We start from the raw sequence: 121,896 nt of genomic DNA, 5'->3' as shown, positions 1-121,896 counted from the left end.
CATTTTCAGGTTTGAGCTCTTTTTACTGAAATTTTTTTTTTCCAGTACAGGGTCCTGAAGTGATAATGACGCAAATCATTTACATTTCTGAGAGATTCATCCATCACTAATCCATCATTTCGTAACCACCAGATGTGTTTCAGTGTTCTCTAGTCATTTTCATGCCATGCAGTAGTGCTTGAAAAACATTTCCAATTGGCAACATCTGCTTGAAAGATCACAGAGACATCTATACATCTATAAAGAACTAAAATTACCAGATTACTTTTGAGTTTGTTGAAAAACAGCAGTTATTTTGAGTTATTACATGAATTTCATGGAATTTTTTTCCATGGATAACAAGGAACCTTCTGAATGACTGAAGGATAGACTGTAACATTCCCAAAATAACATTTCTGCAATATAATCATTGTATTTGTAATAATGGCTTGCTTGACAATGTAATCAAAACGTTACTCGCACGGCATTCCCTGTTATGTTCAATAACGTTCAGTTACGTTTCCTACATCCAAAATTGTTGCAGTAACATTGTAGGAATCTTTGTAAATGCTATGCAGAAATGATTCCCAAATAACTCAGGAAACACACACACTAAATGCTCATAGAAACATAACATAACATTTAGAGAATGTTTTGTTAACCTAAAACTGTTAGGTTAGAAAGAAGGTCAGACTCTAAATGTCCAAAAATAATATTCCTACAATGATATAAAAACATCCAATCCAATAATCGTTTGTCTGATATTGTTATTAGAATTCGATCCTGAGCTCGGGTAATCATGTGTGGAGTTTTCCCTGTGTCTGCATGAGTTTCTTCCGAGTTCTTCAGTTTCCTCTCACCTCCCAAAAACATGCTGGAAGTTGCATTGGCTATTCTAAATTGCCCCTAAATGTGAATGTGTAGGCATATTGTCTTGTGATGGACTGGCATCACATCCCACCTCATGCCCAGTGTCCCTGGGATTGACTCTAGATCCGTAACCAGATTAAGTGATTATTGAAGATGAATGAATGAAGAGTGTTAGCATTCCTACACTATAACAATCTTGATCAAATTTTGAAGAAACATTATATAGCAAACTTCTCAAAACACTTGGAAATCTTCGTGAACGTTCTTCGAACCAAAAGTTCCTAGAATCCGAACATAAAAATGGTCTATTTAGCTACATTTTTTGCTGAGAAGGAGACGTGACATTGCCCATAAACAGTGATATTGTGCATCTGGGTGGAAAGGAAATCACAGTGTAGCACTTGTAAAGGATGAAATCACTCCATGTTAAACGAATGCTATCTGAATTAGCTTAGTCCTCCCTCTATCTTTGTTTTCGTCTGGCTGGTGTGTAAATGTGGGCATGATGCGAAGCTGGAAAGGCTATTAATCCATGCCGTGCCAAACAGCTGCCACAACAACAGAACTAGACAAATGACACGTCAAACAGACTCTCGCTACGCTACACGACACAATCCAACAGCGATGCAAGAGTATGTGCATGAGACAGAAAAAAGGAGAGAGAGTGCATGGGACAGAGAATAGGGAGGAGTGTGAGTGTGGATGTTAGTCTGTATAATCCCCGAGGACATTTATTGATTATTAGTGTCAGTGTCATGCTTTCTGCTTTATCCCCAGCAGGGTTTACCCCATCCTGGGGAAATCCAGGACAGAAGAGAACAATTTCCGTTCTTGGTTTGTCAATTTTTCAATTTTAATTTTTAATCATAAATATTAGTAATGAGATTGGCGAAAAATAAAATGAGGAGTGTATTGGTACGAATTTAGGGATGCTGGGGCTTTATTTGTGAAATAATACAACATTATTGTAAGCTCTTGCTTTGTTCTTGCCTCCCTCGCTTCATTTCTTAGTAATAATAACATATTGTGGAAAAGAATATTTTTTAGCATCTTGTGTCTGTCTATGAAAATATATGAGCATGCATGCATACAAAGACTTATTCATATATTTAGCAAAAATAAAAAATAAAAAGAGAAACAAACAGACAAAACATGTCAAAGAGACATTCATCATTTAGAGGCATCAGTGGTGTGCATCTGTTAAAAGGACGCATTATTCTTTCAATCTCAGGCTTTTTTTTAATCTTGTGTTGACTGGGAGAAGATGTATAAGTTGTTGTTGTATATATTTTTTTTAACTTGAAGTAGAGAATCTCAGGCTCTCTGCTCTGAGGCAGGGCAAATCCGATTTAACTGTTAAATATACTACATTGTTGTTATATTATGTCCACATTGATTTTTATAGTAATGGCACATTTGTGTGTACAGTGAGAAGTCAGTGTGAAGCAGACAAGTGTTATCTAACTTTTGTGGGAGGTTATCTTTTTTGTAAGGACATTAATCAATCATAGTTCTGAATATATTCAGCACATATAACAGCCCCAAAACCTGAAGAAGATGACATGTGCAGTGTTGTTGCGGTAAAGATGAGATCCTGCTCTGCCCTGCATTCATGCTGGTCTTTTGTCCATTGCTGCACATACTACATACTAAATAGTATGAAAAAATAGTAATGACACCACTGGTGGTGTACTAATTTACACACCATTCAGTACAGCAGTACATGGTTTTGGGACACAGCCTGTGTTTTAGATCGCCAAAAGAGCAAAGCACACCAATTTGACTGGTCAAACTGAGTCACATTTCCAGGAATTTGATTGAAATCAGATTCTACAATTGTTAAAAAACACTTCATACTGCTTAAAATCTTTTAGAATATGCCAAAGTATCAGATTTGAGCTGCCTGTTTGAACATAACCTTAAAGTGAGCACATACAGTGAGGTACAAAAGTCTGAGAGCACTCGTGAAAATGCTTCTATTTTGAATTCTTTTCTAATTTAATACAATTTTCATTACAAATAATATTATTGACAACAACGTGATTGAGAATCTTTGAAATATTTACATGAATTTCAGAGTTTCTTAGTATTCGGTACGTCCCCTTTTTCCTTTAATGAAAGTGTGAACTCGAGCTGGCATGGACTCCACAAGTTTATGCAAAACCTTGTGAAGGATTTTAGATCAAATCCATTGGAGTGTCATCTGAACACATGCTTCAATAGAAGAGATTAGACATGAGGAAAATCTGACCTTTTGTACAAAGCAGTTAACATAGTCAATATCATAAATTTGCTTACATTTAAATAGGGATCTAGAAATATTGCAGAATCTTGAATATTAAATATTCAAGATATTGAACATTTACTTTGTTTGTTTTAAATATTTCAAAATTCTAAAATTTCTGTTTACTTCGAAATTTCAGTGAAAAAAAAAAATCCCAGATTTTTAATGTGGCCTCAGACTTTTGGACCCCTGCTGTAAGTATCTTGCACATTTAGACAGAAATTAGTTTAGTTCTAATTCACGTATTCATTAAGACAAACACAAAATGGGCAGGACATCCAACAGTGCTGTTTTTCTAATTTGAATGATCCTGTCCATCCTCAGATCCTGTCAATAAATCATCTTGAAGGTGTTATCAAGAATGCATGTGTTTTTACATACTGATATAGTGCGTCAGTAGCCTGATTGCCCAGGACAACAGATTTCACGTTTGGGCTTTTTTCTTTTTCCATAGTTGTTCAGCGGACAAGTAAATGAAACAACCAGAAACAGAAAACGGTACGTAGCTACAGTATGTTTAAACTTACCATGCTTCACATTGTTAGAAACGCATCTTCATGGCGTAGCTATAGTGCATGCTACGTGTACAGAATCTCACCTCCTGCTGCACTACAAATACCAGCTGACAAGCAATCTGCTTTACAGATGTCTGAGGTTTTCTGTATCAGGAACGCAGGTATGTGAAAACACAGAGCAAAAAAAAGTCCAGTCCAAAGCTGTCATTTAGTAGTACAACACATATTTGGCAAGATGTTGGCTAAGGACTTGCTGACTTTTTTGCACAAATATGAATCAGAACCAAAATCAGAATCTCTTTAGTGCCCATGAGTTGTGCTCGCAGGAATTGGCTTAATGATGCGCTAAATGTTCATCTACTCAGTCATTTCCCTAAATCTGTAATCTGTAATGCACTTATGCCAAATGCATGCTACATGACTTTCCAAATCTCAGAAAAGCTCAAAATCTCTTGTTATCTGCTGTTTTATGGATGTAGAAGTGTACACACTACATGATTTAATTATCAACTAATGATCACACATGATCATCACACACACTACACAATCTTTCAGCTGGAGAGCTCCCCGATGAAGTTTGCCTGATCTCACAGAAATAAGCAGGAGAGCAGCTGGTAGAAATAACAGAAAAATGTAGAGGAAGGATTGGTTTGGGATACGCAAGCAGCAAGGATCGTCTGTTCTGCAAAGAGAACTGGAGGTATGTGCAAAGAAACGTAACTATTTTTATACTACACATAGCCAAGAATTCTGTCGTGATTTGTTTTTATTTTTGCTGTTCCTAACAACCATTTAGAAGCAATATTAATGTGCTTACATTTTGCCTTCACCTTCTCACACAAATAGATGGATAGAAATGGATTTCCTCTCAGACTGGCTGTTTCTCATGTTTGTGCTTGCTCTTAGTCATAGAGGTATTCATCACTGAGAATGTCAAACATGCTTAAAATATCAGAGAGACTACAAACTGAGAAAATTGCATTGCTGAACCGCTCACGCTACACAAGCGCTCACAACAGAGGCAGCAATTTGTTGCTTAGCTGGCAGAGGTTGTTGCAAATCCCCCAAAATTAGTCCGAGAAATTGGGGCTAAAATCGTGTAGTGTGTGTTCGGCATTAACTAGGTAACTAGCTTGTCATATGTTATTATATTATGTTAGCTACAACTTTTTAGCCTAATCTATCAGGTTTCCAGGCAACCCTGTTAGCCCTGAAAATTTACATGGGGCCTTGGGGTAATTTCCTGTTTTATAGGTGCACCTCTGTGGTTTTATTACCATCTGGATTGGTCATGTCAGGGTTTTTCTCCATCCTCCTCTGATTACAGGCTGAATTACCTACTGTTTTTCGCCAAACTCAGTGGTCATCTGATCATTTCAGTACATTCCATGATTTTCTATGCCTTGTGCTGAAAAAAAAATGTTTGACTGCTGCTACTTGCTGTATTTATTCTCGTATTCATGTATCAGTGACCCTCCCCTTGATGTTAAACACTTCTCGAATCGCAAATGAAAAATGGATGCTTGTCGAATACTTCGTGATGATTGTGATTTAACTGAAATAAGAGCCAGCGTCTCTTCTCTACTCTAGTCGATCACTTGGACGCCATGTTGTGAATGGAGCGTGATCATATGATCACGTGACGCAAACATCTGGGCTCGTGGAAAATACAGCCCGCTAGATACTCACTCCTCCTGTGGTCATTTTATTGCTGTCTTTTATTGAGAGTTTTATCACTGAGGAGACCTCCACTGATAAACTAACCCCATACGAACAGGGCTCTTGTAGCCAGTTTGTAGCTAATAAATAAATGTATTATTTGTGCACCCCTGATTTTGGTCATGGCAGGCAGAGAGGCAGGCAGGCACTAGGACCCTGGGCTGCACTGTTACTGTGGAATATAGCTGAGGACAGAGATAAGAGTCGGGGGTAGAGTCACGGGGAGAGAGAGAGAGAGAGAGAGAGATGACTGGAGAGGAGTGCGGTTAGAGAGCTGAGCGACAGAGAAGTGCTGAGCTGCGCTGGAGTTTGAAAGTCTTTGCGGAGAGACTTAAAACGGCAGCGGTGATATAAATACTGTGCGTTTAACCGGATTAAAGCCACAGCGCTTCTTCCCTCAGAAAGTCCGAGAGACTGGGCTGCGGAGAGGAGGAACCGCGCGCGCGCCAGCACAGCGTGACAGGAGGCTGGTGTGATTAGAGCTGTGAACTCAGGTAGCTGCAGATCATCACCTAATACACACACACACACACACAACCAGGATCAGTTGACCTCCAACCTTCTCTCCCTCTAACACACACACACACACACACACACAACCAGCATCAGCTGAACTCCAACCTTCTCTCATACACACACACACACACACACACAGACAACCAGCATCAGCTGAACTCCAACCTTCTCTCATACACACACACAAACACACACACACACACACAGACAACCAGGATCAGCTGACCTCCAAACTTCTCTCTCTCTCTCTCACACACACACACACACAACCAGCATCAGCTGAACTCCAACCTTCTCTCATATATATACATACACACACACACACACACACACAACCAGGATCAGTTGACCTCCAACCTTCTCTCCCTCTAACACACACACACACACACACACACACACACACACAACCAGCATCAGCTGAACTCCAACCTTCTCTCATACACACACACACACACACACACACACAACCAGCATCAGCTGAACTCCAAACTTCTCTCTCACACACACACACACACAACCAGGATCAGCTGAACTCCAACCTTCTCTCATACACACACACACACACACAACCAGCATCAGCTGAACTCCAACCTTCTCTCATATATATACATACACACACACACACACACACAACCAGCATCAGCTGAACTCCAACCTTCTCTCATATATATACATACACACACACACACACACAACCAGCATCAGCTGAACTCCAACCTTCTCTCATATATATACATACACACACACACACACAACCAGGATCAGCTGAACTCCAACCTTCTCTCATACACACACACACACACACACACACAACCAGCATCAACTGAACTCCAACCTTCTCTCATATATATACATACACACACACACACACACAACCAGGATCAGCTGAACTCCAACCTTCTCTCATACACACACACACACACACACAGACAACCAGGATCAGCTGACCTCCAAACTTCTCTCTCTCTCTCACACACACACACACACACACACACAACCAGCATCAGCTGAACTCCAACCTTCTCTCATATATATACATACACACACACACACACACACACACAACCAGCATCAGCTGAACTCCAACCTTCTCTCATACACACACACACACACACACACACACACACACACAAAACCAGCATCAACTGAACTCCAACCATCTCTCATACACACACACACACACACACATATATATATATACGTACATGCACACACAACCAGCATCAACTGAACTCCAACCTTCTCGCTCTACCTCTCTCTTTCTCTCTCTCTCTCTCTCACAGACACACAAACACACACTCAAAACCAGCATCAACTGAACTCCAACCTTCTCTCTCTCTCTCTCTCTCTCTCTCTCTTTCTCTCACACACACACACACACAACCAGCCTCACGTGAAGCTCCAACCTTCTCTCTTACATACACACACATCCACCCCACAGATTCTCAAACAAGCAAGACCACTATCACAGGAGATAGGTATGATTTTATCTATTATTTCTCCATGATATTAAATCCTCTTACTTTGAATGAGTCAGTAAAGTGTGTTAGACATATGCTGTATTTTATTTCACATATGTACATATGTGTTAGAAATAGGTTAACCATGTACATGTATACTCAAAGCTCCACTGTGTACCACTGTACCTTAATGATGTTCCTCTTTAATTCGTACACTGAAGGCAACCATGCCAGTGGAAAAGCCCAGTCTTAAAACCGCAGCTGAGTATGTTTTTTCCTAGGATGTTATCACAATCCTGTATTCTTAGACCATGTTAGACATGGCAGAACTCTCAAGGGTACCAAACAGGTCCTTATGTCTAATTATATACATTAATAATGTTCAACTACAGTTAGATTCCTCTAATTAAAGGTGTATGTACCACATACACCTTTAATTAAAAAATGTACCACAAAAAAAAAAGAAAGTACCACAAGAATTTGGAACTTTAGACCTTAGTTTAGTCTTTATTTATTTATTTATTTATTTAAAAAAAGATCACATTCTCCAAAAATAATTAAACTTAAAGGTGGCTCTTAAGTGCATTTATGGAGCTTAAAAAATATTTTCTTTAATTATGTTCCTCTAAAAAAAAAAAAGTACAAGATGTACGCTTAAAGGTGTCACCTCACTGACAAGGGCTTGTGCATTAAAACTCAAGTTTAGTACCTTTTGTTTCTGGGAATACATTACATTCCTGTGTTCTTAGACCATGTTAAACATAATAGTCCCCTTAAGGGTACAAAACAGATCCTTGTGTTTAATTATATACGTTAAAACTGTTCAGATATAATTATATTCCTCTAATTAAAGGTAAAAATGAAAAACAAAAAATGTACATCTACACAGACAAGGATTTGGAACATTAGACCTTAGTTTATTTAGTTATTTTTAAAGTATTACATTCTCTGATTAATATTAAACATAAAGATGGCACAATTATGGTGCTTAATAATATTTTCTTTAATTATATTCCTCTAATTAAAGGGAGAAATGAAAAATGTACAGCTACACAGACAAGGATTTGGAATGTCAGACCTTAGTTTACTTTTTAAAAAAAATCACATTCTCCAATAATATTAAACATAAAGGTGGCACGATTATGGCGCTTAATAATATTTTCTTTAATTATATTCCTCTAATTAAAGGTGTGAAAATATACTGCTACACAGACAAGGATCTGACATTAGACCTTAGTTTACTTACAAAAAAAATAAAAATAAAAGTCACATTCTCTGATAATGTTAAACATGAAGGTGGCACTATTATGGCACTTAATATTATTTTCTTTAATTATATTCCTCTAAAAAAAAAAAAAGTACAAGATGTACTCTTAAACATATCACCTGACTGACAAGGGCTTGTGCATTAAAACTCAAGTTTAGTACCTTTTTTTTTTTTATTTTTAAAATCTGATTCTATTCATGTGCTCTTGACATAATGATAACTATAGCGGTTTAGGGAAAGTTTCTACTCATGAAACTCATCTTGCGTCCGAAGAGCACCACATCCTGGCTTCTCATGTGTGAACACTCATCATTAGCAATGCAGAAAGTGCTCATGTAGGTCAATCTGTCCCTCATTTGTTTTTCCACTGATCGATGTCCAGAACCCTGATTCTGATTTGCATACGAGTTAATGGTGTATTGAGCCGTTTTCTCCGCCCAGCAACAAAAGCAGTTTTATCAATCTGACTGTTTGTGGTGATTTATTTTTTTTTTTGCTTTAACGCTGTGCTGGTTTGATGTAACGAAGATGTAAGGTTCATGCTGATTGCACACACACACTGCATTAGGGTTGGGTTATTGATGCTCTGCAGTGGCTGGTGTTGGCAAGGACGCTGCTGAAACACTGCATTCTGTCCACTGGTTCAGTTTATCTGCATGCAGAAATCTAAAACAAACACGATCTGTATTTGCTCTCTCATTTGGTTCTTAATCTATTTCTAAGGACCATTCAACCTTAGAAATATTTTCTAAATATATATTGTTTTATTATGGCACTACTTTCCTGCTCAGTGTTTGTGATGCCTGATATTCTACACACTTTCACACTGTCTCACACACACACACACACACACACCTTTAAGCACAATCTCCTTGATAAAACCATATTTCAGATTAGAATGAAAAGGGGATTATGAGATTGCATATGGTATGCAAGCATCACTGGATTTAACAGCAGTCGAATCTCATTTTCTTCCTTTCAGCGAAAGCAGAAACACTTCCCTGGAATGAAGTGCAGCGAGGAAGGGCACTATGTTAGTGAGAGTGTGTGTATAGCTCTATCACTTTGTCCCATGCTGTGCACTGTTGTATTTTGCAGCTCCCGGTGTGTTAGCAAGATCCTAGCGTAGGTGACAAACAATTAGCAGCCACTTATGTCCTACACTGATTGTAATGATAATGATAATTCAGTAACACTCGTTCATCCAGACAGGAATTCAGCTTTGCATATCTAAGCATGTGCTCATTCACCGTGATTAATGCGAGTGTTTGGGAATAAGTGTAGAGGAGATTAACCAGTGAAGGCTGTTCATGAAATTAGATGGAAGGGATAAAATCTAATATCTATAAATCGCTAGATAGTGAAACTATTAGGTTTGTGCTATGTATTATATCACAAGGTCTCTTCAGTGGAGTAATAAGAATGATGTGGGGCAAAATGATTCATTTAGATTTGTTCACAGATTTATTAAACTGCATGGCGTGCCCAAATCCTGTCAGTCAGTATGAGCAATCTAAAAACAGCTAATAATTCATGCCATGTTCAAAATTCTATTCACTGAAACGCTGGAAATTTCCACCTCGGACCTAATGAGCTTAAATGGGACTCATTGAACTCTCTGGCTCAACTGATCTCCTGAATGAGAGAGGAGAGAATCTCAGGCATGAGCACAAAAATTAATGATTCAAACACTGATCCACTGAATGAGAAAAAAACAGAATCTTGGTTATGACTGAATGCCTCAGTGACTCGAACACTGACCTGCTGAATGAGAGAGGACAGAATCTTGGTCATGACCAAATGCCTCAGTGACTCAAACACTGACCTGCTGAATGAGAGAGGACAGAATCTTGGTCATGACCGAACGAGTCAGTGACTCAAACACTGACCTGCTGAATGAGAGAGACAGAATCTCAGTCTTAAACAAAAGATTCACTGATTCAAACACTGATCGACAGAATCTTGGTCATGACCGAACGAGACAGTGACTTAAACCCTGCCACTCTGCATGAGAGAGGTAGAATCTTGGTCATGACCGAACGAGTCATTGATTCAAACACTGATTCACTGATTCAAACACTGATCGACAGAATCTTGGTCATGACCGAAAGAGACAGTGACTCAAACACTGACTTGCTGAATGAGAGAGGTAGAATCTCAGTCTTAAACAAAAGATTCATTGATTCAAACACTGATCGACAGAATCTTGGTCATGACTTAAACTCTGACATGCTGAATGAGAGAGTACAGAATCTTGGTCATGACCGAACGAGTTAGTGTCTTAAACCCTAACACGCTGAATGAGAGAGGAGAGAATCTCAGTCATGTGCATAAGATTCACTGACTCAAACACTGACCTGCTGAATGAAAAACAGAGAATCTTGGTCATTCTCTTGGTCATTCATCGACTCAAACAGTAACCCACTTAACGAGAGAGGACAGAATCACCAGAATTACCAAAAGACTCAGTGACTCAAAAACCCTAATATGCTGAATGAGAGAGGAGAGAATCTCGGTCATGAGCAAAAGACTCACTGACTCGAACACTGACACACTGAATGAGAGAGGCAGAATCCTGGTCATGACTGAACGAGTCAGTGACTTGAACTCTGACACACTGAATGAGAGAGGCAGAAACCTGGTCATGACCGAATGAGTCAATGACTTAAACCCTGACATGCTGAATGAGAGAGGACAGAATCTTGGTCATGACCGAACGAGTCAGTGACTTAAACCCTGACATGCTGAATGAGAGAGACAGAATCTTGGCCATGACTGAACGAATCAGTGACTTGAACCCTGACATGCTGAATGAGAGAGGGCAGAATCCTGGTCATGACTGAACGAGTCAGTGACTTGAACCCTGACACGCTGAATGAGAGAGGACAGAATCTTGGCCATGACTGAACGAGTCAGTGATTTGAACCCTGACATGCTGAATGAGAGAGGACAGAATCTTGGCCATGACTGAACGAGTCAGTGATTTGAACCCTGACATGCTGAATGAGAGAGGACAGAATCTTGGCCATGACTGAACGAGTCAGTGACTTGAACCCTGACATGCTGAATGAGAGAGGACAGAATCTTGGTCATGAATCTGTTTCATATTAATATATAGGGGTATTTGCTGATGCTAGATTCAGTCAGTCTTCGTTTGATGAGTGCTGTTGTGAAGCAGCAACTGAACAAAATACAGAGTCGTTCACCTTGGTGACTCGTTCAAAAAATCTGAATCAGTTGTGAACGAAACTTTTCTAAAAGGAAGGGTTAGGCAATATAATGATCAGTACAGTGATAATGAAGATTATTATACTGTATACTGTTCAAAGGTATTATCAATGCTTTTATAATACTGAGTAACATTATTGATAGGTCGATGAACACTGAAAAAATACTTATTCTTTTTTCTGTTAATGGTGATTGAATAAATTCTTTGGTCCATAATATGGTCTCTGGGTTTGTCAGGACTTAGCAAACTAATTAAATATTGTGATACATATTGCGTATAATGATATTGTATTGTGAAATATTGTAATTTGTGTGTCTATATGCAGGTATATTATATATTCTATTATCAGTGTATATACCTGGTCCTGAGTACCACCGAGTTGTTGTTCACTCATCCCGCTGATGCAGACTTGAGGTCTTGACATTGACTGCACAATTCTCACGTCAGCTAAAAAGGGAAACTGCTTATGCTCGTCTCAGTCATCACTTTTCTGCGTCAACACGAACAGCATCCCAGAAACATGTACATTAGAATCTAATGCATATACAACATTGTACCTGTTATTTACTCCATTTATTCACCAGTCGAGTGGAGGAGGAACATGACTAGCTAAAGGACACTTGTGCCTGTGGACAACATGAGATTGAATCCTGATCCTGAGTGCAGAGAGACAGCTCATGCAATGTCATTTTCCTTTGATGGATTCATGAGGATAGGTTCGTCTAGACACACTTTATTCACATACAGTATAGTCTGATTTATCGCTCATATGCCACTTTCTTCAGATGTTTACTAGGAATGCATCAGTATCAATACTGGTATTGGGTATTGGTTTGATACTATGCCCATTTACTCATACTCATGAATGACATGAAATTACAGTGATCTGGACTTATTTCATGATCAGTGACCAAAGCAAAACAGACTGCAAACTGTGCTCTTTGAAAATATCCAAAGGAAGAACTACAGCACTGTCCCAAAATACAAATAACCTGCTATAAAATGTCATGGCATTTAAACTATATCTTTTATAGAGAGCATAAGGGCGGCTGACCTGAGTGTGCAGACTAGTATCAGCGAGCATGGTCATTAAAAGGTGCCGTGAATTGTGCACACACAAAGGTATTGTGGAAGAGTGAAGCAAGCGCACACAGAAACTGTTGAGCATGAGCACTTCAGTTCGGCGAGCACTGAGTACTGAGACACGCGGGCTTCCTTTCATAGATTCTACAGTTTGCTTGGGATTTGTTGCTAGCAGCACGTGGCAGCAACCAACAGAGCTAAATAAAATGTTCCATGACATCTCTGATTGCTTAATGCTAAGTATGTTGGTCATTTCAATGTCAGTATCAGTATCAATGATGACCAAATAAACATGTACCCATACTTGGTCTGAAAAAAAAAAGATACCAATGCATCCCTAGCATTTACATACTAGGGAGGTAACTGAAAACTAATACGTTATTCGACTTGAACAGATAACATCTTCTAAACAAATACAGATATGAATAGAAAGTGCACTATTTTTTGTTTCTTTTGTTTCTTTCTTTGCCAGAAAGCTTTACGTTGAGACTAGGTATGTGCATCGGGACTGGGTTCCCGCAGAATGAAACAGAAAAAAGGTTTTTACTTTTAGTTTTACGTGGAGTTTGAAAGATGCCAAGTATGAAGCTTGCGGGCGGGGTTGCCAAATTTTAGTAAAAATCTACAAGCACTTTATCTACAGCTTTAAAAATCAACAAAAAGACTTGAAATTACCCCAAAATGTTAACAGTAGTGTGCACGCATTTCTGATTATTATTATTATTTTTTTTAAATAGAGCCACTCTTCTATACATCTCACACAGACCACACACTGTGTACAGGGCAGCAAACCTCTGCTGGTTGTCACAAAAAAAGAATCATTTAATTAACACAGCGATAAATGGATATTTCATCATTGTTAAAAGGAAATCTACCAAGAAAATCATATAGGTGTTACAATGTAATGTTGCTTAAAGGACCCCATTTTGACTCGCCTCAGCACTGTGTCCCAGCGTCATCGTACATTTTCATAGCGTGTTCCGCAAAAGTTTCTGTAACAAACCCAAAGTCTAAAGTAAATCTGATCAAATATTATTAGACAACAATATTATTGTTGTCAACTAAGAAGAACAGATACGAACATGATCAGAGACGTTTGCTCCATAAAGTCTCTCCTCTCTAGAATTCAAATACTCACTCATTCTCTGCAGTCTGTATTAAGGAGCATAAGAAGCACTTCATATTTTTTGAATTACATTTAGTTGCCAGGGTAATTAATTGAACTTCTAGGCAAGCATACAAGCATAACATGAGACTGGGCAGCACATTGGAGCTTTCGTTTGCCTGCTGGGCTAGCTAATGAATTTATGATTTATCCACACCTGAACCAAAAATACCAGCCAAACTCTAGACCTGTGGTTAGAAACTGACTCTGAGAAAGGGCTAGAGAAAATAAAAGAGCTGTAATCTGTAGCTGTAGACCTATAATGTGGTTTAACAAGGTGTGTGTTTAATAAAGTGACCAGCAAGTGTAGCTTATGTACACATAAACAGTCAGATACTGTATGTATGCGCTATATGAACTGCAGTCTTGTGAGAATTTTGCAAAACCAAACAATGACCTGAAAGCTTTATCATCAGCATATTTCTGCACACCACCTTCTCTCTCTCTCTCTCTCTCTCTCTCTCTCTCTCTTTCTCTCTTGCCAGAGATGCCTGAGGGTGGAAGAAAATCACCCTGCTAAGTTATTCGCAAATGGCTACTCTATAATATTGACTGCCTTATGCTAACTCAAAAGAGAAGTGTGTGCGTGTGGGAGAGGAAAGAGAAAGAGCATAATAAGCGAAGTTGAGAGATGACTGATTAATGTGCTCATTTGCAAACACATACGCCGTGCAGCATGATTTAAAAAAAAAAAAAATCCCCTCTCTCCGAATTCGTTCCTTCATTATAATGTCATTTGGGAAGAATTATACAGCTTCCATTCTGCTCATAATGTGACACTGCTGAGCTCGAGGCATTAGCGTGGTGGAATTACTGAAGCGGAGAAGTTTGCCGGAGTGCAGAGGTGGCAAATCAGGTTCTGGTCCATTAATAACAGGACGTACTGTATACACAGGCTGGATAGCACAACTGATGCCAGTGCACACATTTTGTGCGCTAATGAGCAACGCCTACTTGCTCTCCATTTGTGGCTCTTCATTGTGCCAGGGACACAGTGTGAAAAGACCTGGATGCTTCATTACTAAACTCCAGCACAACCTGCGAAATATCAGCTACTTGCTTTATTTTAATATCATGCTTTATTAGCAGGAGTATTCTACTCAAATTTCTGAAGGTCCAGCAACAAAAGATCCGCATAGGCAGCTAACGTGACTGTATGGTGAGAGCAGTTATTTTTTAATGCTTAACCATTAGTGGTTAGTTCATGACTAAATATACGACACATCAATTTGATGTCTTTTCTTTTGCAGTGTGACTTAAATTTACTATTTTTAACTAGAGCCATGGACTCTGAATAGATGAGACATTTGCTTTGAACAGAGAATAAACACTTACTTCTCGGTCCAGTTGTCTTTAAACTTTTTTTTTCCAAAACAAGACAACTGGGTGTGCTACAGGGGTATAAACAATTGTGTGGCCACTGGTGCTCACTGGATATATGAGCGGTAGATATCAGATGAAACAACAAAATATTCCAATGCATTCACATGGTTAAGGGTAAAAGGCCTTTATTAAATTGGGCTAAATCATAAAAACATTAAAAAATGCATTTCGCATTTCGGCTTAACACAGTGTGATCAAGAAGGTTTTTTTTTTTGTTGACGTCCATTTTGGGGACATGGTGGCTTAGTGGTTAGCATGTTTGCCTCGTATCCCCACGGTTAGGGGTTAAAATCCTGCCTCCACCCTGTGTGTGCAGTGTTTGCTCTCCCTGCACTTTGGGGGTTTCCAAAGACATGCATTGTAGGCATTTCCAAATTCCCTGAGTTCCCTGGGATAGGCTCCAGGCTCCGACACCTAAATCACACACACACCTCAAATTGTGTTACGTTGTTCAGTATCTCAAACACACTTGTTTTTACGTGGTTTCCGATACTGTACGACATGACTTTTATCGTTAGGGGATGTCGCTGATCTAAAAACAATCAGAGCAGCCTTCCTGAAGCAGGAATCAATTTCTTCCTCAGCACACAGTTCAGTGTGGTGCTGTGTGCGGGACCGATTCTTTTAAATCCCACTGAAGTCATTTTTCTAATTAAGTCATTTGGTTCAATTTTTCAAAAATCTACATAAACCAGACGTTTAAACGCTTTTTAGATGTTTCTTTTAGGAACGCAAGAAACCGGCAAGTCCTCCAGTCTCCTAGTGTTTGCAAGGGTTTCCTCCATGGACTCCAGTTTCCTTGGCTACTTTAAATTCCTCTTAGGTGTGAAAAAATGTGTAAATGTATGTGATACGCTGGTGTCCTGTCCTGCCTTGGAAACAGTGCTCCCGGGATAGACTCTGGAGCCACCACAACCCTGATCAGGATCAAGTGCTTACTGAAAAGGAAGAAATATATAAATGTACAAGAAACAGACAAATGCAGCATGTAGAATACTTGATTTTAAGCGATAACAAGTCACGAATGTGAGATGGAATGCAAATTAAAAAAAAAATCCATTGAAGGCGAAAAGACACGGTAATGTGTTTTGCTTCTGGTAGTGGTTCATTTCAATTTATGAAGTTATTTAGATTAAAATGAACTCCGCAATCTTATTAACTTTGAAAGCATAGAAAAATGAGTATTCTGTGGTCTCTTCTTATTCAGCTATGTGCTACCTTTCCTCGATTTTTACTTCTGACCCCCCTCCCCAAAAAACAAAAACAAAAAAAAACATATGCACACCTCCGGTTTAACATTAACTCAAACTATAAATAGTCAAAAAGTATGATGTGGCATTTATTATTAAATGAAAAATTGTAATCATTGGCAAATTGCTGTGGTACCAGAAATAAAACACTTCAGGATATGCAGTTATTTGGAAAATAATTCACTTCAGGTTGGTTACAGTAATTCCTGTTGGCATCGGCCCATATCATATCACCCTGTTGTTGATTATTTTCCCATATCAGCACACCCTATGGTGTTTTATTCTTTATATTCCTTATATTTAGATTATAGCAGCTATAAACAGTTGGTTACCAGCTTTGCTTTCTTCAAGTAAATAAAAAATACAAAAAAATTCAATTTGTCATGTCCTCTATCCTGAAAACGTATCCGTGATGGAAAACGTAACGTTAAAGCTATACCTCTGAGTGTGACAAAGCACTGACACTGGAGACTCCTTCCAAAAATGTTAAATAAACATCTCCTTATATGTTTTTGTTTGTCAAATATCAACATGTTTTTAATTCCTTTCTTATGAGGCTTATGTAGAGCTTCTGCCATATAATTCCCTGTGAATGAGTTGTTACTATAGAAACGATAACGTATTACAGTGACTGCTTTATGTATAATAATATAAACCTTGCAGATGGAACTACTTTTAGAGCTGCTGTTACAGAAATGTAATCAACACCTTCTGACCAATCAGATTCGAAAATTCAAGAGCATTGTCGTATATAATACATTTCTAACAGCCGTGCATGTTGGGTATTTTAAATTCAAAGGAGATTTTGCTAAAATATATAACTGTTAATGTACAGATGAGTTAGGCATGTTTGCTAAATCAGTGCTAATCTGGAAGCTATATAAACTTCTTTTATTTGTCAGAAAAGCTAGTCTTGCGGCTTACTGAAGAAGCAAACACTAGACATGCCTTGGCTGATCGACTCCATTTGGGACAAATGGAAAATGTGTTTTGGCTGTTCCACTCCAGAGAAATATGCCACATGAATATCAGTGAGATATTTGTGTTCTCCTCTAAATTAAAACTGGAAAATGGCATTTCAAATAAAAAGGGCTGAAGGAGAAGAGGTCTGAGGACACACTGAGAGGAAATGTAGAAGGACACCAGCTTCGATGTGCGTGAGTGAGAGAGAGAGAGACAGAGAGAGGTAGGAGTGACTACACAAGTGTCTGTGGTGATTTGTCGTCCTGTCCTTGCAGGCTTCTCTCCTCTGAGCTGGGGGTTTATGTGCTCAGGAGGCAGTAATCAGAAAGAGAGGCAGTGCTGTAATGCAGCTGACAGCAGCCTTTTACTGAGAACTGGGGGGAGGACGGGGCAATAAAGCTGAGTGCTTTTGTCCTGGACAATACTGTGGAGAGAAAGTGTGTGTGGTGTTATGTGTGATACGCTAATGAAAGTAAATGACGGTCTGATAATATGTGTATGTGTGAAAGCAGGGGCTGCTGGTATAATTAAGATAGCAGGGCAAAGCCTTCCTGTACTTCAAATACATCATGAAATCAGTGGAAGGTTTCAATTTTAGCATCAGATTTTATTTGCTGTTGTCTTAGGGCGGATTATTTTTGGACGTTTGCGGAACTCTACCGATGGTTGTAGGAAGAATACGCAGAATGCTGGGGCTGATTTCTTTCTAGCCCAGACTGTAGATTCATACCAATTCATAATGAATTGCTCTTTACTAATAGTTTCAGTGAATAAAACCTGCTAAAAGGCTTTGTCTTGAGCTACTTGAATGGAATATAACATGGAACATGAAAAAGAGATTCGCTTCCCATAGTGGTTGTTTTTGCATCTGTGGTTTTTTTGCTTTTCTCTCTGTTTATCTTTAACTCTGTGAATCCACCAATCCTCGTTTCAAGACGTTGTGCAGCAGTACACATATACATATTTTTAATTATTAGATAGTGAGCTAGCAAGCAATCACAAATGAATTACTGAACCCTCTAATAATATTGTATTTAGCTGGTTATGGTTAGCTGTTCACTAAACTAGAATGGCCTTTCTGTTCCAGAAATACGTCACATCATGACTGCTCATTTGCTCCACTTTAGCAAATAAATTCATAAGGCAAATATCCAGTGCGATGCCAATTCCTTCGTTCAGTGAGTCAGATCATTTGACTCAGCTCACCCATAAGAGTCGACTCTTTTGACTCCTAAACAGCTCATTGACATTTTTTTCTAAACTGGACTAAATCTAGTGATTTTCTTTTTTCCTCTTTGCCAAACTATAGACTAAACTGTGTAATGATCCCAAACTCTACCATCTAATAAAAATGATTTCATATTGCATTTTATAAAATCAATTTATTAATCTGGTGCTTTATTTATAAAACCTACTTGTTAAATCAGTGAGAAAGTACAAATGTGTATTGAAAAATACAGTAAGCATTTCTGAATTAATATTATTGTGCCTGCTGGGTCTCTGTGCTTCATTATGAAGATTCATTTCCAGTTGTTCTGATGCAGGAGATGTGAGCAGTGCAGCTCACCATTCATGCTAACAGACAGCTCAGATGTTGAAGAGAGGTTTCTTTGGAAGGATTTCGATTAAGTCACACAGCTAGAGTAATGCCATTGGCTACATCTACAAAGAAAGAAAAAGATACCTCACATTGAGTGGATTTTCAATCTTGACCTAAAAGAGTCGACTCGTTCCTGAAAAGACATCACTAGTGTGATTACGACCACCAAGATCTACAGCTATTATGTGCAGGTCAGCGAACTCTCCATCAGTCACTCTACATGATGTTTGGCTCTCCATCACCATTTATCCACGCACCTCCATACAGGAGCAATGGAGCAGAACTGCGCTGTAGCTGGAGCATCACTGAGAGCTTTACTGTCCACATCTAATCTGCTGAATGGATCTTCACTTACTATCCAGCTTGATGAATTATACATTAGAGTTTCTGCTCATTACTCTTACTGACGCCTCCTCAACTCCTCAATCCCACGTCCTTCAGCTGAACATTAATCAAATCCAGCATCATTAAGGATGTATAAGGACACTAAAGAAATATACACAGTTTTCTCCTTAGCATAAACAAAGATCACACGAGACATGTGAAACATGTTAGTGTGTGTAATTTGCTTCAAAGCTACAGGGCAGCCATCTTAGACAACCACAACCTATCTTCTTTTATGCAATTTGATATAGGCCACACCTCCTAAAGATAGATGTTGGGAGTACGAGAATGCTTGAAGTCACACAGATGGTAATATAATTTCATTTTAAACCTAAACACGTGCAAAATGTTTAAAATAAGAGATTATGTAGCACGTATTTACAGAAGTACATGTAAAAGTAAGCCTCAGTCACTTCTTATCTTTCTCTTAATTCTTAGTATTTACTAATGAACTAATTACTAATTACTAACTAGCTAATTATGCATTTATTAATACTAATTTTACAGCCCTGTAGAATTCTCTATTCTGATTGGTCAGTAAGTGTTGATTATTTTCTTTCATAGCACAGCTTTGACCCTTAATGCACAATATCGTTTCTATAGTAACAGCTAATTCACAGGCACTCTACGTAAGGAATAAAAACCATGTAATTGTAGATAGGTTTTCCATGAGGAGACCTTTTTTTTTTTTTAGTGTTTTCGGAAGGAGTCTCCAGTTTCAGTGCTTTGTAACAGAGTTAAAGCTGTAACTTTAAGTTTCGCCACCCCTGGGAAAGTCTTCGGGGCGCTTTGTGGTTCTTTGTAACATGACAAGATGCATTTTTTTGGTCATATTAACTCTCTTATTAAATTAAATTAGGTTGGTGAATGAATGACTGTTTATAGCTGTTATAATGTAAGTGATAACAGGAACTTTAATTGTAACTATAAACGGATAAAAAGTATGACATTCTTTAATAAGTAAAAAAATGCAAATTGCTGTGGTATAAGAAGAATAAAACACTTCAGGGTGACAGTAACTCTGCTTCATATTGGGCCATATCACACCATCCCTTTGTTGAGTGTTTTTCTGTAACAGAACACCCCAATCATGCTTTATTCCTAACTTCATTTAAATATAAGAATTCATCATTTCATTTAAGATGACTGGACACACATTTTATCTGATAAATTGCAGATAAAAATCAAGAAATACATTTGTGCCACTGCTAATAAATAATGTAGTAATAATAATAATAATAATAAGGAAGAAAATGGCTACAAATGAAACATGTACCAGCATTTCTGTTAAACATGCCCAGATGAGACGTCAGTTGATGTGAACATGAGATGCAAGGAGAAGTGCAGAAGCACAATTTAATGTATTGATGTTTTGAGCACCACATCCTTCTTTAAAACTCCATGTTTATTAAATTCATGTTTTTGTGAGATTTGGTCTTGAGGTTCTTCCTTTTGATTCCTATATATACTTAACTGTGTCATATGTATTTATGTAGAATTGATTATTTTAGAGAATTTTCTATCCTTAAAAGAGTGTCTCTGATGAGTAGACAAGTGTATTTTCTTTCTAAGAAGTAAAAAAAGTAATGAGAAATCAGAACAGAATTATGAGTAGGTTAGAGTGACATGTCATTTTGTCAGACAGTGAGGAGGCAATTAATGTCAAACCATCCAATTAAAATGTAACATGGTATGAGGGATTGATTAGTTGGATGGAGAGATACAGTATATCATTTATATGATGTATAAAATGGTTCTATTTTTTCTGAGGGGATAAAGAGAGAAAGAAAGACACCCAGGCCAGACTCTGCTAATTGAAGGTCCCAGTGGAAGTTTTTATAAGAAGGGACAAATAGAGAAACTCGCAGAGTACTGTTCATTTTCAATTTATTTTTATTTTTTAATTATCCTAGAGTCGCTGTAATCTCTAACCAGCTGATCCCTACAGCCAGGAAGAGTTCATTAGGAAGCATTCAGGAAGCATTACACAACGGAATTTACTCAAGTAACAGAAAAAATTAATAGCAAAGTTTGCTTCAGCAGAATATTTGCAGACGTTTGCTTATATACACATACAGACTTTAATCTTTATGGATATTTCCATATGCATATGCATATGAAGAGCAGTAAAGATTTGCATGTCCTACTACATATATATGCCATACAGTCTAACAATAGTTAATATTAAGAATAAAAATCAATAAATGGAAAAAAATTAATAAAATGTAAAATCTTTACAACAATAGATAAATAGAATAAAGTATGAGTTATAACTATAGCAGCAGATACAAAGATAAGTTAACAATTTGTTTATTTGTTAGTTGCCTAATATATAATTCCTACAGTGTGATTTTTTTTGTTTGTATAGCTTTTATATTCATTTTTGTTTTTTTTATTTTAGGCTGATTTTAAAAATATATTCTTGAGTAACTACAGTTAGCTACTGATACCACGGCACTGTTAAATTCTCAATTCTGATGGGTAAGAAGGTGTTGATTAATTTTCTACAGCAGCAGCTCTGACAGTAGTTCTGTCTACAAGGTTTATATTAATGCACTCATTCTAATACGCTGTTGTTTATATAGTACGTTACACAGGGACGTCTGGAGCAGATGCTCTCCATAAACAGATTTAAAATGTGTGTAAATTGATATCTTTGATTTGGTGAGGTTTTTAATGAGATGGAAGGAGTCTCCAGTGTCAGTGCTTTGTAACAGTCAGAGATGTAACAGAAAGCTGTGACTTTGTTTTCCGGTACAGGAAATTCTTCAGGATTTGTGGCGTCTTGATAACACGACAAGCTGCATTTCTTTTTGTCTTATTAACTTCAAGAGAACTGCTGATGTCCATGTCTGTAATCCTTGTTTTTCGGATGTTCCGCAACATTAAATATAAATACTAATGCGTAGAAAGCATGGCAAATAAATAAATAAAAATTCAACTGTAAATTTCTGTGGTATAAGAGGAATCAAACAGTTTGGGACTGGCTTTTATAGGAAAATAATCAACTTTGGGGTGGTAATAGTAACTACACTTAACATCAGGCCACACTGTCGTTGATTGATTTTCTATAACTGCACATCCTGTCTTGTTATATTCCATACTTCATCAGTACCTACAGTAAAAAACTAATAGAAAAAGTTAGTGCCTATTGTATTATGTGTAATTATGAACTATAAATATTATGTAGCCATTATTCTTGACTATTTCATATTTCTTTCTTTTTTTTCTCTCTATTTTCTCTATCTTTTCTCTACATTCATGTACACTCACATTGACTAAGTATGACATAGGTGTAGCTAATATATGTGCAGGTATACGTGCACTACACTGTATGTATGTTGCTTCATACATGCAGAATTACTAATCTGTTTTGTTCCAGACATAATGGTCTCTGATGAGCCGAGCGGAAATTTGTTTGCCTGACTAATCGCAGGAAGTCAGATGTTTGGTGCTGATGCAGTCAGACAGGTAGACAGGCAGAGTGCTGATGGGGAAAAGGGGAGGTTAAAGATGACAGACAGATGTCGCTGCAGATGTCGTGTGGTCTGTGCTGTCATCTCATTTTTTTTTTCTATGCTGCCTGACAGGGAGGTACGAAACTCCAATTTGAGATGCTATAGACCTCACAGGAACCCTCCTGCCATAACTACTGAAACGCCTGCGCGCTGAAGCACTGACACATCTGGGACATTGTAGAGTTTTGTGCTAATGTATTACTAACAAGCTTACAGATCCAAGCATCTGGTATTAATATAAATTGCAAGACAGCTATACAGTATTTCAACCCTCATTCTGTTCTGTTCATTTTTACTGTTATATGTGATTTAAAAAAATAATAATAACTTATCTTCTAAACAGATGCACAAATGCACTTTCAATGCATGGAGATCCACTTCATGGCAGATGTCATGGCTGTACACAGGTGGGAGTGTAAATAAGACATGGAGAGATTGATATAAAATCATTTCAAACTCCAGTCATTTCTGTAAAAAAAAATGTATGGGTGAAAATATCATGAGCATGATCTCTATAATATAAATATGATTCTTATACATGATTTTCATAGTCATACATGACATTTTAGAAAAAATTAAAAATGTTGCACAAACAATAGATGGATAGATAGATAGATCTGTATTTTGTCCTCAACTACAAGTTCTTAATTAGTCTCCAGAGATGTGCTTTGTTATTTATATTTTTTTTGGTTTGTTTGTTCCTGCCTGCAATATTTCCTAACAAATTTAGCTGGTTCTGTTTCCCAAACTAGTAATCTAATTTAAATGACTGCAACCCTGACCCGGCAGTTACTAAGGATGAATTGAATGAATGCACTATATGTCCAAAAGTATGTGGACACCTGATCATCACACCCATATGTGCTTTTTGAACATCCCATTCCAGTTTAAGTTCCTTCTTTGCTGTTATAATGACCTCCACTCTTCTGGGAAGGCTTTCCACTAGATTTTAGAGTGTGGCTGTAGGGATTCGTGCTCATTCAGCTACAAGAGTATTAATAAGGTCAGGTACTGATGTTGGGCGAGAAGGCCTGGGGTGCAGTCGGCGTTCCAGTTCATCCCAAAGTTCTGTGCATGCCGCTTGAGCTCTTCCACTCCAACCTTGGCAAACCATGTCTTCATGGAGCTCGCTTTGTGCACAGGCGCATTGTCATGCTGGAACAGGTTTGGGCCTCTCAGTTCCAGTGAAGGGAAATTGTAATGCTGCAGCATACAGATACATCTTATACAATGGTGTGCTTCACAACAGTTTGGGGAAGGCCCAAATATGGGTGTGATGGTCAGGTGTCCACAAACAATTGGCCATGTAGTGCATATCGTGTCACATGTTTATGTTAACGAATTTTATTAACAAAGTTTATGTTAATGATCTTTGTTTGTCCTGCGAGCTTCATATCTGTGCATAAAACCTTCCTGTTTTTTTGTTGCACACTAGTCTCAACCAGATGCCCTGTGAACCTTTCAGGCAATCTTTCTATAAAAAAAAAAAAGTCAAATTAGTGCATCTCCAATTTGTATCTGTACCTCTTATTTATATCCATTTAGAACACATTATCAGTTCAGTCTGAATAATGCGTGCAAATTTGGTTACATCCGTATTGTAAAGTGACGCCTCCATAAAGTTCACTCATGTCCCAATGACGAATGTGTCCAGCTCACACAGTAAACATAAACAGAAGCTGCAAGGCATTTCGCAAGAGGGCTGCAACTCCTGATGACATCAGAGCACGGCGGTGAGAGTATTGATCGGATGCTTTACTGCCCTGCCAACTCAGTGGACTGGCAGAGCTACAGAGAGAATACCCAATGTCCTTAAACATCAAGGTCTTGGACAGAAATGTGGATATATAAACTATCACTTCCCTTTCAAATGGCTGGCATTTGTATGTCAGAAACAGAAGGCTTGATGCTAAAGGATTCTGGGAATTTTCTCTCTTGCTTTCTTTCTCTTTGCCAGTATATTGACTTGGCTTGGTTTCAGCTCCTTTGACTTTAGAGATTTGTATGCTGAGAGCGTGAAGCCACTGACATGCAGCACATCATGTGCTTAAAGTCAGGCTGAAAGCCCAGAATGGGGTTGCAATGATAAATGTTTCAGTGCTTTACCAACCATTGGAAGCCATCCAACCCTTTTAAAGAGCCTCAACAAGTCGCCCTCTGCCCTTTCTCTGCCACTACACTCCTTTGAGCAATCCACGTGCCTGGAATAGAACACACACAGTATTGCTCGAGGGCCAATGTCCTGTGATTCAGTGTGTAACCTCTGCTGCTATTTCTGCAGGCGTGCGTGCGAAATGCCTGGCCTTTAGATATCAGCGTACTTGAGTATCAGTGATTGTTGTGCACTGAGCATCAGGACAAGATAAACACTGACCTTGTTCTCTTTTTGTTGGTGCAGAGTGGTGCGCTGAGACAAGAGCAGAAGTTCATCGGGTACGGCTTTGGATATCTTCCTGCCTTCTTCGACTGAAGCTCCGGCCAGGACAGCATTAAAAATACATATCCCAAAGGAAGATTCTGGCTTCACTGACTCACACACACACACAAATAAATCAATACCCCCAAGCTGTGATTTCTTCATCACTTTTCCCTCCAGCAACACACTGAGTGGGTAGCGAAAAGACCGGCTGAGCAGATTCTATTTCTGGAGCACTGAAACACTGTCCGGACTGCAGAAATGTTTGTAGAGTTCATTTTTTTTCCAATAGTGTGTCAGTTTTAGGACCCATTTTTACTTTTCCAAAAAAAGAGCAACATCTGCTTATCCAGTATGTATTTCCTTTAGCTTTCCTTCTTCTGATAGATCATTACTGTTTTTCTTGTCATCATCTACTTTGCATTTAAATCAGAGTCTAGTGTTCTGACCTCATTAGTATTTTACAATACGTTTAGATTAGCAGTGAGAACTGACAGACCTTCAGCAACGTTAGCAATTGGAGCTCTTTTTCTTTTTCCCACCCTGACTGTAACACCATGCTAATCAAGGCATTCCATCACTACAATTGATTCCTACCTTTCTTTCCATGCAGTGCAAAGCTCATTAGCATATTTATAAGCCAGAGATTCATCCCATCATGTGAAACGTGAAATGTGACACTGACCACACGTTTGGCCCTTGTGGCCAGGAGCAGATAGCTTCTGACATGTGCAGAAAGTGAAGTGTGCAAGAGCCTGACAAGCTTATAAGCACAATAGAACCTGACGCAAGCTTGGAGCGAGGAAAGGAAGAAAGGAAAGGAGGGGAGGGCAGAATTCAGGCGCGCATCTTTATTTCCCACCCACAAGATGATTCATGCTTGTATGAAGCAGCAATTAAAAGAAATATATTAAAGATGGATTACTCACTCTAGAATAAAACAAAGAGGTGCACTCAACTCCGTCTGAGATATTCTCAACAGTCACATCCCCTAAAATCAGGATGGAGAGCCTGGATGAACTGGAGCACCCGCTTTTGGATGACAGCCCCACACACTCATCCAGAACGGGCAACAGCGGCCTCTTCAAGGGCATTTTTGTGAGATGCGAAGAGGAAAAAAGACCCCCCTCTCTAGCATGGAGGAGCTATTCTGGTCCTACAGATGTATCTCAGCAGCAGCTGCTGGATCCGTGTTCGCTCCCCAGCACACTTGAGTCCTTCTACACTCCTTCTGCTCCTGTCTGGGGCCCCGCAGACTCCCTGGGCCTGCACAGCAAGGAGTATCTGGAAACCACGTTCATGGACATCGGGCCTGGATCTCCTCTGGAGCGGAAGCTGCTGGCGGTAAGCAGAGACGTCCACAGCGTGTCCTACAGCATGGAGGACGAAGACGACCTGCTGCCAGACTTTGAGGTGAGATTTTATTCATCTTTCTCTCCTTGTGTTTTTGTATAACTCTCTGTTACTTTCACTTAACTAATTAAAGGGATCATGACTATACCGTACACTGTCTGAAGGCTACAGCTTTCACAGTGAGAACTCTGTAGGTGGGGAAAGTACCAGCAGTTTGGAATGCACTCCAGCATCATTTTTCAAATCCAAAATTGTGTTTGATTAATTTTATCTTAATTAAAAATGAACAGATGGACTAAAACCTTTCCCAAGCTACCACTATGGGTGTGTGATATGACAAAAAACATCATATCACAGTACACAATGTGTGAAGATGTAGGGTTTCTAACAAACTGCCATCAAAACAGTAGTATTGATTTAAAACACCTGTTATAATAACACCTACTCTTCTAGGAAGGCTTTCCACTAGAGTTTGAAATGAGGATTGGTTCACAGGATTGAGGATTGGTTCATTCAGCCACTAGAGCATTAGTGAGGTCGGGCACTGAAGTTGTGCGGAGAGGCCTGGGGTGCAGTTGGCGTTCCAGTTCATCCCAACGGTGTTCAGTGGGGTTGAGGTCAGCGCTCTGTGCAGGACACTCAAATTCTTCCACTCCAACCTTGGCAAACCATGTCTTTATGGGCGTGTGCACAGGGCCATTATCATACTGGAACATGTTAGTTCCAGTGAAGGGAAGTTTTAATGCTATAGCATACAAAGACCTTCTAGGGAATTCTGTGCTTCCAACTTTGTGGCAACATTTTTGGGAATGCCCACATATGGGTGTGATGGTCAAGTGTCCACATACTTTTGGCCATATATATAGTGTAACTCCATTGTTGAGGCCTATACCAGGACTATTCCAAATTGAGTCAAGACAAAGTCTTATGGGAGTTGAGGTCAAGATTTTTTCCAAATGAAAGCAAGATTGAGTTAAGAGATATCGAGTTTGAAAACCATCAAATCCGAGACCAGTCCAGGTTAATACAGAAAATGTCATAAGACCAGACTCGAGCCCTCAGCTTCTTCTGAAGATGGGCAGCTCTAGCTGTCACTGTTTATTACACACGCCAGTGGTGATTTCCATCCAGAGGTCAAATATGATATGGTTCTAATTGCAGTCTATCAAAACCTGGCCTGAACACTGGCACCACAAAATGAGACGGCAAGGCTTCTAAAACTTCTAAACCATATTTTATTCAGGTTTTTGCATTTCATTCCTGAAACTTTTACATCACTTACCTTTGCCAGTACACTATCAATAGACCATTACATTGTTTTGTAAACTGAAGGACCTCAAATGTATAACTTTGTCATGAGGAATGTTGTGTGAGATTCTCTTTGCACTTAATATGATCAAGTTCTCCTTTTTTCTTTCTAAAACAATCTAATAGTCTTTGCAAAGACAGAGACGCAATCATCCTGTTCTATAAGTAAGGAATAAAACACTTCGGAGATGCTGTTATAGGAAAATAATCAAAGACAGGATGGTGTAATGTCAGTTACCACTTCAAAGTTGATCATTTTCCTATAACAGCACATCCTGAACTGTTTCATTCCTCTTATGCAACAGTGATTTAACAATAATTAAACAATATATTTTACTTAGTAAGAATGACACATCATGCTTTTTAATCGTTTATTACATTTAATGTTGTAGAATGTCTGCTAGACAAGTTAATTCCCCTTATCACTTATACTGGAACAGCTACAACCAGCTGTTCCCTCGCCAGCTTCTATTTTTCTCTGTCTTGAATTTAATAAGACAGAAAAAAACAACAGTTACACAAGTCTCTCCCATTTTTTGGTTAAATAACAACACATTTTTTATTATTAGGCTTGGTGTGAGATAAATTATTCATGATGCGTTTCTGGAGGAAATAAAGTTGTTAGAGAGACTGAAACGGGAGGAACATTCAGACAAGGTCAGAAAGGAGGAGAGAGATGGAAATCGCAGCTCTTTTTTAAAAGAACAAGTCAGTATTCGCCTGAAGGGAAGCTCTGCTGCTGCGTATTTGGCATAACCTCATTCAGTCACATTAGCTAAGAGACTCCAGACGAGGCTTTACAAAACAGGATGCAGCAACAGTGTATGCAGAAAATATGCTGCTTTGGAAGTTTAATGAATGTTTCAAAATTATGGTAATATACTGAAGGGTATCTACACTGGGCCTTCATAACACGTTCATGCATTTCCTACAGGATAATGAAAACTTGACTTGAAGAGGATGCTGTTATTATGAAGGGACTATTTGGGACTGGTATAACTGCAAACGTTGTGTTTTTATGTTGCATATTACTTAGTTAACATTAATGAGGTGTTAAGACTCTTCTATGGAATTACTTATGCACTATTTTAAAAGAAGCATGTATGTCAGCTGCAATGATGGAGCGGAAACATTGAAAATGCATTAAAGCTTCATAAATGTGCTGTTAATTAAAAAAAAACACATTTACAGTAGGTAAATGTTAGGTATTGGGTATATTCAGTGTTGATGTCCTTCAAATAATGTGTTTATAACAATAACAAATAACAAAATATGCTAAAAATAGTTTTTTTGGGAAAAAAAATACAGTTTTTAATGGACATTTACTGTAATGGTTTAGGTTTTCTGTTTGGTCCATTAACATTATATAATTATTAATGATAATTGAGATTAAGGAACAGTCTCCGTAATCTACATAAAGAACGACAATAAACATATTTTCCCTCAACAGCCTCTTTTTCTTGCTCTCTACTGAAGTTAATTAGACAAAAATTGCAGCTTGTCACATTGTCAAGAAACCAGAAAGTGCAAATTCTTCTGTCTTGAAGACTTTCCCATGGTAGAAAATGTAAAGGATGTATATTGTATATGATTAAAAAAAAAACATTAAAAAACGTAAAGGATATATATTGTATACGATACGATAACCTATTAGAACAAGCACATTAATATAAACCTGTGATTTATTAAAAAGTTTTAACCATATTTCATTCCCCCCTTTTCTTACTGATTGCTCTAAGCGCATTCCCAGGTGTGATATTATCTCTGCTATGCCAAGTCATAACTTTTGCTCTCTCTCCCAGGATTCCTCCAGTGACGACTTCACTGACACGGAAAGCGAAAGCAACTTCCCGCTCATGATCCCGCAGGATCACCTCGGCCTGGCCTTCTTCTCCATGCTCTGCTGTTTCTGGCCTTTAGGCATCGCTGCCTTCTATCTGTCTCAGAAGGTACAAAAATTCCTCTACCAAGTAAATACTTATCTAAAGAAAATACTCTGATTAATATTAAATATATTAAATATTAAATTCAATATAAACCTAATTAAATTAAATATGAGCTTAAAATATTGAATATGGAATCGATAGGTTTTAAATTACAAAAGTACAAACTCTTAAATTTATTTAACCCTTTCATGCATGCATAGTGTGCACACACACACACTTCTCGGCGCTGTGGGGATGTTCACTAGTCGGGCAGTGGAACAAAACAGCGTGTCTGATTGTAATGAGTTTTCAGACTACATGAAACCAGCTCTGTAATCAACTGCAGATTGTTTAAAACTCCACTTTTTTAAAATGTGTTTTTGCTTTAATGGAACATGATTCACTTTGATATCAGTTTTTGTTTAAACGGAAAACACAATTATTCAAATACTTTTTTGAATTACAGGTCGAATGGAAAAAATGAACAGCCGTGCAACCCATAATATATTTTGCAAATATTTTGCAAATATTAAAATATATATGATGGTAAGAAAGAGATTTCAGAAGAACTCACATGGACTTCTATGTTGATCTCTCTTATCTTCATAATTCTTTTAAGCATATTTATACTGAGCGACAATTTGAGTCGCATTTCTGAATCTTTTACACGATCATCACTACACTAGTGGTCTGGTGTGAATCCTAGAGAGTGTGAAAATGCTGCGTAGTAGGCACTGCAGACCTTTTTAATATTATTTTTTGCAACTTCCTGCCTGGATCTAATGAAACGAGACAGCAGGTCAAACATGCAGATGTTGAGTTTGACACGTGATGTAGTGTGTCCACCATTCAAGTCCCTGTGAAAGAGCTGCTAATAGACAGACATATTATTATTTAAAGTACTTAAACCTATCAAATTACAACCTATCAAATTAAGCCCATTCAAAATTACAGCCAGAACTAATGTCAGAGCCGCTTTTGTAAAAAATTAATCACCACCTTCTGATTCGAGGATTCAGCGCTGTGGTATACATGGACTTAAATAATCAGACCTAGCTCTGAAAAGACAAAATCAAACTGTTCCTTTAATAACCATCGCATCATTAATACAATTTATGAGATTAGATGCCTAATGCTTAAGAATTTACCTGCCTATTTAACTCCACTTTCTATAAAAATGTGTTTAAGGGACTGATTGTCTTTGTGGTTGTAAAAAAAATAAAAAAAATTAGGATCTGAATTTCTAATAAGAACCAAATGATGGAATTTCCAATAACAAGTCAACTCCAGGCATCTGGCACTAATTCTGTTCCCTAATGAAATCTAAGAACAGTGAGAGATGCTACACAGGAGAAATAAGATTGAAATGTTGAATAATGAACAAGAGGTAGAAATGGAACAGGAGTCATAAATCATGGTATAGGGTAGCCGTCACACTTGTACATCTTCTCATTCCTTCAGTACAACAGAATTTTTGTGATTCCAGTAATAAAGTAAAATAAAAAGATTAATACAAGATTAAGTTCTGTATATTCCTGTATGACAGATCAGCTTTCTTTCTGTGTAATGTACCAGAAAGTTAATGCTGAACAAAATAAGCAGAAATACGTTCACCGAGTTACACCAACATTGTTCATTATTTAAGCAATATCGCAGTTGTGCGGTTATACTGAATATCAGCATGGCTTTGATTCAGCTCTAGGTATTTACAGCCGTGCCGATATTCACTATAACTGCACGATTGCGAGTGTAGTATTGCTTTTGTAGTTCTATAAACAAGAAATTGATATCAAGTAACTGACTTTTCGGACACAATACGGCCAATTATCCTGTTTATTTTTGCTCCGCTAGCGAACACTCTGTTTATAGCACGATGGCTAGCTGGCTAGCTCGCTCACATTGATTTGTACATTCCCGTTAAAGGTGCTTCTGGTAAAATTGGTGTCCCTTCTTCCATTTCACCTTCATCTGACAAACTTATAATTTTCATATTTTCATAATTACTTCATATTTCAAGTGAAAATTTATATTCCTGAAAAATATTTTTTGCCATGTTCGTTAATGATGTGCTAACTCTACTGTAGTAACCGTTTTGATCTAGGAAGTGGAATTGTACGTGGCGGACACAGACGAGTGGAGTGATACACACAGTGAAACGTCCCAGTGTGATTATAGGAAATATAAGCACTCTTGGAACTCTGCTCGACCAATCAAATTAGTGAACCGGAACTAATTGTTGTATGATATACATTAGTGTGCCAAATTTTTTGCACCCGGAATGAAATACTGTCAAATTTGTAAATATAATGAAATTGTAAGTTTCTAAATCTCAAAACTTTCCACAGTTCTTCATCAAACTGCAGGTAAAATCCCAGAGCATCCTCTATGATTTATTTACCTGAAAAGTGCTCTATTATTGAATGTTTTACTTTCTATAACAACACCCACAAAATTCTCTGTAACATTTACTTTTCTTCAAAGTGAATGATTGAAAATCTCAAATTTGATCTTTTCTGCTGGCACACTAATAAAGAAGTTATAAAATAAACATTTAAGATGAAATTTCTAGCAAAAATATAGGGTGTCTGAGACAGCATATATATCATTTATTATGGAGCTGTGAGAACGGCAGCATGGCACTTGGCAGTGATTTGCAACTTTTGGAAACAAGCACAGACATCATAGTTTTATTGCTGTGACACTACAGCCAGATGTGCTGCATTATATCACCGGAGACAGCTAAATATCACAACAGTGGTGCTGCTGTGTTACATGATGAATGTCTAATGTTCCACTTAGCATTACCAAAATAAAAATACAGAAACAGCACTTACTGTTTATTTCCTATAACTGCTTTACCACTGAAGAACTTAAACTTCAGGATACAGTTGTTGCCGTGTTTCCATTTTAGAGACATTTTTTGTTAACAACACACCCACAACTATAACGATTAATTAAAATATATAACCCCAAAACATTAACCCTGTAAAAATGTTAAAATTGAAGGAATTGTCTTTATTTCCTCATTTCTTAGGGTCCTAGAGCCCACATTACTATTATTATTATTATTATTATTGTTATTATTATTATTATTATTATTATGTAGTTGTTGTTAAAGACTTGGTCCAGACCTATATGAATTCTCAATAATAAGAATAATAATAAGAATAAGAATAACAGTTGTTTTTGTTGTTGCTTCATTGTTTCATTAACTTACTGAACAGGTTTTTTTTAACTTAATTAAAACTAGGTGAAGAGAAAATTCATGATTTTACCACTAAAATGTGAACATTTTAGAAAAGTGATTATTGCTCCACCAAACTAAATATTTTATGGTTTACTTATAACTGTAAGCGGCAGAGACGGTGACAGTTGCAGGTTAAGTTTCTTTATTTTTACAATGGCAGACAAATCCAAAATGAGAAGCAGGGTCATGGTCAACAAACAGGCAGAAGTCAGGCGCAAACAGAGATACTTGAGCCAGAAAAGTATTCTCAACCATTAACTCAATAGCGATGAATTAGAAGGCTTGGTATAGACAGGTAAGTGACACTGAGCGTATACTTCACTGTTGGAAAGTGAGTCCTTATATACTGTGTGAGTGTAATTGAGTCTTGGTGTGCGCAGTCAGAATGATGGTGAACGTGAATGTGAGAGAGTTCATGATGGTTGGTTGTTGTAGTCCTTATCGGCCATGTTTGTAGGCAGTGTAGCATTCTGGGAGTTTTCGGCAGCGACCAAGTTTGTAGGCCGCTCTGGGTTACGTGATCTGAGTTACGCTGTTTCTGGCCTTGACGTGACAGAAAAAGAATGAAGATTAGTTCTAACAGCAAAGTTTGTCCTGATTTATACTGTAAGGTAGGTTTGAAGGGGGAAAAAAAATCACAGGAACTGTTCATCTAAATGTGGATATTCTTGAAATCAAGTTCAGTTAACTACATATATCAGATCAAGCTTTTCGAGCCTTCCTTTCATACTTCAAAGCTGTTTGACTTGAGCCTCTAAACTGCTGTACACATAATTTCACACAGAAAGCCCAAAGCTAACATGTCAGGATGGCAGTACTAGACTCTGTGGCATGCACTCTGTCTCCTCTTTCTCCCTGATCACCATGTGTGGTCCAGGCCTGTGTAAATTCTCCATTACCGATCTCATGGGGTTGGATCACATGACGGTTGCCTGGTATTCTGGTTAACTGAGTTCCTTATAGATTTAATTAAATTCATAATGTTCAGCCTGTTATCATAGATTTCCAATGGAGGATGAAGTGCTTTTGATAATAAGGGCTGTTAGTGAAGACAATAAGGTTAGAGTCTTAGAGCTGACGGAACGTAATTAAGCTGAAAAACAGACCTCACAAACAAAGAAATAGGAAGGAAAGGAGGAAATATGCAGAAGCCAGGACACAAGTACAAGAAGGTTTTGATAAAAGCAAATGCAGTAGAAATACAGAACTGAGAAATCACATATGAGGTAACTAGATAGACAAAAAGCATGAAACAAGAAGCGAGAAACAAGTATAAGCCAAGACCAGGAACATAATCTGGAATTATATACATGTAGACAGTGGCATTAACTATTAACAAGACTCAGGTGACATAGATGATAGACCAAACTAATGAAAACCAATGAAATAAGAGTGAAGGAATAAATGAAACCAATACAATAACATGGAAAACTGAGAACAGACTGCTGAGAGAAGTAATTTGTGACAAAGGAAAGCACAATCTTCTTTTTTTGCCTGCTCATTATCACTCTGGATGAAATGAATATTTTTAGATGAGATCATTGAAGCCTGTGCGAATTCTAAGCTAAAAGCTGTCCTATTTTGTTTTGTTTTTTTTTGGAGAATTTTCCTCATTTTCTCCCCAATTTGGCTCCCTTATCACACAACAGCTACCAGCCAGGGGGTATGAAGGCTAACACGTGCTTCCCCTGAGACATGTAAAGCCAGCTACCACATCTTTTCTAACTGCTGTTCATGCAGCATCACAGAGGAAAGCGCTATCGACCCTCTTCCGCATACATTAGCCTATAGACATCCATGATAGGCTAGTGTCACTCTGATTGACAGGGGAATGAGAGTATGCCATTTTCTGTTCCACCACTCAGGACCCTGAAGCTGTTCTGCTTTTAAAAGCAGTGTTGTAATGAATGTGAAGCTATTAAAATAAAGAAATCTGATTAATATTTCTCTTTATAGATGATTTACAGCACTGTATCGTTTAAGTGGAGAGCTCTCCTGTCTATAAGATTTTGTTTGATATATGCAATAAATTGTTGGTGCTAGTTTACTGACAAAAATAAGAGGTTTAGGCCCATATTGTGCTAGATTTCTCACTGCGGAGATTCCCGGGGAACTTTGCAGTAATGATCAGCAACACGTTGCTTTATGGAAGATGTTGCTTATTATGGCTGGCAGATTGACAGACGACAGGGTGTAAGGTTTACGTCTGGTCTATCTCTGCCAAATAGTCCCACAGCCAGAGGTTATATTGGGTACAGATCAGAAGACTGGCTGTGAGATTCAGTGTTAAATACTGATTTGTCTCAGAGTGTGGGGAAATGACTACACCAAAAGGGTCAATAGTAGCGATTACCTGCTGTGAGATTACGCTGGTCAGATAGCATCCTGGCTATGAAACATTCTGCTTCAAAACAACACTAGGACCAACTCAGAATCTAACAACAGCTAAGATAATGTTTTATCTTTTATTTGTATTTGTATTTGCATACGGTGTGTTTGGGCCTTTTGCCTCCTATACCTGCTATTTCTATCTCTAAATAATTATGCGCACAAACTCTACTCGAGTATCACTGCAGTCACGTCATGCCAGAATTACGGTAATTACGAGACGACAGCTTGGAGATTGTACTCAGAACCGTTCATCTCATCAGACTTGGAAATGAGTCCTTTCTGTGGAAATGCACACACCATCGTAACACCGTAACACTTCCCAGAAAGCACACGCACACACACATCCAGCCAAAATAGGCACAATGTACGCAAATTACATCTCAGCAATGTTACACGTAGCTCGCTTACTAATTGGGAAGACGCCAGCAGTTTCATTTTGGATCACTGTTAATGGATGTGCTTAATTTCTATAGCTTTAGTTAGAAGTTGGAATGTTTAAGCAATTCCTGATTGTAGTCACACAAAAAAAACATAGTTTATGGTCATTAACTATGAAAGTTTGAATCTGTTTATTAAAATTTCTTGGTAAAAGCTGGTAATTACAAGTTTGACAAAGATGAGAACAGTTTTAATACTCCGAAGCTCATAATTGCTGTAATTCTGACATTCTGAGAATCTTCACTCTGCTTAAAAACATACAGATCCTACAAAATGAACTGTGAATCATCACAATTTTTGAAGCACTGATCCAAGACTGACCTTCGAAAAGCTAGTACTGATATCGGATCAGATGATTCACATTTTCTGCTACAATAATTTTCCACTGATTTTTGTACGCATGCTGCGAACACGTGCGATGCCTGAAAGTTCTCTTCCTTTTATGCAAAACCCGTTATCTTAGGATCATTATTTCCATCTTAGGATCATTATTTCCATCTTAGACACATCATTAGCTGGAAGAAATACAGCAGACTGGCTTTTCTCACAGCAACACTTTCGAACAGGATTTATTAGTTACATTTTGCAGTTGTTAAAGTGATGAAGGTCGGTATCAATAGGAGCTGATATCCCTACTTAACCCTTTCTTAAGTGAAAGTCTAGATAATGTGTCAAAATCTTGCTTGATTAAAAATGGAAGTATATAGCCAAAAATGTACTAAAGTGAATGTTGCTATTTTTTTAAACATACTCAAGTTTAACAAAATTTAACTGATGAAATTAAATTAATGTTGTGTTTTCATGTGAAAAGTAACTTTTATTATTTATCTAAAACTGTTAGAGATGATTTTTGTTTTAAAGCAACTATGCGGTTTTTGCCTGGAAACATCAGTCGGTCTCTAATTTTGCTTGTCGTATGGATCACTAACGCTTCGTAGCTTGCTAATGAATTAATCAGAAGTAAAATACCATGTCCAATAATTACTATTAGCAAGAATCTGACTTGTTGTCTGGGCTGTTTTGTTAGCTATTGGAATCAATGCTAGTCTAACCTGACATTAGCAAAGAAAATATGCTAACAAATTAGTGATTTTAACCTCAACATGCTTTTTTTCAGATTAGATAGAGTTCATGCTTTCTAGGGAGACAAAGGAGACACTTCATTTTATACGAGTCCTTGCTTACTCCACTCCAGCATACTAAAACATTTTACTGAGATAGGACCAGAGGCACTCATCTCAAGTTCCACACTGCAGTCCAGTGGCTTATCCATCTTCACACACACACACACACACACACACACACACACACACACACACACACACACTGAGAATTGTAGCGCTAACTACAATGTGTAGCAGGAGAAGGTCACAGATGATGACTTGATAGTTTCTTTCTATAGTAATGAACTTGATTGGATGCTAAACTGAAACCAATGGATGCTAAACTGAGTCCATTTTAATGATATAGTGTATAGCGTACAGTCACTGGCTGTAGCTGAGAGAAGAAGAGACCTTCGAGATTTGTACTGAGTACTCTGATGGTCTAAATAAAAATGTAAGGAATTTCAATAATACTCAAGTAAAAGTATAATTATGGGAAATTAATACTTAAGTATAGTAGCAATGTACAATTACTCAAGTATCCACCTCTACTGTTACTCAAAATGTAAAAAAAATAAAATAAAATCCTGTAGAATTCCTGGTTAGTGAGCTACTGTAAAGATATATTATAATAATATAATATAGTAATATAACATACAATAATACTGTAAAAACAATTCTCTATTGTGATTACTATACAAGTGTATTATAGAAATAATACAGCTTTATAGAGTTTTACTGTGTAGAATTATTAAAATCTAATTATTCTAATTGAATTTTTAAAAAAAATCATTTTAATGGTACATGCCATAGCTGGATATAGAAAAGATTCACTTCTGAATTACATTTACATGAACACTTTACCAGTTTGTTAAAAAAAAATTAGCTTCACTTAACATCAAACTTGACATAAACTAGCACTGAAGAATAAATAATCCTCAAACTAGCTAACATTAGGCTATAAACAGCTCTTCAGCAATGAAAAAACAAATAAAAATAGAGTAAAGCTTATATAAAATTATATTTTAGCTCATATCACTGTGCAACTTAGTGGTGGAAAATCAATCTCACAATTCCTCAGGAAATTCAATTTTTAGTAGTTTGCTCAGAATGCATCACAATATTGCTGGAATTTATTATACACCCAGGGGAGGTTATTGTAAATACTCGATTCTGATTGGCTGGAACGTGTGCGTTCAAACCGTTGAATGTACAGGTAGTTCCAGTTAGTTTAATCACTGTTATAAATTAATGCGCTGCCTATAAACACTTGTAACCATAGTAACATACAGTTACAGTATATATGTATACATTGGAATATTGGACTGAATGATGATGGTGAGATGTCCAACACTTGCACTAATGTTTGTTCTGATCTTGACTTTTTTTTTTCACTCTTTCCTTTATGCCCGCTCTCCTTTGCGCTGTTATGGCCAGACGAACAAAGCGTGGGCGCAGGGTGACTTCCAGGCAGCGAGCAAGGCGTCTCGTCACACTCTGTGGCTCTCCATCATCTCCATCATCTTCGGCATCATCACCTACATCTGCGCCGTCGCCGCGCTCATCTCCTACCTGTCCGGGAAGCCGCCTTAAAGTGTGCTCCGTGTCAGGCCCCTCCCCTTTTACAATGCTGTCCCCGCCTCCTGAAGACACAATGAAATTCTGTTCATACACTAATACAGATCTGTACCATGTATTAACACTGGGCTTTTATTCTAATTAACCTTCCCGGATCGAAACCGTCTGGACTTGTAGATGGATGGACGCTAATATGACAGATGGGAAATGGATCTCAGGACAAATCTAACAGAAGAAACACGTCTCATGATTTTGTTGGAACCCTTACAGCAGTGCAGCAATGGCACAATGCCATGGAGCAAAAACAGCTTGCGTAGATAAGAGTGCTGGCTCCTCCCGAATGATTTCTGAGACCTGAGGGTGTGTTTGAAGGACTTGACAAGGACTAAAAGAACAGACGTTTCTGCAGGTCGTGTTCCTCTTGCTCCTGAAAAAACACTGGCACAGTTTTAGAATTACTATATCCAGTAACATCTGGATACAATTTATGGGACTTGGCTATTCAAACACACACACATACACATAAACTTTGTGACAATAATTCTCTCCTGTCTCAAATTCATTTAAACATTCATCTTTAGTAAGCGCTTTATCCTGGTCAGGGTTGCGGTGGATCCGGAGCCTATCCCAGGAACACCGGGCAAGCGGCAGGAATACACCCTGAGTGGGACGCCAATACACACGTACTCGCACTTTCTCAGTTTCTGAGAGAGTTGGAAAGCCTGAATTATGTGGCGGCCTTGGAAAACCTTTCACATGATCAAATTTTCTGCTGTATACATCCGAAAACTACAGGTTTTCCTGAACTGAAATATTTTTCTCTTTTTAATGCATCTCGAACAGCAGTAAAATTCTAGCTTTTTTTTTTTTAAAGCTGGTTACCCCCAAAATTGAAAATCAAGATTTAAAGATTTCATTGTTCCACGTATTTCTGCATTTATAACCAAAACTACTTATGAAAAAACATTTATTTACTCATTTTCACGAATTCTGTTTACAATGGGAAATGAGTTCTCACTTTGAGTATCAGCGTCATCCACATCATCAGTCTCTGTCTCATCAGCTGAGGTGAAAGTCCCTCACAGCCTCATTGACGTCTCTTCACTCGACCCATCTCTGTTCACACTAACGTTGATGAGGAAATAATCACTGAGTAATTCCGTCAATTCTGTTGAGTAAATATATTGTTCATATTGTCTTTTTATTAGGTCATTTAAAGATTTTGAAACTCTGTACAGAGCGTGTGAGCACTCTTCTCTGTTTTGATGATGATGTCATGGTGCAGGATGCATCATGGACATGCTGACGGTATCTGCTGTCTGAATCAAACTGAAATCATCAGGCTTATGTCTGTTTTGCTATGACACATAGCAACATGATTAACACATGACACTGACTGTGTGGGGAAATCACACTTAACAACTAAGGTTTTAAGCAGACTAACTGCATTAACGCTGTAGTTGTTAAACTGGCTACTTACCCAAAATGATATTTGCAGGCAGAAACCCGAGGCTAGGTTAGAAAGTAGTCTAAATAAAAACATTTCCACATTATTTTGGTAAAATATTTTTATAGTCGATGTATATTATTGGCAGAAAACCGATATTTCTTCATTTCTGGCATTTTAGCCAGTGACATCCGATGGGTTTTCCTAGACCGCCACACAAATGTGACCCACTTTCACTATGCCATTAAGAGAAGCCTCTCCACAGTCCTGTCTAATAATAACAGCACTTACACAGGACCGTTTTCTGAAGTCAATGTCACCTCATATAGTGATTTACTGAGCAGCTATGGGGTAAGGATGTTGGTCAAGGACTCAGTGGCTCTTGGGCAACTCACGTAATCCTAACCAGTGAGCGAGTACAGCTTCAGTTCAAATACAGACCTAAACTTTTTCCTCACTTCACCATCAGTGTTTCAGTGCTTGTCGTCTGATCTCCACAGCATTACAGTGTATTTTTCCTGCTTGGGTGGATGCTAAGCTCCCTCCTAATCCATTAATTACAGGCATGCAGTGAGATTATGAAATTAATGTGTAAAAGTTTTGGGTCTGAGACTTGACACCAAGTTTGTCCTTCCATCCTTAAGACAACTACAACTACTGTATCTGCATGGGGATTGTGCACCGAGAACATTTTTATTTAAAAAAAAAAACTGTACCTCTATAAAAAGCCTTGGCGTGTGGGGGCGTTTGCTACCGCCTCAGTAAGCTCTGTCAGGTTGCAGAAAATGGCCCTGCTTGAATGAAGTGAGCCAAACAGAAGGGGTTCGAGTGAAGCCACTAATAAAAAGAAGCGCTAAGTGCAAACATACTGTTCATTATAGTTTTATGCAACGCACTCTATTGTGATGTTGTTCTGTTGTTTGCTTGTCATGTTTTCGTGTTCTACAATTCTCTACAGCTCACAGAAACAATGAATCATCCTCCTGTGTTTGGTTATATAATTACCATGAAGCCAGGCTTATTATTTACAGCATAACTGTGGAGGTGTAATTCTCTGCACTGTCAGGAAATACACAGTATACAAACCCTCAGAGACATTTCACTAATATAGGAAGGCAGTACACCTGAGTCATACTATTATAACTCAACTAAAACATTTACTTTTAATCATTTAAAGCTAAAAACTAGCAGGTGGGCCAAATTTAGCTGATATGAGGGCCAATTATGGCATTAGCAGACGTGCAAACTTTGTAGAAATTCATGCATTTTAATTTCAGAGTATGCTAGTATGAGTTATCAGTCAAAAATAATGATGCCAAAATCCCATTTCCTCCCCAATAAAAAGCCAAAAGTCATATGAATCTCGAACAATAAGACAATTGTGCAGATGTTTTAAACGCTCTGATATTAACCGACACCCCTGGAAGCCCCGCCCCTTTGCTCCCATCTCACATTAGTGATTTTTTGCGCTCGACTCAACTCAATTTTCCCGCTTGAAAGATGCTCTGATGCAGTGCCCTTGCAACCTGCCCAGGTAAATGGAGAATGTTTTGTGTTTATTAATGTGAAATAAAATCACACAATATATGTTCAGATTTGGTTAACTATATTTATTAGTTGCCTTTGAAAATTTTCAACAGAAAAAAAAAAGGCAGAAAATTTTGCCCAAAAAAAAAAGTATAAATAAGTGTCAAATAAGTGTCAAATCTATCACTATACAAATAATTTGGTATAGAATTTGGTATATATAATAAAATTATATATAAATAATGGTAATAGTAATTAGAAAGTGGTTTAAAAAGTGGTTAAAAGTAACAACACACATTTGAAACCATACTGAAAAATCTGCACTGATCATTCTTTCATTCATTAATCTTCAGTAAGCACTGTATCCTGGTCAGGGACGTGGTGGATCCGGTGCCTGGGATCGCTGGGCGCCAGGCAGGAGAATTCACCCTGGATGGGACGCCAGTCCATTGTAGGGCACCATCCATGCACTCATTTCTCCCCGGGGGCAATTTAGCATAGCCAATCCACCTACCTGCATGTTTTTGGAGGAACCTGGAGGAAACCCATGCAGACACGGGGAGAGCATGCTAAACTCTGCACAAGCAGTAGCCCGAGCTCAGGATTGACCTGAACACCCTGAAGGTGTTAGGTGTCGATGCGACGTACTGCACCACCATACCACCCACTACTACACTAGTCAGTGTACAGTAACTGTTGAAACAATGTGATCAAAGCAAGTAGGCCTGAGAACAGCTTAAAAAACTACAGGTCAATGTTGGACACTTTGGCTGTATTTAAATCCTTCTTGTTATCGACACGCCCCTATCCTTACTAACAAACATGGTGGAATTGAGTGCTAATTGGCTAGCAGTTAGATATTGTATCACTGACTGTAGCAAGAATCAGTTATTTGGGGTGTTAGTATTTCTGGCCATCATGGGGCAAACCTGGAGGCCTGTTTGAACAAAATGTTTGTCTCCTGTTCTTGGGATTTCTTGGATCACTGATCCACGTGACTAAATAAGCAGTAAACTTCCAACTTCACCCTTTTCTTAGGCATTCTTATTAGTTCCTGCACTGACAAATCAGGTTATCAGCAGGCCATGCCAGTATCTTGTGTGTTTACTGGCCAAACAGAATAAGATTCGCTAGCTAGCAAACTAACATAGATGAACTCCGCTGTTCATTGTAGATTCTGGGAGGCGGGGCTTCATGTACACGGGCATGGATGGGAGGTGACGTCTAGGAGTACACAAATCATTCCATTGTTTTTTTAGTTCAAATTCTAACAAGTAACCTTTAAGCCTTTCTAATCTAGGCAAAAAAGGTCTAATCCTGGTCCAATATATGTCAAATACAGTGCCTTGCATAAGTATTCACCCCTCTTGAACCATTCTACAGTTTGTAGTGTTACAAGCTGGAATTTAGGGATTTAACTAGGATTATACAGTATGTCATTAATTTACACATTTACATAGTTTTCATTTTTAATAATGGATTTAATGGTCATCAAAGTGATGCTCAATGTCTTCCCAGAACTTTGCCTGAGAATTGTTTTTATAACATGGTCTTCATGAAGCTGTCTGTTTGTTTAGGGATGTTCTTTTTCCCCACTTCAGTGTTATGGACTACATTGTGTAGATTCATGACATATAATCCCAGTTTAGTCCATTTCAGTTCCAGTAACATTGTAACACTGCAAAATGTGGAAAAGTGAATACGTATACAAATGTTGGACGCACATTTGCTACTTAAAATCGACATACAAATGAGGCAAACCAAACTAGAAAATAATTTCTCCTTCGTCGGCATTGTACACAGATCTTCTGCTGACTCAAAGGGTAAAATGTCAACTGTTGTGAGAGATTCAGGCCATAAAGCAGTGGCCGAGCAAACCTGTCCTGGCAGATATATTCAGAGCTGTGTTCCCGTCGAGCGCTGAGGAAGTGGGCCAGATCACAGTATGGAGCAGTGTGTTACATCTACAGCTACCAGACCAACCTCAGACTGGAGACCAGAGATAACACAGACTCTGCTGTGTTCACGGAGAAGTATACGGCAACACGCTGACGCTCCAAGTTCCAGTAAAAAGGTCAAGGTGCTTCATGCTTTGTTGCTGTTTTGCTTTAACGTCTCTAAGAGCTGGGAGATGTTTCTGCATCTGATACATACATTATCTCCGATTCCCATATCTTGTCTAAATGTTTATGTATAATAATGAATCCTGGCTTGAAACCAATAAACACACTTGTACCAGAGAGTATATATTAGTAATTATAAGAGTCTGTGAATGTCTTTAGCCATGAAGGTCATTTTGAAAGCCTTGGTACTAATCAACCCCCCAGAATGCTTTGCATAAACCTGCCATCTTTAATCTGGTCTTCTGGGGTGAACAGCAGTACCGCCTCATCTTTCCTCCTCTAGGCTACGGACTGAAGGTGAAGTAGTCCGCTGTGAGATATCTTTCTTAATTATTAATCAGAAAACACAGCGTTTCATACCACCGGAGTTATTTCCATATTAACAAAGATGAACAAAAATGAAGGGAATGAAGAACGCCAGCACAAACCACAAACATCTCATGACATTTCTTTAGTCTGGTGCATGCTAGATAAATAGACTATGTAAGGAATAACACTTGGGGGTGTGCTGTTATAGGAAAACAATAAATGACAGAGTGGTGGGAAGACTGGAGTTTGGTTTCTGACATGGAGTTACTGTTACCATACATCTAGGGCAGTGGTAGCTCAGTGGTTAAGATGTTGGCCTACTGACTGGAAGATATGAGTTCAAACCCCAGCACTGCCAAGCTGCCACTACTGGGCCCTCGAGCAAGGCCCTTAACTGCTCAGTTGTATAAATATAAGTTGCTCTGGATAAAGGTGTCTGCCAAATGCTGTAAATGTTACCAGCCTTGATCAAAGCTCCACTTTTTCAAACCCTCTTACTGGAACTTTCTTCACGTAAATTAAACAGCAAACATGTCGAACTGTACATTTAAGCAGTACATTTAATATAAAAAAATTGAATCACAAAAATACAAGGGAAAGAATGATTTCATAATATTTTGGAGTATCGTCGCTTCACAGAATCCCTGTAAAACTGGAAGATCCGCTCAGACGCCTTCTGGCTGACCGCTATACACTGCTGCATCTGTGTGGAAGAGACAGGATAAAAAACAAAAACTCATACAGTGAAAACAGGAACTACACAGAGCTGCCATTTTATCAGTCAGTGGTTTATTTGCTTAATCTCACACTGAAAATATGAATAAATCTAACTTTTAACTGAAGTAAAATAAATACCGTCATCAAAAGTATATAGTTTTAACAAAACCATAAGTCACAATTAGTGATTAGTGATAGTGATTAGTGATAGTAATTTGAACAACCATCCCAAGTTGTTGCAACGTCAATTGTGATCGTCCAATTAAATGCTCTCCAGACTATTTACAGTATGTCCCGCCCCCGGAGGTGGGTCTTGCTCTACAGTAGCTTCTTCCTGCACACTGTTCCCTTTTCTAACCATTGCTTGGTTGAGGGAAAAAAAATGGTTCATTTTGCACAGGGGGAAATTTGTACAAGGTCAGAGTTATGCAATGGCACTTCTCAGAGACGTGTGTTTTACCACCTTAAGACTCTTCAATGCTGAGTGAGACAGAGCAAAAAGGAGAGTCCATCTTTAGCACCGGTTTATTTAGATTCGGGGAGGGATGAACGCTATTGGCTGTTGTCAATCAAGTCAGTCAAGCAGTTCAACACATCATCACTCTCACTTCCTGTTTCAGAAGGAAGAAATGCATCAACATCTACATCTAAATCCAGAATCAAATCCTAGCTAAGAGGCTATTTGATGAGGACTTTAAAGGTGCTGTTTGTAATTTCTCATCCCCTCTGCTGTCTATGAGTTGTAACTGCAACTCTGCCAAACCTCTCCTTCTCTCTAACTGATCCTGATCCTCTGTTTAAATTCTGTTGCCTCCTGAGTTCCCTTCTACAGATAAAGTGACAGAGCAGCTCAGTTCAGTCTATATGACTACTTGTCTACATAGAAACCCTGAAATGTTTCCACAAAGATGACATTTTTCACTGCTGATCTGCTTCTCAGACTGTTTGACTGATGCAGGAGAGCAAAGGGAACAGAGATTTAATCACTCTCTAATTATTATTATGAATGAACTCAATACAGTCTTTTATCAATACAGAAAACAAAGGCACTGCATCAGCACATCTTTCAAGAGTCAAGACGAGCGCACCAACAGAAACCAATAGGAAAGGGGGCGGGGCTTCCAGCAGGTCAGATAATATGGGAAATTTTAAAACACTTATGCAACTCTATGAATTGTTCCAGATTCGTATGTCGAGTGGCTCATCTTCTGCTTTCTTGGGAAAAAAGGAGACTGCTCTATTGGAGTATTTCTGAAAAGATAATACCTCGTACCAGCATTCTCCAATATTAAAATGTGGAGCTACACACGATGCGAAGGTTGGCAGTGTTATTCTAGACAAAAGCAGCACTGAATGACGATCACCAAACGTCATACTCGCTTACCTCTTTCACTGAGAAAGAACCTTTTGTTGATGACATCATGACATTGTGCTCTTTACTGTCGACTGCAAAAGTCATTAGCGCTCGACTTTCCTAACATAGGGAAAAAAAATGATTAGCATTATAGGAATTCATTCAGTGTGACGCTGAAACAGAGAGGCAAAATGCACTCGTGTGTTTTTGTGACCCGAAGAGCACAGTGTGTGAGGGGAAAGGAAAGGTCTCGCACCTTCTCCTGCTGAGCCGTGGGGTCTGTGATGATTCGGCTCTCGGCGTCGATGGCACACGTGACGCCGCAGAACAGGCGGCTCATGGGCAGCCCGGCGTCCATCAGCGCCATGCACGCAGCATTCAGACAGCACGCTAACAACTGAGCACCAGATAAGGACACTCACACACACACACATTCTGCCTAATACAGTCTACTTCGGGGGCATTAAACATGGAGCCCACTAAATCTAAATTAAAATCATCTTGTGGACTGTAATTGAATTGAAATGTTTGAAAAAAAGAGTGAGTCTCTGTGTTATTCTTCTAGGAGCCAAAACAGAGCAATAAACTCAGGACCATACACTCCACAAGCAAAAAAAAATTGCTAATGATAGAATTCTTCATTAGTAAACTGAAACATCTGATACTGTCTCTAAACCATATCTCTAAACCAAGTAATTTAGGGATTTCACAGCAACGGGGTAAATACTTATGCACTCGCATCTTTTACATGTGTATTTGTAAATAACGTTGGAAGAACATCGCTGGTCTTTTTCCAATCTTCAGCGGTCTAGTTTTTGGTGATCCTGTGCACACTGTGGTCTCAGATTCCTGTTCTTGGCTGACAGGAGTGGAACCCGATGTAGTCTTCTGTTTCAACCCATCATCAACCTCAATGTTTGATGTGTTGTGCATTATGAGATGCTTTTCTGCTCACCACAGTTGTGAAAAAAAATAGTTATTTGAGTTACTGTAGACTTCCTGTCAGCTCGAACCAGTGTGGCCATTCTCCTCTGATCTCTCTCGTCAACAAGGTGTTTCTGCTTGTTGACAGAAAATTGGATGTTTTTTCGCACCATTCTGTGTAAATTCTAGATACTGTCATGCGTGAAAATCCCAGGAGATCAGCAGTTTCTGAAATACTCAAACCAGCCCATCTGGTACCAACAACCATGATCAGTCACTGAGATGATATTTATCCCATTCTGATGTTTGATGTGAACATTAAGTGAAGCTCTTGACCTGTAGCTGCGTGATTTTACGCACTGGGCCGCTGCCACATGATTGGCTGATGGGACGTGGGCATGAATATGCAGGTGTTCCTAATAAAGTGGAGTATATAAATAAAGAGTGTATATAGCTCTCACTCCTCCATATTGATTCTAAAGTACATTGAGTACTACTCCATGTATTTCTTCTTAAATTTCACTGCAGTAGCTCTTCAGATCAACCACATAAACACACCACATTAGGTTAAAGTGCTCAGATGTGGAGCTAGGAAGGATACCGATCCGTCATCGTGCACCACTTGCAGGACGAGTGTGAGGGAGGAGCGAGGATGAAGCGTGGACAGCAGAGCGGCCTCACACGTCTCCCGCACACACTGCTCTCTCGTGCGCTCACGGACACCTGAGGATGCAGAGAATGAGAACATTTCTTGAAGAGATGATCATTAGAGTGTAGCCTTTATGTGACTGCCACCATGAGGTGAAAAGATGGAATCACACTCACTACACATGGAGACCCATAAAAAAATTAATTCCTCCAAACATACCTACATAATAAATTCCTCCATACATACAAGTCCACTCAGACTTCATGAGGTCATGCGTCTCATGTGTCTGATGTGTGGAGTGACACCAAATTACACACTAGGGAGGAATTCCACCTTCAAGATTGCTGTTTGAAATAAAACAAAAAGCTAACTAAAAATCCCGCAGTTGTCTTTAGCGTGTATTTTGTTGCTCGGCTCCTCACTTTGATAACTACTGCTTGGTGACGGCAAAATATCAATAACTGTAAGCAAATCATTTTTTTATTGCTGAAGTTAACTATAAATAAGCGTATATATTAACTTTATTCATAACTGAATATATTAACTTTATTGCTATATATATTACCTTTTTTCATAAATTGCCACTTTTTGGGTGATGTTTGCATTCTGGATTTTACTATTTCAGTATGTCCATCACTAAATGTACACCAATTTTCACCTCTTTTTTACATCTTGCTTGTGCATCTTAAGACATTCTTGTTAAATAGAGTTCAAACTAAATTAATGATCTTGGATGAAAGACTGATTTAGATCTGGGAAAGTGCATCATAAGAGCATTTCCTTCTTATTTCTCACTGATAATTTGTTTGAATTTAGTCAGATCTGAAAGTAAAGGCACTGAATCTGATCTGTTATGAATGTAAACACACACAGACACAGACACAGACACAGACAGACACACATACATACTCGGCATGCCAGCTTTGGGCTGGATCAGAACCTCCAGAGTTGCTCGATCATAGATCTCCTTGTTCACCTTAACCTCAGCTGGTCCATACACTCCTGCCAACACACTGGTGTCTCCTGTCAACACATGTTCCAGAGCAAAGTTATTCCTACATGCCAATTTTATAACATGCTAATGACATGCTGTAGTAATAAACGCTTTAGCTAGCTAGCTGTGTTGTTGGAAGGGACTTGTTACTGACTCGGATTAGACAGTAGCTGTGTGTTATTTTATAAAACAAGAAAAAAAACCCACCTTGCATAAACGTGGCTGAACCGTCAGGTTTGGATAATAAACTCTGTTCACTGCCAAACTCCCTCAGAACTGGACTAGTGATCTCCAGCTCCATCATGGCGTGCTTCATTACAGCAAGTGTTTGTCGCGCCTTTTAATCGTCATCGTTTTGGGCGCTCATTGATGACGACAATGACGCAGACGTTAGAATCGCGCTGTTTACAAATCCCTAAAATGGCACTGTTTATTATTTTTAAACGCGAGTTACTGTATAACGTAGATTACAATATATAAGCAATTATTCTATTATACTATAAAATTATGATGTGAAATTATATAAAATCATTATAAGCAATCATCTGGATATAATAATAATAATAATAATAATAATAATACAAAAAATCCTATATAAAATTATATTCACTCAATGATTCTTCAATACAGTCATTGTTGAATAAACATTATTATTATTATTATTATTATTATTATTATTATTATTATTATTATTATTATTTGTAGTAGTAGTCTTAGTAGTTGTAATTTCATAATAATAATAATAATAATAATAATAATAATCATAATCATCATCATCATCAACAGTATTATTGTTGTTGTTGTTGGTGGTGGTGGTGTATAACACAAATTTATATAATTTTGTATTTATATAATTACACCCATTATTGAATAAACCTCATCATTATCATCACAACAAGAACAAGGAGAACAGCAGGCTCTCAGTTCATCCTGTCCTGTAGAGGGCGCACTTCGCGTCATTCGCGTCATACTGACGTGACCAGCCGGGCGAAAGTGAGGACGGTCAGAGGGAAAGATGGCGGCTGTGAGAAACATGCAGAGATTATGGGGTCTCGGTGTGTGTGCGATTCGTCAGCACGCTGCTCTGAAAACATCCAGAGTCCTGCAGCAAAGAGCTTTCCACCTCAATGTAAGCCTCATTTATCCACATATCCGTTAACAGGGGGTTGATGCGGGAAGGTCTCTCCTCAGTGGGCATTATTTACAAGGACTAATCACCTGCTGGAGATCTGAGCACGACTCAGTGCTTCATACTGACCCGGTGTATAGAACACCACGTGATAGTGAAAGATGGATGTTATTGTATATACGTGACTCTCTTTCATGATGAAATGCAGGTAAATGGACGGTGTAGCAGTGTGTAGTTGTGTGTAGTTGTGTGTATCAGTGTATTATGTTTTGAGTAAACAAGATTAGTACTCAACGATGAAGGCCAGATGTTTATAACTGATGAATATCACTGATATAACCGTATTATCACTGATATAACCATGGCAGGAAAGGATTACAGAATTTATTAATGTGCATGAAACTCTACACGGCTATATGCCGCTTGCCGGTGGTCACTGCGCATGCGCGTTTCACATTTCCGTGTGCGTTTGCTACTTGCCCCCGCTCTGATTGGTTGATTTCAGGGGGCGTGAACACACACGCTTGCTTTTAGTCTCTTAACAATTTTCCTGCGTTGTCTTTAGTGAAAACAGACTAAATAATCTCACTGTGATCTCACTGTGAGAGTGTGTATTATCAGACTAAATAATCTCACTGTGAGAGTGTGTATTGTCAGACTAAATAATCTCACTGTGATCTCACTGTGAGAGTGTGTATTATCAGACTAAATAATCTCACTGTGAGAGTGTGTATTGTCAGACTAAATAATCTCACTGTGATGTCACTGAGAGTGTGTATTGTCAGACTAAATAATCTCACTGTGATCTCACTGTGAGAGTGTGTATTGTCAGACTAAATAATCTTACTGTGATGTCACTGTGAGTGTGTATTGTCAGACTAAATAATCTCACTGTGATCTCACTGAGTGTGTGTGTATTATCAGACTAAATAATCTCACTGTGATCTCACTGAGTGTGTGTGTATTATCAGACTAAATAATCTCACTGTGATGTCACTGAGTGTGTGTGTATTATCAGACTAAATAATCTCACTGTGAGAGTGTGTATTGTCAGACTAAATAATCTTACTGTGATGTCACTGTGAGTGTGTATTGTCAGACTAAATAATCTCACTGTGATCTCACTGAGTGTGTGTGTATTATCAGACTAAATAATCTCACTGTGATCTCACTGAGTGTGTGTGTATTATCAGACTAAATAATCTCACTGTGATGTCACTGAGTGTGTGTGTATTATCAGACTAAATAATCTCACTGTGAGAGTGTGTGTGTATTATCAGACTAAATAATCTCACTGTGATGTCACTGAGTGTGTGTGTATTATCAGACTAAATAATCTCACTGTGATGTCACTGTGTGTGTGTATTATCAGACTAAATAATCTCACTGTGATGTCACTGAGTGTGTGTGTATTATCAGACTAAATAATCTCACTGTGAGAGTGTGTGTGTATTATCAGACTAAATAATCTCACTGTGATGTCATGGAGAGTGTGTATTGTCAGACTAAATAATCTCACTGTGATGTCACTGAGAGTGTGTATTGTCAGACTAAATAATCTCACTGTGATCTCACTGTGAGTGTTTATTGTCAGACTAAATAATCTCACTGTGATCTCACTGAGTGTGTGTGTATTGTCAGACTAAATAATCTCACCCACTGTGAGTGTGTCAGCATCTCGTTTATTATTTATTCACTGTTGTTGACTGTGAAAGTTAATAAACGGTCAGTTTAAGGAAATAGCCTTTTAATACGCTCAGCACTCTTCTTTGTTGAGGAAACCATCCTCAATCCACACATCTGCTGTGCTTCAGTAGAGCTAACGTGCCTGTAAGATCTGTTTATAGAGATCCATTAGCTCCAATCATATTATAAATAATAAATGAACCTATGAATAAAACTCCTGTAGAAATATTTTATAGTCTAAATTGTATAATACCGGTTGAGATTATCTCATGTTGCTAATCTTTATATGCGTTAGTATCTTTAAACGTTGTACATATGGTGTGGGGGGTGGAGGTCAGTGAAGAACTTGAGAAGTTTTTCAAGCTTTTCAAAGTGTAATTGAGTCCAAGATGAAAGATGAGCTCTAAACTGTATTTTTCAGCACATTCAATTACAGATCCAGTTGTTTAAGACATTTTCTAGATAAGACCTGACATCTAAAAAAAGATAAATCTAGAAATGCTGATTTCAGTCTCCTAGGCCATGATTTCTTTTTTAGCCCACAAAAACATCAATTCACTGGAAAGTCATTGAATATGATACCTGAATTTAATTTACTAACCAGAGCGGATTAGAAATGACAGAAGGTTGTAAGTTCAAGTCCCAGAACTGCCAGAGAGCCAATATCAGTCCTCTGAACAAGGCCAAACTCTGAGCAACTGCACACAGCATGTTTGCCTCGCACCTCCAGGGCTGGGGGTTCGATTCCCGCCTCAGCCATGTGTGCGCAGAGTATTCGTGCTCTCCCGTGCTTCAGGGGTTTCCCCCAGGTTCTCCGGTTTCCTCCCCTTTCCAAAGACATGCATTGTAGCCTGGTTGGTATCTCTAAATTGTCTGTAGTGAGTGAATGGGTGTGTGAGCGGTTGTGCCCTGCGATGGGTTGGCACCTGGTCCAGCGTGTCCCCCGCCTTGTTCCCCAAGTCCCCTGGGATAGGCTCCAGGTTACCCCGTGACCCTGTGTATGACAACCGGTCCAGAAAATGGATGGAAGTTACATTTACTTTTAATCGATGTGCCATGTGATGACTTCCACTTCCTGAAAATGTTGAAATAAGCCTTGCTCTTGTAGGTTTAGGCCTGTTTTCACCCCTGATTTGGGAATTTCCAAGCATCTTGTGGACTTTGTATGCAGTTTTTTCTTTGATCCTTGTGAATCCTCTTATTTCTGATGCACATGACCTGCTGTTCTCATATGACAGGGAGCTCAGTGCCAGCAGACGTTCGATTCGGAGAAGCCGCAGTTCCCCGGGGCCTCGGCGGAGTTCATTGATCACCTGGAGTTCATCCAACCCAACGTGATCTCAGGAATCCCTGTGTATCGAGTCATGAACCGACAGGGCCAGATCATCAACCCGTCCGAGGATCCACAGGTAAGAAGCTGAAACCTTCTCCACCATGCATGTGCACACATCACACACAGAGTGAGATTATTTTACTTACACAGTGTAATACTTTAAATTTGGTTTTAATGTCATATTTTATAATACACCACAGCGATGCTAAATTTTCAAATCTGATTAGTCAGAAGGTGTTGATTAGTTTTCTATAACAGCAGCTCTGACGGTAGCGCAGGTTGTAATTCAAAACACAGGTTTATATTAATGCTCTCTTTCTAATACGTTATTGTTTCTATAGTAACAGCTCATACAGTATCAGCTGATGTTTAACACAGAAAAATGTGTAATCATTAATAAGGTGAAGTTTTCTTTGAGACATTTATGCAGCCTTTATGGAAGGAGTCTCCAGTGTCAGTGCTTTGTATCACTCAGAGGTAAAGCTGTAGCTGCTTTCTGCAGTTTCCAGAGAGCGTGACGAGCTGCGTTTTCATGCCTCCGCCACTAGGTGGAGGACGCATTGTGTTTTCAGGTTGTCCGAGAATCTTGTTCGTGTGATATCTCAGGAACGAGTGGTTGAATGTATGTAGGATTATATGGAATTGTCATTATAACCAGCAGATGAATTGATTAGATATTGGAGTTGATCCAAACAGAGTCAAGGTCACAGCAAGGTCAAATGTCTGAAATAGTTTATCTTCAATAGCTTCCTTCCTGTTTAAAATACAGAGATGTTGCTTACACATTCGTGCTCAGGAATTCAAGGTCCACTTTCTGGCTGTCTGTGATTTTTGCCATCGGTTCATCCGTCTGTATTTCTGTCTGTCTATTCGTCTGTCCGTCTGAGATTTTCATTAGCGTGATATCTCAAGAGCGAGTGGTCGAATGCTTGTAGTATTTATATGGAATTATCATTGTAACCAGCAGATGAGCTGATTAGATATTGGAATTTATCCAGAATTTATCCAATTTTACTTGCTTGGTCTTATTTACTGGCTGGTGATGGAACGACTGTTTATAGCTGCAATAATGTAGTAATAACAGAAGATAACTTGTTTTGTAGATGTTCCGCAACATTAAACACAAATATAAATGGATAAAAAGTATGACTTAGTTTGTGCGATATTGCTTAAATATCCCAGATGAACTGTTGTGTAATAATATTTAACAATTTTAAAAAATAAGAGGAATAAAACACTTTCACAAGGCTGTGCAGTTATTGAAAATAATCAACTTCGGAATGGTAGCTCCACTTCACAACACCCTGTTATTGATTATTGATTATTTTCCTAACAGCACATCTTGTTGTGTTTTATTCCATATGCTCATTTCGGATAGGCTGGCAGGCCAAAAAACTTAATCACAGATCCATATCAATGCTCCTGATACTACAATGTGTAATATTGTGGTTTGCTATAGTGCTGCCAATCAAAAAAAAAAAAAAAAGGAAAATGAAAAACACCACAGTTTTACAGTGTAGGAAAATATTATAATGAAAAGTGATATATTGTGTGCCAAGATGTAACCATAGCAACAATCATGAGGGAGTAGAAAGTAGGCAAATTATTTTTATCACTTGATTATGAGTGAGGTGAAAATGCACGCGATGCTGCTGGCTTTAACACTCTGGTAAATAGCGTTACGTGATTAATAACGAAGCATCCCAGCATCAGCGTTCCTGCACCGTGGTGACCTTTTCCTCTGCCTCGTCACTTATCTTGTGATTTCAGGATGTTTTGTTTGGTTTTATCTCTTGTATGATGATGTGCTGGTTGTGTTCATGTAGCACACCCTGAATATTTGACTGATAAGGAAAATATTTTTCTCTAGGCAATTTCATTCCGTGCATTAACTTCTTCTTTTCCTCCGTTGCGTCGTAGCTCTCTAAAGACACAGTGTTGAACTTCTACCAAAAGATGACACTCCTCAACACGATGGATCGCATTCTGTACGAGTCTCAGAGGCAGGTAAGTGGTACAGCGGTTTTTGTTTTCGCTCCTGTCTTTGTTTAAGTTAGAAACTGAAAGCTAGGACACAGTACGCCGCTGACTGGTGTTTAATTCCGGATTTAAGGGCCGTATCTCGTTCTACATGACCAACTACGGTGAAGAGGGCACTCACATCGGAAGTGCCGCAGCTCTCAACTCCAACGACCTGGTGTTTGGCCAGTACCGAGAAGCAGGTAAGAGTCTGCTTTTTTTAAATATCGGGCCTGGTTTATGAATTTGTGTGTAATTTTAACAAAAAAAAAATCCCACAAGATTTTAAAAAGTTCCAGTAAAGCTGATTTTCTTCATTCTCACTTGCGTACGTTGATAAATTCCACTCACCCATAAATTGTTCACACCATAGCTGGTTTATGTCTAGTACCGACATTTAAGGGCAAAGCTCACGAAGAGCTGAAAACGACGAAACGACACCTGAGTGGTGAAAGAGCATTTAATAAGTGTGCTAAATCTTCTGCAGCTCAGACGACTCCGACTCCTTTTATACAGCGGCATTTCTTTTATTGAATATCTGGTCATATCTGCATAAATTTATGGATTTGTTTTGGATTGCTGTCTTTAAAGTTATTAACTAAGGAATAACACACTCCAGGCCGTGCTGTTGTACGAAAATAATGGATTCCGAAGAGCACTATTTTCATACAAATGTGTGGTCTGGAGTGTGTTACACCAGAGATCTGCCAACAATTAGTTTCATTTAATTAATTAATGCCGTGCTGCACATTTTATAGTTAATTTTGTGGAACATTCAAGAGGCAAGTTAGTTCCTGTTCTCACTTATGTTATAGACGCAATAATCATCTTATAAACAAGTCGCAATAAACAAGTCATTCCCTCACCAGCCTCTCTCTCTCTCTCTCTCTCTCTCTCTCTCGCTTTCTATCTATCTGTCTCTCTCTTGATCTGATTGCTCTCTCTCTCTCTGTGTCTCGATCTGATGGCTCTCTCTCTCTCTCTTTTGATCTGATTGCTCTCTCTCTCTGTCTCTGTCTTGATCTGATTGCTCTCTCTCTCTCTCTCTCTCTCTCTCTCTCTCTCTCGATCTGTGTGTCCTGGTCTCTGAATGCTCTAGGAGTGCTGATGTACCGCGGGTTCCCGCTGGATCTGTTCATGGCACAGTGCTATGCTAATGCGGATGACGTGGGGAAGGGCAGGCAGATGCCGGTGCACTACGGCACCAGAGACCTCAACTTCGTGACCATCTCGTCTCCTCTGGCCACTCAGATTCCTCAGGGTGAGAGAGTAATCACACAGCAGGCTGAGCTGCAGAGTGAGGGGGCGGAGTCACGCTCAGCGTGGTGTACTCCTGCTACAGGATGATTATAATAGAGAAATGATGTCACACTTCACTACTCTGAGATTTTACTGATATCATCATCTCTTTTTTAAATATATTACAATATGATTTCCATGTTCTGATTGAGAGTACACTGTCTTTCTTTCTTTCTTTTGTTCTTTCGTTCTTTTATTTGTTCATATTTCCATGCATAGGTTCTGTCTTTCTTTCCTTGTGTTTTCTTTCTTTCTTTCTTTCTTTCTTAATTGCTTTTATTTGTTCATACTTCTGTTCATTCATTCGTTAGTTCTTTCCTTAGGTTCTCTTTCTTTGTTTCATTTTCTTTCTGTCCTTACATACATCTTTTTTTCTGTCTCTCTTTTTTCCCCTTATTTATTCTGTCTGAATCTTTTCATTTTTTTCCTCCAACCTTTCTTACTTTTTCTTTCTTTCTGTTGTTCATACTTGTATTCTTCAGTTCGTACTTTCATTTGTTCTTTTTTCCATGTGTTCTTTCTTTCTTTCTTTCTTTCTTTCATTATTTTCCTTTATTTATTTGTCCACTTTTTTCTTTCTTCTCTTCTTTTTCCTCTCATCTTTTTTTCACATCTCCCTTCTTATTTTTTTCTGTTTTCCATTTTCTTTCAAATCTTTGTACTTCCATTTGTTTGTTCTTTCTTTCCTTGTGCAGTCCTTCACAATGCTCTTGTCTGAGGTAGTGTAACATACCATAATATGTAATGTGCGTGTGTGTGTGTGTATGTGTGTGTGTGTGTGTGTGTGTGTGTGTAGCGGCGGGAGCAGCGTACGCTATAAAGCGGGAGAACAGCAACAGAGTGGTGATCTGTTACTTCGGTGAGGGAGCGGCTAGTGAAGGAGACGCCCACGCCGGATTCAACTTCTCTGCCACTCTGGAGTGTCCAATCATTTTCTTCTGCCGCAACAACGGCTACGCCATCTCCACCCCCACCCACGAGCAGTACCGCGGCGACGGCATCGGTGAGCTTTAGCTTCACACACCATCCAGCACCAGCACCAGCGCCTGCTGCTAGGACCCGCTGCTGTGGGGAATGCTTTTTAATTCTTTATTGTCTCAGCTCTTCTCATCTGTTTACTTCTCAACTCTGTTTTTCCTCTTTGTGTCTTACATATTTCTTTCTTTATACTTCTGTTCATTCCATCGTTCTTTGTCCTTGTGCACTCTTTCTTTCTTTCTTTTTTCCCTTATTTCTTTTGTCTGAATTTTTTTCTTTCCTCCTATCTTTCTTCCTGTGTTCTTCCTTTCTTTCTTTCTTTCTTTCTTTTTCTTTCATACTTCTGTTCGTTCCTTCATTCTTTCTGTCCTTGTGCAGTCTCTATCTCTCTCTCTCTCTCTTTCTTTCTTTCTGTTGTTTATTGTCTTTTCTTGTCTGTTTATTTCTCTTTATTTCTTTTCTCTCTCTTTGTATGCTAGCTGCCCGAGGCCCAGGCTACGGTATGCTGTCTATCCGTGTGGATGGTAACGATGTGTTTGCAGTGTACAATGCTACAAAGGAAGCGCGGCGCAGAGCGGTGGCCGAGAACCAGCCTTTCCTCATCGAGGCCATGACCTACAGGTAAAGCACTAAAACTAATAATAATAATAATAATAATAATAATAATAATAATATCATGACAAATGAAATCATGTGTGTGGGGTTCTCAAGGACTCTTTAACTGTAAAAAAAAAAACAAACAAACAAAAAAAAAAACCTGTGGACTGTCTCAGTACAGATTTATTAATAATCAAACTCCAACCAATCAGCTGTCAGGCTCATTATTTCATTTTACACAGTAATATTTTTGGAGCCTCATAAGATCTCAGTCACAAATATAATAACTTTGATAAAGATGGGATGTGATTTCACACCACTGTATTTAAATGTAAAAGACGTGGATCCTCTGGATGTGTCACGACGCCTCAGTGTGAGAGCCGAGGCTTCTTATGGACACAGAGTCATGTGACAGCCATGCCCGTGTGCCGCCGCAGTAACGCCCGTGTGCCGCCGCAGTAACGCCCGTGTGCCGCCGCAGTAACGCCCGTGTGCCGCCGTAGTAACGCCCGTGTGCTGCCGCAGTAACGCCCGTGTGCTCTTTATAAATCACAACCACAGCTGACTTACAACATTTCCTATTTTAATAAACTGAAAAGCAGCGTCATCTGTTGTTCTCAGAGGAGGGACAGACATGTTCTGTTTCTCTCTCTTTCTTCACAGCTTTTTCCATTTTTTTTCCTTCTCTCTTTATTTTCTCTCTCTCCCTGTCTTTATCCCCATGTATTCTTTTTTTTTCTGTCTTTTGCACTCTTTTTCTTGCTTTCTTTTTTTCTTATTGTTACTTAGGGTCAAGGTCACAGCAAGGTCAAATGTCTGAAATAGTTTTTCTTCAGTAGCTTCCTTCACGTTTGAAGTATATAGTAAGGGATTGACTGTAGCTTTGAGTTCAGCTCATTTATTTCTCTCTTTCACTTCTCTCTCTCTCTCTCTCTCTCTCTCTCGCTCTCTCTCTTTATTTCTTTCTCCATTTTTTTGTTTTTATTTTTCCTTCTCTTTTTTTTTTTTTCTCTTTTTTTCATTTCACTCTCATTTCTTTCTTTCTTTCTCCAGCATTCCTGTTTTTTTTCTTTTTTTTACAGCATGTTCCATTATTTTTCGTTGTCTCTCTTTTTTATTTCTCGCTTTGCCCTGTTCTCACTCTGCCATGTGTGTGTGAGTAATTAAAGTGTTCTGTGAATGTGTATTAGGCAGATGATTATGGGGAAGGACAGCAGACATGTCTTGGCTGAGTTCTCATTACCTCAGAGCTCTCGCTGAATCTCAGATTCAGTTTGTAACCAGATTTCTCCCTCACCTCAAGCACACTTTTCTGTTTTTTTTATTGTTTGTTCATTGTGTAAGTAAATATGCCTTGATGTGTGAGAAGCCATTTTCAGTGCTCTGTATAGTGCACTGCTAACTGCTCTTTTCCTCTGGGCTCAGGATCGGCCACCACAGCACGAGTGACGACAGCTCGGCTTACCGCTCAGTGGATGAGGTGAACTACTGGGACAAGCAGGACCACCCGATCTCCCGCCTCCGCCACTACATGACCGCGCGCGGCTGGTGGGGTGAGGATGAGGAGCGTGCGTGGAGGAAGCAGTCACGCAAGCTCGTCATGGAGGCCTTCGAAAAAGCCGAACGGCGTCTCAAACCAAATCCGGAGTTAATTTTCACTGACGTCTATAACGAGATGACTCCAGGCTTGACTAAACAGAAAGAGTCCATGTTAAGGCACGTTCAGCAGTACAAGGAGCACTACCCGTTAGACCTGTACGAGAAGTAATCACTCCATTTCAGAACCTAGTCACTTCCCTTAGGCACTTCGATTTAGGGGATTTAGCAGGATGGTGATGCTACAGCTAAAATGGAAGATATAATTAAAAATATTCAAATAATCATAAATCCCAGTTACTTTCATGTAGATACCGCTGGTGCATTTAAATCTGGGACTGGGAGAATTAAGACGTGACACATTGAATTGTTCATCTTGTTTGTCGTTTTGAATTGGGATCAGCCCTGTGGTGTAAGAAATGAATTGAGACATGAGCGCTGCACATTTCTCTGTTATATGTTACTATGCCTCCTGGGTTTTGAGAAGCCAACAGACAGGGGGTGTATATATCCGTTTTAGCCGTCTGCCACTAGGGGCCACTCCGTCATGCCCTTTATGATTCTACACTACTGTGGCAGTCTGTGAGGAAATGAGATCATGGCATTAACTGTGCTCTCCACACTGATTGTTATAATTATAAGCCGGTTTCATGCTGATGATCTTTTTAATATGATTGTCATTAACAGAGAGGCATGCATTATACACATATACATCTATATTGACTTGATCATTTTAACCTCATTACAGAAAGCAGTAGAGTCACACGTTTTCACTCTATTCATGTTTCTGTCTGAATGACTCTTTCCACATCTGTGAATGCGGTTAGTAAAAGAAAAGTCATCAGGATTGAATGAGCTTGCGGGTTTTTGTTCTGTTAAAACTGACTGTATAGGTTGTATAAGGCTGGGTCGATGTATTCTGTGTTCTTTAGTATGGATTTTGAATTTGAATTAAACCTTTTCTTTGGTTTTTAATGAATTTAAAACAAACTGCTGCTCTGTCAGATTTCCTTCACTGTTACATTATCTTTAGGCTGACATTTGGTTTGAAGTTGGGGGGATTTACTAGATAAAGTTTGAAACATTTAAATAAAATGCTTGTGAAACATTAATACCTTTATACGTGTCTGTGTGCTGATGTTTCTTATTATAGATCTCATTAGGAAATCTGTTAGATGAATAGATGGATGAATTTTCTGTACTTTTTAAAATATTGATGTGCTATTGCGTATTACTCGTACTTGTATAAAATTCTCCAAGACCACGTGTTATTATGTGACTGTCACGCTAATGAACAGACGAGACACAATGACAAAATAGTGATATCTCAGTATTAATGGCAAGCAAAGCAAAGCAGACTGCAAACTGTGCTTTGTGAAAATATTAAGAGCAGGAATTACTGCATCTTCCTACAATAAAATTACCCAATAAAACATCCTTATCATAAAACTTATAAATCTTCAATGCTGTAGCAGCAGACATCAGCAACCAACGATGCAGCAAATGCGAACTAGGTGAGAAAAAACGTCTGTAAAAACGTCTGACTCTAGGTGATAGGGGTGTAACGATACACAGAATGTAAATTCGATCCAATGTGGTGGTGTGTCATTATGATATATATTCAATACAGCAAAAATAAGCATTGCCTGAATGTCTTAGGTTTCCTTTTTCAATTTATTCAAACATTCAACACTATACAGGTAACTTAATTGTAAATAAGTCAAAAAAATAAAATAAATAAATAATTAAAACTTAATAAAGATGGTGTTTGATCCTTTTGAAACAAAGCCTGCACGTTAGAGTGTAACAGTTGTTAAAAATAGCTAATTAACATGCACTGTGTATTCAGGGTTGCCAGATCTGCACATAATTTTCACCCCAACTGCCTGAAACTAGCTGAAACGGTTCAGGCACTAGAAAAGGGATGCAGTCTTTGAGTTGTAAACAAGTTCAGCATGGTGCACAATATAGAAAAATAGTTCTACACAACAGATTTAGTTAAACTGTAATTGCAGTTTCCACTCATTAGCCATTTTATAAAGTACACCTACAATATAGGCTGTTTTGTAGGTATATAATTGACTCTAGCCCATGAGTTGCTGTGTATAAGTGTAATGGGACCAACACTGACCTTTTTTTGGGTGGTGCACGTTAGTAGTGTGTGTGATGTTGGTATTAGTGTACCAAACACAATGGTTAGTAAAGATCAATGGGTTTTAAACACTGTGTACATGTATTGCTGTTTTATTAGACACGGTTACCTCATTGTTCTATCTTATAGGTGTAGATTTAGGGATTGGAGATTTCCACCAAACAAAATCACAGACACTCTTGTTGTCCTCGAAGCACACTTTGAGAACCATAGCTCTTGCCCATTATCAGTATCAGATCAGTTTCTGAATTACAGCTCTGCTGTTAGCTAGATAGTTTTGGTTGGTGCTCTTGCTTCCCAACCCGTCAGTGACAAACTGTTCTTCCATCATTAACCCACAGTAATATCATCATTTCATATTAATTTCATTCATTTCAAAGTAATATCATCATTTCATCTTATCTCTGACTTAATTAAAAGCCGAGTATTGCAGTAGTTTGTTTTAATCTACGCCGCAACAGAGTTTATAGTCCACAGACAAAGGGATTTGTTGACTCATAACTCAGTCCACTACTTATTTTTGAAGGTGCCCTGTTAATTTATTGTTCTTAATAGGACAAAATTGTATTTCTTCTGCACAGCCAGTCTTTGACCTCCCACGGGGAAATAATCTTTTCTCCCGATCCTCAATTGTTTTTCATTATCTTCGTGCCCTTATGGATTGCTGATTCAATTTGAATGTGAAATTGCATGTGTCACTTTGTATGGGTTTGTCACAGTGGCTGTTAATCAGAATGGTAAAGTGGGTCAGTCTGAATAAGGGCTGAGCTCACAAGCTGGCGTTATTGCAACATGGCGCTAGAAATGAGGCCGATATAATGGTCGATTGTTGAATTCGTAACATTTGTTGACAAATGCAAGCACACAAATACACAATTTTTCTACTTGACTTTGAGTTGGAAAACACTAATACTAAACTGATATAGGCTTTATTCAAATATTGCTCATCTTTGTTGACTTCTCCTCACCATTTTCCATTGAGGGGGGCCTAGTTGCCGTCTTCAAGGCCACTTCATTCCTTTATCAGCTCAAGTGAAGCTTCTTAAATGATCTTTTTCATTTCTGTGTTGCCTTGATGTCTCAGGCATCAAGGCAACACAGCAGTAGAGTTGAGGATTTTCCCAAAAATCCTGAAACAGATAATTTTTCAAACTAGCAAAACTGCTGCAAGATGTAGGCAGGATCACTAAGGTACTAAACAAACAAACAAAAAAGAACCTACAAGGCAAATCTCAGGTGTGTATTAATGCACTCGTTCTAATATGTAATCATTTCAATAGTAACAACACAGAGACTTGTGTGGTGAACACAAACTGGGGGAAGTTGGGGTCAGAGCACAGAGTCAGCCACGATTCACATCAGATAGGGTTAAGGGCCTTGCTCAAGGGCCCAACGGTGGCAGCATGGTGGTGCTGAGGCTTGAACTCTGACCTCTTGATCAGTGTACCAGTTAGAAGTAAAACTGTTCCTTTGACTTTTCTGACACAGGAAAGCTTTCAACGTAATGTAAGTGATAACACAAACTTGTTTCACAAACCTTCCACAACCTTCCAAAAGACTTTGTGATGTGCTTTTATTGGAAAATAATCAACTGCCAGGTGGTAAGAGTAACTCTGATTCATGTCAGGCTGCATCACACCACAGCACTGGCTAGCAAATCAGCTAGTTATCATGCCAGCTAGTTAACTGCTTAGTTAGCAAGTGAAGTATATTCTATAAAACACAGACAAAATTTTGTATAATTATTCTTGCTGCAAAATATAAAATCAAAGGCAATATGGTGTTATGAATATTATATTAAATATCATATTCAGTTAAACAATACTGTATTCACAGATAGCTACAGGTCTAAAATCTAATATCTACGTGTTTAGTTACAATTGTGAGGGGAAGTGAAGTGATAAAAATGACATTTAAGCTAGCAAAGCACTAACTGGATCAGCGTACATTCATATAACAGACATCACTAAAATGCTTTTCCTGGTTAAAAGCACTAGTCTTGGGCCCTAATGATTTTTTTTTGTGTGTGAGCATATACCATTTTGACAGGTTTGGCCTGAATATACTGTATATTCATTAAGATCGGGAACAATTATCACATATTGAATTTCCATATTTTTGATCTGCACCCCATTAAGTAGAAACTCATTTTAATTATAGCAGGTCTCTCGCTAATGCACGCATGGCAGGCAAAATAATAATAATAATAATAAGGCATATGATGATTATAAAAGCATCAGATTATGATTAGCAGTTAACCTCTTATCAATTAGCATGATCCAATCTTGGGCAAAGGAACCAATCTCAGGCTTTCTGTGCGCAAGCTGTCTGGCTGGTTAACGTGTCTTTGTGAACAGCAGTGTCATGTCAAGCACTGGCCTGAGAGATCAGTGTGTGAGGATTTCTGTCTTCTCAGCACTTTGGGCTATCTTTATTACATTTCTTTAGTTTCTACACAAGCGCTCAAACATGAAGGTGATCAGCAGCATTATGTGGAATGGGTGGCATGGTGGTGCAGTAGGTAATGTTGTGCCCGGTTTCATCCTGAGCTCAGGTTGCTGTCTGTGTTCTCCAAGTTGTCACATGGGTTTCCTCCCAAAAACAGGCCAGTAGGTGGATTGGCTACTTTAAATTTCCCCAGATGTGAATGTGTATGTCCATGGTATCTAGTGTGTATTGCTACCTGAAAGGCTCTGTGTGTGTGTGTGTGTATGTATGTGTGTGTGTGTGGGGTTAGGCTCGGGGGGTAGGGTGGTGGGGCAGACATGCATATGTCGATCTCCCAGTGGTCTTTTTTGCCATGCTGTTATATTTTGATGACCCATGTATTTTTTTTATCATTTGCATGCACCATAGTTTTTGAAAGGAAAACAGGAAAATACTGCTATTTTACAATATCATGGTAGAATAAAAAAAAAAAAGAATTCCAAAATGTTAAAATGTATGTGTATACCTCACCATGACAATAATACAAAACAGGTCAAAATCAACAGAAATATATTTTGACCCTTTCACTCTCCAGGCCTGGATCCTCATTTATCACTAGTGTGTAGACACAGATATGTGGATATATACTGTATATACATTTTTCAATTATCACAGAGCTTTAAATATATCACAGAAGCAATACAGCAGCTCTCTGTATAACGAGTCCTGTAAATGTAGTGGGCCATTTGTCCATTAGGGGGAGAGATAACCTCTCTCCAGTTCTGAACTTGAAACCTGACCAGAGCTCCTTGTCACTTTAATTGAGTTTGTAAAGAATAAAACTAACAGTGCATTGTTCCTGGAGTAAACAGTGTCAAGATTTCCATATACAATAAATGTCAAATAACACTGCAGCTACAGTGCAAGTGTCATATCTGGTTAGTGTAACTTTTTTTTTTTTTTCTTAAACAGATTTGTTAAGGCTGGCTCTTTGCCTTGAGTAGTTTATCTGAACAATGTAGAAATAGTGTTTTCTCTGACTTGCCTCTTTATAAAATTAGTCCTTTAAGGACTTAAAAATGGCATATTTTAAAGTTTCTAAGAACTCAAAAATTATTTTTTTAAAGATTAGTTTATGTCAGATTCTGCTTCTACAGATTTATTATCATTAAGCTAATATTGAAAATAAAATTTTCATTAAAACCAGTTCAGCTGAGGGGAAGTACATTTATACATTGATACTGTTTCAGTTTATAGAGTAATCTGATATTTTTGAAAATGTATTTATTAACTCAGAGACATCTTTATATAATTTTTTTTGGATTCTGCAAGTACATTACACCTGCATATTGACTTATCAGTGATTATTTTTTTTTAATATAATGCTGATGATATTGTTGGGTTATTCTGTTATTTAAAATACAGTGGTCTTGGGTGTGTTATATAAAGCTTTTATGCACTGAAGGAATATTCTGCAAATGTCCAGTTCGCATTTTTTGTCTGCCTCCACTGATAATATTGCTGTATGAACATTTTGATGTTGAAAGAAGTTTATTAAGTTATTGAATAAGTAGTGTTTACTTTGATTTTTCATAATTTTTCCCTGTTCACAAATTCACTTATTTATGAAACCCATATACCAGCCTATATTGCAATGATTTTATTATAACCTTAAATTTGCATTTACAACACTGTTATGAAGTATGTATGCCTTCGAAAACTTTTTCAAAGTGTTGTATATGCACAGTTAGTAAAAACAAATGAAGAACTTGTGAGATAAGGACAAGAAAATTTCAAAACATTCAACATATAATAATAATAATAATAATAATAATAATAATAATAATAATTGAGAGTTCGTCTCTCTTTCATTTAAAGACAAAGTTACATAGAAACTCTAATTTCACCTCAGGAGTTTTGATAAAAGCCCTACATAAATCCTGAAGCCAGAGCCGTAGCTACAGGACAGGCAATGCAGGCTATTGCTTGGGACACTGTCCACGAAATTGCCAAATCTCAAAGTGCAGAACTCCCCCAAAACCTCTGATGTGCAATTCCCAGAACCCCCCTAAAGAGGGCCCCATCTCGCTAGCATGTGGGACCAGCACAAGTTTATTTTGAATTGCTGTGCTTTTCAAAATAAAGAGGATTTACCTGTCTGGAAGCCAGAAAACAAAGAGAAAAAAGAAATGGAAAAGGAAAAGCTAAACTGTGGTAAATGGTGAAGATAATCTAAAAACAACAACAAAAATAAAATAAAAATGAGTATGAAAAATGCAGGCTAAGCCAATGTAATGGAACACTAGTCCAACACCATTTTGGCAAGATGGGAGTTGGCGCTTGCTTTGGAGAAGGCAATGCAGTTTATCTGATTGGGAAGCTTGATCTAGAACTACATGCAGAGTATATAGTAACTCTGACACTTTCAGACCCTTATCCTATAGTTGGTTCCTTATCTTGCATATACTTGGTTCAGCCCTTTGCATTATCCTGCCTGGGGCTCCTACAGTCCCTAGAATTGCTTCTACCTACAGATTTAAGCAATAAAAAAATGTAATCTGGATTTTATAGTCATTTACTGGCAAAACTGTAAAATTTACAGTAAAGTACCATAATGTCATATATAGTATAAAATAGCACATAACCCAGTACATTTGCCCATTTTGTTGATGCAGGAAACAGCTGAGCTGAAGAGTCTTGCTCGAGGACCCAATCAAGGCAGTTTGGTGGTGCTGGGATTTAAACACACAACCTTCTTATCTGTGAATTAACCTCTGAGCCACCACAACTAGCTGATTGATCCTGTGCAATCTTTTAGTGGTGTTAATTCAGTGGTTGAAGTTGTTGTGGTGTGGTTGTGGTCGCTCAGTGGTTAAGGCTTTCCGTCACAGATCAGAAGGCTGTGTATTCAAATCCCAGCACCATCAAGCTGTTGGGCAAAACCATGGGCTTAGTTGTATTCTGCATTAGCCAAATGAGCAAGTGTACTGGGTTATGTGTGATTTTATACTTTGTCTGATATTACAGTACAACCAAAGTTGCCAGTAAATTACTGTAAAATTTACAGCAATTTTTTACAGTGATACATGGACAGCCTTCAGAACATATCAAGCATTGTATTATATTTTATATTGAATATTTTAATGTTGTAAAACAGTGTGTTTGGTGTAATTATCAATACCTGTGGGGGGTTGCATGGTGATACAGGGAGTATCGTTGCTGCCTCACAGTTGGATTCGATTCTGAGCTTGGGTTAGTGTCTGTGTGGAGTTCTCAGGGTTTTTCTCCCATTGTCCAAAAACATGCAGGTAGGTGGACTGGCTATGGTGTGTACATACTGTACATGGTGCCCTCCATGCGATCCTGGGTGGATTTTTCCACTTTTCCTGGGATAGACTCCAGATCCACGGCAACACTGATCAATTTGAAGCACTTACTACAGTTGAATTAATGAATGAGTCAATACCACTGTGACCTCATGTTAATCATTTCTCATTTTTTCACTACATTTTATTTCCTCATCATACTAAGGTATGATGAGGAAATCTAGCTTTCACCTTGGAACTGAGCTGAATCTTCTGAGGATGATCACATGGGCCGCACTTGACTGACACTCCTATCCATTCATTGTGTCTGAGCATCATAGTCACATCCAGGATTTAGTAGGAAAAGATAAGTCCCATCCATTGGAAAGGCTGCAGGCTCCTTATCCAGCTTAAAGGTGCTCTTGTGTCTTGCTCTTTAGTGTTTACGACTTCTCAGTCATTGCGGATCTTTCATCCACCCACTCGCTGTCCTTGTATCGCTCTCAGTAGAGTACTACAAATTCAGAGTAATCTATTTGTCCTGACAAAACCAACACTCCCAGATCATTTACTTTGATAAGATGTGGCATAGTAAGTAATTTCTGCTCCCTTCCTTCCGCAGGTTTTAATATCCACATGAAACCTGCCATTGTCGCTGATGGAGGATCTCTCAGATTATGATGACACTCTGTTAACCCAGGACAGGAGATTACCTCCGTTAGGACAGGCTCTGACAAACACATTCACCTGCTTTTCTCAGTCACAGCAGCAGACTAGGCAGGTATGAAGCTGGTCCTGCATGCTTAGCTGCTTTATCAGAGATTATCCTGTGTGATCAATAAACCGATCAATAATGGCTTATTTAAGAGTTAAGATCACTATTTAAAGGAATACTTCAGCATGTTTAACCTTAATTTACCACATCTGTAGTACACATACGATTGCCACAGACACAAATTTGGACTTATTTGTCTGCTCTGAGAAAAGAATGGAAAAACCCATTTGCTCCAAAAGTATATGAACAGCTACTGAGTTCTATGAAAAAGTGGTTAAAGTACCTGACTATATAATGCAAAGTATACTATATACAATATAAATACAAACAAAGTTCAGTGTTGTACAAAAAGATCCAGTTGAATATTCCATGGACTGATTTACCCATTCAATTCAATTTTATTTCTATAGCACTTTTAACACAAGACATTGTCACAGATTTCTGGAGAAAGATAAAGATTTAGCAAGGAAGGCGATTGTAGCAAGGAAAAACTCCCTGAGACAACATGAGGAAGAAACCTTGAGAGGAACCAGACTCAAAAGGGATCCCACCCTCATCTGAGTGACACCAGATAGCGTGAATATAAATTATTGCTCTTCTACTCTACTATGAATCATTGTTACCACTCATTGTGTTTTATTCCTCTTATGACCCATCCATCCATTTTCCATACCACTTATCCTACACTTGGTCGCCGGGGAGCCTGGAGCCTAACTCAGGGCCCAGGGCGGAGGACACCCAGGACAGACTGCCAGCCCATTGCAGGGCACAATCGACACACATTCACACACTACAGACAATTTGGAACTGCCAATCAGCCTACAGTGCATGTTCTTGGACTGGGGGAGGAAACCGGAGTACCCGGAGGAAACCCCCAAAGCATGGAGAGAGCATGCTAGCTTCGTGCGCATGGGGCGGGATTTGAGCCCCAGCCCTGGAGGTGTGAGATGAACGTGCTAACCACTAAACCATCGTGGCCCCTTCATTTTTGGCCCCCCATTTATGATAATAAATCTTATAACTCATTGTGTGTCATTCCTTCCTTAATGCCGAATCCAGTAGTATGTACAGTAACACTTTCAGCACATTTTCATGTCTGTTTTCTTGACGTCTTGAGTTATAGAGGTAAACAGATGGGGGATTTTGTCTATTTCTATTGATAGTACAGCATGTCAGGATAACCAAATTTGCGCTTTCCTGAAGGTTTTCTGGTATTCTTGTACCATCTGGCAGAAACTGAGGCACACCTGTGTTTACTTTGAGCCAGGTTGACTATGCTGGTGACACAAATTCATTTTTTTTCCTCCGTGGTATAGCAGAAATAAAATACTTCAGGACGAGCTGTTATTGAAAAATAATCCACTTTGGCATTGTAACAGTGACTCCGCTTTGTGTCTGGCTGCATCACATAAAAACTCTCATCCTACCTGATCTTACACTTGGATACCTTTTCTTATGATGTATTTTCATTTGTATTAATTCAAATGAAGATCAGTTTCCATCATGCAAGAAATGAAAGACAGAGATTTTTTTTTTTTAAAGTGTTTATTGTTTTTTGGTCATTTTCATCTCTTTCTCACTGAAATGAGCCATGGAGAAAACAGAAGAACATTCACAAGAATAACATGCAGGAGAGGCTTTGTGTGTGTTTGTGTGTGTGTGTGTGTGTGTGTGTGTGTGTGTGGCAATGCAAACAGTAAGACCAGCATAAATACTCTGCCTTTGTGAGATGTTGTTATACTGTGCAATTCTATGGAATATCAGTGATCACACCGAACATATTTTCTTCAAGTAATGCAAGAATATTATCATGGCTTATGAGTTTATATTACAAACGCAGAGAAGGTGGAAAACATCAAGGCAAGAGGTGGTGGAAATAAATGTTCTTAACACACCTGGCAGCTAAAGAGAAATGCTACAGGACTATAAAGAAACTGATCCTCGTGATCTCTTTCCTTACACAACGACTGATCTCAGTTTCATCTCAGATAAAAGTTTTTATTCATATTTTCAGAGGGATAAGATTAATTCATCTGAGCTGATATGTCAACACTTTAGTCAGGACATTAGAGTGTAAAATAAATACAATAAATAAATAGATCAATAATAATATAAATACAAACAAAATCCTTTTTACAGTGTAGGGAATGAAATCAGGTGGGTGCAGGGTCTCAATCTAAATAATAAATCTTAATTACAAAATCCAGTTTTAAACACTTCGTCTGCTATTTCAAACAAATCTGTGAGGTTAAACAAAAGGAGCCTGATATGAACACTTTTTTTTGTACTAAAGTAACAACTACTGATGCAATTCTTAGCACGTTTCTACACACTTTCAGTTTGATTACGACTCAAAATCAACGTGGCTTCTAAGAATCTGGGATGAAAAGTTGCACCAAATATTTACGTGCTAATGAAGTGTAAGCAGGCGGGTGATAATAAGCAGACCATGCAGCGATAAAAAAAAAAAAACATTGGGACCTGCTGGAAATCATTTTTGCAAAGCACTCTGAAGCGGTGAAAGCTTCGGAGAAAACAAAGGAAGTGTAGATAATTATCATTAGCGTGTAGAATCAAATTAATGGTGCGTCAAGTGTCTTGGAAAAAAGCAGAGGAAACGTTACAAGCTTCTCAACTTCTTTCCAACTTGATGAAGAGAAGTGTATAATCATGCAGCAGGATGGCTGTGGACATGAAGAAGCTGAGATGAGACGAGGCCGAGGTCGTTTCAGACACCTGCTCAGGCTGCTCGTGCTTTTGTTCGTGTTTTCCTCATTTCTGTCATTCATTAGTCAAACGCTTTCACTGCGAGCTCAAGAGTCTTTTGAAATTCAGAAGGATGGAGGAGTTTTGTAAGAATTACATAAAGACACTATAAGTAGAGACGTGTCTTATAAATAACGACTAAAGATGTTCTCTGTATTCGTGAGGACAAATTTAATGAAAGAATTCAATTTCAGTCTAGGGAGTCATATAGACTAGGGATTAGACGTTAATAGCTAATAAGTGTGCTATACCGCAGCACTGTGGAATTTTTGATGCTGATTTCTGATCATTTTCTAACAGCAGCTCTGACTGTAGCTCCGGCTGCAAATGTTTCTCGGTAACATTTTTGTTTTATTAACTTCAAGAGAGAGGAAAAAAGAGGCTGGCGAGGGAACAACTTTTTATAGCTACTCTAATCAAAGTTATACCAGGAACTTGTCTTGTGGAAGTTCCACAATATTAACTGTAACTATAAATCAATAAAAGTATGATTAAAAAATAAAAATTGTTAATAGTTGGCAAATTGCTATGGTGTAAAAGGAAAACACCTCAGCATGTTATTGTAAAATAATCAACTATTCAGGGTGATAGAACAGTAACTTTGATTTGTGTTGTTGATTAATTTTCTATAAGAGCAGTAATTTTATTCCTAATATAAATAGTGAATACAGCAGTTCTTTCACAACATTAGCAATTTATTTACTGTTCTCTTTTCTAACTTTATTATTGTAGGTGCTACCTGCTTCCTGTCTCGAATAACTACTCTTTCTGGAAATGTGCACGTTAATTAGATTGTAACACTTAACACAAGACGGGTAAAGAGATAATATCTCATAAAAATCTCATAAATAAGCTTTCACACTTACTTCTTGACATTTGGACTAATTTCAACCTTCAAATTTTCTTATTCTATTGGCAGACAATTTTGCTTCTTTCTAGAAATAAATGCTTAAAATGAATAAAATTATCTGCCAACTGAAAAAGACTACAGTATTTTAAGCTTGATGTTAGTAAAAAATGTCTAGTAATAGATTTAATAATCTTACACTTGGTTTATTGTAATCACATAATAGGGAATTTGACTATATTCAATATATTTTCACTTGCTTGGATGTTATTTTTTCATTGCAGTACAGAGCTCTACTTTTACAACGAAAAAGATATCTTAGCCAGTGAAAACATCTTGAACATAGGTGAACTTATTGAATATTTCTCACGTGATTATGATCTGTACTAATTTCAAGCATAAATTTGTCTTGTTCTGTTGGCGGATTTTTCTTCTTTCAATTATTTACTTCTGGAAAGGAGTTAAATCAGATGCTTCATGATTCTGGTTCATATATTCAAGATATTTCCTCTCGATATCATTTTTGCAGTTTATGTCAGTAAACGTGATGGGAAATGCCAAGATAGTTGGGTATTAAAGGAAATGTGTAAACTGTGTACACAGGATTTTCATATAAGGTTCATATAATTTTCATATAAGTGTTATATGACTATTTAAACGGTCACATTTCCTGAAAGACAGTTGTCATTAACGAGAAACCGCTAACACCTACGATAAAACATAAGTGTATAAAAACACTAATAGACACTAATTATCATCAGAGTGTGAAGTCAAATTAATAGCGTGTCAAGTGTGTCTGAAAAAAAAAAAAACAGACAAAGCTACTCTACTTCTTGTTAATGTTCCTAAATAAGTGCTGTATTCACTACTTATACACTTATTAGCTCTTCATTAATGTCTAATATAAAACATGAAAAATTAGCAGGTAACTGATCACTAAACTCTGAACAGGATCTGAAAAATGCTGTATGATCGCACGTAAATGCGCTCTGTTTAACAGTGTTGAGAATGTATTAAGTATACAAGACGATAGCAATTTTTCCTAAATAGTTTTTACAAGGTCATGATCTTGTGCTTGATTAGCTATATTTAGCTAAGTACTGTCAATAGCAGTGAGAAATTGTGCACAGGATCTCATTTCTACCCGTAAAAAGGAGAAGCTTCTGTGGCATGCAGGTAATATTACGAGCCTTTTTTTTCCTGAAGGCACCACTGATACCTTATGAACACTAAAATGCACTGATGTTTCCGTTTGTTTTGTTATCCGGCGTTTATGGTGGCTGTAGATTACGATCTGAACAAAACTGACATCATTTATGGCATCTTTTCTCATTTTAATAGCAGAAAACCAACAGTTTAAAAATGATAAATCATAGTAAGGAGAGTGCTTTATGAGAATCTCCCTAATACGTTAATACTGCGAAGGTTTTATTGCAGACCCCCCAAAGCTGCCACTGGGCTAATATTAGCTTTGCATCTTCGCCTGAGAGGTCTCCTCTAAAGAGTCCATGGCTTATGTTGTGACACGAAATCCAGCTTACTTGAAGTGATTATGCTCTTCAATACTTCCACCCCATTTAAACACAACACTTTTTCTGCCTTCACTGAGCATGTGCAAAGGCTTCTGTTGCGGCATGTTGATGTCTTTAATCTCACTAAATACTCAGTTATAAATACAATAGTTACATTGCTTTGTTCAGTTTAATGCTAGACCACTTCATTTTGAAGCCTATGATTGTTCGTGTGTAAAGTTTAATATTTACAATACTATAATGTCCACCCCCCCCCCCCCCCACCCCCACCCCCCCAAAAAAAAAAAAAAACACTTAAGTGCCGCTCTTATTCATTTCTAGTCATAAGAACAGTGCTATATGGTCACTCACTGTGGTATCCAACATGGCTGCTAGGCTCGGGATGTGAGTAAATATCGCAGTGAGGCTCTGGAAACACTTTGAGAACCTGTATTTTAGTCAAGCAGAGAACAAGAAGTCAGTTTTTCTGAACTAGCAAGTGAGTGAACACAATGGACAAAAGGACATTAAATGAAAAGAAGACATTGTGTTAAGTTAAAAAAAAAACTCTTCTATGTAGGTGTTAATCTCTGAAAAGAGTTCTGTCTGTGAGTTTATTTATTTAAAGATCAACCAAATTGAAATGATTCGTCCTCCCTCGTTCAGCAGGTATGCGCCAGTCCAGTGCGTCTTTTTCGTTACTACACTCCTGTGCTGGGAAGAGTCAGGGACCTCGCATCTCTTCTTTTTGTGTGTGTGTGTGTGTGTGTGTGTCTTGAGAACAGATGCGTCGACGTTCCGCTGTTTCACTTCCTGTCTTTGTTACAATCACGAACAGCTTTACATACAAAATACCGAGAGATATTGCCTTGTTGAACCAATCTGTGCTTTAAAAGATACAATTGTGGTAGTCAGTTATTTTCACTGTAGTTAGCAGGAACAAGAAATCATGTCTGAAGGTTAGGTTCTGAGATGCTGCCTCTTTGTTCCTGTAGGGCCTTGAATTATCCAAGTGCCTGAAACACATTAAAACAGCCATAATTAAATAAAACCCACATTCTGAACATGTCACTGTATTTTCTGGACTGTGAATTATATCACGTACAGTATATGAGTGAGTTACAAAATATTTATGCAGGGAAATTTGCACGTATTTAGAGTTGTGGCTGCGTAAATTGATTTTCTAGGTGTGCCATTGAGATTTTATGAAGTTCACGCCTCTGAGGTTGCCAGAGGTTGCTAGAGGCATCCTATTAGTTTGCAATTATTTGTTCATGTTGTGCACTGACGGTTACTTGTTTCTTAATGAAGCTTGTTTCTAAATTGGGATCATGAAATTGTAATGTGTGAGCACAATGTAGGCTATTTTATTTATTTTTAGGTTATTTTATGTTGATGTTTTTGCTAATTTGATGTGCTCTCCTGTAAAGACAACAGGAGAAAAAAACTGCTTGGGGTAATTTCTTATTTCACAGTTGCTACTCTGCGATGTTTTTCCATCCAGATCGGCCATGTCAGTGTTCTTCTCCGTCCCCCTCATTTTAGTCTGCTCTGGATGAACATCTGGATAAAACGAGATGTTGCCTCATGTTGGAAAAAAAAGATGTTCGACTGCTGCTACTTGCTGTATTTAGTCTTTTAGCGCATGTATCATTGACCCTCCCAAGATATTTACCACTTCCCTAAACACACAATGAAAAATGGATGCTTTAGAATTTCAAATTGTTGCTGGAACCTTGCTTCGCCTCAAACTGAAATAAGAGCCAGTGTACTCCAGTGCCTCTTTGAATGCTTGGATACCATGTTGTGAATGGAGCGTGATCATATAACAACGTGACACAAACATCCAGGTTTGCAGAAATTTTTTTTTTCCTATACTGAATAATACATTTTTTCATATGGTGGTTCCACTAGAAAAATCATTAGTCAACAGAAACACATACATAACCATACACCATCTTCTAACTGGTGTTATATGGTCTATATTTGCATACTGCAACATGATTGGCTCTAATGATTTACGATGCAGTAACACCTTTCTGTCATTTGTCTAATACCAGCTCAATACTAGATTTCCAAATATGATTTTCAGATATAATTTCAGCTCCTCGTTTTGACTCAAATTATTCCCCTGAAAGGATTTAATCATAAAACACACAACGAGCTCACATTTAATACATCACTCTCTGCAATGCATGACTATACATGGAGGGATTGTGCTGAAACTGAAATCCTCAATCAAACTGACTTTTTGGGCTTAACACACAATGTGCGTGTGTGTTTGTGTGTGTCTGTGTGTGTGTGAGTTTTGTTGTTCATTTACCAGTGTTGTAGAGGATGTCAGATTTCCACATTTGGATCTGTGAAGCCTTTCTTGCCTTCGTTCACCAGGACAGGTTTTTCTGTCCTTGTGTGCCACACGAGAATCTGCACAAATGTATCACAAAATAGAAAATATAATTTATCCACCAAAAAAACAACAACAACAACAAAAAATGTCTTGTGCTCTTGTGCATCTGCAGAGTTTAAACTTTCATGACGTTCACAGCTGTAAGTGTGTGATGTGTTTCTCTAACACTGAATTCTCAGTGCTGTAGTGCTCTTGGCTCCACTTCTACTTTCTCGCTGTCTAACTCTCTCTGCCTGTCACACACACACAAACACACAAACACACACACACACACACACACACACATATGCAGATCTCTCAGCAGAGGTGTACCAGCTGCAGTCGCTTTCCAAACTGAACACCGCGATAAAAATAGTGTAGCAAAATGAATGCTTCAAGAAACTAGATTTAAATTCTACATTGTGTCCATCAACTATTCAAAAATAATAGGTAATATATGCGCCACCATGCTGCCTAATAACTATTATAAATATGCAGCATCATGCTTCCTGATCACTCCTGTAAATATGCAGCATCACACTTCCCCTGAAACACTTGTTATTGTGCTGAGAAATAAGCAGCGTAGCGGCTGCAGCGTTCGAGCTGAGGAAGTCACTAATAATGTTTGTTTAGATGTAGATGGTCCTTCATACTGATTATTCATAAAGGATAAGATAAACCTCGTCTTTCTTCCCTCGGCTTTGCTCTCTCATGCCCTGAGTGACTGAGAACTGATTCTTCCAGCCTCGTGCTCACTTAACCAGGTTAAAAGACTAACTGCAGCATTTGATGATGATAGTGGGATATATATATATATATATATATATATATATATAGTGTGTGTGTGTATGTGGTTTTACAATATGGCAACTCCCTTGTATTTAGTAGGTAAATACTTAATACTTAATTAATCAATACTAATGTCTCACTGTTGGGTATTTACTTTACTTACTTATAGGGTTATAGGGCATATGTAATATAATAAACTTTTAATAAGTATCATAAGCAGTAGGAAAACAAAGGCTCGTTCCTGATTCATTTTTATATGAGGGGGTCTGAAATTTCACTGAGGCCACTGCAAAATGTTCTATAGAGGGAACACAGTGGGTTAGGATTCATACTTTTTCACTACAAGCTCTTTTTTTTCAACTTTGTGTGAATTTTTCATGAGCTCAGGTTGAGTTCATTTGGGGTTCACTTTTCAAACTGAAAAATGCGAGTGCACAAACGAATGAGAGGAAAACCTACCGAAGGACTTGAAGTCAGGGTCCGAAATCTGACATGACTGTTTGAATATTTGAAAATTTGAAAACTATATATACTTAGATATTTTATAGCTTTATACTGTAAGTTTTGCTTTAACCCATTTAGTAATAGTTGAACAAATTATTATGACAAATCATAAATTTATTACCTAGCCACCAGGCAAATAAAAGCTCCAGTGTGCTGACTAATCCCATGTTTTATATGCCTGGAAACTGATTAGGCTAAAATGTGTTAACTAATGTAATGCAATAACATATGGAGAGCTAATTAGCTAGTTAAGTGCATTAATAAAGATTAAGAGAAACAAATGATGTTATGATCATTACACTCTTCAAAGCAAAGTTTCTAATGTGACACATTGCGTTTGTGATGTCGATAAAAAGTCAACAAGTTGTTATGTGACTCTCTATGACTTTTTTGATATGATATATTTTGTGAAGTCAGTAAGGACCTTTTTTTTTTTCTGGTTGGTTAAATGTACTTGGCTACCTGGCAATTATGAATAAAAAACTAATAGCCTGACATAAAATCTGCTTGTTCTGGAAATTAATGTACCAGGATCTAGTGACCTGCTTTGCTGTATAAAGTGGTACCATGTTCACATTACTCGGTCAGTGGAAATACATTATTAAAATATTGATTAAATTTGTGAAACTGACTTTATAATATACACATCTCCGTTGTGTTTGCTTACCTTAGTGCAATTAGCAGCTTTCGGTTCCAGGTCATTGAGAGTGACGAGTTCTCGGAGCAGGCTGCTCTCCTGGTAGCCCCCCTTGACCCCCCGCAGTTTGAAATAGGCTTGTGGTTTGAACAGGATGAGCCGCAAGTTGATGGCAAATCCCGCCATATCAATAGCAAAAGGCCGGTGAGGATCAAACACCGTTTTCCATCCGTACACTTTGCCAGCGGCGTTGACCTTGGGGGACTCGTAGCGCAAACCTCCGACAAAAGCTACGGGCCAAACGGACACCTTACGCGTGGAGCGCATCTGCAGAGACAGAGAGACAAGGCACAGAGTGGGTGTTAATCAGTGTGTACTCTACTGAAGAAGTTAAACCTTTAAGGGCTTTCTTACATTTTTTTCATCTGGAAACCTTTGAACAAACTTTAAGACTGCAATGACATTGGTGTAAATATTTGTTCTAGGGCTGTCAAATAATCAGAATAATGAATACAGGTTAATCACATTCTGTGTAGTTAAATATTACTTCTACATATTTGACCCTAGTGGAAAGGGTTTACAACTGCAGTGTGTAGTTGTGCTAGTTCTGCAGTATTTGTTAGACTGTGTTTAAAGTGGCTGATGATTTCTGAGCTTTTGGTTTGGGAAATGTCAGATGCACTATCATAAGGCACTGGGCACTTTTCGACATTGAAAAGACAGGTTCAGAGCTGAAGTGCTGATGCTTGAGTATTATTACTCCATTATTAATACAGTGTGTTCCGGATATATGGACAAAAATACAACTTATAATGAGAAATGCTACACAGTGCACACAACATGTACTTATTTACATTATTATTTAATCATTTATTTAGCAATGTGGCTCTGTCTTCTCGGTGCTCGGTTGATTTCCAAGATGTCTGTTGTCTTTCTGTCCACTGAATGAAAGATTTTTATGAGTACATTTTCAGGCCCGTCCCCTAAAACACAGCATCAGTTAAATGTCTTCTGCTGTTGTAGTCCATCCACCACAGGATTTGACATGCTGTGTGGTCTGAGATGCTTTTCTGCTCAACACTGTTGTAAAGAGTGGTTATTCCACTCTGTCATTCCTGTTCTTGGCTGCCAGTGAAACCCGATGTTGTCTTCTGCTGTTGTAGCCCACACAACTCAAGGTTAGTACTCAAGTACCTGAGTTGCTTTTCTGCTCATCACCGTTTTAACGAGTTGTTATTTAAGTTACTGTAGCCTTCCTGTCAGCTTGAACCAGTCTAACCATTCTCCTCTCAGATCTCTCATAAACACGGGATTTCTGCCTCCACTCACTGGACGTTTTTTTATGCTTCTGCCACTAGGTGTTGGAGGCCTTATGTTTTCGGGTTGTCCGAAATTCTCATTAGCACGATATCTCAAGTACGACTGGTTGAATGATTGTATGATTTACAGTATTTGAAATTGTCACTGTAACCAGCAGATGAACTGATTTTTGAATTGACCCAAATAAGGTCAAGGTCACAGCAAAGTCAAATGTCAGAAGTAGTTTTCATTTACATTTATGGCATTTGGCAGACGCCCTTATCCAGAGCGACTTACAATTATCTCTTTTATACAACTGAGCAGTTGAGGGTTAAGGGTCTTGCTCAAGGGCTGCGTGCCGGTGCTGGGACTTGAACTCTCAACCTTCCGATCAGGAGTCCAATGTCTTAACCACTGAGCTACCACTTCCCAGAAAACCAACCTATTTTCTTTAATAGCTTCTTCTGTGTTTTAAATATATTTTAAAGGTATTTGAGGCAGACAAATGAGTAACAAGAAGGACTAGACTTGTTGGTGGTGGTGGCATTCTCGTCTACGCCGTTGACTTCGAGTTCTACTTATAAACTCTAGAGACTGTTGTGAAAATCCCAGGAGATCAGTAGTTTCTGAAATACTCAAACCAGCCCATCACATCATATTTTTCCCTGTTCTGATGTTTGATATGGACATAAACTGAAGCTCTTGACCTGTATCTGCATGATTTTTTCCATTGCACTGCTGGCCTTTGATTGTCTGATTGGATAATTGCATGAATGTGCAGGTGCACAGGTGTTCCTGATAAAGTGGTCAGTGAGTGTATATTAGGGTTTGTTCAGACATTTTTTCCAGACAAAAAAAATTGCTTCTTGTCTGTCTGTGCTACTGAGGTCTCCCTCTCTAAACCATTTTCTTCCTAATGGCTGAAGTGGACAGCTTGTACACAGAGCCTATTAGAGACAACCAGACAGTCCGTATGCCCTGATCTCTGAGGACTGGTGAGATGGACAGACCTCACAGACAGATAAAGTGGCACGACTGGACATAAGCGGGTATCAGACTGAGAAAGAAAAAGAGGCACTCTTTAATCTTTCTGTGTCATCCTTGCTCCTCGCTCGCTTCCTCCAGCCATTGTGTGCTACACAACATGAATGGTTCACATCATGAAAGGAATCAGGCTAATGAATGGTAAAAGTGGCGCTCGGGGCACTGCAGCTGTTCTGTGCTTGCATGTACTCCACCAGCCAGAAGTACCTGAAAGCTTTTCTAAAAGAAGTGAGAAACTGCTGCATTTTTATTTTATTTCATTTATTTATTTATTTATTTATTTTTACTTCAGTCGTATTCAACAGAAAGCTGGTGCTTGTATCAGTAATATAAATGGGATGGCTGGCTCACATCCCACAACTACTTATCTGTAATACTGTAATCTGTTCTCCATTACTTTAACTGTGCAAGGATCAATTTGCAATTCATTTTGCAACAAATCACACTGCACTTGGCACTAGGTGTCATTCGAGAATATAAAAAAAAAACTCTCATATATATTTTATATATAAAAAAATATATATTTATTGGAATATAGAGTACAGCTACATCCAGGGTGGTCTCAGGGGAAGGCTGGCAGCGGCAGGCTGGCCTAGTTTACTGTACGGCACTTTTCCTGTTTTGGCCTTTCTTAAAGCTGTGCTTGCTTTCTGCTCTGTTGGAGAGATGAGAGATGAGAGAGATCTGATGAGGCAGAGCTGCACTTCTGAAGTCGGGACAGTCTAAAGGGAAATTTGCGTATACTTGAGTGATATGTCTGACAGAGTGAGTTGGGGATTGTGCTGATGTCAAAGAGGCAGCGAGGTAGTGAACTCTGAAGACAGTCATCAGAAACAGACTAACGCTCACGGGGACTGACGAGTTTCCAGCATACGGCTCTGACTCCCGGTTTGAGTCTGATAGTGTAGCTTTTTTATCCTGACTACAAATTGGTGAAGGCTGCATGGAATGAGTGCGTGGCATTGATGAATAATGACACTGCCGCAGCAACAGAGAGCTGCTCTACTTTTATTTTCACACAGATTGAGTTTTTAAGCTTAGGACATCAAGATACATTTCCTCTGGGGCTGAGAGAAACATGAGAGAACTGCTGACTGAATTCCTATAAAGGTTAAATTCATAATCACTTTCTCTTCTTTTACAGAGTAATGTACTTGTCTGACTGGGTGTAAATATCTGCCAGTCAGGCAGCTTGTTGAGTGTTTTGTCCTCTTCTACATGCATGATGGACACTCAGCAGAAAAGCAGCTTCTGCTCTTGTGACTCACCTTCTATTGCTGTGAATGGTCCCACATGGATATCCTAAAGATTTGCACTTCCTAAAACCATGTCTGAGACTTGAGTGGAAAATCTCACCTGGATACTGTAGATTTGTACACCTGGAAACAGGTAATGTCCTAAAACTGACCTCTTAAACAAAATATAAAGTGATGATTAACATGAGAATCTTTGTTATTATAAAAGTATAATAATAAAACAGCTTAATGTGGCTTAATATGTTAAAACAGTGACCTGTAAACAAAAAAAAATTCTCATACCCTTGAGTAATTATAACTACTGTCTACCATCAAAATAATGAATAAATATAAATATAAAAATTAGATTTTACATTAAGCAATGTTACCTTTTTTTTTAAGTGTTTTAGAACGTCTCTGATTCCACAGATTTGAAAACATATCCAAAACCATGCACTTTAACCACACATCCGAAATATTCCAGCTTAAAATAAAAAATCTGTATGGAAATGCATCCATGATGCGCATCACCATCTACTAGTGACAGAACGAGCCGGAAACAACAATTGTTCTTCACGGCTGTGGCCATTTATTTGCAGTGACTCCATCGGCACTGTTCTATTTTTAGGAAAATCCAACACTTCAGGCCCAAACTTGCCTTTTCATTTACGCTTTCACATCGCCCAAGGATGCTTTACTTCTTGTTGCAACAGTGCATTAAGCATTGTTTTGTTATATACATAAATATTATACAGTTAGTAGAGAAAAAGTGGCTGGAAGGCATTGATTTTTTTTTTTTAAATTGAGCTCAGCTGATAATTGCTGCTTACTGTCTGTGTTTTACCAGGATGAGAATGTGGACATAAGTGAAACACCAAAGAGGGAGAGCAGAGAGAATGACAGAAACTTGAGCAAGATGACAGTGGAGACAGGCAGGATATAAAAGAGGGAAAAAAGGTGAGTGGTAGACCTGTCACAGAGATAGAAACCCATTAAAGCAGCCAAGAGCAAGAATGAGATCTGTGTATACACAGAACAACATCAGTCTGGGAACAGTAATATAAAATGCATGTAGTATATGGAGGAAATGTGATTAAAACAAGTTTATATCATATATCTGATTTTTGTCTAAAGGCTTAATTCAGGGCTTCCCAAACGTTTTGGGCAAACGACCCCAAATGGACATTATGATAACACTGATGAGTTCTGTTTCTCTTTAAACTTTCTGCTGCCATCGTGATTGCTGTCATGAGCTGTGTCTCAAATCGATAACTCTGACCTTACATTCAAAAGTATGTACATAATGCACATGTACATAATCCAGAAGACTGGTACTGGTTCAAAATAGACATACATGACAGGTTTTAAAATTCAAACACTGTAAACTGTAAACAGAAATCTACTTAGTGTTAGTAGTAGTATTAGTATTACATAAATATGCGATTTGAGACAAAATACATGTTTGTTTAGCGGACGTAGATAGACAGGGACATTTATCCATTACTATTGCTGAATTCCTACGCTAAGTGCTATGCGTCAGGATAGTGGAAAAAAAAAACAAAAATAGCATATACACTCATTATTTAAATGTGGCTTGATTGAATGTGACGCCCAGTAGCATAAAATCAGTTTTCAATATTTCTAATATTCATTTGCAATACAAATGAACAAAATAAAAGAGGAGATTGTGAGTTTCTCTCACAACCCCATTTGTAAATCAAGCAGCCCCACATAGGGTCATTACCCCTAGGTTGGGAAACCCTAGCTTAATTTAACTCACTCTGTCCAGATCTTAGGTTTTGTCCATTTTCAAATGATAAAATATCAGATTCTGTAAAATCTTTTAAATAGAAAATGTACACATGCAGCCTTTAACATCTGCCTAGTGTGAAGGAAAAGCACTTTACAAATTTGGCTTGAAGGCATTTCTCTATAAAGCATTGTAAAACTATATTACACCTTCATTATTATCCTCATCATTATGACATGCTATGATTTATATTTCCAACAAATTATAATACAAGAATGTGTCACAAAATGTGCATTATTAGGTGGAGGTACAGACAGCATATTGAGACCAACTGCATATTAATAGAATCTTGATTGACAGGTGTAGGTATGTTTTTGTACCTTTTTCAGTTGACATTTAATGACATTTTTTGTGAAACTGCCACATCAATCAATGTATCATCCACTATAGAAAAAAATGAAACCAGGTTTTAGGTGACATTAAAGGCTTCTTTGTAGGTGTGTAAAGATGCACAAAATCCAAATTCGATACAGTATCATACCATGGTGTCTCGATATGATACATTTTTGATATAAGCTTTTCCTGAATATGTGCCTTTTAATTTTATTTGATTAAAACATTCAGCATTAGTTGATTAAAGTACAATAATTGAAACTCAGTGACACAGTGTTTGTGCAAGCCATTCAGACTTTTAGCAGCATATAGCAAAAGGAAGATATTTAACAAACTAATGAAACATTAGCTCTTTGTCCAAGCTTTTCACTGGTGTCCAGGGTTGCCAGGTCTCAACATCAATCCCCATAGCCTCTCTTGAATCGAGAAAAAGAGAAAGCTAGAATGTATTGTTCGATATGCAGACGTATCAAATCAAGAGCCTTGTATCAAACAATAAGATAAGGTACTCTATATCATTACATTACAACAACAGTTTTTTTTTTTATCATTCTCATCATGGAAAATGGAGAGAAACCCAGCCAAATACATATAAAAAAGAATTAAAAATGATTAAAAATTAATATTAAATTTTTTTTTTTTTTTTTAAAAACTCCTTCTTCTCTAGCAGATTAGTTTTGTTTATGGAGGCCTGACAGGCTCATGAGCTGAGAGTGTTTCAGATTACCCAGAGTTGTAGGAGGAAGAAAGGATGAGAGGTTAAAAATAGAGGCGGTCTGTAAATAAACCTCGGTATACAGACCGCCTACATAAGCAGGTTTAATAAAAGCTCAGTAATTAATACACCCGTATCCTGGTGTTGTTTTCTAGCAGAGGCAAGTTCATTATTCATGAGAAGGACAGAGAGAGAGAGAGAGAGAAAGAGAGAGAGAGAGAGAGAGAGAGAGAGAGAGTGAGACTTCCATTTGTTCAAGCATTTTGCTAATTCAGATGATTTTAAGATGGACATGTTATGTTACTACTATGGGAGAGTCGCACAATTGTAACCTGCTTGAGATGTTTGTGAAAAACCCATTTTGTGCCAGGTAAGTAAAAAAAAAACTAAAAAATATTCCTTCAGTTCATGTTCACTAGCTGTAACACTAGCTTTCAGAGATCAGGCAAGCTCTTGTTTTCTGTTTGCAAGAAAGCAAGAAATCATGGGTGCGACCTGGGGTGTAATTGTAACCATTGTTATAAACTGCATCTTGCTTCAGAGGTGTATCAGATTGTTCAGAGTCGTGAAAGGTGGCTGAGACACAAAAGATGTGCACACTATCTCGCACGCTCATAAGGATGAACTGCAATCGATGCAGAGTGCATAAAGATGTTATCCTTTTTTATTTATAGAATTATAATTAAGCCATAGTAACCGTATACTACACCATTAGTAATCATGGTTATTATGATATGAAAAAAAAATAATGAAATGGAAAAAAATGAACCGTCTGTATGAGTTCCACATCATTAATCAATTATAATGCATATTTAAATGGATAATTGTTCTGCATACGCTTCTCTGCATGCTCGTAATGGACATCCAAGGGTCTAGTGTAATTACTTTATATTTTCCAAGCTACCCTGACAGTGAGTAATGAATGTATCATGGTTAAACATAGATGTTTCTTCATGTAGATGTTTGTTTACAGTGTTTTTTTTACAGTTCGTTTAAGTGACCTACGCAATCTACTCACACAATTGTACCACTTTTGGTTTCGGTGAAAATGAACAATACTCACTGACTATATTGTTAAACTTGCACTTTATAAAAAAAGGCATGTGCATGAAAGGCATGTGCATGATGTTAGTACATACATAAGTATGACGTTTTTTTTATATAAACCATTGTTGCAATTTGACTTTTAACCCCAAAAATTGCACCAGCTCTCCTCTATATTAATAATGTCTAGTGCTAATTAGAATAACAAACTTAGTCCAACCAATTAGTGAATCCATATTTCAAAAGAACATTGTGTATGCAAGATATAGAATAGTTTCTGTAATTACTAATTCTGATGACTACTAAAGTATATTTTCTTGTATAACTGCACATCCCAAAGTGTTTTATTCCTCTTGTGCTACAGCAACTTGTTAACATTTCTATGAATTACATATATCACCATAATTCTTTTCCATTTATAGTTACACTTAACATTGTGCAACATCCATGAAACAAGTCAGTTCCTATTATAACATGTTATTACAGCTATAAACAGTTGTTCCCTCACCAGCATCTGTTTATTTCTCTCTCTTGAAGTTAATAAGTCCTCTGTCCCGAACACTCTCCTGTGGTGGAACAGCTTGAGCATTGCTGCGAATCAATCCTTCTTTTAGCACATACAGTACTGTGCAAAAGTCTTAGGCACCCTGGTTTTTTTTTAGTACAAACTTTGTTATAGATTTTTATTTTATGACTTCTACATTATTGATTCAGTACAAAAACATTTTAGATTTCCAAACATTAGTTTTCCAGCACAAAATTAAATGTTACACAAAAATGTTTGTATGTCAGTAAAGAAAGCAGCATATTACTTAAGAGACACTTTTCAGACAAAAAAACATAATGAAGGCTGCTGGGTTTTGTCTCCAGAAGAACTGTGGCTGCTTCTGCAAGATGCTCAGTAAAACTTATAGCTAATTTCCTTATAAAACTGCACACATTGTACCTGAGACTACTATTTTTTTTTTTTTTAAAGTGAAGGATCGTCACACCAAATATTGACTTTGTTTCATTCATTACTGTTTACTGCTCTTTATAGTATTTTGTTTAAATGTAGAAACATTTTGTTTCATTATTTTTGAAGGCATCTTTGCTCTACAGCATTTCTTTGCATGTGCCTAGGATTTTTGCACAGTACTGTGCATATGTGTGATATCTGTGAGATATCTTATACCAGTGCAGCCATTTTCTTGCAACTATTATTGTTTACACAATGCACAAAGGATTGTGTGGATCGTCTCTTTCATTAGCTAAAGGCTTTTAGCAGGCACATGTGATGAGAAAGTGGCATTTAATGTCAGCTGAAGAAACGGGCTATGGAATTTAAAGCCTGTAATGATGGATAAGTGACACAAGAAAAAGAAGACAAGAAGTCTCAAAGAGCTTATCCAGTAAGAGGCTCTGAAGTGACAGGAGATGTCTGACTCAGAGCATTACAGGTGATCCCAAGACAAAGGTAATGACAGTGTCATCGATACGGCATGGAGAGCCATTCACGCAATCTCCATCCACAAAGAAAAGCACATCCTTCACCCATGGCTCGCCTATAACCTGATCAATATAGTCCTGCCTTCAAGGTGGAAATATCCACATACAGATTTAGATTTTTTTTTCTTCTGAAGGTTGAAAACTTGTTCATACTTGCCTTCATGTCTTTTTATTGTCTCGACATGAATTAGCACTGGTGAAAATTATTTCTCCTTCATGTTGTGTGTTGAGACTGTATGCTAATGCTTCACTATACACTCACCGAGCACTTTATTAGGAACACTACGCTAATACTGGGTAGGGCCTCCCTTTGCTCTCAAAACAGCCTCAATTCTTTGAGGCATGGATTCCACAAGATGTTGGAAACATTCCTTTGAGAATCTTGGTCAATGTTTTACATGATTGCATCATGCAATTCCTGTAGATTTCTCAGGTAAACTTTCATGCTGTGAATCTTCCGGTCTACCACATCCCATAGGTGTTCCATTGGATTCAGATCCGGTGAAGGCCACTGAAGAACATTGAACTCATGGTCATGTTCATGAAACCAGTTTGAGATGAATTTTGCTTTGTGACATGGTGCAGTATCATGCTGGAAGTAGCCATTAGAAGATGGGTAATTTGTGGCCATGAAGGGATGCACAGGGTAAGCAACAATACGCAAATAGGCTGTGGCATTCAAGAGATGATTGATTGGTATTAATGGGCCCAAAGAGTGGGAAGAAAACATTCCCCACACCATTACACTACCTCCACCACCCTGAACTGTTGACACAAGGCAGGATTCATGGGGTTGGTGCCAAATTTTGACCCTACCATCTGTGTACCTCAGCAGAAATGGAGATTCATCAGACCAGGCTATGTTTTCCAGTCTTCAACTGTCCAGTTTTGGTGAGCCTGTGCCAACTGCAGCCACAGCTTTCTGCTGTTGTAGCTCATGGTTCGATGTGTTGTGCATTCTGAACTGCTTTTCTGGTTATCTGAGTTACTGTAGCCTTTCTGTCAGCTCGAACCTGTCTGGCCATTCTCTGTTGACCTCTCTCATCAACAAGGCATTTCCGTCCACAGAACTGCCACTGACTGGATGTTTTATCTTTATTGCACCATTCTGAGCAAACTCTAGAGACTGATGTACATGAAAATCTCAGGAGTTATAGAAATACTCGAACCAACCCGTGTGGCAACAACAATCATGTCACAATCAAAATCACTGAGATCACATTTTTTCCATACTCTGATCATTGATGTGAACATTACCCGAAGCTGTTAATAAAGTGTTCGGTGAGTGTGCATCCAGTTCCTGCATTAAATATTGTAAAAGCGCAGTCAGCACAGTAGCCACAAGCCTGTGACAAGCAGAATATACGTCTATGCTATCAGTTCTTATTCTTCTTTGCCAACAGATACGTAGGTGACTCAGCAAGCTGCTCATATTATGGCAGTCATCAAACATCCCAGCTCCTGTCCATCATTCCAGAAAAATCCCTGCACCCTATTAGTTTCACTGCTAATTTCTTTGCATTTCATTTGTTTTGAAATGAAACAATCCAACTGCTTCAAAGTTCCTTAGCCATAACTATAGTTCTTTATTTAGATTTCAATTCATAAGGCGATGATTTGATATTTGAAGATACCATCGATAATCGATATGATTCACTTTAGTAGCTTCTGATCCACATGATCCACCAACTTTGTTCAAAATCTGGAGTAGACCAACCGTTAATTTGCAAATGATGATGATGTTGAGAAGTAGAAGTATATGTTACTGGCAAATCACATTGCTAGCCTATTTACACTTTAGTTTATTTTAGATTATTGTTTACGGACTAGTTGTTTATCCTTTACACTACAATAACAGATTTATGACTGTTGCATTGATGAATTTCAGTCGTTGCCTTCTAAATCAATGCATTGATCCAGATTGTCAGATCGTTACCCCTAGCATTAGGAGAAAATTGAGTTAGCTAGCGATTTTTTTTTAGCTTGCTTTACATTAAAGCTAGCTAACATAATATGAACCTATTTTCTTTCCTAGCTGACAAGATGTTCTCACTCTTGAGATATGGTTTGAAGATCATTTCCAACTTGGTAGGAACAGGACATAAATGCATTTGCAGTTCTACATACTGAATGTTAGATATACATACTGTTATGTCTTTTACATGGTTACTGTAGAGTTTACAGGCAACAAAAACATGGAACTAGAAGATGACAAGAACACTGGTGCATTCACTTGCCTGGTGTGTTAATTGCTTTTCTACTACTTATTTTACTGATTCCAGTGATAATATTATTTATGCCACGGCACTGTTAAAAGCTTGATTCAACTGGTCAGAAGGAGTTGATTAATTTTGTATAACAGCAGCTCTGACAGTAGTGCTGGCTGCAAGGTTGATATTAATGCGCTCGTTCTAAAGTTTTATCCTTTCCATATTACACTTAGTACACAAAGAATTGGATGGTGGACAGTCCACATAAAAGGGTTAAAAATGCTGTGTTGCTTTTTGTTGGTGAAGTTTCCTTTGATGAGATATTTATTTAACATTTTTGGAAAGAGTCTCCAGCGTCAGTACTTTGTAATTCTCAGATGTGAAGCTGTAACTTTATGTTTTCCACCACAGCAAAGTCTTCAGAATGGAGGGCTTCTATGTCACATGACAAGTGGCTTTTTTGTCTTATTAAGTTCAAGAGAGAGAAAAAAGAGAGGCTGGTGAGGGAACGACAGATAAGCTATTAATATGAATTCTTTAGTCCCTACATTACAGGAAAAATGATATATTTATGAATGCACGTCTGAACCCACCAGTGTGTCCAATTTAAGTTAGAATTCAAAGACTATCTGATATTAAAATTATTCATGATTCACAGTGTTGGCCATGGAGAAATTGGATGCCCCTGCTATGTCTTGGTTCATCTCAACATATGAACTTTCTTCCTTTCAAATGTTAATGTTGGCTTACTCACTCAAGGTTAAAGCACTGATAATATATATACCTGCTTAAAATAGCATAACAGGTTGCATTTTTCAACTTGCCTCTTCAAAGAGTTCCAGACTGTAGGTGTTATCATCATCAGCGAAGTAGACTATGCCTGACTGAGTGCTGTTGGGGCTGAAGGTCTCCCGTAGCCACCGGAGAGCCAGATTCCTCTGCATGGTTCCCCGTGGGATCCTGGGATCCCGTGCATCCCCTCGCAGCTTGTAGTTACGAGGCGTCTCTACGTTCAGATGCGTGTAGTTGAGGCCCGTCTCCCTCAGCAGACGCGTGACCAGTGGGGTCCTCCTCTGCGCATCCTCCACCAGGATCCAGTGCAGGTTGGGGACGTGCAGGAAGGTGTTGGCCAACCTAGTTAGCTCAGCTTTCTGCACTGGCCGGCTGTAGGTTGGTGTGATAACGTGGATGGTAGGCAGGGCATCAGACCATGGAGGCGGCCGTGTGTACACGTACTCGGTGCGCACCACCTCCACTATGTCCTTATCAGAGGAGCAGAACTCCTTTGAGTCGCTCGTTTGGCTTCCTGTGTCACGTCTGCCTTCACCAGCTCCATCATCTACAGGGACAGAGAAAGAGAATTCAGGGATTAGAACGCCCCGGAGCTGCTCTCGCTATGTCTGACACATGCCAAGAGCCCAAGAAGAGTACCTGACAGGCGGTGCCGTTGGATCATTAGCCGCTCGGGTATGATAAAGATCTCTTTAACTAGAACACATTTTCACCTTTAAAGCTTTTGGAAAGCACTGTGCTAGCGTCCAATCTCAGGAGTAGAGCTGGACGATTTGGAGAAAATGACAAATACTTGAGCAAAGTAACTCAAAAAAATGATTATGTGCTCCCAATTATAAATATAATTATTTACACTCTCAGTCAATTATCATATAAGTGAGCTCTGCCCTTCTTAGTGCTTAGTCAATAAATTAAATTTTATTATTCAATAAAAAATTGCACAGATAGGTTAAATATAAGCATGTAATTCATTTGGTGGCAAATCTAACCCAAATGATATGCACTTTAATGTTTATAAGGAATAGTAAGTAGGGCACCAGTTTAACTAACATAATGTAGCTGCAATAAAACTATCAACAATATCAAATTTTTTGAAGTAACATTAATAAAACAAACAAGACAGTGAGTAGACATGAAATACTCTGACACTTATAGTTGAATGATGAAAATCTCCTTGAAACTGACACCTTTCACAAATTCTACTCCTCACACACACTTTGCTTCCTATAAAGATGAATTAACATGAGGTTAAAAATGAAGTGCTAAACCATTTGTCATCATCGTTCATCGAGACTCATTTAGAATCGTTTTTTAGAAGAGTGATGTCATGCTGTGTTGTTGTGAGAGCTATATATGATATGTACGTTAGGTGTGTACTGTAAGTGTATGCAGTATGAGTGACCTTGTGTGATGTTCATTGGAAATATGGAATCATTATGGAATTGTTCAGGAGTTGAGACTATAGTGGTGCAACATGTCTGAGTGTAAGTGCTGTTTCTGTTTGAAATGTAGGACACAATGATAAATCAGTACGGACAGCAACGGAGCTGACCTGAGACCTGAGCCAGAAATCTGATAACAGACTATGATAACTCATGAGATTAAAATGGATCTGAGTGCTTTGGATACTAGAGTTCAGCTGCTAAACAGATTAGCCTGATGACTTTTGGTCTGAACAAGTTTAGATTTCAGTCAGGTGCATGCAGAAAAAAATAGTGGAGACATTGGTGTCAGGGGTTTTTGTGGACTTTCACAATACAGGCTGTGATAGGGCAAAAATAGGGCAAGCTTTATTGAGACTGAAAGAAAGAAATTCCTTAAATATTGTGAAAAAGAGAAAATGTTGTGAGGTAATTGCAGCTGCATGAATATTTTTCCATCCTCACCAGCGATAATAAATCACTGATAAACTCTCTTTCAAAACAACAATAGCAACAATAGCAACAGTTATTATAGTTTACTATAAAAATTAAACGTTTTACTTCATAACCATGCAAAAATTAGCTTGAACGTAAACAAGCAAAATTACAGCAGGTCCAAGTCATGCACTTTAAAAAATAATATACTGTAGATTAAAAAAAAAAACTTTAAATATATGACATTATTAATGATCGTTATTGTTTGATTATAAATGGAAGGGACATTTTCAGTCAAAGGTACATAATTCTTTACTTTTATAAATACGACTTACTTTTAGTCACCACTGTCTTCTGTCTGTTACATTATTTATATGTTTGTATTCGGGATAAATATTGAAATTATGCCAAAATAGATCGTAATAGCTAACTAGCTGACATTATCAGTGCACTAAAGTCAAGTGGAAAATTGAGGACCATTTATTGAGCCATCTATGTGAATACAGCAACTGCTTACTAATAGTGTGTGATTTATAGTGTGACAAACTATAGGAAGAAAAAGTCCAATAAAACATTTGAATATGTACTGTTTGTTGACGTGATGTGATGTGAATATGTAATTTTGGTCATTTTGAAGCACAAAGAGGTCTGATTACCCTTTCGGATAGCGAGCAGGGGGGCGATGGCGCTCTGGTGCCAAACAGTGATGAGCAGAGTCCAAGGTAACACGATTAACACGATGGCAAGAATGTCTCTTCTCTTCGGCATCTCCAGGGTTGATTCTGTGCCTGGTCATTACCTGGATGAAGATGGTAAAGTGTGTGAGAGTGAAAAAGACAATGTGGTCCTACCAAAGTGGGCTGATTGTGGTCACACATGTCTATCTTTGTACGTGTGCTATTAAGGTAATTGGAGGTTCTAAGTGATAATCTCCCTGACAATAAGCTTCCTTTTGTTTAACTGTGAGGACTACACATTATTATTACAGTTAAGCAGTTTCCACTTCTGGTGTAAATGCTTTGCACGTGACTCACCATTAAGTAAGGAATAAAACACTACAGGTTGTGCAGATATAGGAAAATAATCAACGATGGGGTGGTGTAATTGACATGAATTGGAGCTAGTGTTACCACCTTGAAATCTTTTATTTTACAATAACAGCATGTCCTGAAGTGATTTATTTTCCATATACTGCAGCAATTCGCCAGTTCCAATTTTCTGTTTATTGAAGAATATCATGTCATTCTTTTTATCCATCTGTAGTTACTTTTAATCTTATGGAACATCCGCAAAACAAGTTAGCTCTTATTATCACTTGTTATAGCAGCTATAAACACTCACTCACTTTCTCTTGAATTTAATAATACAAAAATGCAACTTGTTAAAAGCACACAACATAAAGTTGGTGGAAAACTTAATATTATGCCTTTACCTCAGGCTGTCACTGGAGACTCCTTCCAAGCTTCAGCATATTAACTATTATACTCTGTTAGATAATGTTTTAAATCTAGTAGTGTTTTAAATCTGTTTATTATTACACTTAGAATATGTGGAGTGGTACCTATGAAGTCCCTATGAATTAGGCGTTACTATATACACCTTCTGACCAATCAGAATCAAGAATTCAATTGAGCTCAGTGTTATAATGAGTTATATTAACTCTACAGTAAAGATTATAATACATGAACATGAACATGGGATGTGACATAACCTAATGATGTGTAATTTTGGCCTCCACTGACATCAACACTAGTTTTATACCTGACCATAAACTTGTAACATTGCTGACTGACTTTATGATGAAGTACACTAAATTGCTGGATGTACATGTGTGTGTGTGTGTGTGTGTGTGTGTGTTTTTATAGGGCATCCTCTCTTACCCGTGGTTATAAGCGATGGACAGATGTGTGTTGGACGTGCAGCTGCAAAAGCTGCTTGTTAGAGATCTTGCACCGGGCCATTACCACCCAGGTCATCTTATACAGCAGAGAACAGAATCTACAATACACACAATATAACAAAATAATTTAATCAGTACATACAGAATGCTGAACAAATATTCTACATGAGAAAGTTAACTACGTTGAATAATTAGGCATTTAATAAAATACTAATACAACAGAGCTTATTAAAAGGTTTCAGCTGGAATATTTACTGCATTAAAGAAAGAGATGTGTCAAAACAAAAAAAATCTCATAACTTGAGTTACAAAAGTACAATTGCCATGAACAGATTTGCACTCAAGTCTCCATCAGTGAACAGTTCATAACGTCAACAAAATAGACTTCATGTGAAAACTATAATGAATTTCCTGGTTACACAATTGCACTTTTTGACCATGTAGTACACAGTTATATAAGTGAAATTATTTATAATAACACTATCCGGTGTCACTCAGATGAGGATGAGGTCCCTTTTGAATCTGGTTCCTATCAAGGTTTCTTCCTCATATCATCTCTGAGAGTTTTTCCTTGCCGCCTTCACCTCTGTTCATAAGGGATAAATTTATAAATTTACACTTTATATCCTGAATTTATATATTTCTATAAAGCTGCTTTGTGACAATGTCCATTGAATTGAATTGAAAAGTTAAGGTTAGGGATTAGGTTAGCGTTCATACCATTTCTTACAACCACTCATACAATATAGAACAAAATTCAACTAAATCCAACCAGTAGGATTTTGATCTTGTTCACCTGAACTTTCTAATAGGATCAATTCTAATACAGTATTTATAATATTTATCCCTTCCACTGCCTCAGAAACACAAAGATTCCAATTTTAAAAGAGTGACAGTCCAAAACATTTAGAACTGAAACGCATCCTGATCATGTATGATGAAGGCGTGTGTGTGTGTGTGTGTGTGCTACTGTTTAAATGTTGTTTCAAGCTTCCCCACATTTGGTTTATGTGAAGAGCAACAGGAGCTGAAAGAATGGAAATATAAATCAATATAAACAGCAGGGTGTGTTCGTGATAATAATAATAAGGATAAACAGTTAAACAGCATCAGAGAGAAATGCTTTCATTTCAGAATTATAAAATGTATTCCTTCAGTGACGATGATTGTTAACTGCCGTGGGAATACATTTGATCATTAAAAGAAAAAAGTGTTCATTTTGTCAGTTTTGGAGGCTTTACTGTGTTGCGTCTTTGAGAGAAAACAAATGAGAAGATATTTTGATATTAATTTATTAATGAATGCGTTTTCAAATCATAATTACAAGCTGGAGCTTCAGAAACTTGTTGCTGGCCTTTACCCTTTCATCATGGTGAGGAAAGGACACTCAGTGGTCGATGGTGAGTTACGTCTATTGCATTATTAATGCAGCAAGTGTTTTGTTTATTGAATGGAGGCTTTTATTATGACACTGTAGCCTGAAAGAGTTTGATGTGTTACTTCTGTGAAGATAGAGAAATGTGTCTTGTCAAAAACATTCTTTAGAAACCTGGAACCTTATTTACAACAGTAATGTTTAAAGAAATAAAATCAGGCCTCCTAAGTGGCACACTAAAATGTCATTATTATTTTGGACGTGGCGAACTGTCTGACGAGCATGTGAAGCCATCATGAGTTTTCTAATAGAGATTTGTTCAGGCAGGTCTGGTCTCGTCGTTGCTGATGTTACAACCAAGCAATCACCCAGGTGATGCCTAGATGCCTGCGGCAATACTCTGAGTGTGTGCTAGAGAAATAAATGTGCATCCCACGGGTCAGGGCGCAGGTGGAGTGGAGGAGGCGGAGTTCAATTATCTGTCAATTTCCTCCTTCCCTGAACGGGTAATGCATATATCATCAGCAAAAGCATGTAGACAAGAATGCTAAGCATCACAGGCTGAGTTACAGACTTCAACAATCAATGTCTGAGATGGTCTGAACATCAGGCAGATCCAACCAACCGTGAACAAATCCTCAGCTAACTGGTGGCTAACTAGTTGTCACAGAGATTACTGGTGTACAACAAGAGCGGTTCAACGCACAAGCTTCTAATTTAACGGCGACGACTCTGCCGTGTTCATGACACGGCGACGCTCTGAATCTTTATTACGCCAAAGACAAGCAAGGCACCTCTGTTCAAATAATAATGTCTTATCTGCACTCTGTCTACAGAACATGCTGATTTGGACGTGCTTGCTAATGTTTGGGACGCAGAACAAAGAGGGAGCTTAATGAAGAGCTGCCTGTATACTTAGCAGCTCATTTCCTAAGTCTAGCCACCGCTTTGAATACATTTCAGTAATGACGGGAGCTTCCCTGAGGAGAGGAGCCACAATAGGTCATTACTGACATGCCTGTCACTTTATCTGTGCACGCCAGCGAAGGTGAAATCTGAAAGTGATGTATTGATTTCAGATGCCTGAAGCTGGTTTAACAAAAAGGGCAATGTACAAAAATGAGCGTCACTACCCATGTACGTTCCCTGGACCAAAAAATTTTGCATTATTTCTTTTCTCATGCTTGATTACACGTCCTCTCACCTTAATACCCGAGGCAATCATCCTGTCAGATGGGGATGATATCAGTATCTTGAGATAAATGGATGGAATTTTTTCCCATAGTTATTTTAGTGTTTTCTACCTGTTCTGAATAATTCCACGTTTTCCACGGCATGGACCCACACTTTTTAACTATAAAATACAATAAATTCCATAGACCCCTGTGGAATCATTATTTAAATGTGTAATAAGTGTAATAAGAGATTTTATGGAAGGTGTTCTCAAAAACAAGAAAAGAAGACCAATTAGGGTATTTGATCTTTTGTTTCCTTTTGTGTTTTGTTTTAAGATATAAGGATGTTGAAAGAGCCTTTTTTGTACAACGATTTCCTTTATTTTCCCGTTTGATTTCACCTATTTTTAAATGGTTGATTAAATACCATGATTAGGCTTGTGCGATATTGATTTTTTTCCTTGTTCATGATTTTTTTTATTTTAAAATTACATTCATCCAAGTGCTTGACCTACTGACATTGTACAATAATCCGTGGCTCTTGGTGGATACGACTAATTTTACATTTGAAAAAACTCCTGAAGGAAGCTCTTGACTTCTATTTATCTGTTCTTTGTCTTCATCTACTTCATTCGTAACTGCCTAATAAACCATCATCATTAGAGTCTGCTCTGTGATCGTACATGTGTCTGCAGTCTTGTCTTCACTGCTGTACTTCTCCACAGACACAGCTTTATTTACAGGAGACTAGAGAGAAAAAGCTTTAAGCATGATTCACTCTGACCCCTTAGACCACAAACATAAAAATGAAAAGAGCAAACGGGTCAAACCAGACAGAGAGGGTTTTTTTTCGCCAGAGGATTCACATAGAATGCATAAAAAGCAGCTTGCTCAGAGAATGCATCACAGAGAAGGGGGGAAAAAAAAACAAGCAAGTAAAATGATATTCACCAAGGACGTTTTATATTTCGACAGACAAACTCAGCGACCCAACATATACACATATACGCCTGATTGAATGACTACATTCAAGACAAGTTAATAAATAATTTGATCTCCAGAGAATAACTGCATATCGATGAAAAAAGAGGGATGTGTGGACAATACTCTTGTGTGACAGTGAGCGATTTTCTGACTAAAGAAAACCACATTAGGGAATAAAGTAATTCTACAGACTTACTGTAGAAGACTCTGTACAGACTTACTTTATTAGACTCTCTAGGCCTTCTGGCAGCTTAATACCACATTCTCATTTTTTATTCAAGCACATCACCGTTATTGAGCTACAGAACTTAAGCTGTTCAGGTCAAAATGACCCATTAGATAAAAGTTTAACCTTTTATCAAAGTGAAGAATATTACATAAATGTATTTTCAATGTGCTCGGATCGAGTTCTCTAAAGAACATTAACATCCAGTTTGGATATGGAAGAGTTTGTGTTCAGGTCTTTTCGATTTGTGAGTAACAAGGTGACTTTGCCGAGCATTCTCAAGCATGTGGAGGGCTTTTTGTCTTTATTTTTTTTATTTATGTATTTAAATTAGGGGGTATTCATTGAGCTCTTTTATGCAAGTAAAAAAGTGCAGATTAAAAAAGTGAATGAAATACACTAACACACACACACACACACACACACATATATGCAAAAGATGCAAAAGCCTGTCAATATAGAGGAAGGCGAAAAATATAAATAACATGACATAAAAACTAAATAATAATAAATAAAAACACATGGGGCTGTACACTGCAAAAATAGTATCTTAGCAAGTGATAATTTCTTGAATATGGGCACATGTATTGAAATGATTATGGATCATATTAGATGATTTTTACTTATTTCAAGCTTTAAACTGTTTTATTCTATTGGCAGATAAGTTTCCTTCTCTCGAGGAATAAATGCTTAAAATTAGAAAAAAACATCTGTCAATGGAACAAGACTATTCCGAGCTTGAAATTAGTAAAAAAAAAAAAAGTGTAAAGAAATAGATTTAAGAATCTTAAATTTAGTTTAATCTTATAATAGTAAATACTAGATGAATCTGACTCTATTCAGGATATTTTCACTGAACAAAAAAAATCGCAATTTTTTTCGTAAATTAAAATCGTGAATTAAAATCTGGATTTGTTTATCAATGCAATTCGATTCAAAAACAGCATCGATTCTGCAGCATTTGCAATGTAACAATTGCGTAAAACAGAGCACCACTAATCCTCTTTATTTTACATTGTACCACATGACCTCATACATGCACCTGATGCACGGTGAGTCTAAAGCAGAAAAAGGGGAGAAACAACGTCAGAAAGCTGTGGGTGAATTTTAAATCGACCTACATGCCTGCTTGTAGTGAGAAGGAACATATTTGTCCTAAACAAATGTTTAATATTATGTACTGAACATTAAATTACTAATTACTAAACAAACAACCACTAATTGTACGAAATGAATGAATGGAGTGAGTGAGTCATGGCTGCATGTTTAGTCTCGCTCAGAACTCACCAGTGACGCATTACACAGGAAACGCGTTTATCAAGACCCATTTTCACTCACAAGTGGATTACGATGAGTCGACAGAAAGAACAGAAACAATGACTAATTAAACAGATGTTAATATCGCTGGTTTGTGTTTAACGCTGGGACGAGCAACGACTGTATATATATATATATATATATATATATATATATATGAGTGGACAACTTGGAACCATTTACTCCCATTGTGCAGCCTTTTTTTTTTTTTTGCTCGAATTGACAGTTGCCATCTTTGATTTTTGCGCAGGCAAAAACTGGAGCAAGAGTCTGCACAGTACAGAGTCAGAGCATGCACAGTAAATATGGCCGCTCGGACAGTGCGTCTGACTCCAACCCAACCATACTGGTCCTGGACACTCCCGTTTCCAGCCGATATCTTCGCACACGTTGAGAGATATTACTTGAAGTGCAACTTAAGATTCCTCATTGAATGCCATCTCAAAGTAGCGAGTACAGCGTTATTAATGAATTAATCTGAAAAACGCTAAATTTTAGTCGTATATTAATTCTAAAATATATTCTAAATATTCTAAAGTATATTTTTTTATGTCAGGAAATGTTTTATAGCTTTGAGTCGTGCCTGACTGAGCTACTGTTTGCTAGCTAGCTGACATTAGCTAATTCATCATGTTAATCAATGTAATGCAAGGATAAGTAGCTAATGCAAGGTACCAACTGAAAATATACTGATTAACATTTACACTCAATGCAGCCTATTTTTTGTGTTAATATATCACTGCTCTCCAGGATTTTCACTGAGCTCTTTCACCTGCAGTAAGTTACTCATCTGAAAGGAGAAGCGTGCTCTTATGCTTTGCTCGTTCTGTCAGTGGAGTTTGAAAAGGAGTGACTGGCTAACCTTAGCAAGCTACTTCAAGTGTTTACTTAGGTCAATTTACAATTGTTACAATGGTAATGAAATTTAGCTAGTGTTACCTGCCTTGGTTGGTGCCATCACTTCCCTCATATACTGTATTATGGTTATAATATCAGTACAATAAGCTAGCTTAGACATTAAAATAAGCAACATAATGGAAACACTGCAAAGAATTCCCCGCTAACAGTCTGTTAAAAGAGTTTACAGCAGATCAAGACATGGCTTGAACATACTACAGAACCGTCGAGAGGTTCAGGTCCGTGTTGGAAAGTGTGTGCGTGTTCATGAGGCTTGACTGTCAAGTACAAAACTGTCAATCGGTTCATCAACCTCCTTTTAGTTATCATCAAATGATTCCTATAATGCGCACTTATCGTAAGCAAAAAATAACAGGGCAGATATGAAGGTCAACTGAATGGGTACAATGTACAGTACCATGCAAAAAAAACAAAGTCTTAGGTACATGCAAAGTAATGCTGTAAAGCAAGGATGCCTTTGAAAATAATGAAATTAAACTGTTCTACATAAAAATACTATTAAATACTATTAATATTAGTAAGCCATGGGTCCCTGGAGGACTAGTGGTTAGGCCACAGCGCTCTCCTTGCTGTGGCCTGGGTTCGATTCCTGGCCAGGAAGCCAACCCCAGCCGCTGGGGTTGTGTGCAACAGTGTGCTCTCAGTGCCGGTCCCAAGCCCAGATAAAATTGGCGGAGGGTTGCATCAGGAAAGGCATCTGGCCTAAAAACTGTGCCAAATCAAATATACGGACCAATGATCTGCTGTGGTGAAGCCCTAACGGAAGCAGCCGAAAGAGGAACAACAACTATTAATATTAATAAACCACAATAAACAAAGTCAGTATATGGTGTGACAGCTCTTTGCTTTAAAAAATCAGTAGACTGAGACACAATTTGTGCAGTTTTATAAGGAAATTGGCTTGGAGAATCTGTTACAGTTCTGCTGGAGACTCTGACTGTCGCACTTGCTTCTTTTTAATTGCGTGCAACACAGCAGCCTTCATTATGTTGTTTTGTCTGAAAAGTGGTCTGTTACGTAATGTGTTGCTTTCTTTACTGACATACAAACTTTTTTCTGTAACATTAAATTTTTGGTTGCAGAAATAATGTTTGGAAATATAATGTTTTTGTACTGACTCAATAATACAGTCATAAAATAAACACCTATAACAAAATTTATATTAAAAAAGTGTGTTATAACAGGGTGCCTTTTGAACAATACTAGAAATTAGCAATATAAAACGCAGACATCCAAAAGGAAAATGGAGCTACCATGCTCTGCTACAGTCATGTAAGAATCGAATAAATATACTTTTTATTTATTTATTTATTTTACAAATTTGGTCCAAGAATCAGGAGTGAGAACAGTGATTTTTATTTTATCAGGAAATATGCAGGCCTAGCTGTAATCCGAATATTTTTATGCAGAAAAATTTAATTATTTTCAATATAGTAATCATAAATAAACCTCATGCTAAACAAAAAATGTCTAGTCTACTGCATACATAATCCAGAATTAGATTTTTTTTTTTTTCAGAATTTGATTTTTATTGATAGTTTAAGATTTCCCACTGTCAGATCATGCTTGTCACAGTTTTACATTTACAAGTCCATTGCTGTGAAATCAAAATAAATGTTCTACATCAGTGATTCATCCACGGCTTAGTAGTGAACAGAAGCTGAGGATTACCAGAGGAAACATGTTTAACCCATGGTGATATTGTACGCAACTGAAAGCCAGTATTGCCTCAGGTACACATTTCTGCGTAATTATATGGTTTGATAATGTAATCAGGCTACTTCCTGGCTCTGATTTAAAAGCAAATGGCTTTTTCATTCTCAGTAAAAGGCGAGTAAGCAGGAGATGACAAAGACTGACGGTGAGAGGTGTGCCTCAGTCAAACACTCTCTCTCTCCCATTCTCTCTCTCTCTCTCTCTCTCTCTATATATATATATATATATATATATATATATACATGTATGATAATTCTGTGCAAGATTTCTTCATTCATTCATTATGGATCACGGTGGATCCAGAGTCTATCCCAGGAACCCTGGGCGTGAGGTGGGAATATACCCCAGAAGAAACTCTAGTCCATTGCAGGGCACCACGTGCACATACCTTCATACACTTCACGACTAGGTGCAATTTAGCATAGCTAATCTACTTTGTGCCACATTTTTGGGAGGTGGGAGGAAACTGAAGAACCACGCGGAAAACATGCAATACTCTGTACAGACAATTACCCTTTGCATCATGCCACCACCGATGTGGATGACATTTTAGAAGAAATATTATCAGGATCGTGTGTTAACTATAGGGAATGTTTTGTCCAAACACTGGCACAAGCAACACATAATTATAATTATAATATGATTTTTTTTTTCTTCACATATTTTCCACTCATATCCTAACCATGACAGGTCTTATACGAAGCCAGGAGAAGCCACTTAACAATATCCAACATGAATGCCTGAACTAATAACTAAAAATTCTTCTTTTTTATTCTAATCTCTGTATATTTCATTTTAGGGTCTATTGATGCCCCAGAACGGATTTGTCCATCTTCTTTTTTTTTTTTTTAAATCAAATATTAATAGACTACTTATTATGGATAGGGCTTGGCTCCACTCCTGCAGGCTCATAGCCAGCAGTTACACAGATTTATACACTCCAGTTGATGCAATTTGGTGCCTGGGTTTTTTTTTTTTTTTACTGAAATATTCATATTGAATTTCTTACAAGAAAGTGATAAATATATTTATATGCATTAGCTTTTGGTAGAAGTGTAACCAAGGCTGGAGCAAAAACACTCACCTTGTATTAGATCATCTCACAACTTATTAATATGTGCACTGTTTCTGTGTTGCCTTAATCAGCAAATAATATTGGCTATGTACAATTTTTAATTATTTTTATATTATTATTATTATTATTATTATTATTACTATTATAAGTAATATGTGATCTTCCAAGATGTAATTTGTAATGAAAATGAATTGACTTTTTTTTTAGCTCTCACATCTCCTCATCTGTACACTCTGCTCAAACAGATCAGCTTCCAAACTTCAACTTTCATGCTAATACCACCATCAATGTCATCGTGCATGCCATCTAGTAGATCATGACTAGATGCTCTAGCTCTAGCAGAACTTGAGAAAAGAAGCTCTTGCTGGTGAGGTACTGAACCACAGTTAGGATTAGATTTCAAACATAGAAAGAAATGAATGGCAAAGCTGATTGTGACCATAGCTAATTTACATTACAGCTCATGCTTTGGCTTCACACAGTGACTCTTTGACAGTGAAACACACACACACACACACAAGTACAAGACACAGCAACCCACAAATGCAAGCATCACAGGTCTAATGAGTAGCAAGACCTACACAAAATAAGACAAAGCATCAGTACAACATCACAACAGAATACTCACGATGCATAAAGTCGGGCTTGTACAGTTGCTTCAAAACAAACTCCCGGAACTTTTCAACCACAAACTTTTTTGTTTTTCGAGAATTACACAAGAGATTCTCATCAAACAGTCACTAGCTAAATTGGGACAGTGTGTCTGAGGTGCGAAAGTTCATCGCACTGTGTGGGTGCAAATATGAATCAGGAAGCAGAGACAGGGCTACTGTGGGATTTTAATGTTGTCTTCGAGCCAAATAATAGAGTGGTTTTTCAAAAACAAGCAATTAACCTCTTAAACTCTTGGCTCATTATTTAGTTGTTAATTTTAAAGCATATTATTCAGTAACTGCTATGAATTCTTCAGTAACCAAAGTATACTAGGAATGTGAGGAATGTAAGGCTGGTTACTTCATCTAAAATGTATTTTATCATAATTTATTACCTATTATACTTTTTTATTGTTATTATTAGTAGTAATAGTATCATATAGTAGTAGTATTATCTCTCTCTCTCTCTCTCTCACACACACACACACACACACAAAACCCCTTGTATTTCCTGTAGTGTTTCTAAATGCAATCCCCTTTGCTTTCTTTGTGTTTTTTTTTCCTTTGTCATGTATATTCAAATGTGAATTGACATGGCAGCCAAAAATTTAACATACTTATGCAGAGCTAGATAGAATATGTGTGGCAGATGATGGATTTTTATCTGTAAAGTCCTGTCTCTCCTGAAACTTTGTGTACCACACTTAAATTTAACTGCATCTATAATTATTATGGGACAGCATGATGGTTCAGTGAGTTGTCTTGTGGCTTCACAGCTCCAGAGTCAATCCTGAGCTCAGGTTACTGTTTGTGTGGAGTTTCATATGTTCTCCCCATGTCCATGTGGGTTTACTCAAGGTTCTCCGGTTTCCTACTTCCCACAAACATGCTGGTAAGTGGAATGGCTACATCAAATTGCCCCAGCGTGGTGCCCTGTGATGGACTGGTGTCCCATTCCCGCGTATTCCCGCCTCATGTGCAGCATTCCCGGGATAGGTTCCCTGACAAGGATGAAGCACTTCCTTAAAGATGAGTAAATGAAGTAGTAAAATTATTACTTAAAAACAGTCAAAAATCAGACTGGACTTTCTGACATTTTCCCATAATGCCTTTCTGGCCAGTCCAGGCATTTAGGGTTTAAGTATGCAGTGTGCGTGTGTGTGTGTGTGTGTGTGTGTGTGTGAGTGCAAGACAGCACTAAGGCTTGCAGCACTAACTTTATTACAAGACCATTAAAATCCTCCCATTCTGTACGAGTATCTACTGAACTGCTGCGGCAAGAAGGCAAGAAAAGTGAAGCTCCTCTAATGAGGGAAGATTCCACTTTCAAAAGATCCTCGAGTCCCTGATCCATAATTACAGGCTTGTGTGTTGGCAAAAACACATAATTATATGAATTTGATCAGTGCTAATTAAACCATAGGGAAATAACCCAAAGAGAGCTTTGTTGGATGGTGGAAGAGTAATACAGGTTTTACTGAAAGTTGTGCTGATGTCCCTCATAGACTCCTGAGAGTTTTAGCTTTGTATATGTTGTCCACTTATTTTACACAATGAATAAAGAGTGGTGAAAATCCAGATTTGTTCAAAATTTAAAGAGAACCGTTCAACCAATGAGTACTAAATGCATACCAAAGAGCAACGAGTAGTTTGTTTTTGCGAGAGCCAAAATCAGTCTCGACTATGAAAGAACGATTTTAAAGCTCTTTAAAGAAAAACTCTTAGAATACGGAGTCATCTCGCTGCTTCCTGTAAAATAGGAAACGTGACCTTTAAGAGCTGCAAAGGGCTATCAGATTCTCCATGGGTCAGTTGCCTTTAGTGTGTGCTTGCACCAACCTCTGGATGATTCAGCATAGTTCCTAAACACCATGCAGCTAAAAATCCTGCACTGATATTACTCTATATCGCTGCTTTAATGTTGAGTTAGTCCTTTAATTAAGCAGTGGTGTAATTAAAAGGTGTTGTCAAATGTAGCAAAAAAGAGACTATGGGTATAATTTTCTAGCACAGAATGCCAGACCTTTGTGAACTCGTTTAATTTGCAAATATCACAACATTGCAATACTCTGCTCTGCTCTAATACCATGTAATTTACTAATACAGTCAAACATCCGTTCGACTCTGTTGTTTTCTTACTTGTATAATTATTCAGGCTGATGATGTGTGTGATTTATTCCTTTGACACACTGTCATTAGCTTTGAACCTGCTACCAGGATTGATTTCCGCTGATGAACTTCTTAATGGCTTAAGTAATTAAAATGTATATGTATGTGCTCCAGTACTGTTCGCTTTATTATTTCAGGGCACGGAGATAACTGCAGAAAATGTGATGCTCATACACTGAAACACACACACACACACACACACACACACTCGTATTATGAATTATTTCAATGCCTTATGTATTAATGTAGCTGAATGCTACTGCATCTAAATCCCGCCCTAACCTCAGTAGCACAAAGGAAGCCTTTTCTTAATAAAAGCTGCAGGCAAATTGCAAATAAAAAACAAACAAACAAACAAACAAAAAACTATTTTCTTCATGGAAACAAGCCAAAAAATGTAAAATAGTCAAATATTCATGTCATTATGTTGACATAATGTCACACACATAATCTGTGTAAATATTTCAAAAGTGAAAAAAAAAAGTTATTGGACTGTAGACTTATGTTTTTCTTGATGACTTTAGCAAAGTTGATCACATTTACTAGAGTCTATTGTTATGTACTTATAAGATGCAAGAACATCTGAGATGCAGGACATCACTCTGGTCCAAATATTAAGGTGTCAAATAGTGCTGTATAATGTACCTGAACTCAAAGAGTTTAGAGAATTAAATGCAACCTTGCAAGTGAAGACTTTTATTAAAGTTAATACCATAGATTTGTTGAATTCTCAAATCTGTTTGGACAGAAGGTGAGTTTTTCTATAACATCTTCCATAATAGCAGCTCTGACAGTAGTTCCTTATACAAGGTTTATATTTATGCATTGGTTTTAATACATTAGTGTTGCTATAGTAATTCACAGGGACTTTTATAGCAGGCGTGTCACATAATCTAAAACTAATTTAATAAAGAAAACAGTATAATCATTGATGTGGTGAAGTTTTCTGTAAGGGGACATTTAATAACATTTATGGAAGGAGACTCCAGAGTCAGTGCTTTGTAACGGTCAATATTAAGTTTTTTTTTGTTAATTAACTTCAAAAGAAATTAAAAAAGAGAGGCTGGTGAAGGAATGACTGTTTGTAGTTGCTATAATGTAAGTGCTACAGGAACTATCTTGTTTCATTTATTATTTATTTATTATTTATTCATTTCATTTATATTATTGACATAATTCTAAATGGATAAAAAGTATGAATCTTCGTTGTTGTTGTTGTTGTTGTAGTTGGGAATTGCTGTGGCACAAGAGGAATAAACACTTCAGTAACAGTAAATCCAATAGAGAAAAACTTATAAATAAAACTTATATATATAAAACTCTATGCTGAATGTGAATGTCTGGGTTACTTAAAGGTATTAGTGTGATTGGGAATCACTTGATATGGTTTATCTGTAGTTTATTAGGTGTCTAAGGATCTTGGGGAATGGAGTTTATGTTTTCAAGTGAGGCTAGCGAATGTAGTATATAGTATATACTCACTGATAACTTTAATAGGAACATCTGTACACCTGCACATTCATGCAGTTATCCAAACAGCCAATCACGTGGCAGCAGCTCAATGCAAAAGATCATGTGGCTACAGGTCAAGAGCTTTCAGTTAATGTTCACATCAAACAGCAGAAGGGGGAAAAATGTGATCTCAGTGACTTTGACTGTGGCATGGTTGTTGATGCTGGACAGTTTCAGAAACTGTAGAGCTTCTGGGATTTTCATGCATAACAGACTCTAGAGGTTACACAGAATGGTGCCAGGGAAAAAACTATCCAGTGAGTGGCAGTTCTATAGGCAGAAACACCTTGTGGTCAGAGGTCAGAGGAGAATGGTCAGATGATTTGAGCTGACAGAAAGGCTATGGTAAATCAAATAACAACTCTTTACAACTGTGATGAGCAGAAAAGCATCTCAGAATATGCAATACTTTGAACCTTGAGTTGTGTGGGCTACAACAGCAGAAGACAGCATAAGGTTCCACTTCTGGAAGCCAAGAACAGGAATCTGAGGCTCACCGAAACTGGACGGCTGAAGACCAGGCAATGCTTTCCCAATCCTCCACTGTCCAGTTTTAATGAGCCTGTATAGTGGAAACCTGGTTACTGTTAACCACCATGTCTTGTGTGGATTTTTACATGGATAACGCAACAGCCCTGAACTGCATTAGCTTTGACATTTGATGTGTGACGATTAAATTTGGTCTTAACCAGTGAAGTGTGAACGGATTCTTCCTGCTGTTCGGGTTTCCAGCTCTAAAGATCAGGCAAGATTAGAGTTATGTGCACACAGGGACTTGCTGGAGGTCATGACTGTGCTTTTATTAAGCAGGAAAATGTCATGCAGCATTGGTTGTAGCTCAGTTTTGACCTCAAAAGACTCCATGTTTCCTCTGTAGCACTTACTGGCATTTCACACTGCTGCATAGTCACAGTCAGTCACATTGAAATGTGCAGTGTGGGGAAACACTGACACACTGATGCTGGGTATTAGCGGCAACCGAGGTGCTGTGTCATTGGTTCGGAGCTTGAGCGATGATTTTGCTGAGAAACCTGAGACTGCAGCAACATTACCAATGTCATCTCTAAGGAGCTGTGACACTGAACAAGCAGTGGGTCTGTAGAGAATGCAGAGAGGCGTATGTAACCAAAATGCAAGAAACAAGAACAGTGCTCAAGGGGATGTGGGGTTTAAAATCCCAAGAAAAGATTTGGAAAGATTTACTTCAAGCTATTTGATGAACTGTAGGATTACGCTTAAATGCAGGACATTTTCAGCTGCCCTGTGTGCAATTATATTTAATCCACATTAGGCAGAACGAGAACATTGAAGCCCAAGTCTAGAAAATCTAATAATCCAGCCAGAAATTTACATCCTCCTGTGTCTATTATCACCATTTCCCCTCACTTTCTGCTCTTTCCAGGTTTAAAAAGAGGCTTAGTGACAGCACTAGAGTGCTTCAGGGAACCGGAGCGCAAACTGCACTGGCTTCTGACCAAACCATTAAACAGCGGCTGGAGGGAAGCACAAACTCTAATTAACTCTCATGGGATGGCCACATTATACATGGAAATGGCTCCAATTAGGCCTTCCCATGATAAATTCCTGAAGAAGACAAAGCGCGAGAGCTTTAATGGAGTCAGCGAGGTTAGAGATGCCGGGGAGGGGGGGCTAGGGGGGGCATGTGACTGTAATCATGTCATCAGCGCTCTATTCAATCATGGAGCAAGTCTGAATTTCAGATCGCTTTTTGGTGGTTTCAAGAGGCAGAAAAGAGGACCTTCTGATTAGAAAAACGAAGCTCATATACTGCACAAATGGAATGATGGCTTAAGTTATTCTATTTAGGAGCACTTTTGGAAGCACTTATGGCTGACAAATTATGGCTTTGTGACCCATAGACTTATTTCATTCTTCACTGACATAAGAAAATACAGTCCTCAACATTATGTGTTCTGCTGTTTTATGATGATTATGTTTTTTTTGTCCAGACTCAATGAGCCTCAAACAGCCTGCAGACAGTGCAAACCTTCAAAATCTTTGTTAAATTGTGGGTTCTAAAAGATCTTAAAAGCTTAACATTCAGATTTCAACCACAGTTTTAAACCTTTTATTACATAGCATTTTTTAATTCTCAGTTCTGATTGGTCAGAAGGTGTTGAAGTGTTGAGTACTTCCAGATGCAAGGTTTATAAACACACTCATTTTAATGTTATCATATCAATAATAACAACTAACACAGGCATATGCATTGTATGGCCAAAAGTTTGTGGACAACTGACCATCACACTTATGTGTGGTTCTTCCTCAAACTGTTGCCACATAGTTTGAAGCACACAGTTGTTTAGGATGTATTTGTATGCTGTAGAATTACTATTTCCCTTCATTGGATGACAGTGCCCCTGTGCACAAGGCGAGCTCCATGAAGACATGGTTTGCCAGGGTTTGAGTGGAAGACCTCAAGTGACCTGCACAGAGCCCTGACCTCAACCCCACTGAACACCTTTGGGACGAACTGGAACGCTGAATACACCCCAGGCCTCCTCGCCCAAAATCAGTGCCTGAACTTGCTACTGATGTTGTGACTGAATGAGCGAATCCCACAGCCACACTCCAAAATAGAGAGGAAAGCCTTCTCAAAAAGGTGGAAGTTATTATAACAGCAAAGGGTGACTAAATTTGGAATGGTATGTTCAAAAAACAATATAGGTGTCATGGTCAGGTGTTTTCAGTTCATATTTTCTCTCCCTGATTTTTTTTACCAGACTACAGAACCAAAAACCAAAAAAATTCAGAACTACATGCAGAAAACTGACAGAAGCACGTGCGTGACCTGTCTCTGAGTATGACAAAATTTCCCTGTGTAAATAATGACGTAACGTTAGGACTTAAGTCTCTGACTCCGAATACGGCCCCACGTGCATACAAGACCAATGGTAACCTAATTAGAAAGCAATCATGGAGTTATATTCCCAGCAGCTTTAAAGCGTAACACAGTTTTCCATGAATATACCAGTCCTAATAATTTACACATTAACCTTGAAGGCTTTCTTGGTCTGTACAAACCTGCCTCATTAACTTACATTGTAATTGTTAAGGTGAGATTAAGTAATCTTTTAATCAAAAGCAGGTCACGATCATTATAAGCAACTCTCACACTACATGAGTAAACAAGCACTTTGCTTTTTTTTCTTCTCATAAAATATGTAAAATGGAAGAGAGGATTGATTACTAAACCCTCTCTTAAAGCTCTAGGAAAAGGATATAATTCATCTGCAGGAGTTTATAACAGCAGAATGGATGGAAAGGACAGATTGTGCACAGAGCAGAAATTAAGATTACAATTTAACCAATAATGAGCAAACTATAATTATTTAAAGCTCACTGATTAGAAACTTGCATGCTGAACAACACGCCCTAATGCCTGTTATTTACAGCAGAATTTTATGCCTGTCCATATTTCATTATGATATGCTCACATATTAATCGATGACATACAGCAGCCTATACAATAAATCTCTGAGTAATCAGTTTAACACTAGGGCAGCTGCAATGCTTGCAGTCACTAATTTTATTGTGCATTATTTGTGTCAGAGTACAAGCTGAGTGAGATAATACACCAATCCGTCGTAAACTGCAGGAAGGCAGGACTGAAATTGCACTATTTCACTCATGCTGATTCATGCTGGTTCATTAGGGTGCATGAAAGGTTGCAGTGTATAAACAGTTTTCCACAGAAGAGCAACGTAGCTTGAACAGAACATTTTGAAATACTTTTGGCTTTCTAACTGTGTCACAAACAAAATAATGCAAAACTGCAGATGGAGATTCACTCATTCGTCTTCAGTCACTCATTCACCTTTTATCCTGGAACCAGAGCAGAACCTGGATCAGAGAAACACTGAGCATGAGGTAAGAAAACACCCTGAATGGGACCTGAGTCCATCACAGAGCACTATGTGCACACAGATTTACACACATATTCACACACACACACATATGAGCAATACAGCATAGTGAATCCACCATGTTCCTGGGAGGTAGGAGGAAACTGGAGAACATGGAGGATACCAGAACATACAAATCTCCACACAGACAGTAAGCTCAGGATCCACTCAGAGCAAGTCTTATATTTATTCATTAGCCCACTGGACAAATGAAAGCTTCACTGTTTGTTTCCCAGTCCACAATTTAGCTGTTGAGAAACTTTACAGAAAATATCAAATTTCCACCATTTGCTAGCAAACATCCTTATATATACAGTATATGAATGTGATGTTAAGTTATACTTACATGTTACACACACTTTTAGCAAACATCCTCATATATGGACATGTTTGTTGACTGTGATGTTTTAATGGTTATATTTACACAAAAGGGAACATTTGAAAAAAAAAAATCAAATGTCTTGATGTTTTGCTATCTGTGCTGTCTCCTGAATCAGTGGAAGAAGGAAGGACTTTGCTATCTATGAAGGTAGCTGTAAGGAAAAGGTCAATGTTTGCTAAACTCAAAAAACTGTTATGCTAGATGAGAATAAAAATGTATATTCTGTGAGCAGAATATTTCTCATGAGACGTAAAATACTGACAGTTACAAATATCTTATTTGTCCACAAACTGCTCTCTCTCCCTGGCATTTTTTCGGACCCCATTTTTTTACAAGATGGCTGCTGCACGGGATGACGCATAGGAGTATGTAGGACACACTACTTTCAAAATCTTAGAATGAAGCATCACATGCAAACATGACTTGACGCCTTCCTGCTTCCGAATTCAGCCTGAGTAGGCAGTGTTTTTTTCCGCATACAAACTCATACAGTTCATTCTTTGCTTGTCATTTCACGGAGTCTTTTGCCTGAGTAAAAAACAACAACAAAAAAAACAAAAAACCCATATCTACTACAGATTTCACTAATATTTCCATCATCCTTTCAAGGCCGCCAGCGAGTGTAGGCAACACGACTGCATTAGAGAGGATTGTTCGCCCTGCTGTATTGCTTTAAGCCTTACAACTGCTGAACTCCCATTCTCCAGAGAGGCCTGCTCGAATCTGAGAGTATACGCACGTTCACATTTTGACAGTAAAACCAATCCTCCTTCCCACTCTCTCAGAGGCTCCTTGTGGGTTCTTGTCTCTTGATGGGCTCCTGCAGTGGTAGCTGAGCAATTTTACTTTTGTTTGTTTGTTTAATTTTGGGTACACAATGTACTAAATGGAGCACAAGATTCAGTCATGGCCACAAGATACAAGATACACAAGATACACCACCACCAGCCTGAACTGTTGACACAATACAGGATGGGTCTATGCATTCATGCCGCTGACTGCAAATTCTCACCCTACCATCTACATGTCACAGCAGAATAAGATTCTTCAGACCAGGTGATGTTTTTACAATCTTCAGCTGTTCAATTTTGATGTACCTCTGCCCTCTGTAGCCTCAGATTCCTGTTCTTGGTTGATAGGAGTGGAATCCGATGTGACCTCTACTGTTGTAGCCCATCCTCCTCAAGGTTTGACGTGTTGTGCTTCTAGGATCATTTTCTGCTTGCCATGGTTGTTAAGTGTGGTTATTTAACATAGCTAGAGTATATATATATATATATATATATATATATATATATATATATATATATATATATATATATATAATAGTATAAACGTTTAAAGCATAAATATAATAACATCAAAAGAAAGAAACATTCAAGTCAGTCTTCATACGTAAATATTTCCAGTTCCAAAATGTTTATTTTTTTCCAAATCCATTTATAATCTTTGAAATTTATTACAGGACCCGGTATCTGATATGATTTCTCCTTCTCTGTTCCACCATGTTTTGCTGATATTGCCCCGATACCGATACTGGTATAAGATCAGTGCCACCTCTAACCATAGCCTATAAAATCTAGCTTAAAAAGTGTTGCATCTAGTTGTGTTCAATGAAATGTAAAGTTCTGCTTCATTCTATTTATATAGCTAGATATCTAAATAAACTAATATCAGGGTAGGTAGTCTTTCGCCAGAATTTAGCAGTGATGTCACCAACCACGAATGCTTTTGTCTTTAACAAGAAAAATATTATTAGTATACTGAGTGATAGATTGGTCATTCAGAGGAAAGCACAAATTTAGCCATGCACACACACACCTAGGGCCTGTTTAGCAAAGCCAATCCTCCTACCTGCATGATTTTAAACAGAGAGAGGAAAATGGAGAACCCAGAGGAAACCCACAGGGAGAACATTTGAAACTGCGCACACACACATCAGCCCAAGCTCAGGATCAGACTGGGGACACTGGAGGTGTGATACAGCAACGCTACCACTAATGGGGGGTCCAAATTAATTGTATGAGTGATAAGCTCCAAATTAAAAATGCTCTAGGCGTAAGTCTAGCCTCCTCTAAAATCTTGTCTGAGATTTGTAGCTACATTGTGCATGCTAACAATTTTGTGTAATTGGGAAATGAACCTGAGCTAATGTAGGCCTAATTAAATATACCTACATTATGTGGTATTTCATTGCTTGCTAGTATGCTATTTACAGTTGGTCTAGAGGTCTTGTGCCATTTTAAGCTACTGTTTCCACCATTAGAGTTTATTAGGTTTTTATGATGCATTAGTGTGGCTCTTTCTGTGGCTCTTACTATATTACTTTATCTATCTGTTCATTTCATAAATATACTTCATCCGAAGTTTACCGGCGAAACAAATAATTCCTGCTCATGATCATCCATTAGTAAAGAAGCATTAGTAAAAAAAAATTATTTCAAATTATTTATTTAGTTCATGAGTAAAACTGTTGCCTGGTTACTAAGGAAACTAACTGTACAGTGTTATTATTTATTATTTTATTTACTCTCATATCACCATGGTCTTGAATTCTCAAATATGATTGGTCCAAATGTGTTGATTAATTTTCTGAAAACAGAAGCTCTGATCGAAGTTCAGGCTGCAAGGTTTATATTAATGTGCTCGCTCGGATATGTTATTATTAATATAGAAACAGCTAATTTACAGGGACTTGTATGGGACAGGGACCTAAAGTCTAATAATAATTAAAAAAAAAACATAAAAAACATGCTGAAAACATGATGTATCAAAGAAAACGTCTAATAATCATAATCATAATCACTGATATGGTGAATAAGGAGATATTTTATTAACATTAATGGAAGGAGTCTCCAGTGTCAGCGCTTTGTAAGCCTATGTTCATACTAGCAAGTGACGAGTCGCTCGTGTCGCTTGTAGTTTGTGGGTTTCTCTTGTGGGCATGGAGTGAGTGCTACTGTTGTCTCTGGATGTGTACCCTCCTTCCAACTCTGATGAGAAAGAGCCAGGGCCAAAATGTAGCACACAGCACATGTTTTGTCTTAAAAATGTACTTTAAATGAGGTGTAATATTTTAAGAAAGTGAAAAAGGTGTAAAAAGTCAGTTGTTTGATGTATGTTACGTGCCAGGCATATTCGTGGTAGCTATTAGCAGCACTATCTAAATGTACTAGGTACAAACACTCTCCAGAGACACCACTGATCTTTGCTCTTTTCTTTCAAGCTTTATCTTTCTTCGTAATGTCTCTATACACATTTAAAGAGAGGTTGTATATGAGGGGATATGATTAAAACACGGTTTTAGATTTTTATTCCTTTTTCTTTAGTCGAGCATTACATAGGAACTAAAAGCAGGTAGGAAATAAAGTTTTGAGGGGGAGAACATAAAAATGTTGTAGCACGCGCGACATACAATTGGTCCAAGTAACCAGTCGAGCCAGTTGTTTGAATTTGACAATTTACCGTATCATTTGCATAAAGTTGAGAAAAGTTCTCGCTTGTCGTTTGTTGGTGAAATCCAACTCCATGTCACACGTAAATAGAAATAGAATCGTTGTTATTTCCGCTCACTAGTGTGAATGTACCATAACAGTTAGTAAGTTTTTGATCGCAGGAGAGTCTTCAGGACAGAAGACTTTGCACTTTCAAGTTTCTCTGTAACATGACAATCTACTTTAAGAGAGAGAAAAAAGAGAGTCTGTTGAGCAGCTACTGTTTATAGTAGCTGCTATAACGTAAGTGATAACACAAACTGACTTAGGTTCAGGGACATTCCAGAATAATATAACTATAAACTGATAAAAAAAGATGTGTTGTTCTTTAATTTATAAAAAAAAGCAATTTTTGACAAATATAAGATATATGGTATAAGAGGAATAAACACATTAGAATATGCTGTGATAGGAAATAAATCAACGTTAGTTGATCACTGCTTAGTGTATATTCCTATAACAGCACGTCCTGTTGTGTCTCATGCCTTACATATTAGTCTATTATTTTGTCACTTTATTCATCCTGCTTTCCCAAAATGTATTTGTGGACAAATAAATAAATTCACAGAAACAAAAGCTAAAATCTGCAATGTTTAATGATTCTTTAGCTTGTCCTTTGAGGAAGGCCTTAAGTGTTGTGTGTAAAAACTTACAATAGAGGGTTTCTCAATCAAAGAGGATTCCAAGTAGAACCCCTTTCACAAGGCTAAGAATCCTAAACTATTCAAAGAATGCTATTAAAACCCTTTTCTTGTAAAAATGCTTTTGTTATAAAACTGTTCTCTCCAAATATCGACAAAATCCAGAGAGGCAATGGGCAGATAATGTTAGCGAGTCGATATATCTGTTGGGTGCTAACAGTAACACAACATCGAGAATTATGTGACTCGCTGTTACTTTACAATTTCACAAAAGAGCAGAAATAAATGAAGAAATAAATAAAAGCAAACAGGGAACCAAGAAACTGGATTTTACTGACGTCCATTTGGATACACAGCACATACCAGGAAAAATCATATCACAGCTAAACATCCTCGTCTTCCATGAATACACTTCCCACCCCTATACACCAGAGCAGCCTAAAAGCCTTTTTTGTTTTAGGCTAATAAATGCTTAAGTAGTCTATCCAGCATGTGCAGTAAGAAAATGCAATGAGATGCGAGGTAGAATAATTTGCAGTCGATATCTGAAAGGTCTTGGTCACAGAGGTTACACTCCGTTCAAAGAATGAAAGCACTCTTTCTCTCCTTTAATGAATAGACGACGTGAAGCCTATTAATAGAGGACTCTCGGGCGGAAACTGGGGAATCGATCTCTGTGGATGGATTGTCCTCAAACATGCGGCTGCAGCGAGAGATATTTCATAATTGCGCGCTGTTCTTTGACACAAGGCAAGAAAATCCTAATCCATTAAAATGAATGAGATTTGGAAATAAACAGGAGAAAAGTTACTTATAAAGGTTAAGGAAATTATATAAAATATCATGCATTTTGTGATGGACAGTAAATACAAATACAAAAACCCAGTTTCTGAAAGAGGCTCTAGAAAAGTATCATCTTGATGTGAGCAGCAGATATATAATTAGACGTATATAATAGTGGCACCACTTACAGCACATCTGCTGTTCAACAACTTCTAAAAAAAATAGGCCTAAAGGTTAATAAACAGATTACTGTTCCTAACGAGGACATGAAGTAAACACATGGGATTGTGATGAGTGTGAGCGCCAAGCCACAGAATAAATTCCTTCATACACTGTATGTGATTCAAGCTCACAAGCCTCTCAACATGAGTGAAGGAACTGACAGGCTGATTTTTTTTTTTTCTGGAAAAATATAAATGTCGCATGTCAGAGGTTTTCGCACACCTCCGCCTGGCAATGGCAAGGAAGCTTCATGGATATGTTTTGGAAAACAGACAGAAATGTTGCTAGGAGAGATCTCACACTCAATTATTTCACGTTTAAAAAAAAACAGAAGAAAAGAATTCTGGATCAGGATCTCATTGAGGTGCTATTTGGCAGAGCTTGAAGACCTCTGGGAAGTGATCAGTCATGTGGGGAGACTGTAGGCAGACGTCCTCCTGTCTCTAAACAGCATTTCAGCTCAGCGTCATGGTGTTTCTGTTTTCTGGGCTTTTCCAGCTTTTTGCATCATGCATTTACAGTGAGTGAGACAAAAAAAAAAAAAACATTCACAATACTTACAGTTCAATTGTGCAAAACAAAAAAGAATGGCCTCTCTGGCTGAATTAACCAGCTTGAATGGTAGACTATGGAGCTAGCAGGCTAAACGTCCATATATGTTATATATTATATTCATTTATATGTTTTTTTTTTTTTTGCTTCCTTGCCTTCACTTAGCCATGTATTTTTTATTATTAGAGTAGGGTTCATTTCAGTGCAGTTATGTAAAACAAAATCTTACAGTTGTCTATGAGGGTGAGTCAAATGAAATCCTTAATTCTTTTTTATTTTGCATTGTTTATCGCAAATAGGTGTCACAAAAAAAATGTATTGACTTTCTACATAACCTCCATTTCGTTCAGTGCAAGTGTCTCAGTGCTTAATGAGTGTCTGGATTCCTCTAGAAAAATAAATTGATTCCATTCTAACTTATGTTACACTTTTAAGGTTTTTATTTACTGTGTAATTTACTGTCCAGACTAGAAGATTTATTTATTTATTTATTTATTTATTTATTTTTCTGTCTGTTTATTCATTCATTCATTCATTCATTTTAAAATGTGACCCTACTACTATACCCCTGGAAACTGAAAGTTAATAACTGGATCTTTCTGGCAAACTTTGTATCTAATATGTAAACTGAGTAAGGTCGGGAACTATCTTTAAAAAATACAGAATCTTTCCCAAGCTGGAGAACTGTTTTTTTATATACAGTATATGGTTGACAACAATAGCCACCTAACAACATTTGATCAGATTTGCTTCACCTCGTGGGTTTGTTACATTCCAGAAAGATCAGAAAATTTCACTGAGTAGTCTAGCAGAAGCTTTTATAAAGCTGGAACAAAATGGGGTACTTTAAACAGCCTTAGAGCATTAAGCAGTTTTGGTTTAATGGTTAAGGCTCTGGGTTAATGATCAAAAGGTCAGGGGTTCAATCCTCAGTGCTGCCACTATTGGGCCCTTGAGCAAGGCCCTTAACCCTCTCTGCTGCAGGGGTGCTGTATCAAGGGCAACCCTGTGCTCTGACCCTAACTTCCTAACAAGCTGAATTTCACTGTGCTGTAATGTACATGTGACAAATAAAGGCTGTTTTCTTTATAATGCTAGAATGATTTTCCTCAAAGATTTTCTTTTAAGAGTAACGAAAACACAGAATTAACATACTAGGTAATATTTTTAAATTAATCAAATTATTATTTTTTGGGAGACCCAAAAAATCAGCAGAGACATGTACACAGCTCTGTACACAGCACTTGGTCTGAGGGCTATATGGAGCAGTGGCTCTATAAATAAAATCTTTTGTGAATTTCAGGCCAGTTTGTACAGAAATATAGTAGAAATAGTTTTATTCTGGACCTCCATATAGCAGTGTTTAGGTGGGGCTACTGAAGCAAATCACTGACAAAAGCCAGACGAAAAAAAACACACCCACAAATAGTGCACCTCTCATTCATGTCTGTATTTGTATCAGTTTAAATCACATTATTTATACAATCTGAATCTTATTCGGTTAAAATCTTTAAAATGAGTGATATGAGTGATGTGTTATAAAGTCTGCTTACATCACACTATTCAAAACTGTGATAGTAACATAGCCATTAAGGTACTGTTCCTGTCACCAGAAGGTTGTGGGTTCACATGCCAGTCCTTGAGCCACTGAGAAGCCCTTTTTGCCTCATTTCCTGTGCTGTATTCTTGGATTCTGCCTAACTTGTAAGCTGCTTTAAAAGCATACAAACATAAATGCAGTGAGAGGCTGCACTTACACATCAATACCTAATCAATTGAAATGATTTCCCTGGTGTGTGGTGTGCCATCTAATTTGTTGTGAGAAATACACTTTAAATGGCCTGTTAGTGGCCAGAACAAATGTTTTCTTGTATTTGGAGAGTTCAGTCAAATTAAGCCAAATTTGCTTAACAAGAAATGGTAATTACAAAGGTCTGAGTGTACTGTTATGTTAGACTTTTCTTACTGCATTTATAATGAAGATTATATAAGTCATCTTATCATCTAGTACAGCAGTGATCAAGTCTGCAGACTGTGGTCTGGATTCAGACCCGATGCATTAAAGCAGACTGAACCAAGCTCTTAACATATACTGTACTGTAGAAGAACAATTTTTTTTAGCTTTAAAAGCTTTAGATTTTTTTTCTCAACAGAACCCATCATGGCTTCTGTATCAGATCCTCTGTTGTGTCCCATCACATGAATTTATGTCAGTTATTTACCTGAAGACAGCTCATTAAAAATGGGATTTTATAGATGATTTATTTTATTGTCCCTCTCTGGCTTAATTAGTTCATAACCAAAACAGAATTTTCTCACGACTGCCCTCAGTGCACAGCATGATGTGCACGAATCGGACTCTTATTGTGATATGTTTTGGTTTTATTTCTTGGCCCTGTCTCCACCTCCTAATTTGTCCTTTGCTGTTTGTCAGCTGTTTTGTGTTTGTTCATCGTTCATTTGCCTACACTTGTGGGCAAAAAAATGGGCCAAGCGCAAAATGCAAATATTAAGCTTTTTTTAATGGTCATTAAAAATTGGCCAGAAAATTAGCAAGAATTAAACAAATGCACTTCTGAGCCCTCCTGTGCCACCATACAAAACTTTCCAAAAATATCTTCTGGGAAGTTTTTATCCTTAAAAGATTAGTCATTAGTTGGTGATCTGCCACATCTGATGCAGCCCATCAAGGGCCATAAGGCTTAAACGTTTAAATTAATCAAAGGGAAAAGCTATCCCACACTAACTTCCTATTTTTGTTTAATTCTTGCTAATTTCCTGACCAATTTCCTGACATTTGTTGTTAAGACCATTAAAATCTTAATATTTTGCCATTTTGGGCTTGCCCAGGGGTGTGTTTCTACCCTCTTGTGTCTGTGGTTCTCTGCAAAGTCTTGTTCTGTTAGGCCTACAATGATTTTAATGGTAATGATAATTAGAAGATGATTAAAAATGCTGTTCGCTCTCCTGCACTGGTCAGCACTGATGTGTTCAATACCACAGTGAAGCCATGTGGTAGAAACTGGAGTGTACATACTGTACTGTTTAAGGTAACTACCAGATGCCTGGGGGGGAAAGCCGCAGCTCATCGTACATGCAAACTTTTTTTTTAGTGTATACATCTTAAATAGACAAGTGGTGGAATTGTGCATGAATAAGAATTTTATGTAAATGGATTTTTTTTTAGTTGAATATCCCTGATGTTGATATATGTTAATATCCCCAATAGTTGAATATCCCTGATGTAGGGTATAGAGGCTGTGGCTATACTGCTTTATGATCAGTTAACCTCAATCTCACCCTCTTGACGCTTCCACACTGGGTGTGTGTGTGTGTGTGTGTGTGTGTGTGCTGACACTGAGAGTCAGTTTTATCTGGCTAATCCTCTCTCAGCAGTGCTCACTAACTGAGTAAGCATTTAGACAAAAGGCTGTCAGTTAGAAAAAGGCCTGATCAGACATCGATCCTCTTAGGAAATTAGTTTTATCACTTTATCGATATTTCCTAATTCTTTAAACAGGAATGACCAGTGCTCTTTCTGTCAATTCGTCTTTCTAATATAATAGCTTTCAACTTAATAGCTAACTCACTTGGTTGAATATCATAGATGAGTAATGAAAAACACTCAAAATATATCAGTTTATCACCGCATTGCTCGTCACATCCGACCGAAGGCAACAATAGCCGCCCGCGAATTGCACTTATGGTTCCTTTCCTTGAGTCTCAAAGGAATCTTTGAAAAGATACAAACAAACCAAAGCACACAGAGCAAAAATACAGCTCCACATTGTAATGGAAGGGATTTTTTTTTTTTCAGATAAAGCTTCAAGCTTCATCCCTCTCTGAGCTGCCTGCCTCCATCAGGAGAATGAGTGTCTCGCTCTAGGCATCTTCAGCACGCACTACTTCCTTTACACACACACACAAACACAGCTTTCATCTCTGATTCCCAAAGCATTTGTACACATAGCTTCTGGAACATCTACTCTTCCATTCTTACAACTGTGCCCTTATGACTGATCCAGCCACACACACACATACACACACATATACTAAAAAAACCCGAAGGTCTAGTGCACTAATAAAACTGAGCCTGGACTTTACAGATGGTTGAAATAAGTAGATGTGTCACTCCTCTCTAATCTCTTTCACCCTTCTCCCTGTGCAAATGGAAACTCCAGAGTGGAAGGACAGTGACAGACTGACCTCATTTTAACCAAGGCATAAAGTCATACACTATGTGTAGTGGGCATGTAACACAATGCCATTATCTGTGTGTGTATCAGTATCTGTATCAGTATCCGTTTAGTGCTCAAATTATCTATAGCTGTATTTGTATTTTATTATAATAAAATAGTCAACCACTGAAGAGACAGATGTAAAAAAAAAAAAAAAAAAAAAGGCAGATGTAAAAATGCCAGTATGGTACACAATTTCTGGCTTTGACAGTTCCTCGACCTCAGCTACATCACTCGAGTTCATAATTGTTCTAGAGGTGTGCGCAGGAATTTTTTCCTTCGCTAGAACAGTTATTATTTTTGTTAGTACCAGCCCACAATATTTTTTAATAAATTTAGTTGGAGTTTAGTTTATTTCCCAAAATGTAAACAAATTAGTAGCTATCACATTAAGCCACAGCATCTGACTGGTCACATTACGCAGTGCAGCACGTTCATGTTAACGTATATTATCTTTATTTGTCCCGCAAGCTTCATGTCTATCACAGCTGCATGAAAGTTAAAAACTTCCCACGTTGTCGTTGCATCCCACAGGATCGCAGTCCTGATGTGTATTGTGAAAAAAACACAATATCCTGTTCATATAGTTATTTATCTTTGTTTACAACCCATTGCCTGTTCATTCCAAATAACGTATTTGTACATGGTTACATCTCTAATGTATATTGGGTTGGGGTGGGTGAGTGGGATTCAGCAGCCGCTTGCCTGGTAGTTACTGTAAAATCCCGTATATTCACACACCCTCCAGGTTCTACCTCAGTGGACTTGACTTTGCTGTTTGAACACAGCTGCACTGACTGGCACAGGTGTCCAAGCAGCATTTTAAATCACTTTCTAATTATCATTATCATTAAAATTAATTGTAACATGTGTTTGATTTAACACTTTTTAGACAATTTAAAAAAAAAAATACTATTTTCCATTGAAAGTTTTCAGTGGCATTCTTAATAAATATAGTCAACTATGTACTTGTCTCTTGTTAGCTAATTCAAACACACATTGACAGGTTTTATTTCACATTAACAAACTCAAAATATTCTCCATTTACCTTGTCAGAGAGCAAGGGGGCTGCATTAACGCATCGT

The 121,896-nt window shown here is 37.9% G+C and overlaps 4 protein-coding genes across 9 annotated transcripts; 2 read left to right on the top strand and 2 right to left on the bottom strand.

The window, feature by feature from the left end:
• Positions 1-5,569: 5,569 nt before the first annotated feature.
• Positions 5,570-40,527, top strand: tmem91 (transmembrane protein 91). Of its 4 annotated transcripts, none has more exons than XM_026914351.3 (5): positions 5,570-5,861; positions 23,529-23,592; positions 25,584-27,014; positions 30,065-30,211; positions 38,804-40,527. In XM_026914351.3, exons 3-5 carry the CDS (start codon positions 26,604-26,606, stop codon positions 38,957-38,959), a joined length of 714 nt encoding a protein of 237 aa, XP_026770152.1. In that variant the 5' UTR covers positions 5,570-5,861; positions 23,529-23,592; positions 25,584-26,603; the 3' UTR covers positions 38,960-40,527. The 4 variants fall into 4 exon arrangements, with proteins under 4 accessions (XP_026770152.1, XP_026770151.1, XP_053090831.1 ...); XM_053234856.1 differs by lacking the exon at positions 5,570-5,861 and adding an exon at positions 7,073-7,361; XM_026914350.3 differs by lacking the exon at positions 23,529-23,592.
• A 3,950-nt stretch (positions 40,528-44,477) lies between these two features.
• Positions 44,478-49,353, bottom strand: exosc5 (exosome component 5). 2 transcript variants are annotated; one of them, XM_026913986.3, is made up of 6 exons: positions 49,196-49,353; positions 48,904-49,017; positions 47,947-48,068; positions 46,678-46,818; positions 46,452-46,541; positions 44,478-45,053 (listed from the first exon to the last, which is right to left on the bottom strand). In XM_026913986.3, the coding sequence occupies exons 1-6, from the start codon at positions 49,302-49,304 to the stop codon at positions 44,958-44,960; spliced, it is 672 nt and encodes a 223-aa protein (XP_026769787.3). In that variant the 5' UTR covers positions 49,305-49,353; the 3' UTR covers positions 44,478-44,957. The 2 variants fall into 2 exon arrangements, with proteins under 2 accessions (XP_026769787.3, XP_026769788.3); XM_026913987.3 differs by lacking the exon at positions 44,478-45,053 and adding an exon at positions 45,083-46,318.
• Positions 49,354-49,959: 606 nt separating this feature from the next.
• On the top strand, positions 49,960-60,737 carry bckdha (branched chain keto acid dehydrogenase E1 subunit alpha). Its single transcript, XM_053235165.1, has 8 exons — positions 49,960-50,117; positions 53,042-53,212; positions 55,057-55,143; positions 55,250-55,358; positions 56,255-56,416; positions 57,251-57,457; positions 57,912-58,053; positions 59,455-60,737. The coding sequence occupies exons 1-8, from the start codon at positions 50,004-50,006 to the stop codon at positions 59,795-59,797; spliced, it is 1,335 nt and encodes a 444-aa protein (XP_053091140.1). The 5' UTR covers positions 49,960-50,003; the 3' UTR covers positions 59,798-60,737.
• A 13,105-nt stretch (positions 60,738-73,842) lies between these two features.
• b3gat1a (beta-1,3-glucuronyltransferase 1 (glucuronosyltransferase P) a) lies at positions 73,843-93,551 on the bottom strand. 2 transcript variants are annotated; one of them, XM_026913405.3, is made up of 6 exons: positions 93,434-93,551; positions 92,210-92,352; positions 89,730-90,244; positions 77,758-78,054; positions 75,732-75,835; positions 73,843-74,424 (listed from the first exon to the last, which is right to left on the bottom strand). In XM_026913405.3, the coding sequence occupies exons 2-5, from the start codon at positions 92,319-92,321 to the stop codon at positions 75,749-75,751; spliced, it is 1,011 nt and encodes a 336-aa protein (XP_026769206.1). In that variant the 5' UTR covers positions 92,322-92,352; positions 93,434-93,551; the 3' UTR covers positions 73,843-74,424; positions 75,732-75,748. The 2 variants fall into 2 exon arrangements, with proteins under 2 accessions (XP_026769206.1, XP_053090864.1); XM_053234889.1 differs by lacking the exons at positions 92,210-92,352; positions 93,434-93,551 and adding an exon at positions 90,337-90,414.
• Positions 93,552-121,896: the final 28,345 nt, after the last annotated feature.

The sequence above is a fragment of the Pangasianodon hypophthalmus genome, chromosome 6, assembly GCF_027358585.1.
Source record: "Pangasianodon hypophthalmus isolate fPanHyp1 chromosome 6, fPanHyp1.pri, whole genome shotgun sequence".
Taxonomy (NCBI): Eukaryota; Metazoa; Chordata; class Actinopteri; order Siluriformes; family Pangasiidae; genus Pangasianodon; species Pangasianodon hypophthalmus.
This window is presented reverse-complemented; position numbering and strand designations above follow the sequence as displayed.

What these genes read in the sequence shown, in the direction of transcription:
- tmem91 (XM_026914350.3), top strand. Translation starts at nt 26,604, where the DNA reads ATGGAGAGCCTGGATGAACTGGAGCACCCGCTTTTGGATGACAGCCCC. An exon ending in ACCTGCTGCCAGACTTTGAG is followed by an intron (nt 27,015 to 30,064) that starts GTGAGATTTTAT and finishes TCTCTCTCCCAG; the next exon opens with GATTCCTCCAGTGACGACTT. An exon ending in CCTTCTATCTGTCTCAGAAG is followed by an intron (nt 30,212 to 38,803) that starts GTACAAAAATTC and finishes TGTTATGGCCAG; the next exon opens with ACGAACAAAGCGTGGGCGCA.
- exosc5 (XM_026913986.3), bottom strand. Translation starts at nt 49,304, where the DNA reads ATGAAGCACGCCATGATGGAGCTGGAGATCACTAGTCCAGTTCTGAGG. An exon ending in TGGTGCACGATGACGGATCG is followed by an intron (nt 46,819 to 47,946) that starts GTATCCTTCCTA and finishes TCTGGTGCTCAG; the next exon opens with TTGTTAGCGTGCTGTCTGAA. An exon ending in GTTCTTTCTCAGTGAAAGAG is followed by an intron (nt 45,054 to 46,451) that starts GTAAGCGAGTAT and finishes TCTTCCACACAG; the next exon opens with ATGCAGCAGTGTATAGCGGT.
- bckdha (XM_053235165.1), top strand. Translation starts at nt 50,004, where the DNA reads ATGGCGGCTGTGAGAAACATGCAGAGATTATGGGGTCTCGGTGTGTGT. An exon ending in ACCCGTCCGAGGATCCACAG is followed by an intron (nt 53,213 to 55,056) that starts GTAAGAAGCTGA and finishes GTTGCGTCGTAG; the next exon opens with CTCTCTAAAGACACAGTGTT. An exon ending in TGTACGAGTCTCAGAGGCAG is followed by an intron (nt 55,144 to 55,249) that starts GTAAGTGGTACA and finishes TCCGGATTTAAG; the next exon opens with GGCCGTATCTCGTTCTACAT.
- b3gat1a (XM_026913405.3), bottom strand. Translation starts at nt 92,321, where the DNA reads ATGCCGAAGAGAAGAGACATTCTTGCCATCGTGTTAATCGTGTTACCT. An exon ending in GTCTGGAACTCTTTGAAGAG is followed by an intron (nt 78,055 to 89,729) that starts GCAAGTTGAAAA and finishes CTGTCTCTGCAG; the next exon opens with ATGCGCTCCACGCGTAAGGT. An exon ending in AAGCTGCTAATTGCACTAAG is followed by an intron (nt 75,836 to 77,757) that starts GTAAGCAAACAC and finishes ACATTTGTGCAG; the next exon opens with ATTCTCGTGTGGCACACAAG.